Here is a 108522-nt window from a genome sequence, read left to right on the forward strand (position 1 = left end):
CAATTAAAACCAAAACAGCTAGTGTTGCGAATAAATTTGCAACTCAGTATGTTACGTTTTTCAATCGACCAATTGATCATCCAATTATAACAAAAATATATCTTTACTCAATATGTGAGACCTATAGAGGTCATTCATTTATTTGTTACCTATGCTTTCTTCAATTTAATTGAAATGATCTAACCAGCTGATCAGTAATAAATAATGTCAAATTGGTGCTTGCCATTTCGATGAAGAAATGGAAAAGGTTAATGTTTTTTATTAAATTCTCAAATGCTTAAACCTTTGAATTTGTTAGAAATGAACAAACTGTAGAAATTGAGACGAATGTAGAACATGCATTTTTGTCAAAGGTTCAAAGAGATCTTCAATCAAGCATTTGAGAATGTGACTCTGTAATAATTTTAAATAATGTCCTAACATGTAATAATTTGTCTAACTCTTGCTTCTTTCATTTTTTCCATTTTTAGTACGTCGAATATATGAAATATAACAAGATGAATTAGTTAATCATTTTTGTTATATACGACGATTAAAAGTTTTAACTTTATGGCGAAAAGTTTAAGGCAATAATATTGCATTAGTTAATCAACTTGGACGGTAACTTAGTCAGAAAATTCAGAAAATAAATCTATGCATAGCTTGCTATTAACTTTGTTATGGTTGCAAATACCTTTGAATCTTTGTTTTTGGCTGTAACCTTATCAGAGAATTCACGATTCCTAAAGTTTATGGCTGTCCCTATTCGCACTTGACAAAACATTAAATCATTAAATTTAATTCTTTTAATAAACTTATGCTTGCTTTAATGACTTATTTTGCAAACAAAAGATTCAGTTATTTGCCGTACCTTTCTTTTCTTTTGTGCATATCTAACTCTTATTCTTAATCATCTAACTTCTGGAATTTTATTACTAAAGCCAAAAATATCTATTTGTCTTGGTGTTAAATTACCTATTCATTGCTTGAAGAAAAAATGTACAGCCGAATATGAGGCTGTAATAACATCGTTGAGTCTATACCTAATCTATACCATACTGCTTTTTAAATCAAGTCGTTATCAAAATTCCGTTTTGAAGAAAACTAAGTGTCTTTTTCGAACATGAATCTTTTTGCTATTAAATACATGGGCACAATTTTCCGTACCTCATGTACATCCTTATCAAAGCAGGTGGAGAATTTGGTTTTTTCAAAAACATAGTGCAGTAGTCGAGAAAGGATCGAACAATACGAGAGAGAGAAAGAGTGGGAAGAAAGGAAAGAAAGAATCACAGTATTTACTTGATATCAAACTATTTATCCATTGGTCATATCCTGATTAAAAGAGAAATAATGTATATGCAGATAAACTAGTCCACAACTATAATAATACTGTTGTTATAAATACTGCCAACACCAAACGTGTAAGTTTACATTTAAACATTGTAACTATAAAGACTTAAGGATACTTTAAATTTCCACGACATTCAGTACTTCAATGAAAAAGATTTCAAATAACTATCTTCTTGAACAGGAAATTACAATGAAGAGTGACTGCAATCGAATTAAAAAAAAATCATAATTTTTTGGTTTTTCGAGTGGAGTAAAGAGTATTGCGGATTTTTGCCTGACTAACTGTTCAATAAATATTCGATGCTCTCAGCCGCTAGTATTTTATTAATTGTTTATGCTGTTATTATATTGATTGCCCTAGGCGGTAATTTGCTGGTATGTGTTGCTGTATATTGCGATCGAATTTTACGACGACAGCAAGAGAATTTATTTTTGGTATCACTTGCTGTATCTGATCTTCTCATATCTTTGCTTGTAAGTTTTTTTTAACTCTTTTACTGGTATTTGGGATTAAATTTGGTTTAAGGCAGTCTTTTTGTCTTTTTTTCTTCGTAATTTGACGACATATCAGAATGGATTAATAGCGATGTTCCTACCAGGTGATGTCATTCGCAGCATCCAATGATATTCTTGGATACTGGCCATTTGGCCACTTGTACTGCCAACTTTGGATATGTTTCGATATTACGTGTACTACAGCTTCGATACTCAACCTTTCTGCAATTGCCTTGCACAGATTTCTGCATATCAGTCGTCCACTCGTTTATGTCAGGTGTCACTTTTGAGCAATCTATGTTTAAGATAACTGACAATTGATCTACTGATATTCGATTATTTTATACCATTACACTTTTTTGTTATGTGTAGAAAAAGCAAATTTCGCGGATTCAGGGGTTAAAACAATTGTCGAAAACTTTGGTATTTTTCATGCAAAAAGCAGAAATATAAACTTTTTTTTTTGAATCTAATGGTATCAGTTTATTTAAATATGCTTAAAAACGGATTTGGAGATGAAATATTGTATTCCCAAGCAACATGTAAAATCTTCGTTGTTTTATTGTTTTGTTGGTTTTATATAACCCTTTGAAATAGTCGCTTAGCTGATTGATTTATTATTATTAGACAAAGATGTATTTGGGTTCATTTATTACTATTTTTGGAGTAGGAATATTGATCATTACCAGAGCAATAATTGCTGCAGAAGAGATAAATGCATGACATAAAGAATGTCACGAAAATTTTTAAAATAATTCTAAAAATTTTTCTGCTTTACATGGCACAAACATTAAGGAAGATAAAAGAAAAGGATAACAGAATAAGCGCAAAACATAAAAGAAATTTTTTAAAGTGGTCAGGGGGGAAGAAGGCATTTAAAAGAGATGAGGCAGAGATTTGGAGGAATTTATGCAGTTATGCGGAATGATGTCACTCTCTTTGTAACCGTTCGCGAAGTTTCGACTTCTAATTAAGTTGGTAAATGTGATTCATTATGGTTTACTTTCCCTATCTGTGAAGGCTTCAGGAGGCGAAAAGTATTCATCGTTATAATTTTTGTTTGGCTAATATCAGCTATCATCGGTTTCACGCAAATTATTCTGGAATCAGCGCAAAGAAATGGAGGAAATGTTAAATACAACGAGTAAGTTGTCCTGCTTAGTTTAAATTCTAAGTGTGATCCTTGTTCAGTCTGTTGAAGGTGAAAATAGATTGCTATCAGAGGGACAATTTTCAATTCAACTGTGATGGTGATCGCAAATTGCAGTTCCCAACCGCGATGTGAGTTACGACTTAAGCCACTGTATGCATTAGGCAGTTCAATGTGCAGTTTCGTTATTCCCGCGGCGATGATGATACTTCTATATACCCGTCTGTACTTGTTCGCCAGGGAACATGCTAAAACAATGCGTATCCAACTTCAGCAGGCAGCTAACTTCTCTGTAACACTGGATGCTTGTGAAGGAATTCAAAATGTATTGTTTTTAAAATTTCTAGCAAAATTCTGCTTTCAATCATGTTTGGTTCCCATACTAGCATTATGGGTATGTATTAGTTCCTTAACTTTTCTCCTTCTTTTTTCTTGCCAAATTTTTATCTCAGCTAATATCGAATCAAAAATATTTTTTTTTTTATCTTTATTAAATCAGTTAGCCTCTAGCATTTTAGTTTTTGTTGTCTGATTTGCAACTAAATGAACCACATGAATAATTGACTGAAAGGAAGTGTTGCAACTGAAAAGGCGGAAAGATATTCATGGAAATGTTTGTCCTTACCAGAAAGCTTAACAAAAAGTGTTGCAAATAACAATCGGAAGTAAATGCTATTCTTTTTTGAGAGTCTATTCTTTTCTGCAAATTTAAGTTTGCTTTTGACTGCTAGTGCTGTAGTTTCTGAGAAAAAACATTCCATATAGTTTCTAAGAAAAAACATATTTAAGTTACGAATAATTCATATCTAGGATAATTACATAAAGTGCCTGTCTCTTTAAGATAGTTTCTACAACTTTTAGCACTTAAATTTTAAAGCTTACTCCGAATATTTAATTAAATGCATATTGCACTACTAATTCCTTATGAGAAGTTCTGTTATTCATCTCTGTATCACTGATCAGAAAGCCAAGTTGAATTCGTTTTTTGATATGGAGACTTGACGTCGGGTCTATTATTCAACATTTGTAAATATTTAATTGATAAATTAACTAAGAATATCTTAAATTTGCTGGACTAATGCATTTGATTGGTAGCAAATATTTTCAAGAACAGGGCAAAGGAAAAATTTTCAGAATAGTAATGTTGGATTCTTCTGTGAGAGGATATTTGCAACTTGCCGTCGCTGTCACAGAAATAATCTTATAGTATCAGAACGAGTCAAATCGAAAAATACGTCATCACAATTTTGTGTCACTGATCGGAAAGCCAGGTTGAATTTGTTTTTAATATGGAGACCTGATGTCGGATTTGTTCAATCTTATCTCAGGACTTGTTTACCTTTGGCATCCATTTATTTCTGCTATAGCCTGACTTCGTTACCACTATCATTTCACATAGCAAGCAATTCTATTTAAGTCTACTGCTATTTGTTTCGACCTAAATTCAGATGATATTATCCAATGTTAAAGCATATATTAAAATGGATTCCTTTTTTCTCTTCTACTAACCACTGCATCATTTTTAGTTATTTTTTTATCGTCAATTATTTCTAATTTTAGTCCTTAGTCCAGTTTTAAATAAAATTTTTTCAAACCTTTCGATCTCTTAGTGCTTCTAAATTTCCAAAATCAATTTGAAAATTTCAAAATTTCTAAACTCCGACTTTTTTAAATTTTGAGATTTTTTAAAATTTTTGCATAGAACTGGTAAATTGAAAATAAAAGAAAATTTTAATTTCAAGACTTACACTGGGAGTAATAATGGGTACATTCTTGATATGTTGGCTGCCTTTCTTCATTGTAAATGTCATTCGTTCATTTCTTCCAGCTTTAATATCCGATATGCAGTTCAAGGTAAATAATTAAAACTCATTTTTATAACTTCTATATTTTAAATAGTGGATCTTTTTAAGTAATTTTTTTCATTTCACCATTAAGAAATTTCTGTTGATGTATTTGAGTTTTGTTGTAATTCAAAATTTTATCAACACAGTTTTTTTGATAGTTTAGTCGGAAGGGAGAAATGTTCATACATAATATTTATTTATTAATATTCATACTAGCTGTGACAAATATTGTTAGTATTTCAGGCTGTTACGTGGTTAGGTTATGCAAACTCTACGGCGAATCCAATCATTTATACGATTTTAAATAGAGATTTCCGAATTGCTTTCAAAAAGATATTGTTTGATGATGTGTTATGCTCAAGTCGGGATGTTTGCTTAAATGGTAATTGCGGGTAAAGGAGTTTCCCTAAAAATTTGCCATCACAGTCGGATTAGTAAATAATAAAATTGAGTTATCTGACCGAAATATACCTTTTTAGTGAAGTCACATAGCATGATAATGATATCTGTGTGAACGTTTTTGGAGCAGCTTTAGAGTTTCAAATTTTGTAAGTAGGCAATACTTATAAACCTTGAGGCTTAGAAAACTATGGAAACTGTTTATTTTAAATCAAACAAGAGATTTAATCTCTCAAATTAAAAGGAAAATCTCTTTTAAAAGAAGACAAGTCACATCCATCGAAAAGTGATTTTGAATTTATTCCTGTTTTTACGCTAAACACTGTTTTTAAGGCAAGATGATCAAAGGCAATAAGATTGAAATGTAAAGTGCAATGGAATTCATCAACAGCTGTGAGGACTTAGAAATGCGAAGAAAAAATGCATCCGTTTCGTTAATAATTATAAAATTGCTGTTATCCACAAACTGTTTTCATTTGTCATTCTGTCTAGATTTCTTAAAAATTGGTGTCTGCTTTTAATATAGTTATATATGGGAGTGGAAAGAAAGCTGACATCTTCAAATTTTCGAAATTTTGATTAAATTCTTTGAGTTTACCATATTTCTTCTAAACATTAGAAAATTTTCAATGATCAGTCTAAATATTAGGAAGCCACAAAAACTCGTAATGTTTGTTCCTGAATAAATCTCTGTATTTGTCAACAGAACTGCATTTTTGGAAGCTTCAGAAGATGAAATTATTGATTTGGAAAATTTATTAGCAAAAAATAACCAAATTTTAAAATGATTTTAACAAAATTCCAAGAATAACGAGCATGCACACAAATACTTTGTAACTCATCGACACCTCCTAAAGTGCTTTTATATTTAGAAATACAGTCGTTCGTATACCAATAAATATCGGTAACGAACTGTAATCACTGAAAAATATTTTTTGATTTTTGATTTTTTATTATCAACCAAAACATCTCAGATTAGAGAAGAACACTAATACAATGATCTCAAATCCTTCAGCAGCAATTTTGTTTTCAAACTTTACAGACTGATTCCGTCTACACTACCACATCGGAATGGTTCGATGATTTCGAACTGAATTGTGAAACAATGTGCATTATTGATTTGCGAGGAAAGCTGAGCGGAATGCACCACTGCTCGAGGCGGAGGAAGTGGAGAGAGTGCTTGAATAGTTGATCATCCGATGGACGACAAATGACCACTTAGACATCCTAAATGCACCCGAAGATTTTGCCATTCGTTGTTGCCATGTCATTCTTGCAATCTTTCAATGGTTGTTACACGTTGGTTGCGTTTTAGTAACATCAGTGGAAATTTTTTACTCAGTTTACTTCGTTTAGTATCTATTAGTTTTTTTAAAGTGCTTAGAATTTTAAAGTCAGAAACTGTAAAACAATGGCATTTTATTTTTCATAAGTTTGTACCTTGCGTGTAGTCTACAGAACCTTCTCACTTTCTGAATAGTGTCCCCTACATATGAAAGAAAACTGGAAAAGGCTAAGATTTATTGAAAGATAACTGAACGATCCGTCTGACCAAATTGTCCAATCGCCATCTTTGGAAACGTTTCTCTCTTCTTTCTCATTGATTATTTTCAAGGTATCGATGCAAAGCAAACAGATCTTGAAAAATACTGCTAGGTTGATTGAACAAATTCAAAGATAACAATATACCTAAACAGTGCTTGAAATGGATGCGGGTTTCTGCTTAAGTAACTCCATCGATCCATATGGGTTTTTAGTTACTCACTTCCTGTTATGCATGATGAAACGACTTCCGATCACTCACAATTGGTAGAGAAAATTGTAGGGATGAAAGATGTAAGTGTCAAAGTTACATGAAAAGCTGAGTTATTTTTCTTATTTTTGCTTTCAAATATATGTGTAAGAAGTCGGTTGAAATCCGAAAGGCTGCGCCGAATTACTGGACAGTGGAGTGTGCTGTGATTTTATGCATTGAAATCTGGGTCGTCATTGGCAATACGGCTGTAGAACCTTTCCAGGCAGAAGATCGGGACCGAAACCAGAACTAAAACGATCGAATGAGAACGAAAAGAGATTGTCATCATACAGCTGATCGTAGGCTGCCTTCCGAATCAAGCCGATCACCCGGAGAAGTGTAGATGGAGCGGGATGGAAGAAGGTGGGTTATAGAAGACTCATACCGCATCACATCACCTAATGGCATGATTTATTGATATTACTTTTGCCGCACACATACATACATCCATTGTCACATCGCCTATCCACACAGTTCTCGTTCATTTTCCTTTTTCTTCACATGTAAATTTCCAAGAATTTTTCTACGCGATCTCTTCCAAAACAATTTGCCATATTTCCTAATGTTCTCCTTGTTTCCGTTGTTCTTCTCCCTGCGGTTGTTGCTGTCGTTACTATTGTCGTTGTCCTTACATCTACTGTAGTGGTTCTTTTTATTATCTTTAGTAGCAAAAAATGTCAACTTTGAATAAACTCGTTATTTGCCGCATTTTCAGCAATGTCAATCATCTTTCCCTTTCCTTTCATATATTCAGATTTCCACTTGAAACGTATTCTCAATGTATCTTAATTTGTTCATACTATATCTGAAATACGTATTCAAACTATGCCCGCTATATCGCTTGACACCACTAACACTGTAGTTTCGAAATTCTTGCCAAACCTGTTATCATTGTGACGAAATGATTATACTAGGCTATTCTTTTTTATGGTAGGCAGACTGGAAATCGTAAATGTGGGAGAGGTGACATCATCTGAAATTTTTTCGACTGAACTGAGGGAACATGAGGAGTGCCAAAAAGCCTCAATCATTTGCACCTTTGTTCCACTCCTGTTGTCATTTGTCACTGACTTCCCATTTACTCCTAGCTTTTTTCCGCATTTTTTTGGCTTTTTCCTTTTCTGCGTCATTCCTATTGTTTGATAGCATCTTTTCTTGTAACGATTAGTACAATCATTTTTGTCTTCTGTCTAGCACAATGGCTATTTTGTAAAAATGGATTTAAAAGCAAGAAGAAATATCTTTGATAAATAGGTGGAAATCATCAAATCTTTTTCACCCATTCGCACTTTTCGAGGATTCGTTGTAGACGAAAGTTTAATTTATTAGGTTCACTTAATGATCCGCTCATTTAAATGTATACTTTCTATTTCTTTCATTGCCTTTAATATTTCAAACTTATGAAGTTTTGATGAGTGGTAGTTCTTAGTTAAAGCTTAGGTTCTTCTTTTAGTTGCCATTAATTAGGCCAAATTATTATTTTGCCTAAGAATGCTCCTAAGAACTGAAGCTTATGTTGAGGTTTCGTAATCGTTGAACATTCTTCTTAACTTTTTAAAGTTGTAAATTTTTGTTATTTAAGTATCTAGACAAATGATAGCTTTTTAACTGCTCTGTTCCATTTCTTTGTACTTTACAGTTTTTTGATTGTTGATTAATAAACCTTACTGATTTTAACTATCCGCCATCACTTTGAAAACAAAATTTGAATATCTATGCTTTTTCGTATCCAATGGATTTTATTTGTTCAAAAATATTCTTTAAAATTATCCTTCATGGGCTATACGTCTTTTCGGTGTCTTTTTTTTTAAGTGATTAAAGAAAGAGAAAATAGGATTTATCGAAACAGTTCTTCCGCAATTTTAATCCAACACTCGTCCATTTATAAAACCCGATCGACAGATTGTAATAGAAAATAAGCTATATGATGATGAAATGTCCAATAGTTGGTTGCATTAATTTTACATAATATCACCATACATTCAGAACTTCTTTCTCACTGATGGCCTTCTCTTCGTTTCACTGATTTTTGTCAGTCCGTGTCATGAAAGTTTGAGAATAACATGATGAATCGTTAATAATAGTGTTAATTGCAGTATGACAAGAAGGACGTTGTTGATACAGCAGCTGATAATATCAGTGCTTCTGTTTGGCCTCTACGCTCAACATGGGGAAAACTCATCTGGACAAAATGAGTCCAGAAAAGAAACTGGTATGTCGACATTAGAAAACGCTTTCACATCATCCAAAAATTCTGTAATCTGGCCTCCTACATTGATACAAAGTACAGTGAACGATGCACTAATAATAGCAGAAGCAGAAACAAAAAACGTTTTCCGAACTTATTCCATTGCTAAGCAACCAGATTCATTGGATATGGTACCGTCGCAGAGTCATTCTACAGAATTTCCCCATCAATCAAATTCAACACCTGAACCAAAAGTCATGTTATCGTCAAGTTTTCATCCGAGTACCTATAAGCCAGAATTGCACCATCAATCTATGCTGACTACCACTGCAAAAATTACTAGGCCGTTTACTGACAATTCTTCACACTTGGCCATGCAATCAGCCCAAAGTTCACAACTTACAGTTCATGCTGAGGATTCCCAACCAGTTACAGAACCGAGTGACATGAAATTAAGCAATGCCTTCGAGGATGATGCTGAGCGGTTTGACGAAGATGATAGTAATAACGCAGACTCTGTGAGTTTTGCTTCATTATCTTAGAAGAAATACACAAAAAATTTATAGAAGTACCATTTTTTTCTTACAAGGAACAATATTGATTAGAGTTAGTTCTCATTTTTCGAAATAATTTGGATAAAATATAAGCTTAAATTTATAGTCGAAACCAAGTGCCATTGATAATGAAGCTATAGAGGAACTTGTTAATCGCTTCCTAAATAGTGATGCTGCCGAAGATGGTAAAGATGAAAAGCTGAATAAAGAAGCTTTAAAACTGATCAATTCAAGCAAATACTGGGATGTGAGCAATTTAGAGGTTTCTATCATTCTTCTTGAATTTTCTTCTCGAAGCTAGTTATTGAAGGAGCTCAACTGTTGAACTTTTTTGTCTCGATATTGAATGTAGAATTTTCGAGAATTTGGTATTTGATGCAAGTCAGAGCTGCATGATGTCATTAATATACATATCATTTAACAGTTTTTAGCCTGAAGGCTCTATACGAGATAGTAAGAAAGCTCAGGAATGGATGAATGGATATGCTGTTGAGGCACAAAAAGTTTTACGCGAAGTAGCTTTAGCAGGATGGAATTATGTTACATCAGTATCACATCTTACTAAACAACTTCTTGATGAAGCCGAAGAGGTTATGGTTTAAATTGTTCCAAATTTTATCAATTGAAAACTGAACAATACAGTCAAAATAAAAACAGCGTTCAGAAACTCTATCAAAAAATTGTGAGCAGTGAGTCGGTGTTGCTATTCAGCTGACTAATTTCAGTGTTTTGAATTTTAGACGCTAGGAAAATTTGTGAAAAGCAGCTCGAAACAAGCGAAGCAGTTTGATATTGCAGCAATTGAGGATAAATCATTGAAACGACAATTTGAGTTGCTTTTAGTAGAAGGCATTAATGCTTTGGATGAAAATGACTTCAATGAATACAATGAACTTCAAAAATTGGTCAGATTATTTAAATCAGCGATTTCTGTTCTTGTTAATAGATTAATCTTCTTAGGTATTTATTTTAGATAGCAAAAGCATATGCTGAAACTTCAGTTTGTGAAACAGACAACGCAACGATATGTCCATACAGGTTTTATTAGTTTAATACTTTTTTTTTTTTTTAATAGTAAATTTTGAAAGAATTTTAGAATCTTAAACTTCAAGTTTACGCACAATTATAGTAATAAGAAATTTTGACGTTCCGGAGAAATTCTTTCTATCTTTTATTTTAAACAACTTTATTTTTCAACTTAAACGCAAGAAAGAAATTAAAGGATCATAAGATTATCAGAATTAACACAGTGCTTAACATTATGCTTCTGCTTTATTAACTACGAAGTTTTACTCCCGAGAAAGAAAGTGAAGAGTATTTTATGCCTTTAATTTGCCCATCATAAAGTTTTTCATATTTGTCGAGGGAAAAATGTGTCTTTATAGAGTGCCCGATATTGTGTCAATTATCGCCCATGAGAATGATGGCCCTAAAGCATTTCGTCTTTGGATCGCGTTGCGTGACGCATTAGGACCGAAACTGGTTACTTCTTACAAACGTCTCATTGAGTTGATCAATAAAGGTATTGAGTTTTAGAAAATAATAAATATTTGGAATTTTCAGTCTTCTAAATTTTGAATTTTTAAGGAACTTGAATGATTCTTTTTACTATAATTAATGTTAACTCCTTTACAGGAGCTAAATTAAATGGTTTTTCGGATGGCGGAGCGATGTGGCGTAGCCCTTACGAACTGCTCGTATCACGTCAAGAAAAAGCAGAACAAAGTGACACCGTTGTTCTTTTGCAAAAGTTATATCAACAAATCAATCCATTTTATAAACAGGTTGACAACTAGTTTCATCTTCGAGGAAACTGAATAAACTGTGTATAGGTGGCACCTATTTCATCAGCTACAACAGTGCATGGCAACTTAAAAGGAACTGTATAACGTGTTTTGAAATTTCAGTTACACGCATATATAAGACGTCAAATACCTGCTTTGTACGGCTTAACAAACGTGTCTAGTCTAACGCGAGATGGTCCTATCCCAGCCCATTTGCTTAGTATGCTTAATTTACAGTTCTTTCTAAGTCTTAATTGGCCTTAGAAATTGTTATGCATCTTTAATATTTTTTGGAAAATTTTATTGATTTAATAAAAAAAAACTTTGCAAAAAAAAAGTTATGCAATTTGAACATTAATGCAGAGAGTATTGCTGGTGACAATTGGATTGCCTTCTATCGAGATACAAAGCCATTCCAAGACGAGGATGATCTTGCAAGGGAAGTCCAAGATAACTTTCAAAAACGAAATTATACTGTGAAAAACATGTTTAAACAGGTGTTGAAATATTTGAAATAAGACTTGCAGTCGAAAGTTCAATTAGAGAAAGGAATGAAAATGATTTCCAACATTGCTTGATCATCTGGTGGTTAAGCTAGTTCAATCTGAAATTTACAGACATATAAAACCCTCAAACAAATTGGGTTTGACAAATTGCCATCAAGTTTTTGGACGAAATCAATTTTTACGAGAACCTGGAGTAGAGATATGCTTTGTTATCCACCTGCTGCCTACGATATGAGGAATGAACTTGATTATAGGTTTGTTTTTTAATTGCTTCTTTCGTTGATTATTAAGCGGAATTTCATTCAGCGGAAAGAGTATTGTAAGAATTCTTTCCACAGATTTTTCCTAGTTGTTAAGCTTCTATTAGTTGATTCAAACTTTTGCACAGGTGCAAAGTTTTTTAATTTTCAGGGTGAAAGCATGTGCGCATCTTAATTTGCCCGATTTTGAATTAACCCATAAATTACTTGTACACATATACTATTATTACATGTGTCGTGAGCAGCCACTTTTGTTTCGAGAAGCAACAAATCCAAGTTTTCTGACCGCTGTGACTAATGCTTTCGCAATTAATGCTCGAAATATAGAGTATTTGAAAATGATGGTAATTGCTGTTGAGGAATTTGAAATGACTGCTTAAGTATCATTTAGTTAATTACTTACTTTTCTTTCTGTAAGGATATTGGTTACGACCAATTTAAAAAGAGACACAAGGGTTTTTACTTATTTATTTTCAAAACGGAATTTTGCAGAAACTAATAACATCTGAGACTGGCTTTAGCCGCTCAAAAATTATAAATCGTTTGTATATGGAAGCACTTGAAGATTTCGTCAAATTACCCTTTGACTTCGCGGTTGATATGTGGCGATTTCATATATTTGATGGTACGTCGACAAATGTTACATGGAACTCCGATTGGTGGCGGCTAAGGTAAATTATTTCGCCATTAAAATTAAGAAATATGCAACTCATCAAAATAGGCTCTAATAATTTTTTGATTTGATCATCACATTCAGAGCTTAAAGAGACGAAAGTATGCGTTGAAAATTTTTTTAGCCCTTTGCTGGGGACAAATTTTTCAGAATTAATAAAGTCAGTTTTTTTTTGTTTTTTTTTTCAGTGAATTATTCCAAGGGATCAAATCGCCTGTGGATCGAAAATCAACTGATTTCGATGCTATCGCTTTTTCTACCATTGCTCAAACGCATGCTCCTGCGATGAAACACTTTTTCGCCTACATAATGCAGTTTCAAATCCTAAAAGCTCTGTGTCCTAACGCAACAAATTTGGTAGCTGAGTGAACTAATTTATGATATGGATTAATTGGATCTAGCTGAATTAAAGTGACTGCACTGAAGCAAGATTAATTAAATTCAGTTATGAGAATAGGTTGTAATTCAGATTAATTATAATTCAGTGATGTTTTTGATGGAAATGAGATGAAAGTATTTCAGAGTAACGGATGTATGTTAGAACGTAGCCCAGCTATTGATAAAATTAAGAAAGTTATGGCGCTTGGTTCTTCAATTACCTGGCGAGAAGCACTGGAAATTATCATAGGTTTCTTATTTGTATTAATTGACTTTTAAAGGTGGAGAAGTCGTTTGAAGTGGTACCAGAATAAATAGGATTTCTAAAAAAACAATACTTCGTTTCAAGAAATCATCAATTTACCATTTTTCCACTTTTATGGGATTACGAATTAAGATCATCTAGAAATCACTAGTACTGCACAATAAGTTAATTTGGAGTTTATCACAACAATCAACTTTGCATCATTTCAATAAAATCCCACTGTGCTAATTGCTAAACTGTTCACTCTGATGCATTAATTAGGAAGTAAAACAAATTAGAACAGTATATGACAAATCTTTAGTCTTCTAAAATCTACTTTAAAATGATATTTTTATCCTCTAATGTGTTCTTTTTCTTGAATTATTGCCTCTGAAAATCCTCATTTATTAAGAAGTTGCATTGAATGTTGAATATATCCGTTTGTAATTGAAGAAAATAATAGGTAGTAAAGAAGTTGATGCAAGTGCTATGTTGGAATATTACCAACCTCTGATAAGTTGGCTTGAAGAAGCAAACGCTAAGGAACACGTGTATATTGGATGGGATGGATTTGGAAAGCCATTTACGGAGTATATCATTTCATTTATGCTTTTAACTTTTTCTAGTGATCTTTTTCGAAGGATGAGAGTTTTATTCCAATGCGAGGATTCAATAATGAATATCATAAAAGCTTATGTAAATTTAGATCGGAAGTACCAAAACTTCGAGAAAATACCGCCAGTATGGATACATTCTCAGAAATATTGAGTGAAACTCAATTTGCATTTCCGGGTTTGTATTTTTTTATGCTTGTGTGTAACCTGAGAATCTTAAATTGGGAAGCATTGACTATTTTAGGTGGTGACTGTTCAAACAGTAGGGAATGCTTGTTGGATTCGGTCTGTCGAAATAATATTTGTGAATGCAAAGAAGGACTATATACTCTGAGGATTGGCAATACTTATAACTGTGTTCCCGGAAATCCTGCTGATGCAGGTAAGCTCGTTTGCAACTTTCGTGAGAAGACATCAATACTCTTATTTGAAAACTTTTTAACTGATTCAAATTTATTTGCATCTTTCGGACTCTTCTGAGTTGTCGTTGTCTCATTTAGCATATTAACTGATTGTTAATAAGTTTCATTAACTAAATTTCAAACTCTGCACTCTTCCTTTCCAAGTTTTCAAATTGGAGAGATGCAAAAATCATTAAAAATAAATTCCTTATGTTATTGGTCACTAAAAGTCCCCCTTATTTGCTTCCTCAGTTTACAGGTTTTGGAGATGGACATGGTGGCTTAGTCATCGGTTTACATTCAGCAGACGACAGCAGTGTAGTACCTATTCCAGAGCCTGAGGAGCATAATAAGCAGTTGGGAGCAAAACCGGGATCGGAACATAGAAATGGCAGGCCAGGTTCATTACCGGAAGCTGAACTAGAACATAAAGGAACTTCTATCAGTATACCGACATTAATCTTGGTGTTATTATTTACTGTCCTGATCGTACTATTATAGCATATTAAAGATGATATTTAACTCTGGTTTCAGCTGCAATCTTCGTGAAAAAAGAAAAAATTGACTCTGGTCTACTGAGAATCAATGTATTTGGCCCCTATTTTCTAGATCGAATAGTATTTTCATTAAATCCCGGCTCCTGGAATCTTACGAAATAGTGTTCAGGATAGAAAATTTTAATTCTTTTTTCTTTATATTTCCATCCTCAGTAATCATTGGCCGTATCAGTAATTTGCGAAACGGTTATGTCTAAGGTGACTTAAAATGTGAACTGTTTTTGAGATGAATTTCACTTTTGTTATGACTGTCTCTTACTCTTCGATGAAAAATTTTTTTCCAAAAAAAGCAAAATAATGATTCAATCATTTCTGGTTTACATTTCCATAATTTTAACCGTCATTTTTTTCTCTATTCTCGAATACTTTTCTTTGCTCATTTTCATCCTTCTTTGTATTTATATCTGATCGGTCCACAGAACCTGTAAATCTGAATTTCCAAATACCAGCCACTGCTTTTTTGGTACCTCACATATTGTTCATACATTGAATGGAATGGTATGTTTATCACTAAAAAACTTTGTGAGTTTAAACTTCTGAAAAAATAAGTGCAAAAATACTTCGGGTATTAAATTTACATATTTTCATTCATGTTCCATTTTGTATTTCGTATTATTGTTATACTGCACCTAAGTTATTTCATAGTGTATCCTGAAGCACTGTGATGTAATACCGATCGTTATGAAGTAGGCTATTTGCTCCGATTCTAAGTTAGAGGCAGTGAATCTTACAAAATTGAAATTATCATCTCATTGCCGGTATCTCAAGCCCAGACCACTGTTCACTTATCAGTTTATCGTTTTGCCATTTGATTAATTTGTTGTGTAGCGATCATTTGTGGACTTTTCTTCAGAAAACAGGGCTGCAGATAAATCTTTTACTTCTTTCTTTTCTTTTTTTTTTTTTTTTTTCGAATTAATTTGACTGGTCTCATCCAATAACTTCAATGAAAAATTCAACTAAGATTTAATTAAATTGTTAACAAACATGAAATATTTGTATTTAAATGAATGTGATTTGCTAAGCGTAATTTTGGTACGCAAAAATGACAAATTAGTGGAAATTCCAATTAATGTTTAAGAAAGTACTCAGATCAACGGTTAGAACTAGGCAATGATAATTTTGCATTTAGACAGTCCCCTGAAGGTAAGTTGTGACAGAAGGCGAAATTGGCTGAAACGTTCCGTGCAGCTATATTTTAAAAGAAGGGAAAGTAAAAAACTTTTGTCATTTTTGCACAACGTTTCTTTTTTTCTAGAGAGTTTCTAACAAAATGAAAAAAACAGCGAACATGAAAGTGCACTGTAAACAATAGAAGTAATCCGCGGTATTGTTAGATGCGGGCAAATTGCTAAAAGTTGATAATTCTATTACTGCTTAAAAACATAAGGATCGAAAACACAGCTTACTAGATCAATGAGTTATTTAGCTTAGCTCCAGTATAACTGGACAAGAAGTTTATCATTAATGTCAAATATCGTTACGAACCATAATTTCAATTAATAAATGGAAAAAATATACACTTTGAAAAAGACATTTTCTATTGTTAATGAAAAAAGTGATGTGATACGACTCAGCCTAGTCTGTCACTAATGTCAGTGGTAGAGTTCTTGAAGACAAGTTATAACTAAATTATGTGGAAATAATCAAGTGTTTTTATGTATTACAAATGGAACAATTAAGTAGATCACACGTCCAAAACCTGTGTATTCACTTGTTTCAATATATGGTGACCAGGTGTGCTTCCAAAACTGTGCCGGAATGTCGAAAGGATACCGCTTTGTTGTAAAGGGTTTCGTATAAGTTTTAGAGGGTTTCTCGTAAGCATATTCCTGTATATAAAGAAATAGACTCGACACACGGAGTACTTATTAGTCGAGAAACTCAGTTAGCGCCAGCACACCCCGTTAAAGAGATTTCAAATACTGCAACCTTAATTAAATTTCTACTAGACTTTCAATAATTACTGAACGATTGCATCCAATTGTATTATTCTTTGATAGTTATCTTAGGACGCCAATCAATGAACGATTATGATAATAATCGTTTGTGTTAATGATACAAAAGGACTTCGTAAAAAAAATGACAACAATTTCCAGCAAACAGCAACAAAATATTGCAAAGTATGCATACTCGTAGCTCTTGCTGGCTAATTCACTTAGTTAGTCACAAGGGAAAAATATATTTTATAACAGATAAGGCCAAATATATTTTATAACTTATAAGTATTCATAATTTCCAGTACGACAGCTGGCCAGATTCATTAGCCACTGCAATAATTATGCAGTCAAAATTTTTATATCATGTTTTCCAAACAAACTTTTCAAGTCTGTTGATATAAAAGATTCCTGCAATATCAGTACCAGTCGCCACGATATCAGAGATTGAGCAGTTTTAATGTTATCCTCCTAGGCAACAAATTCTCAACTGCAGAAAGGGGATAATCACATATCAGAACTAAAACATACATAATTTGCATCTCATGCATCTTATCTATTATATACCAAACCAATTTAATTCATTTACACTGACCTTTTGGTCATTGCCAGTATTCAAATGCTATTTGCTTTTCACTTTTTGCTTTTTAATCTAACTGTTTACCTTAATTCAGTAGCTAATTTATTAACGGAATCATTTATACCGAAAAAAATTGCATGTCAATTTTGAAATTATTAAGGGAAACAATCAAATTAATCTTTCCTTCCTTCAACAAAATACGAAAAATGATAGTCTGAAAAGATCCAAATTTACAATTAATTTGAAAGCGGAAACAACATGAAAAAAAATCTCTGGAAATGTTTGTTGCTGAGGCAAACAACAAATACTATACTATAGCTCAGGAATTAATGCGTTTGTGGCAAGAGGATAAAAGAGAACGAAATGTGTTATTCGGAATTACAGTTTTGATCGTAAGGAATTGAGTAGATGTTTTACAGCGGGAAATATAATCGATTAGAAAATCACGTCTTTTTAAAAAAAATGCATTCTTTTTTTTTCGGTTGGGAGAGAAGGAAATAATGTGAACTGTCCACCTGTGAATTTTTGCTCCGTAGTCATACCTTATAAGACGCAGTAAGTGCACAGGAGAAGTTTAAGGATACATAGCTTACCAGCATTGAATAACAATCTCGGATCTGATTTATATTAAATAGCAACCATAGTCAAGTTGAAAGGATGAAATTAGAAATTACTGCTATCACCGGGAACGATTAAAAGCGATATCTATCGTAAAGCTAATTATACGGATTGATCATCGTACGAACAACAATGACCGGTTGACACTTTTGATGAGGTAGTGCTGCGGAATGTGCACGAACAAGAATGAACCGGTTGGAGAGGTTCTGTACAGACGACTGTCTGTAATATTGAGAGTAATATTGAGAGTACTACAACAATTACATATGTTTTTAAATCTAAATGAACTTAACGAACACTAAGTACATTTAGATTCATCAGACTACTGTCAAAGTTGCACTGCATGGCACTTCATATATTTTTCAACATGAACCTAAACACGCTTAACGGACACTAAGTGCATTTAGATTCATGAGGAGATGGATATATATATATATATATATATATATATATATTACTTAGCAAACACGATTACGAAAACATTGCTTCTTTTGGAAAATAAATGTGCTTCGGCAGTAAAATTAGTGAAGATTTTGAAAAAGTTGAAAATTAGCGAGAAAATTGAATTCTTTTTTTAAAAAATGATCGATTACAGACAGTTGAGTATGTTATAGAATGAAACTAAAAGGTGTTCTTCATTAAATTGAGTGTTCTTCAAATGTATTATTCATTAAATTGATTCGAACAGATTTTTGGCTAGTTGACAGAAGTTTAATGCGGTTTCGACACAGATCTCACCGATTAACAGATTAATACATGATGAAAGAATGATGACATCAACATCGAAAGGATGTCTCCTTCTAAAAGAACAAGTGCAAAGGAATAGAAATCGTCTCGATCAACTTCATATAGCCATCTGTCTATTGCACGACATCATCCACTGTCGTCCTACGTTGTTGTGAGGAGATGGATTTTTATATATCAGTACTGGCTGATACTGGCTGGTTTGCAAAATCCAGTCGCTATTAGTATAACTGATAAGTCGAAGGTGCAATATTACTTGTGTTGTTTGTTGGGCTTTTCATTCTAGTCATCTACAATATTATATGCTATGCTAATAAAAATTAGTCGTCTGAATTTAAACCACTGATTTCTCCTCATTACTAAGGTATTGACGGTAAGATGTTTTAGAACAAAAAGAAAAAAAAATGGAATTTCTTAAATTAGTATTTGATGCCGATAGCGGTATAGCAAATACTAATTATATAAAATTAGTATTCTATAATGACATAAAAAGCATGGGATTCGTTTAAAATCCAAGTAAAAGTTATGGTCAAAAAAAAAACAAAGTCATAGAGCCTCTAAATTAAGTGGCGTAATGTTGTTGGGCCAAAGAATTAAGTGTTTTTACTTTTATCACAAAATGTTTAAGATTTACCGCAGTCATAGATATTAAAAAGGAATATGAAAATATGAATAATTGTTTTCAAATTTAGTATTACAAAATTTGAATTTCGACAGTGTCATCATTATTTACAAATATAAAAGATGTAGAATGGATATATATTAAAATTTGGCATAGAAACTCTTGAATTCTCTCCATATTTCATCATAAAAAATCTTGATGCACTGCTCTAGTTTTTTTTTTTTTAATCTATCGATCCATCCCATTTAGATTTCTCTTCAGTTATGGAGAAGTTTTCCCAACAAAATTATTTGATTGGTCTCCACGTTAAAATAACTATAATTTGGTTGTTTTCTCTTGTGGATTGAGACCGTGTCACATTAACTTCACTGATGCTGGAAATTAAAAAAGAAATAAAAAAGGACTTTAACAGTTTCTAAGCACAAAAGACTGGATTTTGTATTTCGTTAGCGAAGAACTTCCTCACTCAGTGAATTACCAGTAATTTCATTGAAATTATCAAAGCAATCCTTTTGAGTCCAGTTACAATAAGTGGCTCATAAGTTGTACAGGCTTAAATGATCCAAAGTACTGGTATCTTAATATTTGACTGTCGCGGCACTCTGACAGAATAATTTTAGAGGAAATCAAATTTATTTAAATACCTATCTACTTATGAAAACAACAGCAAACATGACGAGCTTATATCGCCATTCGACTCATAACTGGGAATATATCTCTGAAATTTAATTAAGTAAACTACTGACAACATGGCACTTTCATGCAATTTTTATTTTAGATAAAATAAGCAACAACGAAAATGGCAAACATGTAAATTCTCTTTGATTATTGGATCATTTCTTGCACAAATGAAAATTCGTCATCATAACTTTTATATAAAGAGAAATTTGTTTCATATGTTATAAACATGACGTCTTCAATCTGGTAAAAGATAAAAAGTCATCAAATTACAAGGAAAAGGAAGACATAACAATTATTCATGATAGCCCAAAATGAAGAAGAGTTAAGAAAATGATGCAGGTTTAAACTACATGATCTAAGATTGGACTTTGAAAAGCTAAGAGAGAAGAAGGAGAGAAAAGCGAGGCAGGACAAATTCATTGACATAAGCAATCAGCGATACCAAACACGTCCCAAAGTTTAATTCTGAGGCGAATTACAAGAAAAAACTAAGTTATGGCGAAAGCAATGACTGAACTAAAATTTGATTTGAGAATGGTGAGGAACAGTGTGCAAATATGAGAAGTTATATTCCCGGAAGTTTTAGACAAATGGTGTACGGTCCTATGCCTGCATCAGAGTAGTGAGACCGAGAATTTATAATTAGTGAAATGAAGTAATCTAACTACTCATTTCGTGGTTTTTTTGCAGGCGCCATATAATCATATCACCATCAAGAGATGCAACTACTCAGATCAGACAGTGCTGGCTGCTTGCCAGAGCGATTTCTGCATTGTAACGACAATTGTACGGTTGAGAATAGAACAATTCGATAGTTAGTTTAGCATCAATAAATTTAAGATCAAGCAGCTGTTGCTTACAACAACAAAATGAGAAATGATAAGGATGTCAAGAAGAATAAATTACTGTGAAGCGCTTTCACATCGATTTGATGTTGTTGCATAGCAGATTAAATAAACTTATCGCAACAATGATCATTTCGTTCTCTAATGCTTATAGAAGCAAACAATCGATGTAGTTAATTGAGAATTGCGCAAAAAAATTTGCATAAGTGATGATTTCTGAATGAATGAGAGACCTCTGTGTAAAGCCTGATACACGATTTAAAACGGAACCTAAATAGGCTACACAAAATTTTCCTAATCTATAATCTCAATCTCCCTCACTCTCTTCCATCTCCTTAACTCGCTACTTAATACTTTTTTATTTCAATTGGTATGGCCAAATGAAAAGTCTAATCAAACCTATATATCTAGCAAAGCCAATAAATGATCTTATTCCATTTCAATGAATACGAAATAACTATCTGATTTAGGAAAGTAGTAGATAGTGTAGTGGAAATTAAGTAAGGCAAGAATGAGGTAATATTCTTTATTCAGCAAAAATTTATTCTTGGATCCTGTTAAGACTTGAGACAGTGAAACCATTAGGCCTGCTATTAAAAATGTTGTTTTTGATATGGGCTTCAAAAATGCCAAATCCGCATGCGCAACATCAGTATGAGCTTGTGTATCACATCGTTGTTCTAATCATCACTAGTTTCTAGACTCCTCATTAGGAGTAAGTACAATCAGACATTGTCATAAAGTTGAATTTATAATAAGTATCGATTTTATTGAGATCTAGAGACATCGCCAACACAACTAATCCAGGTCCCATCACTGCGGTCGCATTCCGCAGCTGTAAAATTATTTCAAAATTATGGTCTGATTACACTTGCAATGGTTTACTTCAGTTCAACCTAACCGCTACTTCATCTCAACAGACATTTGCGTCATCATGACTCACATTGGAACGATGTATTAATGCTTAAATTTTATTGAGAAAAGAAGCGAGAAGAAACAAACAAATAGATGAGATATCAGATCCAAAAGAATTATGCACCGTACAATTTGGAAAACGTAATCCTCAATAAATAATGAAAAAAAAAAATTACTTTTATTTCTCCGTCCTTTGATATGTTTGCTTAACAAGGTAAGGCACAAGATTTTGAACGATTAGAATGCATGTAAATAATCAGAAGCAGTACTGTATTGAAATATTTCCACTTCAAAATTGTTTAACAGGCCGGGAAGATAAATATTATGGTTGAAAAAGATGCATAAAATTGTAAATTATGTTTTGTTTAATTTTCGTTTAAATTAGAATGGAATAGTTTGGCACTTACAGTTTCAGCACACTGTTGAATCACTTGCTGATCTTTAAAGTCTTCAGTGGAACCAAACTAAACAATTGTAGTGGAAAGGATAAATAAGATCTCAATTAAAAGTGCATCAGAAAAAATTTTTTGTAGAAGAAGAGATGCTGGAGATGGTTCTATTTTAGATAGTTGAAATAAGGAAGTAGTTGGTGCTGATGAAGAAAAAAACAGCAATAAAAATAGCATTAGCTAAACATTAACCATGTTACATACTGTCAGAAAAAACTAAGGAATTTCGACAGTTGTGACCTGTTTATTATTTAAAAGATTAAATATTTGGACTTGTCTAAGAGCAGTCCAACTTGTTGAATCTAGCTTGACCTGATTCTAACTACAGGTCATTCGTTATACAAATAAAAGAGCAAGAAAGCAGATAGTAGGAAATACTTTGAAAATCATGAAACTAACAAACTGGAAATTGAAAAAGAAAAAAAGATCGTTTAGGTTACACTCATTGTAATCCTCCCGTAAGCCTCCCAATTCATCATTTCTTGGTTTTCAATTTTGAGTTTCTCTTAGCAAACACTTTGTTTTCATTTTTGTAGGTTTAAAGAGAGAGAGAGAGAGAGAGAGATCTAAAGATGCAAATCTTCATTCACCCTAAAATTATTTTTAATTTCATATTTTTAAAGTAATTAAGAAGAAAATTATATGATTTAATGTAACTTTAATTAAATGAATTTGCATAAATGCTGTGAATATATATTTAACTATAATTAACTGGAAGCTGTCTTTCAGACTTCGAAAAGCTGTAAGGTTATTTTGTCCAAGCCGATAATTTGAGGATTTTCTTAACACATCTTCCCTGAATTTCTACTTTATCAAGAAACTGATCAAAAACATTACACTATGCTATATCGAAGTAATTCTGGTCAAAATTTTGTTCGTGATCAATATTTTATAACGAACGGTTTAATTGTTTTTTTTTCTTTTTTGAACGAAAACATGTAAATATGCCATGTCGTAATGATGAAATTCAGCTGGAAAAAAGTTTAACAGTGTTGGAGAATGTTGCACCGAATCACTTAAGTTTCATCATTTGACCCATCTTGCTAAAAACGGTTTAATCTTTAAGAAAAGCGTTTTCCAAAATACACCACCAGCGACTCGAAATGTATTTATTTCCTTATTGTTACAGTTTCCCGTTATTACTTGCAGAACTTTGTGCGGCATCTGCAGGTGGACGCAGTTTTCGTATATCCCATAATGCATGCACTACTTCGACTGCCACTATCATAATGATAATATCGTTTGCCGCTATCATAACAGAATATTGTTTGAACAGTGACCGTCACTCAGAGCAATCCAGAAATCTATCACATATGTGTCTTTCTCCCTGTTCCATCACAAGACACTTCATAGTATCAAATATTTCCCGGTGACAACCTTTCCAAGTTGAATTTTGTTTAAATATCCTTGCAGTGGAAAATGCAAAGAAAAAGCGACTGACATGCAGACATTTTCAGATGACTAGGCAGATGTACGAAGTGGAAGTACTGATCAATAATGAAAAGAGAAATCCCGGAGTATATCAATCCTTGCTCTTTACATCTAGTGCTTTGGTTTACGTGTTCCCGACACTATGACCTTTGCAAAAAAGGTTGATCTGTCCACAACTGCGATAATTTGAAGGGGAAACATTGGGAACACAAAGGTACCATCATCTCCGGCAACGGTCAAAAGAAACACATCACTTCGATGGCACTCCACTGTCTCTCTTCTTTTTTCTGCCCTGTCCATCTTCTGCAAATTCTGCCACAGTAATCATCGCATTTTCCCTGCACTCTTTTTCTTCATCTCATTTCATTTGTCGGAAATTGTTTTGCCTTGCACCCCTCCGAGATTACTTTTTACAAATTGGTCGGATCATTCCGGCACTGATAGGCATGACTCTTTTCTTCCTTGCTCCTACCTTTCTTATTAGCAAATTTCCATATCTGTCAATCGATTATGTGATACCGCTATTCCACCATATACATATATATATATATATCATGCATACTTACTGTGTATATGCTCATATTTACCAACACGTTCGGTGAACGCTTCCTTCCCGAATTGTTGTAGGAAAAGTCTGGAAGAACGTCGTGATGTTGTTTTTACTGCAGTTCTCATTTTCGACGTATTCTCTCCTTCCTGCAACAATTTCTGGTGGATTCGCAAGTGATTCTTTAGTTCTGCGACATAATTCGATGAATGGTTGAGGTATTTGATTCTATCTCATTACAAACGTTACAAACGTCCTCACTTCCTGTCGCTTTCGTCTACTGTACGGACCACTCAGTAAAGTGATACCTTGAGCAGGTATTTAGGTAGTGATGTCACTCAACAGGGCATCACTACGCTCATAACCAAGCAACACCTGTGCTGCTATCACGTGAGGCTATGATCTGTTTGGAAATGGTGTTGATTGATATTTGCAGTGATTTAGCTCTTATTTTCGATTTGTTTATATATTATGTGGAACATGTAATACGACGGATCGATCCCTATGCACTGATAGTCGGTATCACTCACAATATTTGGGCGAGACTGCTCTTGAGATGAAATCTCATCCTGGTGTCAACGTGAAAAAACTTCCTCCCACATATGAATCAACAATTAGGGACGGGATTTAACGTCACCATTTGTTGAAATGCGTTGAGTTGTTTGTGTTCGATGGCGTCATGCCTGCATGTAAGTTGGTGTGGCAATGTGTTGCATCATTTTTGTAGGACAGCAATTATGTGGGCTTTAATTGGGAACTTTGTTTCGAGTTTCAACAGAAAACTAATAAACCTGGCTAACCGAATAGTAGACTGAATATTGGCATCAAGTTGCATATCGACTGGTACTACAGCTTTTCCTCTCATCTGATCCAAGCTGAGAAAGCTTTCATTTTCTTCTTGGGCTTAGAGTGGGTTTGTTCTCAAACTATTAGAAAGACAGAATTTTGTCTCGGTTGTGACATGTAACCGTGAAGGATTTTTATTCTATGACTTTTCTCACCTACTGATTTTAGAATTGTTTTTAGACCATAAAATAATTCTTGGCAAGCCTCATATCAGTTTGAAATTAATCAAAAATGTTGGAAATGTAATCAACTGATGATTGTCTCAGTCTCTCTTCATAGGATAATTTTCTGCCTGCCTTCTACTTCCTTTCCCTCTCTTCCTTCCACCTTTCGCATTTCTTTATCGCATTTTTTGTTGAGAGCAGTTGTCGATGTATGCGAACAAATTTCAAATCATTTTGGTGTGTTCGTTTGGGAATGGTTTGACCTTCTCGAATATCAAACCGCGATGATTTCAATGATAAATTTTTGTCTAATTTGAATGCAGCTTTGTTTGGTTACTGGATTTGTAGCTAAGACCCTATGCTATAAACTATCCATCTCTTCACAATTGTCCTTGACTCGTAATAAACATAAAATCCGATGCAGATCATCCATTTTTCACCATCCATTTTATTGCACAAAGAATGCTACTGCCAGTTGTGCTACTTTACCATGCGTATGGTTTCATTTCAGGACTGACCCATGTCTTTGTTCAATCTGATTTATAATCAACAAACATTGAGTTTCTCCTGAGGAATAATGATGTATTATTTTTCAAATTTCTGTTTTACGCCGGATTTTTCATCGAATTAAATCTTATTCCCCGAATATCTAACATATTTTTATCGCATGTCATTTGTTTTGACTTTTTTTTCTGGACACGATTGAATGTTTGATATTTGTTTATTTGCCCTTTTCTTGAAGTAAATTGTGAAATAGCGGACGTACTGTTTTCGTACGTAGCACATCTGCTTTGTTCGTCAAAAACTGCTCATCAACTCAATCTCTTCGTTGGAGTTCCATTACCGTTTTCCTAGTAATTTCTTGTTTCCCGGTTTTTTTTTTATCCATCAGGTGCACCGTAACGGCTTGATTAAAAATATTGCATAACATGCAAAAAACATGCACGAAAGTTCTATCAAGTGTGTGTGTTAGAAGTAAATAGTTTTATGATTGAAACCAAAAAGAAATTGGATGTCTGTAACGAAAATATTTTCGGAATAACTCTGTTGTAGTTAAAAAATAACTGCGCTTTTATCAATTTGAGGACGCCAGAATATGGCTGCTTTTGATTAATTGTCATTTTGCACTGTAGCAAACACACTGAATCGTTTTCATTTGGTCATTTTATTTATTTATATTTATGATCGGAGGCCATAAATAAGTTTTCTTGAATGAATTGGAACGTCTGTATGTATATGAATCTTCATTGCTTCCAACATTCATTGTGTCGATTTCGACTTCACACTGCTCTCTCTTGTGACACTGTGAGCCATTGGTTTTTCACAACTCTATTAACAGTAAAAATGTAAAGATTCATTTGTGCAATGATGAAAGGAACAAGACAAATAGCCTGTCAGATTTCAAAGTTACTGGAGAATTCAATTCGATAAAAAAATGGGTGATGGAAAAATTCATTGCATGTCAGCGGAAGAGAAATTCTTGCTTTCAGTCAAATATTGATAAATAATGACTCAGATTTGTTATCATCTGAAATGACTCTAGGATTGGCATTTTTTTCTTTACATATTGTACTTTTTCCTTACATTAATAAAACAACTTGGAAAAAGAGCAAATTTAAGGTGCTAGAACAACACCCCCTTCCTTATTTCTGTTGTAGTCGAAGAAATATGTTTATATATAATTTTTTTCATGCTTTAAATTCACTCTTATCTTTCTCTTCCTAACTTTTTCCAGAAATTTATTTGAGTCAAACCACAGCTGCTTAGTTTCTAGAAAGAAGTTTTTTTATTGTTCAAATTGCTGATTTGAACATAATATTTTCAATAAATACAATTTTTTCGACATCTCTGTACTTTTTTTTTCCTTCTGTTTCACAGGGAGTGATGGTTTTCAAGTCCTAAGTTTTAATTTTACTGATGATTTAATGCTAAAATAACGCTCATCTCCGACTTTTGCATTTTCTTTAATACTTTTGAAACAACTGAAAGCACAAATAGAGTTAAAGGGGAGAAACATGTTTATATGGTTGCAACGCTTTTGCTTTATTTCAAACCATCAAATTTGTGTTTTATTTTCTTTAATCATTCATTATATATATTAAATACCTTTATATATACATAGATAGATAGATAGATAGGTAGATATAGATATACATCGTTCTGTCATATGGGTTATCTAAATATATATTTCTCAATACTTGAGATTGAAATATTTCAGTTTTTTCGTTTATAGATGTATATGAGGTAGTAAGACACATTTTTGACTTAGAATTGTTCGTTTTCATAGAAGTGAGGTAAATGTAGTTCTTAGAAAGAGAACTAATAAAGAAGGAAGGATTTGGGGAATCAGATTTGTGGTGCGAGCTAGTGTTGGAAAAAGAATTTTTCAAGGATGAGTTTTCTTGATCCTATGTTACCTCTCTTTTTCTGATTTAGGTATCTGACGTATATTTCAGAAATCATATCCTAGGAAGATTGTCAAGTAATTCTTGCTTACTTACTTTTACTTTTGATCTGCATTCTTTACGTTGTATATCTCTTTTCTCCTGTATATTTACCAAACACAATATTTCACTTCTGTCCATTTACCACGATAAAGTGCTGAATCTAGCAATTGATAATGAGTATATGCATAGGATTTCACTTTATACGTTTTAAAGGTCTTTTGAGGACACGTATATTCGCCAGAACTTTTTCGCGTTTCTGGAGTCATTCATGACAATATTTTGGCTACGTAATATTAAAAAAAAAATTTATTATGTCATGGGATATTTTTTTCTGATTGGCTCGGTTTTATTAAGTTGTTTTACTTCATTGGATTTTGCGTTTCCTCTCTCTAGTCTGGATTCTGGTGATCCTATAACTGGGTGATCAAAATTTTTTTTACTATTCGTAAAATGCATTACGACAGTGTGAATTGCTGTTGATTTTTTAAAGTCTTATATTTACTAGACGTTTATTTATTAGATGTAATACTCTAACGACAAATATTCTTTATGCTATTATCCACTGCATTTTAAATGAATTTGTTGTTCTGCGACGATTCTAAACTTCAATCAAGTTTTAGATAGCATAGACCAGAGATGAGCATTCCTTCTCTTTCTTAGAGCATAAAAAAGTAGTAAGGCGACAAAGTGAACTTGTAGAAAGTAGCTCAACTTTCTAAAGTTGATTACTCATATTTGTCAAAAGCTCCATGAACACCAATCATTACCGATTTAACGGTTCGGGTTTTCGAGTTAGAATCGCTAAGATAGCAAATCGTTTATTTCTAAGTCCAAATCATTAGTGGAATATGTGAAACGTACACACGCGTAACATCTGCGACGAACTAACCATTGCAGTTAAACAAAATGTTTGCAAGTTATTCAAACTATTAAAGCAAATGAAAATTTTAAAGAACGATTGCGGCGCTGAATAAAATAGTAGTTGGTAATAAATTTCAACAAGCTCAGCAATGCGTTCCCAGAAACAAGTACGCCGTGTTGGAAAAGTACGCTCATTGAAAAATGCTGCTGCCGGAAAATGGAAAATATATCGAAAATGTCTGGAAGCCAGAAAAGCATGGTTGGTTATAATACAGCGAATATTTTTGTGTTTTCATATTTCAAGTCTGGAATTAAATTTTGTCTCACCTTGAAAATCTATGTAATTAATAAGATGGAAGTTCATAGTTGATTTTTAGCAGTTAGGAATAAACTATTTTATGCTTGTATTTCAGGCAAAACAATGCAATTCTCACAGGACATCACCATTCCAGGTAATCTTTTTATGCTTGCAATAATTTTCTGCAGATGATTTTTCTTTAACTGTGCTCGGTTCAATATATTCATAATTCCTAGGAAATGATAAGCTGATATCTAAACTATTATATTTACATTCACAGTAATTTTTGTTTATGAAGCAATTAAAGTAGAACTTTTTTTTTTTTTTTTTTTTTTTTGTCGGAATAGCATTATTTTAAACAAATATCTCCTGCAGCTTGAACAGTTATCCTCGTTGCACGATATATCTGTGAACATACAATCTATGTCTGTTATTTTTTCCACACACAATTCTTTTCTTGTCCATCTTTTTAAAATAACACGAAACAGAATTTATTAAGTCATGTACTGATACATTAGTATTTGCAGCAATACACTTGTTCCACCAAAACCAACACGCCGAAGAATGAAGGAACCAAAGCAGGTACCCTAACCCTTATATAGCTTGAGGCTCATAAATTTAAAATATATGACACCATGTATTATCAACAATACTGATATGTATTTACGATAGTAGGTTTTATTTAGCATTTCAAAATATTCGGTAATTTCATTTTTTTTTTTCTATAAATGTGAGGATACATACAATATCAAGTTCTTAACCATTATTAGATAGATACATTCTCTGTGTTGTAGCGATCTGCGGAAGAACTGGCAGAAAGGCAACGTTTGCGAGAGCAAAGGCATCTGGAAAAGAAATTAGCAAAACAGAGAGCGTCAACTTCGACACTTCCAGAGACCAGAAAAAAAAAGGTGAAGTTTACTCTTTATACTTTGTTCTGGAAGGTATTCACGTAGAAAAGGGGTCTGGAAAAAAAATTGGAATTGTTTGGAACTAATGTTTAGACAGATGAAGAAGGAAGAAGGAAATGTCTCCATAAAAAACAACTTTTTTTTCTTCTCTTTTGTGAACAAATTTCCATCATATTGTAAATTAGCCAACTTAGTGATGTAAAATCTTACACCCTCTTTCGGTAATTTCAGATATTTCTTCCTCTTGATGCATTGTTTGAAAAATGATTATTCAGATTGATAATATTAAGTATTAAGCAAATGATTATTCAAGTTGATAATATGGTTGAAAGTATTAAGTGATTTCCGGGTAATCGAATTAAAATGAAAACCCATCAAACTGCATTGTCGTGAATATTGGGAATGAATGTTACTGTATAAGCCTGTTTTTATATTCTTTTTTGATCGTTTCTGAAGTAGCTAAATTGTAAGTATATTGTATTATAATCCATGCTTTTATGCTTTTGTTGGTGCAACAGTATGATCAACGAAACATTCATGCAGAATTATAGCTGTTGCGATTGTAGCATTTACATATTCATCCACGTATTTTATAGCAGTTGCGGTTAAGCCAATACAAAGTTCAAGAAATGTCCATTAAACCGCTGCCTTTTATAATACTTACTGGATCAACATTTTCTTTTGAATATATTTATTTTGCAGCAGTTAAAGTCAAATTTATTATAACTATATTCCGAACTACTATTCTCGCATATCTTTCCTTGCTTAACATCACCCGTGCTACTTCTCTGCATTAAACCGTGTTCGAAATTCTTATTTGTTATTTGTCTCTCATTACTATTATCTTTTTTACTCTTTGGATTCCTGTGTGGCTGGTCAATTGTATTGTAAGGTTTTTTTTTGCTGTAAGTTCACTAAGCCTGTAGTTTGATCTTTGATGAAAAGCATTCTCGGAGAATTTGCTCCAAGGTTCGTGAAATTTTAGCGGTCCCACACACACTACTTTTACTTATGTCTGGAGTGGTTTTTGATTTTACTTTTCATTTCTTCATACTTCACTTTTCAGGAGGAGGTTTTCGTCATTTCTCATAAGCTTTCATTGTTAAAGATGATTTGTTTGCTACTTGAAATATCAGCTACAAAAAAGCCGAAATTTACAAGTATAGCTGGAGCTAGTTATATAGTGTAATTCTATTGTTTTATTAAGCTTCCAATCTTTTCAGAAGCTGGAAGAAGGATTTGGCAATGGTTCACCGAAAAAAGCATCAGCTGGGCACAAAACTACTACAAAAACGACTAAAATTAAAAATTCGATGATGAAAGATACAACGAAAGCAAAGCGTTTAATGGTATTTCGTGAATTATCACAACGCTTGTTTACTATTCTCCAAATACATAAAAGCAACCTGCTTGTTATTCCACTAATGAATATTTTCAAATCCTTTCTTAGAATGAACAAGTGCAGCGTGCAGTAAATATGGTAGAGCAAGAGATAGCTGCAATAAAATTAAACAAACTGAAAGCGATGAAAGTACCGAAGTTACGAACTGAATCAATACCAAAGCGACAATATCTGATGTCGACCCAAGAGCAGGAAATAAACCAATCGTCATCCCCAACAAAGCTAGAACAAAAAGAATTGGTGCAGTCAAAAAAGGTAGTATTCAATCGCTTAAGAACAGAGAAATTTGTCACTTGAGGACAGTAAATCCTCGTATCATTTCTATCATGCAGAATGCTCACAGTGGGGTAGGAAAATTGGAGCTTCGAGGTAATACGATTGTCCAGGATATTTCTTGTTATTTTTTTTTACTTTTCATTAGAAAGGAATTTTTAATGGGCAAGTTAATCCTAGTTTAGGATACTACTTCTAGTAATGCAAAACGAATGAATCTACTAAACGAAATATGGAATACTTTTATACCACAAATTATTGTGTTCATTATAGTTCTATGGATAGGTAGTAGAAGATGGTTACCAAAAGTGTGGACTTTATGAAAAAAAAAAAGATATTGCATATTGAAGATACTCTTTATTAGTGTTTACTATAGCATAACTTATGCTTTCCCATCCTTTGTGTAATTATTATTAGTTTGTAGTAAACCGTAAAAAAAACTGGTAAGAAACCATCGGAAAAAAGGGTAAATCGAAGAAATCATTAAAAAAGCAAGGGATAACAAGATACAATTTTTGATTTTTACTCAGTTGCACTTTAGTTTTGTACTTTTTATGCAAAGTACAGTGTCATTTTTCATTTCATTATAAGTTTAGCTAATCATCAGCCACAGCTATGTTCTTTTTGTTGCGGTCTGTATGGCTATTGTTCCTCTGTATTTCACTGAGATTACTAGGACTTTCTTGTCGTCCTGTTCACCGAACGTAGAGTGTTTCCCAATAGTGGTACTGCCGTACCTTCAATGTAAAATGGTCCATTGCCCACAGTAAGTTCACGAAAGCGTTAATGATATTCTTTTGTAACCTGCCTATAAATTAGATTGCCAGTGATCTTGATTTTTTTTTTTTTTCAATGTACATAATATATGGTTTGGGAAATTTCTCTTCCTCCCTACTTTTTTAACGTAAAAAGTACCCGGATATGGTTTTCTTTACGCTGTTAGAACTTATAACTACTTGTGAAATTTTTGATTTTACACGTTTTACTAGTTTTTATAAACAAGTTATGCTTAGGTATACGACTTGAAAGCGGGAAAAGTTTATAAGTGTGTTGATTACTTGATCAGAATTTTGCAGAAGATTTCACAGGATAAGCTTCATTATTTTAGTAGAATACTAGTATGTCTCAGCGTGTATTGCAGAATTCTTTTACCTTCTTACCAAAATGTTTCTTCATTTCATGGATATTTGTTTACATGTCAACGGTGACTTTTAAAGTTCGCTGTAGTCCTTACCTTCTTTTTTAAGCACATTGATTTAAACGTACTTTATATGATTTGTTTCTGCTTATTTTACGAGTAAGAATGGCAAATTAAGCAACATAAAGAAAATTTTTGGGGTCCACATCATATAAAACTCATTCCTGCAGTTATTGCCTAACCTTTTTTTTTTTTTTTTTTGGGAACATTTTCATATTTTCCGCAGGTTTTACATTTGGTTCTTTCAATAATATTTGCACCAAGAGATTCATGGATGTTCCACTTTCCTGTGAATGCCTATGACTCATTCTTAGATTAATGCATATTGAGATATCATACCCGGAAATATCTGAGAATGTTAAGTATCTCACGCCGTTTGACCGTTCGAGGATTCGTCGATGGCATTGGATCGTTTTATAGGCTTGGGCAATCTGTTAAGTTTCAAATAGTAAATTGCTTGGTATCTTACATTCCTATTTGATACCATACATAAACACATCCGATTACATATCCCGACATCGAATTTCTTAATGACTTACTACTCAAGGCTGAGCACTAAGATTGGACTATCTTTATTGTAATCAGCCAAATATGAGGCCTCGTGAAGATCACTTAATAGTTGCAGAGCTCCTGGAATGGAGAAAACAATGAATAAGCGAATTTTATAATTTGTGGGGATTTATCAAGAAAAATGAATTCAACTGAAAAAAATGATTTTTAATAAGGATTGCACTTCCCAAACCAAGTTTTGTAGTGGTTAATTGGGTTCATGTTTGAAATTGTATTAACAAAAAATAAGTTTCTTGCTAACATTATTTTATATTTGATTTTTAAAACAATGCATGGTATGAAGTCTTTGAATTTTTAATGCACAAGAATTTGATGAGCACATGATCACATTTAGGAGGTCGACCAAAATTCCGTTGTTAGTAGCGCTAAAGTAGGCACTGTTTACGATTTTTTGAAAGAAAATGTATTGATAAAAACTAACTGTGCACGTTCACTTTGGACGGGTTCACTCTTGTTGTTAAAGTGATGTTTCCTTGTTTCTTTCATCGTCTTTTCGGGAACTTTCTCTTTCTTTTAGTAACGTACTGTTACTATTACAATGGTAAATGAACACATATGCTGAATTTGAGCCAGAAGCAATGTAGGTTGTGATCAAAGAAATTTTTTTTAAACGGGAAAGGTCAGTTCATCTTGAACAATGATCATAGAATTGTGGTGGTAGTTGGTACAAGACAGCCAATAATTTGAAACATTGTTTTGTTTTTTGCTGAAACAATGTAGACTTTGAGTACTTTGTGTGTTTTTTTATGTGTTTTGAAAGATAATATTAGGAAATGAAAATGAAGATTAAACAGTCAATACTCATTCAGACAGCAAACGGTGGTGAACAGAATGACATTCATGGAAGTGCAGGAAGAGTTAAAGGAACAAGTAAGGAACAGATGAGAAAAAAAAATCGACGATCAGTTCCTAACTTGTTAGAACATGATTTCGTCGGTGTATGTTTTATTATTTTGGAATTTTGTTCCCTTACTTGCCTATGCCTTACATGACTTCCAGTTGTTGGATTTTTGTTGGTGTTAGAAAAGGAATAACTTATATATTCATAAATGAAGTTAGTTAATGTACTGTTACTGCTTTACACAGATTACAGATTCGCATATATAGATTTAAGATTCCAAAATTAAATTCTAGATCTCATGTTTTATTTTCAGATTACGAAACAAGAGGGAGATATTTCAGAAAAGGAAAAGATTAAAGAATTAAATAAGGTTTGCAAAAAGTTATTGTTGCTAGTCAATTTCACATGCAAAATAAGAAGTGTTCCTTACTAAAAGTCAAATACATTTTATAATTGCAACTCTTTCAAATTTCTTACTTGATTTTTTATTATCTTTGGTTATGGAGTGAATGGAGTTAATTTGATTTGATTTTCTAGTCTATAGTGTATCTCGCAATGGATCAGAATTGTACCGAGGAGAGCAAAGAATTTAAGGCTGAAAAGATAATGGATCATATAACGCCCTCCAGTGGTAAAATCCCAAAACATTCAGGTATATACTTTAGGGAGTTTATTTAGTTATAGATTCATGAATTAGGCACTTCGTCAATGCAACCTTTTTAGCTTTCAGCTGTTAGATGAAGCTTTCCACAATAGCCGTTTTCATTAGATAAATGGATCACTGTATTTTACGTGTTAACTTGGCGGATGTAGTAAACAATATCGAATGGTGAATGAAAAAGATGGTTTGATGAAGCACGGGGACACCAATAATTTGAATATATAATAGTACTGATATTCCTGCACTGGAATTCCCAGCAATCTCGGGTTAAGAAATTCAGATAGCAAAACTAAAATGTGAGATTCTTACTTGGTGTTATGTGATCTATTTTGAATTTTTATGAAATGTTTCAGAAACGTTGTGGAAAACAAAAATGGTCATGAAGACATCCTTTCCGAAGGAGCTAGATATAAACATGGGAAAGTTGGCACAACAATATTCGGAGCCATTGGGTGATCCAAATCTCAGCTTGAGTGGTAATGCTAGCGGGGTTCGTTGCTGCACTTTATTAAGGAAACTCCTGGAATATTTTAAAACTTTTATAAAGAAAGTATAAAGAAAATTTAGCATTTCCGGCATCTTACGATTTTAAGTGATAATGATTCAAGTTCCTTTTGTACTAGTCTTTTCGAAGAATTGTATATGTTTACATTTGTTAAGCTACGAATTACCCACAGCAGGCATCTCCAGGATCGAAGCTTCTAAAATTGACCATTAGGAAATACATCATAGATGCATATTGTTCAGATCTCCCCTTATTCAACCTAATTCAATAATTAAAATTATAGAGTATGACTGCAATATCTTGCGTAAAAGAGGCAAAATATGATATGAATGTTGAGAAAAAATCAGTACTGATATCACAAACGGATGAAGTAAATCGTGTCCCTCCAGTTCGTGATCGCATCTGCAAACTTTTACCCCGTGACATTCAGTTTTGTGTGCACATGATTGAGAAACATGGAGAAGACTACGAGGTAATTTTTTTTCACCATTACATTTAACTTTAGTTCAGAAAATTGTTCTCACAATGTTCCATTAGTAATTTTCGTTTACAGTTATCTTTTGTCCGAATTAATCAACTATTTGTCAAGTAACTTGCTTGATTTACACTGAGTCCATAGTGTTACATCAGTTGTTTTAAGGCAATGGAAAAAGATCAAGGCAATATTTTCCGTGACTCAACCAAGGGAATAGCGCGAAAAATACGAATTTTCAAGGAAAGCCCACAATATGAAGCATATTTGAAAAAAAAGACTGAATCTTTTGGTTCAGTTGCGTAGTTTTTCATGTCGTCTGTCTGATTTGACTTATTCGTTCCACTTGTTAATGTCACAATATGACAAAATTATCTTCGCATAAGCGTTTTCCGGGTCGCAATTACTCTTCTTTAGCTACATGTAATTTTTCTGGATAACTTCCTAGTTATTTGAAATTGTAATCTTGGAGAAGTAAGCTCATATTACTCCAGTAAAGTATAAGTTGATTAATATATATCCCACTATTATTGTTGTGACTTCTGGATTTTTTTTTTTTTTGCACGCCGTCAACAGTTGCGTTTGTTATCCGGTTAAGGCTTTTCTGTGTGCTTTTTCAGATTGCATATATACTGGACTTAATAGGGAATGCCCACTTTAAACTGTGAGAGCTTTCATGAAATAATGCTCACGAAACATCTTTTTGAGCAAAAGTAAATGTTTCCAAACAAGTACTTAACTGTATATGCATGTACTACATTTGGCTAGTGCACTTTCATTGTACCTTTTCCTGGATTTAAATGAGTATATTAAGGAAATTGAAAGCACCGTGGTCAGGCGATGTATTTGTAAAGCTAGGAGAAATGCATAGTTAAATTTGTGTATTTATAAAACTGTGAAGAAAAAGACTTTTGGAGGGAAGTGGGTTATTGCAAATTGCAGGATAAAACAAGGTATAAGTTCTCTACCACCATTTAAAAAAGCTTTCTTGGTTTGGCGTTAAAATTAACCCATTCAGCAGCACCGTCCTCAGGTAGATGATTTAAAATAGTAGCGCCTTCGAGTAAGAAAGTGGTATCGACAAGACCAAAGTATATTCGTGTGTCAGGATTTACGGAATACAGACAACAGTTTGGCAACCGCTTCTCACGACAGACCTAAAACCAACTTCATTTAAATGTCTTTAAAAAACAGTTCTCAGGCAATGCAGGTGGATAAGTGGGTAGATGGAGAGTGTTATGACTTTATGATTTTATGACTTTTAAGAAGGAAAAAAAACATAAAAAACCTACCGCAGCATTGTGCATTTCGTCGATGAATGTTTCTTCTAAAATCCATTCGTCTTGCAATTTACCGTCCAGTGATACAGTGGTTGATGTAATGAAACACCTCGGTCGATACCGTTCTCTCGGTTCAATATGGAAATTCAGTCGGCTTAAGTCTGACAGTAATCCCTCTCCGGTTGCCTAAAAAAAATCCGGTAGCTCACTGGAATTTCAAAATATATGCAAAAAGCACTTTTTTTAAAATAACTTTAATATTGAAGAAATATTAGCAATTAGAAGATTTTAGAAGATCGTATAAATCTTATGAGATGCTCCATACCCTCGAGTCCTATAAAGCTTAGGTAAACTTAGGAACTTCGGATTCTCATATGATATTATCATCTAAGGCACCAATCTCTACACGAACTTTAAGGACTGCTTCCTTCAAGCACCAGTACCGATAGAAATAAATCATTTTCATTTGATCAGTTGCTTGGGTCCTCATCATTCTTAACTCTTCCGGACCAGCTGATTTTGCCATTGATGTGATATAATCATCAGCAGATTTATTATTTCTTTCTTTATCCAACCGCATGCAATCTATACCAACCTGAAAATTGTTCTCATCAATCCGTTATTTTGAAATGATGAATTCAGCATGTTTTTCCCAAAAGCATGTAACGAACGGGCTGTTGAAACGTTCTCATTACGAAAATATATTAAAAATATAATGCACTCAGCGATAAATGATTTTTTTTCTTAAATAAGGAAACCTCAAGTATTACTTACTTTCGGCGAACAGCTACTAGCGAATGCTACATAATCTCCCTGGTGTGACACATTGAAGCCATACTTCGTATTACTTGGACTTATGAGATATGGCTTTCCTTTTTCTGTTCGTCCAAATTCAATCGTACTCCATTCCACATTTGACAAGCGCCTTGTGGCCTACATAATATTATTTAGAAACTTGAAGGGTCCTCTTGTATATATATATATATATGTTCTTACATATGTGTCTCTATATATAGTGACAAAAAAAAACCAACTGCTAAATCTGAAATAAAACACCTATAAACAAATTAAGTGAAAAAACCTGTCGAAGAAAAAGACGTCCTAATATAGAAGCAAGCGTATCATCCTTATAACGAAATCTTGCAGCCTTAGCATATTCTTCCTATAACATCACAAAGTATAACCATAATTACTTGTAGTGTACGTTCAGTCCGGATAATCAATAGAAAAAGCTCATGAAGTAGTGAAACGGATAATTGATCAAAGCGGTTACTTACAGCAGTCAACGACTGAACAGCTTTTCGAAAGTCGGCTTCAAAATTTATGCTGTTTAATGTTTCGTTAAGACTAACTGCCAGACGATGACACTTGCAATCTCTGGCCTGCATTAATAACGACTGAAACATAAATAATACTGCAAGGCAAATTCGACTGAAACCATCCATGATGAACGAAAAAAAAAAAAATGGAAATGTTCCAGCGAAATGCAATGACCAGCATGAGTGATGTAAGCTATGGTCAAGGTTTCCTTGGACAACAGTCCTGTCATAACGACACAAAATCCTCAAGTGTACAACGGCTGACACTGAATAGTGTCAAAGAAGTCATCAGCAGAGCGCATAATGCAGGAAAACTGTACCGGTCGGCCGGTAACAATTCCTCGATAGTGATGAACACCACAGTGGTACAACGTAAGTCAAATACCCTTCACATACTACCATTGCAGTCAGTAGGGGAGAACTCTTATCGCCGATGCAAATCGATGATTTTATTTACAAGGCAGGCCTCTGCACCTCGTCTTGCACGAAGAGTCACCGATCACCATCGAATTTTCAGAAATATATCAAAAGCAGGAATGATTCCAAAGTCAATAAAGCCAATTATGTCTTAACCGTACTGGCAATCATTTTCGTAGAGTTTTTATCCACAAAATCTGCTTACCGTGATCACGAAACATCTTAATACATATAACATTCATTTAGATCCACATTTATCCCAATCAATGAAAAGCATTAACCCCACCATACCGTTATCTCGTCAAATCTTTTACATCGAGATGTTACCAACGGTAAATAAGGTAAAATTAAACCAAAAGACGAAAGTCTGATTTCAAAGCTTCTCTCACAAACACTCCCATGTCCCATTTGTACACCAGTGATTAGTACTTCTCAGAAAATCCGGTCCCTCGCTATAGGCAATGTACGGAATTCCGCACGTCCTTCCTCCAACCGCATCTCCTTCCAACAACCGGGTTTATATACATGTATTTTCATGCCATCGTGGGTTAACCCAGAATATGAACTCTGGCACTATCAGTGGGATGGAAATTAATGCGTTTTTGTCCTCGATGCTAAAACTGTTTCCATTGTATGCTCTCCAAACCGTTAAAGGCAGTACCAAGTACAAGTGCAAAATCAAACGGCTAAAAAGAGAGCTGTGAAAGCTGTATGGACAAATCAAAGCGAACCTGTGAAAGCACTGGAAAAAGCAACAATGTAGCACTGCATAACAACCTCAATGCAGATGTCTTTCAAACTCGGGCATAAATTAATTGCCGGAAAAATACATAAAAAGCTCTAATTTCAAGCTTGCAAACGATAGAAATCATGTTGCAAAATGGCAATCGCCCCCAACATTTCTGTGGAATTAAGCTAAAACAAGCACAGACCACCTCATTGTAACATTGGTACCAGGTCACCCATATATGAAAAAACGCAAAATACACTGCTCGCCCTACTGGTCTTCCATGTTATCGGGACTATCTCGAACTTTCAACTGCATTGAAATAATTCCTATTCCATTACACCTTCAATCCTTAACTAAGACCGGAACTTCCTCGAATCAATTCGAACTTCCGAGTCCCTTACATACAGAAAACTGACCAGTAACCTAGCGCAGCATCTCGTTCCTTAAGGGATGTCTTATCCAACATCATTGGGTCTAACATATATGTATGTGCTATACAAACCCCGCTAAATCTGACTTCAAAAACCTGGCTCTGTACCGTACTAACACCTTAACCAGATCTGCCTAATTCGAAGTCTCTCACTATTGGAAATGAAAATAAACCCTCACAGACATCCTCAACTTTAGACATCCCGAAGGTACTTCGGTAGAATCATGATATTAGTACGAACTTCTTCCTCTTTTCTCCACTAGGTACTTTGCAACTCCATCAAACCCTAAGACTGGCCTCATTAAACTCAGCATTAACACGAACAAAATCGAAAACACTTAGCTGAATTCCATCTAAAATATCCAATCCACAAATGGATGATCCCTTACTTTGTCGAAATAAAAGGAAAATGAGCTCAATATCAACAAAGTATCAGAATCTATTTTCAACATGCAGCAACAAACATGACAAAATACCACGTAATATGAGTGAGAATAAAAAACGGCTCTGAATCAAACAGCAAATATTGAGCAGCGGATTTATGGAGGATGTGAGATGCACAGGAAATATTGTGATCAAGTACCATTAAATTCACTAGGTTGAACAAAACACAAAGAAGTCCCATCCTCACCGCGCTCTAGGAAACACAAACGAAGTAATCATTATTTCACCCAATTTCAAAATGCATCCTAACACTTCAGCCATTCAGTCGATTCTACATTGTTTTCTCACTACATAATGGAAGTCCAAACAAATCAGAGAAAAGTACTTTTATAATTCATCTCACCCTTCATAACGAAAGCTGCCACTTAATTGCTTCCATCACTATCTTCCATATTCCCACCATCCTCCTCATCATCATCATCCTCCTCCTCCTCCTCCTCATCATCATCATCATCTTGTTCCTCCTCCTCATCATTATCATCAGTATCATCACCGTCATCAATATTATCATTGTCACTATCATCATCATCATCATCACCAATATTATTATCCTTGTCATCTTCATCGAAGACCAACTTGCTCTCTAAATTAGCTTTGCCTTGTTCAGATATCTTCCCAGTGGAACTTTTCAAAATCGATTTCATAGGTACCGTTGCGCACTAAAAATAATTTATAGATAAGATGAACATTTTGGCTTGATTAGCTTTTCACAAGTAAATAAAAGAAAAAACAAGAAGTCAAAAGCGACGGAAAGCAACCCATTTGAATACCCTTATATACATTTACAAAGCACTCCACCAGAAACTACCTTTGTTTCAATGTTTTTCTGTTTTAGTGATTCAATTTCATGCAGGATTTTAGAATTACTTGCTTTAGCCAGCTTCGCCTTCTTGGGCTTGGAAACTGAAGAATAGTCATCCTGAAATTTATAGTGTAAAACAGCAGGCAAAAGAAATTGCCATTTAAATGTAATTATTGCGTTGTAATTTGTTTAAATCTAAGCTAACAGTGTTTCAGAACATTAATAAATTAATAAAAAACAAGTGAGCCAAGCAACACTGATGTTAGATTAGCAAACAAAACAAACCACTTCCTCAATTCCTTCGTCCGAGGACTCAATACCTTCACTTGTCGTATCGCCATTCGTTTCATTTATTTTTGGTGAGTTTTTTATTTTCGACTTTGTTGCAGCTCCATTCGACAAATTGAAAGCTTGGTTCGTTTTCGGTAGCTTTGCCTCATCTGTTATCCCTACAGTTTGATTATGACACAGTCAGTTTCAGTTATCGATTTCAATACTTAAGATTCGTAAAGTGGGTAACATGTTATATAAAAAAACTCTGAACAACAATGATAATCGTTACCTTTGCGTATCCGAGCATATAGAACGTCAACCGGTACACCGCTAATCTTTAGTGTTTTTCCTTTTTCGAATGCTGCTCTCGCTTCCTTTTCATCACCAAACTGTACGAAGCAGTATCTGAAAATTCATGTTAAAAAAATACAAACCCTTCTCTTAGTACTAAATCAGCAAATCCGCTAGAGGACCGAAACATTCTGAATGCAGTAGAACTCTTTTACTAAAAAAAAAAAGAAAAAAAAAAAGAAAAGAAAAAAAAAAACTCCCAAAACTTCAAAAAGACTAAATTCTGGAACTGACTGACTTACAATTTGTTCTTATTTCTTGCTTGCTTCGGAAAACTGATATTGGTCGCTTGACGAAAGATAACTTTCATCTGATCTTTGGATGTTGACGGTGGTAAGCCGCCAACAAATAGCTCTAGGGGATTGATGGGCAATTGACTTTTATCCTTTTGAGGACGTGTTTTTGCCTTTGATCCACAAAAGTCGACAGTAAGTGTTCGGCCTTCCACAGTTTGCTTTGATATATCCTCATAAGCCTTTTCACAAAGCTTTTCACTTGCAAATATTAACCATGCAAAGCTGAATTTTTTTCTTGTTCAAGAATATATCCTTCACAAACTGACCAGATAAGAATTTCCTCAAAGTGAGCTTACAAAAAACAAAAAAAAAAAAACAATGAAAGCTTTACACTTTAAAAAATAAAAAAATGAAAAGCTTTAAAATTAATGAAAGTTTACTTTCGATGCGGCATATGACGCACGTAAAGAATGTCATTATGAAGGGCCTTTAACTGCCCCAACTTTACGTCTTTGGGTAATCCTCGCACAAATAATGATTTCTTGTCACGCTCATCTCGTCGTTTTTGTTCTTCTTTTATCACTTCTTTTGCATCCTCCGGCTAAACACATCATTTGTACCCACTTTAACTCAGAAAGCCAGAATTATTTCATAAGCACACTTTGGTTTGACATGAGTTCTGTATCTATGCAAAGATTTCACTAATAAATCTCATACCTTTAACAGTGGTTCATCTTCATATTTCCTTTTTACTCCCTTCATCTCATCCTTATTAGCTATCGCTTTCGGTTGCTTCTGCGAAGCTAACTGAATAAAAAGAAGTATATTTTGGTTAAAGTTAACTCCATTTCATGATAGTTTATTAATGGTCCATTTACGAGTAACTAAACTGTATGATTAGCATAGTAGTCCCGAATTGATAAATATTCCTACAAATCGTTGACCTTTTATGTCCTCACGAACTTTACAACAAAAAAAGTAAAAGTTTTAAAATGTGTTGAACAGAATAGCAGTTTTTCATTGGCAAGGTTTTTAAAACACAGCCTACATAAAAGAGTTCAAATTTAATAAAGTCACTGATTCTCTAATGACAGGACTGTATGTCGTCCATGAACAGAAATTATTTCGTGAAATAGACTCAAATTAGAAAGAACAGAAAATACTTAAGCTTCAGAAACAACTACCTTCTCTTCAGTTCCCTTGTCATTTTTATTATGGAACTTCTTTAAATTGATTTTGTCCTTTTTGTTCTTAACTGCTTCGACGGTTCCTTCTCGTTTTGTCTGAAATTTAAAATTCTACAGATGTAATGAAAGTTGTTTAAAATAGGTCGCTGAATCAAAATCCCTGAAATGAGGTTTAATCTTCAAATTCCCTAAATGAGCAGCCAATTTGAATGAAATATATCGGTTAACTGTTGGTTTTCACAATTCCAAACTAAAAATAACAGTTTTGCCTTACTTTAGCAAGTTCTGTCCTCTTCGTGTCATCTTTCCCTTCATTTTCATTGCTTTCTTCATCTTCTGAATCATCGTTCTCTACCAACTTCATTTCTCTATTGTCCAATTTAAATCTCCCTTCATCTTTCTCATCATCATCTTCCTCATCCCCATCACTTTCATCCGATTCTTCGAATTTTAGCCGTCTCTTATTTTTGCTCGACATTGTTTGAGGATGTGGTGTGGCTGGTGTTTTATTCTAGAATTTTAGTGCGTTACAAAAGAATCCGCCTTCAAATAAATGATTGCATTATATACTAAGATCACATTATTGATAACTAGAATAAATTTTAAAAAAAGTAAAGGTAGACCTTCAAAAGTATTTCTGGAGTGGTTGTAGTTATCGCTGAAAGTGAAACCTTCTTGCTTGATTTCCCAGTACAAGGGGTTTTAAGTGCGCTCTTCAAAGGCACTGTATTGCCAGGAGTGGAACTAAGTGTTGGTTTTACTGAAAAAAGAGTAACTCAATTTGCTCTACACAAAACAAACAGATTTATTTGAACAGTCAATAAAGCGCAGCAGTAATAGAATACCGTCAGAAGGTGTTTCCTCTTCATCTTCGTCTTCCAAACTTTCATCTTCATCCTCATCTTCCAAACTTTCATCTTCATCCTCGTCTGATTCACTCGTTTCAGCAACGCCATTTACATTCTTCTTAACAACTTCGCCTTCTGAACCTAAAAAAAATTCATTCTAAACTGACATATAATCATGCAAAAAAAACCCGCCCCTACTGTAGTTCTGTCATATTTAAACTTCCGCAATTCCCCGACCAAAGACACAACTGAAACGAAACAGCCATATAATTATTAATTGCTAATACAAATTTATCTCTGGAAGTAGGTATCGACTCAGTTCTTGCTAATCACATGTATTTTCGAATAAAAGTGAAGCTGACATCATCGTCGATAAGAAATCAATAAAGCTTTTTACTATTCCTTTGCTACATACAACTGGAAACGATCTGCCATGAGCAGTCATGTTAAATATGAGAATTACAACTGAAAGTATAGGAAAGTTGTAGACTTCATAAAATACCTTCATCACTGCTCTCTTCCTCATCTTCATTATAATCACTTCCTTCCTGTAAAAATTACAGAAATTAATAATCGCAGACAACTCAGAGACAGAACATCAGGAGCACATATATAAAAAAAAAACAAATAAAAATTCTTACTCCATTGTCCTTGTCGCTTTCAACATTGATTATTTTAGCCTTTTTCACATCTCGACTTACTACCAATTCTAAAACTAGCAGAGCATTAACGAATTATATCCTCTGTCCTCTTAAAACAGATAAATGTGGAAACAATCCAGTAATGCCGAGTTGTTTGCATGGTGACTTTGGTAAACGGAATATTGAGGATTCGTAACCGATCTGCGTGATAACTGACTCAAATTTATAGATGAAAATCTTCTACATCCGATTAGCCCTATTTCAAAACCGTTCTTAAGAACTTTAAATTTGCAAAGAACCACTTTCTAAACATGTTCTCCTGAAAAAAAAAAATGGTGAATTAAATAAAATTCTGAGAAGACAGAATTGAAAGATACTTTACCTTCATCCTCTTCCTTACCGTTTTCTCGTTTAAGCACACCCTGCAAAAATTGCACATGAGGGAACTGCAACAAAGGATTTGGCGAATTATTTAAATTAGGGCTTATACATTCTACGCAACCCAAGTCAAAAAAGAGACAGGTTGTATTGTTTTCAGAAACTTCTAAAAAATTACCTTTTTTTTCGATAAACCTTTAGCACTACTCATTATCTGTACTAATTCCGAATAACTCTTTGATGTAAGTGTTTTCTCTTGTTTCGATGTCATATCAGCAATTTTTTTTGGTGTTTTTGGAGCTGAAAAAAAAGTTAAGAGAAAGTTTGGAATTCCTTAAATGTGCCAGATGTAACTTTCAATTCCATATTTGGCGAATCCGAAAAGCAGAACTTACTTATTTCTTGATCTTCGATATCTGAGGTGCTCATTACCTGAAAAGCAATGTATCATTAAGCAAAATCAGGTGGGTAAATCAATTGAAAACATCAGCAAACTATATATATATGACAATCGTTTGTCACGTATCACAGTAGCCTACAAAAGTAAATACCGGATAAATTAACTGAAGTTCCTTCTATTACAAAACCTGGAACTGAAAATCAATGGAGCAAAAGTGGATAACCTCATCCTCATCATGTTCACTGTTCATCTCATATTTCTTAAACTTCACAGTTGATGGAGTTGATGGTTCCGACATTGATTTCTTGTATTTATTTTCGTTCTTTTTTCCACCTGATTTTTCTTAAACAGATGTTTCAAATAAAATTCAAAACTACGAAATATATCCGTCATCTTATTACGATATCTGTTGAAGACTGCTTTCAAAACACATTCCCACGAAATTCCTGTTATTAGACTAGTTTTGCTTAAGAAGTCAAGCGCTTCAATTCAAGAAGGAAAAAATATCACAAAAACCAAAGCTATAAAGTTTTCTTTAAAGCTATTTCTTTACCAGATCTGTTATCCATATCAAAGCTCATTCGCTTTTTGAAATCCATATCACGTTCGTTTTTCGTAGAAAATCCTTTTCGTCCTTGATCACTTCTACCACGTCCATTTCTTCCACGACCACCCCAACTACCTCTTCCACCACGATCACCCCAACCACCTCTTCCACCACGACCAACACCTAGAAAAAAAAACCTGAACAATAAAAGTCTGTCTCACGCAATCATCATTATATAATCCAAGATGTAGCAATTATATTTTGACTTTAAAGAAAAGACAGAGAGATACCCTACCTTTTCTGGGACCGCGAGCGCGGTTAGACAAATCACTACGATCACCACCTTCTCTTGGTGATATACCGCCACGCCCACCTCCTCGTGTCGAAAATCTGCCACGACTCCCTCCACGTGACGTAGACCCACCTCGAGGCGAATTGAAGCTTTTGTGTATACCACTCCCACGTTTATTGAATTCGCCAACCATTTTCCTTATCACCTGTGTAACAAAATATATAATGAAAATTGCTGCAACTACGATCACTCCATCCTTCCTAACAACGGGATACCTTAGCTCTGCGAACATTCTTACTTCGGAAAAGATGTGACACCTTTAGCAAGAAAGTATTCCGAAGAAACGTTAGGTCACTGATAATGTCATTACCAACAAAAACTTTTAAACCTTCACAAAAAAAAAGGCGTTACACTTCATGAAAAATTCCCATAGAGTAGCTTTCTTTAATGAAGATGACTAAACACAGCTCTCAAATGACGAAATCAACAAAATAAAAACAATAAGATAGTTACAGGCAAAGAAATATATACACATACATATGTAATCATAAGGCAACATACAACCCAACTTTTTGATTACATCTGGTATGTACAGTCGGTCATAAAACCACACAACCCAGTCCCACCAACCATCTCTCCTCACTCACAACCCATCCACCACACCACGTACCAAGTGAACTTCCTAACCTTCTCGACAACCATTTTAGGCCAGTATACCATATAGTTGCACATCGCGACAGTACAAATTTAGTCTGCACGAATCCAACACTGATTATGAAAACTCTGTCCCACATCTTGAGGTAGAAATTGTGGGCTACTTGTCACTCCTCTAGATTTGGTTCGCGCCTAAGCAACATAACAAACGTGCAGCGAATGACCACTGAGTTCTGAAGGACAACCCTACTTATCCACGGTTTGCGGTTCACGTGAGACCCAGCAAATACACATTGACACAAACTTCGAATATTGCGCGAACTTAAAACTTCTTATATGTGCATCCACGACGGAGAACAATATATTGGAAAGCAATTTATACATAATTGGAATGAATTCAATTCAATAACAACGACAGATACCGATGCTCTTGGAATCATCGCTGAAACCAAATATACACAATATTATTAAAGCACAGATTAACATAGTACCCGACAAAAACAACAAGAGAAAAAAACATTGTAATCAACTGCAGGAATCTGCGGTTTCGCTACCAGCAGATTTACATGCGATAGAGGCGTTTTGGTTTACCACCATCGCCTGTTCGGTAATACAATCGACTCGGTCCTGGGCGATCATCATCCTACAATCAGAAGCGCTAATAACTTTACATCCATCACTTTAAAAAGCACAGAGAGTATATCTCTATATCCTTCTTTCATGCACAAACAAAGTTCAATCATTTTATCACTCAACAAATTTCTGTAACCTTTAGAAAGAACTGTGCAGCTAACAAGGTTAAAATTTCAATCTCTGATAGCAAAGACGAAAGGACTAACAGAATTCTCAACAATTTGTTTATAGTAAAAGATTACTGAACAAAATATATGTCACCTCCTCCTCATCGTCATCATTCAAAAACATTTGATTCATGTCCTCAATGAGATCAGCTTCCGATTGGTTTGCCTTCTCTTTTTCTAAAAGCACAAAAAAAATTTCCGAAATAAACTCAATTTCCGATTCCATTTAGATTTGGGAAACCATCTTACCACACAACATAACAAGAAAACTTAAATTGAGTACCTTGGCGAGCAATGCCCTCTTCGTGGCTATTAAAGGGCTCATCGGTATCCGACATATAGGTATCATATTCATCATTATCTAATCCATAGTAAACGTCCATATCCATGAGCGTGTGGAAACCACCTGAAACTGTTAGCAAATCACAAGTGGTATAAAAGAAATTCAAAAATTTTGGATTACTGCTGGTCTGACTTCAATATTCCTCGGCATCCATATTCGAGTATATTACCCTTGGTATTATACGACAGCAGGGAAAATGATTACCAGAAAACTTTTATACACATATAAAATATTATAACAGTTTGAAATATAAATAGAGTTACCATACGAAATACCCTTTTCTTTTTTACACATGCTTCCAGAAACACCTCGCCCACGAGCTTTGCGGTCCGCCTTTGCCTGTTTAATTTTAGTAGAAATCATCGCATTTTTCTTCACGTTATCCGCAAATTTAGCTGAAAACGAAATGTTGAAATAGTATTATGTGCTAATTAAAGATGCTCAACACATACCGCACTACAATACCCTTCTTCGAACAAAAGAGTAACAATAATAATAGAGATTAACTAGTGAACAGTTACTTAAATTATGTCAATCATAACACTTTTTTGACTTATGCGGATCAAAATATTTCTTACAAGTAGTTCCCAATACATTAATTTCTTTAAACTCATTTTCCTTTGCAACGCTTAAGCTATGACTTTTCAAAGCAAATTTGGATTTGAAGATATCAATACCACTAATGGTTTAAAACCAAACAGTTACATCCAGCTCCACTGCCAACTTCCATTTCAAGGCCTCTCCCGCCAACCAAATTCATGTCGAATTCAGTACCATTTTCCACAGCATACTCCTTTTCAGCAATCAACTCCGGGTCGGTGATGTTACCATCATCTTCCTTTTCATTGTCCGTTAAACGATCTTCCCATGAGGCAGTTGAAAACCCCTGAAAACGTGGAAAAGAACTGCATTGGTGTCGTCTACAAATCAAAACTGTATATCAATCTCAAACATTAAAAAATTTATTTCCTAGGATTTGAAACGTTCTGTATAACAAAAACACCTTATGCAGAGGTTTTTTATTGATGCGCTTGCCGCGTTCCTTTCCAGTCATTTTTACGATTTCCTAAAACAAGCTTATTTTTTCTCGATAAATCTCAAGAATGAAAAAAATCTTTGCCTTTTATCCATACCAGTCATTCCCTTAGAGTCACTGACTAGAATTAACTTATCCAAACCAATGAACATCAGTCTATTAAAAAAAAAACTTAGAACTCAAAATACTTCATTATAAAACATCATTTGATGATATATCTTAAATCTTTCACTGGAAATTTTCTTGACCAGTCAAAAAAAGGTGAAATTAGAGAGGTCAGTGGTACTTGAGCCGGCAGTGAACCACAAGATACATTACTAATCAGGAGTAAACTCCTTTGTCCAGAATGCGAAGAGACAGTACAGGACGATGTTGGATGAAGCAAGAACGATCTGATTTTACAAGTAACATTTTTACTGGACTGATTCCATGATGATTGGAAAATGAGACAAATCATGACGTAAACAAGCATAAATAATGATATCCATTGATGATTACTACTGAATATAGTGATCAGCAAACGAGGAATTTGTCTATGACTACATCATTATCTTGAAGTTCTTTCAAACAAAGAGGATTACAAAATAACTGAGTATCAGAACGGAGGAAATACTTCGACCATTCAACGTCCTTCTTGATCCAAAACATCCAGTATTAATAAAGAACCACACGGAAAAGAGTAGAACAGCAAATATCAGGGTGGATACTAGATTCACAGATTCACGAAGCAGTATTAGTGGTAAACTATTCCTATACCAATTGCAGGGAATAACAACTTTTCTATAAAAGGACTCTAAAATAACCAAAAGCAATAGTTAAGAAAATCCCAAAATTAAAAAGATAACAAACAACCATACACTACTATTTTTGTTCACTTTCGACAGTGATGAAAAAGCACTGATATTACACCTGTAAAAACAATCAGTTCAGCGTTAACTTGAAAACATAGTCTGTCGAATTTGTGAACAGCAATATCTCCTTTCTGTTGGAAGGAAGTGATAGGAGCGACCAATGATTAGGGTAGAAAATTCAGTAAGAGCAAAATACTCTAATAAACTTCCAGATCTTTGTCCTGGAAAGTATTTTCCGTATCATTTTAACGAAATCATCTTTACAGATAACGAATGGTCCAGATGAAGAACGGATATTTCTAGTGACTATTCGGGTCGAATCACTGTGGACACGTTCCTGAACGGAAAGGAGATAATCAAATGGGCATGACCAAAAATGGATGGACATGACCAAAAAGAATCAATAAAAATGCATGAACACATTTGAACACCAAATTATGTCGAAATCGAAGGAAAAGTTGTCGGCCGAACAAAAAGACATTAGTGCGATCGTCTGCAAACGATAAATGGCTTGTCTACGAGATGGTTAAAGGAGGGAAAAGCATTAATTGGCCGGAATGGACCAACGAATAGACCAGTTGTCCACAAAATGAAACATAAACACTTCTGACCGAATCGACTTCCCTAACATTCTTTCGCTTCATCTCTCCATGTTTTAGAAATACATAAACATCAACCCGGCAAAATGAATATGCACGGAAACACTCGGCTACCACACGCCAACACGCACGAGTACTCCAACCACCATGACTCCATTGTACACCACATATGTCACCGGTAAACTATGGCTCGTTCGGAAAGGCCAGCCTTACCATTTACTGAGTGGAAAATTGAAAGAGAGTCGGGGAGGTTCGAGAGATTCAGGAATGAAGTGTGACACCTCCGCGAAATTCCTTTCAAATCCCTGTATCAGGAGGTGAACGTATGTCGCCGGAACAGAAGCATTATCTTAATCAGACGGAATGGACCGTACAGAGTGGATATGACAGGTATACCGCCATAAAATAGTGGCGGGTTATTTGAAGATGGTGACAAATTACCTGAACTTGTTAGTCAAGAAACTCTCTGTAATACTCCTTCATGGATACACTTTTAGAAATCTGCTCTATTTTTGCCGCCATCAATAGTAAATTGATTACTTTAGACTGTTATATTTAGGTTTGCGTGTCAGTATCCTTTTTTATGGTCCTTTTCTCTAATCACTTTATAGGCTTTATGCACAGCTTATAGGCTCAACTGCTGGAGTGTTTTCTTCCTTGTTTCTGACAATTCCATAAAAATTAATTTCCTCATGAGCTGAAGAAGTGGGACGTTTCGTAAAATTTGATACACAAAAATATGACCGATTTGTGAACTCTGACGGATGATCATGAGGATAATCCTGAAATTTTATGCACAGCTTTTTCCGCGTATCCGCCTTCGAGAAATAAGTTGTTTGGATGAAAGAGAATCATAAAGCAAGTGGTAGTAATAAGAAAGTAGCTTATATCATTAATAAATATATCAAATATTACAACTGACGTTTTTTAAAAGTCTGATTAAAATCAAAAAAAAGGTAAAGAAAGAGTAAGGAAATGAACAACCTGGTAAAGTTTTATCGCGTCTATGCGTGATTCTGTGTGTTCAAATTTGCATATTGATTGGATACACACCGCAAAAAAATTTGCATACACATCACAATTTGATGTAATACTCAAATATGGTGTAATCTGCAAACCATCACCTTTCATTGGATACGGGGGCTTTCTGAATTACAAAAACTATTAGTTCTTAAGAGACTTGATTCCATATTCGTTTATTTCCTCATACGGATTTAACGTTTCAAAAGTTTATCTTTCCACAAATTATTTCTCTAGAAGGAAATAATGATCCGGAATTGTGTTCCTGGAGAGATGCACATTATAGAAGCCTAAATGCAACTCCAACTTCCCCTTTTTTCAAAGGTAATATAATTGACCAAGCCTTTACTCATCACGTCATTACAGAAGCTGAAATTCCACTCGCCATCTTGCTTTCTTGTTTTCTTTTTTTTAAGTTAAAAAAAAAGATGAAAAGATTTGTGCCTGTTAATGCTAGTCGTACAATACTCGTTACGCAGTGATTTTTTTGACCAAAAGTCGGTGAACATGTTTTTTATTTTTCCCAAGTTCAAGCCTCCTATAAACTAGCAGATTTTCCGTTGGGGATTGTACAGAGGCTTTAAACATAAGCTTATCATCAATTTTGTTTAGCGCCGAGAGATAGCTTAGCTGCGTCTTCTCAGGCCGAATTATTTTGAAGGCAGTGTAAAAGATGAAGAAGCATTGCTTGAGCAACTGCTACTTCACGCTGTTATTCTGTTGGAGCCGCTGATGCAACAGTCTAACTCCAGATGTGCTGTAATCATCTCTGCTGCATCACCTGTTTTTGCTGTTTTGATATGGAATCTAAACATAGTCATTGTTTAAACGTAAAATTTATTTCTTATTGCCTGCAATATTATGAAAAATCATTCAGGAAACAATGATTTGTTTTCGGTTTGGTTATCAATGAATGAAAAGGTTGAGACCAAATCATCCACTCCCGCTTTTCTGAGTCTATGGAAGAGATCAACTTGTTTTATGAAGGAATCCAAATAAGGTACGGATTTTATTAGGCAAATCGAAATTTTCATTTTTTCTGTTGAACAACAAAGTTTCGAACTGAAAGTAATTGGTAATTTAGTATTCGATCACTCATAGTGATTGTCATTGTAGTTTATTTCTTTTTTTCTCAGGCATTGCTCAAAGTTTTCATAACACAGTTATCGACAGATTTGTGATCATGATTAGATGGCTTGTATCCATTGCCTTATTTGCACTCTTCAATTTTTGCTATACCCAGTATCGCCGAACCATAAACCCACTCGAACTACGAACGACGAAAGGAGAGTTTTTCATTTATACACTTCATTCCGGTAGTTTTTTTCCTCAAACAGGTAATTTATTTTTAATTTAATTTACCCATATTTAAAAATAGTGGTCTAGAGAATTGAATCTGCTGTAATATTATCAACAATATATCGTCATTAAGATTTTATTCTCATTTATACTTTATGTGAACCTGCAATAGATTAATAGAAATGTAGCAAACAAATAAATGCAGTTGTAAGTTTCAAAGATTCCTATCTCTTCTGTAAATAATTTTTATGGACAATAACAGCTAATGAGGTGATGGCTTCTCACTTGTCCTCCATATGCTTTTCATGTTTACTATTTTCAACTTCCGAATCGCTCATTTTTTATTCTCTTTATTAGGTTTTCGATAGCTTGTAGTACTTTTTTTCAATAACGAGAGGTGGGATATTTTTAAAAAGTGTAGTAGCAAACACTTCAGGAGATGAAAATGAAGGCAGTGTTTTTGTAGTTGATGTTAAATGGTCAGCTTCTTTACATGGCCGCCCTGCTTTGCCATTATGGTTGCATTTGATGCCGTCTAGGCACAAAGCACTTGGATACTTATATGGTACTGTGGTCTCTCCTCTCAATCAAGTTGTTATACACATTATTGCTCGACGACTGGATAATTACGATAGAGCGGAACAATATATAACAATATTTTTGAATGATAATGGTAAGATATGGATGGTGTCTATACAAACGTAATTCGATCTGCATGCAGCCGTATCCCTATGCCTGTTCTAGATGTCCAATGCGTTTTTTTTTTTTTTTTTTTTTTTTGTTTTTTTTTTAGAAAAGTACAATAACGCGACACAACAGTTTGCCGAAATTTACATAAAAAATTACGATCCTGAGGATCTTTTAACTGATCGCACTCGAACTATTGATCGGCTGAAGAAATCAATGACAGAATCATTCAGGGGAAAAGGACTGAATCCATATATATTCCAGATTTTAGCCGCTGGGAACTTGTCACCTCAAAATACCCATCTCGATTTACGCCATAAAGTTGGGTAAGCTGTAGTGTGTTCGGTAAACTTTTCACACTTCCGTACTGGGTAGCTACCATTGTAAACAGTACCGAATAACAATTAGATTCGATTAACAAAACAATAGATGCTATTGGAATATCTATTTTTCCTAACCATGATGAAATGTTCATTTAAACGAATTTTTTAAGCAGCATAGTTCGAATTGGAACGCAAAGTCGCTTTCATGTGAATGTACTGAATCTGGAACGTGGATTGCAAAGGAATCCGCAATATTGCAGTAGGGATCAGCTTGTACCATTGAACAAATTTTTCGCTCCTATCTTTCAAATTGATTGGTGCAATTTCCATGTGGTAATCGTTTACTGGATTAGATTAAACAAGATGGTTTGAGGGTTGTTGGCATTGCGAGTACTTTCAGAAGATAATTCATGCCATATCTTGGCTAAAGTAATGGCTGCTGTTTGACACTGAATGGCCAGACAGGACTGTAGAAATCATTTTGAAATCATTTTCTTTAAAAAGATTTCAGAAGTTTATCCTGGCAAACAAATCTTCCATAGTTGAAATGTTATCAGTTATTACAGAAAAATGTAACAGCGCCAACTATTCATAGTAACGATGCAGGGCTCCGGCAAAGGTCGACAAAGGTAATCACACCAGACACAGAAACAATGCATACTCCCTACCACCAATACCAGCCATCTACCTCGTCCATATTGAAAGTGGAAACTCCTGTGTTGCACACTAGATATTATTTTTGGGAATCATTTTTGGTGAGCTGTTTATAAAAAATTCGTCTGAATCATTAGAATTTGTCAGTTCGTTGTATAGAAGGAAGCTATTGTTAAGGATTATTATTTAGATGTTCCCGATGTTGGGTGTATGTTGTATTCTCTTACTTATTCTTCTAAGTCTTATTTTCTTTGGCCGTCGTGAAGGTCAACATTGGAGGGATTACAAGACGCCAAAGTATGCTTTCTTTTTACTTTTTTACAATAGTGACCTTTACGTTAATTTTATATGAAATTCACTGAAAATATTTTTTAAGACGGCAACTGGAAGAATATGCTAGCGTACGCGACAGTCAACGCCATTTGCGTGAGCTCTCCATGCAACGACAGGTGCTTCTAATGGCTTCAGACAGGGCACAGTCACATACTCCACTTGGTTTGTTTTGTCATCACTAGATTAATGAATTCATTCAACTTGATTTAAAAAGATTTTCATAGTTTCAGGGATCCACGCATTCCTGCAACCAAAACCTCCAAATCGGAATCCATCTCCGGAAAATCCTCGACCTGATCCATCCAGTCGTGGGTCTCGTTCACCCCTACTAAAAGGATCGAGGGCTCATTTGAGTACGTGAAAGTCTTTTGTTTCTTTTGTGCATTTTGCTTGAATTATGCATCCGAACAGTACTTCGACATTTGCCTACAGTCAAGAAAAAAAACTTGGTTAATAAGATATTCGAATAAATGTCAGAACTTACTATTTCAGGTGCAAGTCCGGATAAAACCTTTAATGGTCATGTCATTCCGATGAGCAAACAAACAGTTGCGGAAGCAGCGAAAGCCTGTGGTTCATCACTGCATTTGTATAGGAATCCATTTGAAAGCGATCCAAATGATCACAACGGGGAGGAACAGTCCGCAGACTGTAAGTCAGAATGACCTAAACAACGTAAAATCCATTAAATGAACTTATTACCTCTTAACCTTCTCTCTCAACTGTTTTACCGATTTGCATCGTTGATTTTCATGTAAATCTTTCCTTCCCATGTTTTTTGATTCGTGCAATTTGTCCGACATTAGATAAAATTGTCTTGATGACAATTAACAAATTTCCCCTGTCTATAGTGCGTCCATTTCCTTCTTTCCTACATAATACCAAGCTTTGCAAGGACTTCACCCCCTATTCTTTAATCCTTGCTTTCACTCTTTGTACTCAGCATATCAATTGTCCCTATGGTCTGGCTACAGCTTATTACGGATTTTTCCACATTTTAAAGTAAAGACTAAGCTTTCGGGGAATCATTTCTGGCCCAAACAAAAGTAATCCAGAACTTCAGGTCGGGTTAGTCTAAAGCTTACAGGAATAACATTTACCTGCCTATATGATATCTCCAAGAGCTCAGGATTAAGTGTTCTGTTATGACATCCAAAATGTCCTGGCTGATCGTGTGCACATTTATAAACTAGACACCCACATCTTTCATTTACTTTTGCTAATGGAAGGTCCTTTCAGCGTTGAAAATAATTTAGAGAAGGTGAAGGTAATAATGCACAGTAAAAAATTATTCATTGTATTTCAGAAGGGATCAACTTTCTATTAATAATATAATAAGACAATATGACAAAAAACATCCCACAAACCAGTTTTACTAAATGAACCAGTGAATCTTATAAAGGAACAAATCTTACTTTGGAACTTGAACAAAACTGATGACATATCCGCTATGTTATGCGCAAGAAGGAAACGGCAGCATTACACGGCACTTAACATGGAAAAGTAAACTATAACGAAGAAATCTATCTTCTTACGCAACAACATCGCAATTTACAAAAACACAATAATTATCAAAGGCATCGACACAAGCTATAAAACAGGTGCACTATGTGAAGAAACAACTAAATCAAAGCACAATCCTGAAATAAAGCAAAGAGGAAATAGAACAGTAAAATGAGCTATAATGACACAGACTCGTTAATAATAATGGATGAGTCAGAAGCAATATGACAAACACCGTAATTCTAAACATGATCGCTATAAGTGGACAGTGAGTAAATTTTACACATCAACATCATCGAAATCATCTTCTTGAGCAAGAGGAGGAGCTCTTGTATAATCTTCACGGACAGTACAGAGCACATCTTCTGGATCTAGTCCTTCCACTTCCTTGCAAATGTCATCGGCCTACAAGTCACTGTCATAAACTAAAAACTAACTAGGACGAGCTTTTGATGAATTAAATCAGAACAAAATATCCGCATGCAATGTCATTTAACCGGTGATAACGGCAACAAATGAATCAGAAGCTCACATCTATGCTCTGCATGGTTCTTCCACTTCCTAACCTCTTACGAGGATAGATTTCAGGTGGACTTTTTGATGGACGTCGAAAACGTCGCACACGGCACATATCAAATGTGAATGAATTGTCCTGAAAAAAAAAGAACGAATATTTCGACCATTCAGAATAGGTACTTCCCACCTAACAAATTGAGTATCGCCAACCTCAATGTCACCGAAATTCTCATCATCTGTGTCCGAATTTTCATCAAAGTATCCATCAACTCCATTAGCGATCTGCTCAAACTCAAAATATTGCCCACTTGTCGTTATTTTCGGAATTTCTGGTAACTCACTATAACAAAAAGCTATTTCTAAAGTTTCACATAAAAATATTTATTGGCTTAATAAAAACATTACATTGATGCCTGAAAAACTTATTTATGACTCGTTAATTCAGTTAACTTCATACTAAAAGTATGGATAAAGCAATGCCTTTGCAATAATGCATCATTTCTAAAAAATAAATATTGCAAGTGTTATTCAAAGTGCCACTGTTGCGCTCCTTACGCGAACGTTTCTTGATAAAATGACTAGAAAATTTTTCGAAAGAAAAAAAAAAATGCAAATTTCATTTCCAGTGTAGCTGAACTACGCAGTGAATAAGCAGATTCACCAGATCATATACTATTTCATTCGTATTTCGAAGCAACGGTACTTTATACTGTTATCAATACGACATCAAAGTAGTAGATAAATTCGAAATCTCTGGAAACTGTAGAACACGAACCAATCAGCATAAGATAAAAGTGGTTCACGTTGAGGTTTTACCATACAGTCATCGAATCCGTTAGCGTTAGAATTAACATCCATATGAGGAAATCTCACTCTTTCATCACTTTCAGCACCTTAAAACAATTATGCTAACTGACTGAACAAAAAATCCATTCGAGGCGACAAATAAGTTTCATTTCCAGAATTCCTTGTCCTAATTACAAATAGTAGATAAAGATATCGAACTTTGAAAAACAAACTGAAATCAATGAAAAATCACCACTTTCTTTTTCTAGCTCTATAAAAAATGAACAGAACAGGTAAGTATGCTTCGAAATAGTGAGAAATCAAAAAAAAAAGAAAAAAAAAATGGAAAAATGTTAGAAAGGATAGCAGTATTATGGAACATTTCATAAAAACTCTGAGTTAATCAAATATTACGAAACAGCTAACTTTGTAATCCTAAAAACATCAATATAAGCAAAATATTAATAAAGATCCATAACGGAAGAGGTCAAATAGCATAAGTAAAAATACATCAATAACTACGACATCAAAAACAATACACACCATATTTATATTAAAGCAAAGAAACAGTGCAGACTATTCATCAATATTATCACATTTTCCTTCGAAAAAGACCTTGTTTTGGTAAAGATCAGTTATGACCTCGTATTACCGGCTTATTGATGGTCGAAACTGATATTATGTGATGGACTTGACTTCATAGGACCATAAATTTAAATGACATTAGAGTGTTAAAGCGAATTTTCATGATAGACTCAGTTTCATTTATATTCCTTCGGAACATCAAGAAGTGATGTTAAACATGTTTTTTTTTTGAATGCTATCTATTCTCCTACGATTCTGAATTATTCCTGCGCCTCCCCGAATATCTGGATTTGTTCATACTTGCGATCTAATATAACATCGAGTCCTAAAGTACTTTCCTTATTACAGATACAGATATCAACTCACCACCAATAAATATTTTAAAGGGTAAAGGGAATATTGAACCTCGTTTTATCCGGTCCATTGTAGCTCGGTAATAAATACGATCCTCCATATAAATTATAACAATACTCTCTTTCTCTCTCCCTCCTTTCACTCAGTTTTTAAAAGGTATCTACACACGACAATTTCTCAGAATTCTTTCGTTCCTTCACAGCGATAATGAAATGTACGAAAACAAAGCTTTGCCAATGCATATGAGCTGCAAAGATCATTTCCACTCGCATCAATATAGCAGCATGCTGAAAGAAGTCAAACTTAATGAGAGTGATAACGATAATTTCTAGAAAGCGGTGAATATCAGTGCAGGAGTATTTTTCTTTTAATGTACGCCTATTGTGGACAAATTAAAGGACTGGAAATATGAATACATAGATGACAGAAAAGAGGGAGACAATAGAACGGCACCAAACTGCTTAAAAACAGCTATAAATAATATAGACAAAACAAAAATTTTCACTGTTCTAAGAGCTTTTTGTAGGAATATGCTCAGAATACGGATAAATCGCCCACAGTACCTTCCAGCTCACACTAATACATTAAGCTGAAGAAAAAATCTGCAAAAAGAACCAACAGATTATTTGATCCAGTCAGCATACCATATAGCATAATCATACGGCAATAAATTCGATACAAGAATTTCATTTTTTGATCCTGTTTTTACAATACCTAAAGTAATATAGATATTCTATAACTAGATACTGCTTACAAGATTACAAAAAAAAAAAAAAACCTATTTCTAAGCTGGCTCAACCTGAACTGATCCCTTTTTCAAATTATGCACCTCATTAGTTATGGAAATAAAGAAAATTTTTCATATAATGCAAATTCAGAATAAAACTGACATTTCAAATTTTCAGTAATGTTATTTAAAATGATGCAAAACGAAAGAACTGGAGAAACATAAGCAGTGACAAACCTGTGTTACCAACATACACCTGAGCATAATTCAGAAAAGCCACATAATCAGTGCGGCGAAATAGATGAATTGCTGTTTTTACAAGTTACTTCAAAATCCTTTAAACCATACCTGGAAATTATAACAACGCGGAATAATTTGTATCTTGTTCATTAGGAACGATAAAATATACCATCAAGTAAACAATAATCAGAACTTCTGCAGAGAAATTCTAGGAATTCCGACCCAAGATATTTTGTGAGTTGCATAAACTTGCAGTTAAACCTTGTATAATACAACGATAGTAAAAAACAAACACTGTCGTGTTAACTTTTAACTTCTATTTTTACCCAAATGATCTCATGACTCCTCTCAGCATACTCCTGTACTTATTCCGCAAATCGCTGTCGTAAAAAATTTGTTTTGCTATCTTAAAAAACAAATATGTTTTGAAAATCTGCTCCAAATGCAACCAATTTCAAAGCCGAAAGTAACAAATCATATGGGAATCGATGATTAACAAATGAAATAATAAGTGTATCGAGAGAAAGGACAGCCTATGAACTAAAAATATGGAGAAATTACCAAAGTATCAAGCCTGAATCACTAGGTAACAAGGGATACTTAATCGATTATACCTGTTCGTACCTATTCACATCCGTGATATCTTTATTCTCGCCTTGCAGCATATAAACTATAAATGAAATAAGGGAGTGAATTCCATGGGAAGTTGTGCACAATGACATAATGAATGTATAATGCAGAAAGAGTAAGGGGAAGGACGAGCCTAGTAATCATGAAGACTTTCTACAAAGTAAGTTCATTATTTGTGATTATACGTGGAAGGCAGAAAAAGAAAAAAGGAAAAAAAGAGAGATGAATAAATATTCCATAAATGCTATGTTGGTTTAATTAGAGAAGTGCAAACACAAAAGAAATAAAAGGTTAGAAAGATGTGAAGATGGAGAGCGAATACAGCACCCTTTTCGCAAACAGTGCGAATGAAGAACATTGAAGCATCTTCCTTAGGGAAGAGGAAGGAACTAAATTGTTTACACCCACAGCAAACCAGACATTATCAGAGAACAGAAGATGTAGGCAGTGTGAAGCGTTGCATAATGACAACATATCCCTTTCCATTCCCACGCGAAGATATCAGTGCTACATTTTTCGAAATAAACAAAATTTACTAGTAAGTGGGAAGGTGAAGTCATCTGGTCATCCCAGTTGAGCACTTCGTTGACGAATGTGACAAGGTTATAGGGAAGGAAGGCATGTGAGAGAGAGACAGAGAAGCAGCATTCTACGATCACTGCCCACTTTTGTTTTGAAATTTCTGATAAACGTAAGCTATGGGTTTGAAGTCATGATAAACATTCAGCAACTCTGTGTTCTAATAAAATGCTTCCCGGTGAAAATGTTACTGTCAAATGCATATTTTTACGTCTTATGCATGCTCTGAAAAAGGCTTATCAACAGTGAGAGTCGTCCCTTCAGTGTATCCATCCATTCGTTAGTTGGGAATTTTATAAGACGTCAAGACAACAAAAGAGAGGAGTCTTTTATGAGGTTACTTAAAGAATGCTCGCAACTGCTGCTGATTTACCGAAATGATCTCTGTGTAAATGGAGAATCGTAGGGCAGATTGATCTCACACCGCCCCTCTTAAGCATTATCCCAGATTAGGAAACTAACAAAATAGAACGAAGATTCTATTTCATTATTCCATGCACGAGTAAACAAGCATTAACCCGCATTAAACACTTTAGTTTTTTCAAGATAAACTTGATAGACATTTCCTACGGTATTTCTACGGTATCAGATATATCCTCTATGTGAATGCTTTGAAAGGAAGTATTAAAATAAAGTTGAAACCACCGTGAAGTACGTGATTAGAAGTTCCTAATTACATGGAAGAGTGAGGTGGAAGCGACGCCGTTCATCTTTTCACCGACGTCTTGCATATTCTCACTGTTTTCATGCTCTTCCTAATATCTGAATACGTATACGCTGCATGCCATTGGCATATTGCAATGATGCTGGACAATACATTCTATGCAAGACGACGAGAGCCAAATCGATTACGCTTTTGCTCTGCGATAAATAAGAACAAATGGATGTATGCGGCAGATAATAATTCTTCATCATTTTGCTGCACACGAAGCCTAAGGAAAAAAAACTCTCTATACTTTCTAAAGCAACGTAGTGAAACTGCAGTGCTGCAGCTGCAATTCAAAGAAATATTTGGGGACTCAAAAATGCACTGTTGTTAGAGAAGGAGGAAGAGTGGAGAAAGAGAGTGACATGATGAGAGGAAAGAATAGGGAGTGTTGCGGTCGGCGGCTGTTGGGTTGCATCAAACTGGGGATGATACGAATGGAGTTGCAGTAATTGCAGTGTGACTTCATGGAGATCGAGAATATCGTCGCCAACACTGTCTATATCAAGGCTCGAGAAAGTAAGCTATCTCCTCTTTCTGTTTTTCAATTCCATCCTGAATCACTTCCACAGTTCCTCCTTTTTCCATCACTTGCAGCGTATGCCTGTGTGGGACTCTGTGGCGTGCCGAATCCATATTCATATGGCGTCCATCGGCCAGAAATTCCTTTTCCATAGTCGATGAGAGAAATTGTTGGATGACCTAGTTTGCAGGAAGGTGTATGCCTCAGTGCATCTGTGACAAATTTTACGTGGTGAGAGTTTCATGCAAGGATGACTTCCATTAAGTTTTTCCAAAATTTCTTCAGATCAAGAATTTCCACAACTGTGCTTCTATTAAGCTGTCCTTCTTTTTTTTCTTTTAAGTTTACCGTCTTCTTGTGTTATTCACTTCAATAATTTATACTTGATTATTTCGTCTACCATTGTCGTACTAGATTTGATCGATTTACTTCTTCTAATTTTTCAAGCATTTTCACTTGTTGATAAAACATGCTTCTCTTAATGATGCTTCTCAAATCGCTTTATCCGTACCCAAGAATTGATTCGTAAAAACGATGTATTCTACTGAATTTGAAAGGGTTGCTTTTTACATCTCATTTCGCTTTGCTGATAGGAACCTGCCAGCTATCCGGTCTGCACTGATCAGGAAGTCGAACTGACTTAGCATTGTCGTTGTTGTTCACAATTATTTCCCATAATCACTTATACTATGTGATCCTGGACCTTTGTCGTGTTGTCTAATTGAGGCGTGATGATTTTATCAGGATGCTTCAGCAGTTACAGAAACATTTATTTAGTTCTTTGTGTAGAAATTATATTAAAGAGAAACTATTACATTACCCCCAAATTGAATACTTTTAATCCTCAAGAGCAATTTTCTTCCTCTCTTCGTCTTATTTGTATTTAGGTTGGCGCAAAATTAGTTATAACTTTTACATTTTTTGAAACTTGAATTTGCTTTCTGATATCAGTATACCTCCTCAGACAAACGTGGTTACATTACACTAGTTTAATGCGCATTAGCCCGCTTAATGTTCCCTTATAACGATTACGGTATTCTTTTTACGTTTTTTTTTGTACTGCGGGAATGATGCTCGGTTTCAAAAGTTAAGGCAGTTCGCAACATCAACCATACACTTGTTCCTGGAATTCTGAAGTTGAGAATAACGAAATGAAGGCAATCATCAGAGTTAATTTTGTTATTGCTACAAAAAAGTTGTCATATAACTCAGCGTGGGCGATTCTACAGTTAGTAAGAATAAAATGCAAATTTGAAAAGCGAGGAAGTTCGGTAAGTTATGCTTTATGAGTCTGAAAGTCGTTATTTTGACTTTTCATCGTCAAAAAGGTTTTGTTCTTCCCTCTGCAGTACTCATACTTTATCTCTCAGTCTTTATTTCATGAATTGGACGAATAAAGACACAAATTTGCACTGAATGTTTACCTAAACTCATACTAGTCGATTATTATCAGTCTTTTCAACAACTTTTACTGGGAAATTATTTCCATGCAAAGCAGAATGTCAGAAAATTTTCGTCGAATTCGACACATAAATTTCTAAGCCACAGGAATTAGTAAAAGTATGGTCATTACTTTGATTAACAAATGTATACTTGAGTTTAGTTACACTGATAAATTCACGATTCAAAGTTGCAGTTTGGTTTTGCATCAACTCAGTGCAAATATACCACGAAGATATGTGGCTTATTCACTGAGTGACCTGAATCGGGAGTCGTGCCCAGAAAAAAAAGGATCTGAAATTACTCATGTGCACAGTTTTGATTCTGAAAATGCTCGGAAAATTCATAGTTGTATAGGAATGGTTTCATTTGGTCTTTTTACAGGGTCAAACACATGCAGTGCTTTTTAGTACTTTTCAAACTAATCGCGAGTACTCGAGGCCTGAAATTTTACAGTCATGAGTTAGTGTATATAATATTTGCTTCCAAGAGCGCCAGATCTTTCGTTTTTGTCATGTTTAGTTAAGTGGCGAAGCCACAATTAGGTTTGATTAGATGTTAGACTTATGTCAATATTAACATCTGTTATCAATGAATAGGTTTTTATAACACTTAGTAATAAGGGAAACGATTGGTTTGGAAGAATAAAAAAATTTGGTCTCAAGTATTATTTGTTAGTCTTTATTTGTTTGTCATTTTCTTCCCCCAGAATCATCTTGGATAGGGTGACTTCTTTCCCCTCTGTTTGCCAAGCGCGTTCCCCTTCGTTAGGTAGTAGGTATGGAACAGTGGGAATCTCGTTAATCCATTCATGCGCGTCACGAATTAGATGACAAGGCACTTGGGCTACCTTAAGAGTCATAGTTACTCCCGTCGTTTATCCGTGCTTGGTGTAAATGAAAATTTTGATTAAATTGGAATTCAAGATGAAATATTCAAGTCTGATTAGGTAAGCGACGGTAACTATGCTACATGTTCAGTCCAAAGAGTTTGGTTTATCACATGTGCAGGTAAAACAGTAGGTCGTTTTTAAGTTCATTAATTTGATGAAGATGGTTTTTTTTTTTCTGTTTTTATCATTTATGTAAAAAGTGATGTTTTCTGATCATATATGCTTGGCTTACGAATAACTGAAAAGATGTTGCGATAATTCACTTCTACATGGTCTTATATCTTAAATGTGTGTGGGAATCGTCTAACTTCTAGTTTCTACTAGAATAGCTGCGATTTACGTTGCTGGACTTAATGTATATTTACAGAAAAAGATTTCATAAGTGTGCCTCTTACCAGGGAGACTTGCAAAGACACTAGGCAAATGTAAATGAATGCTTTGAAAATCAAAATCAACCATTTATTCCTGCGAAATGCTGTAAATTAATAGTATGATAGTTTGGGAGTGTTCTTGTCTGGTGGTAACACTGTAACTGAAGAATTGATTTGGTCGAGAACAGATTAAAATTGATTTCTTATATTAAATTGCAAACTTTAAGTCCTTTTCGCATTCATATAATGCTTATCTATATGTGGCAAATTCTGGTAATGCATTTCTGTAATAGATACCATGCACTTTATATTTGCACTTCGATTTACTCTTTAGAAAGAATCTATTAACAATACTGCTTTCAAGTACCTTATTGGGTTCATTATCATAAAATATCATTTCATTCGCTCGGTTTTCCTGTTTGCAGCACATTATACCATATATTTTTTATTCTTCGAACTTTTTTAAATCTAATAAGCGACTGATCACACCACAATGTGGGAATGAAGCTGATAAGAAATGGAGTCATTTTCAACCACATAAAAATCCAGAAACTTTTATACAAAAAATTTATCTGATATCGATTATTGATTACCATTGAAAAAGCGATTAAGTCATTAAGACAAAAATTAAAGCAGTTCATGGTAAATGTTCATCATTGTTCTGTTTTTCCTTTTCTAGGTGGCGGTCAAAAGAAAGGGAAGAGTAAAAAGTGGAAGAATTATTTGCAATTCCCGCACTACACAGAATGTTTATATCTCAGGTCGGAGATTGATGTCAGGTAATTATATCACTTGTTTAATGCATACACTTTCCCGGCACTATTTTGTTGTGAATTTTTCGATTCATACTTTTGCATTAAGATTTTTATAAGTTACGGGACATAAAGAAGTGTTAACATGGGCTGGTGAAATAATATGTTTGGATCTACATCATTTTGTTTGAAATGTTATTAGTAAGTTAACAAGCATTGTTATTCTTGCAATCGCTGCAGCAACTAGTGTTTGTAAAAATGATAGTCTGCGGCAACAAGATTCAAACCATCCGTTCATCATGATATCTATTTTTCAAGAAACAGTGCTTTGCTTTTCTTATTATCAGTGGCAGTAGTGCTAGTTTTTAGTTTTCTTTACCTAGATGTAGTAATGTTTTGACTTTGAAATTGCAGTTAAAAATTTCGTTCAGTTATTTGGACTACTTTGTTCTAGTGCCAAATAACATTCACATTAGAATTAAATATTCCGTTACGCTTCTATATTTATTAGTTTAGGGTCTTTTTTATGTTTGGTTTCCTTAGTGGGATTTCTTTGCAATTCACAAATAGGTGAAATTAGAAAGAACTTTTTTTTGTGGTATTTTAAATTTCCTCGTAGTAGTTTCTAGGATATAGTTTGTCTGTGGGTACATTATAGTACTATATACAACATGCTTCAAAGAAAAGGGAAATAATATATTCCGGTGTCCCATCTTTAGCATTACAACTGCAGTTGAGTTATATTCGATGTCGAATTCAAATTAAACAAATTTTTTTGATTTTTTTCTGAAATACCCGTTTGTTGCACTTCAGTTTTATTTCGTTTTTTATCTGTGTTAAAATTTAAGAGAGATACAAAACTTCCATCATTTCGTTAGCTTCAGATCTTGATGATAAGTTTTATGATATCGAATATCTATCCTTTGTCCAGAAACCTTATGATGCTTAATTTCTCCTTAGGAGAACATCTAACAGCTCTAACAGCTAACGTCTTTATGTTTGAATCAAAACAGTTTATAATGAGTGCAGCTTTTGTTAAAGAGTATACCGATATTTCTAATCAATTGTTTCAGCTTTCTGGAATTACTTATCGACATACATACAAAAAAGATTACTAATTTACTTTTTTTTTTTTTTTGTTTTATATTCATTCGAAAGAAAACTTTCACAGGTACTGGAAAAAAAATTCAGGGTGAGGACCAGAAAACTTTCAAATCTTCGGTTGATGTATTTTGTCTGCCATGTGATCAACGTGCTTTACAATACTGCCAGTCATTTGCAGCTATAGTTATGTGGTCGAAAAACAACCAATCGGTAAATTGCTTTTTGAGCAGTTCTGCAATACAGATGAACGGTATGCAAGGGCGTGGACGTTCTTATGTAAAGTTGAAGAATACGAAACATCTGATGATGATGGCGAAAGTCGCCGGTCATTGGCCAAATCAATAGCTTCGCTTTTATCAGTAGATAATGACGCTCCCTGTGTATGTATCTCTTATTATATTCTTATGCTGTATTTGTTTAAGTTTTATCTTTGTTTGATTGTTTTGTTTTGTAACTTTCATGTTATTTTTCACCTTCACTTTTCTTCATAAATTTCTCTGAATTATGTTACGAATATTTAAAATGAAAAGCAGGATTGGAGAGATCTGAAATTCTTATGCTAGGATATCAAGATTTCAAAGTTACTGTTGCTAATTTGAATGACCGTTTTTTCTTTGAGTTTTTAATCTGAATGGGTCATTTTATTGTGGTGATAATATTTTAAATTGTCCATGTGACATTTTCTCTTTTTTATAGACGTCAAGTGATTCGTTATGGTGCAGCTTCTTATCGGAAGATTTTATAGAAAAATTCACTTCCATTGCCAGTGATGCGTCGCATGAATCTGAACCGTCTAGTGGCATATTTTTCGAAGCTTACAAGTTAGTTTTATTTTGCTTAAGAAGGGCAAAGTAATTGAAGCTATTTATCATATTTGTTGTTCTAAGAACTATAAAATTTCAAGTTGCAGTTTATATTTTTGTTTTCTACATATCATCCTATATTTAAATTCTTTCAAATAAGTTTTTGCTTTCCTAGTTGTGCTCAAGCTTTGTTTTTGTCAACTTTTCGTGGTTTAGGTGCTTTCTGGGTACAAAACCTATGGTTAGCTATGATTTTGAAGTAGTCTGCAGACTCATTTCCTTGTTTAAAGTCGTCAGTTAAAGTATCCATCCATCGATTTCCGTGTTCTCTCTGAATTCAGTTATGATCATTGAATATTATTCTCCCTACTGAGTTTTGTATGAAAACAAAATGGTATATTTCAGAAGTGTACAGTCATTCCTTGCTGATCGTTCGTTTCAAAAATTTTTGGAAACACATTATTTTCACCGCTATTTGCAGTGGAAATGGTTGGAAAAAAGGCCTGTGGATAAGCACACATTTCGTCTATACCGGGTACTTGGAAAAGGAGGCTTCGGAGAAGTTTGCGCTTGTCAAGTATAGTTTTCATATATTCGTTTTTTTTTTTCAGTCACTATTCCTCCGATCAGAAATCTTTTCGATCAGTATATTTTGCACTTTTTTGAACGAGTATCATCTGCTGAAGTACAATTGCCGATTTTCTTTTTTTTTTTTTTTTTTTTTGAGCTGACATGTTTTTCCGTAAATACATTACTTTTGGCTTCACTTTTGGATGGTTCGGCACTGTTTGACTTTCCTATACTCCTTTCGGTCTTTCAGTTGCTAGTGTTTTTGGCTTTTGCATATTTCTTCAAAATCATGAACTTTCTTTGGTATTAAAATATACTAAGCTGTTTTGTCATAGGATTTCATATGGATGCTTCATGACAGAGGGTTGCAGGTTTCTACCTTAAAAAATGTTAACCGAAGTCAGCATAGTATTAAGAGAAAAATGAGAAAACTGCATTTTGAAAAGTTTTAATAAAGAGAGTTGTTGATATAGCTGCTTTATTAAGGCAAAATTGCATTTAAGCAAGAAACTAAAAACAACACGCTGCTAATTTAAAAACATGTTTGTGTAGTAACAAATGCAAAAAACTGATTTAAGAAAAGTCACTGTAAAGTCTTATCCTAACAGCTTGAAAAGTCGTTGCGAAATCGTTTCATGAAATTTTTCTTCGATTAGAATGTTTTTTATGCACTTTATTCTTTACTAGCAACATCTTCAGAAGCATTTTCTTTCTAATTGAAATTAAGTAACCTACTTTATCCGTGGAGTTATTTGTTGCAACAGGTTGTAATTTTATTGGCAAAATAAGTTTAATTGGTTGGGTTTTTCAAATAACTGCGGAAGGTAAAACTCAATGATTTGAAGGGTATAATATTTAGACATTTCCTTTCATCTCGAGAAATCATGATTTTTTCAGGTGAGAGCTTCTGGGAAAATGTACGCTTTGAAAAAATTGGAAAAGAAGAGGGTGAAAAAGAGACATGCGGAGACTCTCAGTCTAAATGAAAAGCAAATCCTGCAGAAAATCAATTCTCCGTTTGTGGTTCGTCGTTTTCAGCGATGCGTACTTTCTTGAAAAAGTGAACTTTGCTCAGTTTCTTCAAGTTTCAAACTTGGAAAAGAAGAGGGTGAAAAAGAGACATGCGGAGACTCTCAGTCTAAATGAAAAGCAAATCCTGCAGAAAATCAATTCTCCGTTTGTGGTTCGTCGTTTTCAGCGATGCCTTCTTTGTTGTAAGAGTGAACTTTGCTCAATTTCTTCAAGTTTCAAAGTTTCTTCGAGGATACAAATTACTGTTCATGTTCAGTTTTTCATGTGATTTGTATGCATATTTTTGTGTTGTTTTTCTTACTATTTTATCCAGGAGAACTGGAAAAGAAGCAGTTAAAAGTCATCTAAATGAGAAGCGATGGGTTAGACGAAGATTCATATATCTGAACAGAATCATTATTAAGAGTATTATTTAGGATTTAAAAACTAGCTTGTAAATTTTCGAATTTTTTCTGGCAATCTTATTAATTGATTAATTGCCTAAGCAAGAGAGTTTGATTGCAAAGGATGAATTGGGTGTTGTTGGGATGAGCTGTTTCCATAGATATTGATATGCAGCCACACTACCGAGATACGCATTCATTGAAGGACTGGATAGTGTGGTAGTTACGGATCATGAATAAATTTTGTTACAGGGTATAATTTGAGTGTTACCTTTCAGGTTAGTCTTGCATACGCATATGAAACAAAGGATTCTCTATGCTTAGTTTTAACGCTTATGAATGGAGGTTCGTTTTGGCTTGCAGTTATTTGCATCGCATTAAATTTATCTTATCATTCTTCGAAGCAAAAAATAAGAGTAGAATAAAGTATTGGTTCTTAGTCGATTTAGTTTTTTTTTTTTTTTTTTTTCAGGTGATTTGAAATTTCACTTGTACAACTTAATACCTGGTGGATTTGATGAAAAACGTGTGCAGTTTTATGCTGCTGAAATTACTCTCGGCTTGCAGCATTTACACAAGGAGCATATCATTTACAGGGATCTAAAACCAGAAAATATCCTTCTCGACGATTATGGTTGTTTTAATTCCCTGTTTTGTCTTGAGTGGGGAATATTGATTTTTTCGTTTAAAAATGAAGTAAGCAGAAGTGGAAAATTCGAACCATCAAATTAGAGGTCATTTAGTAATATTGTAAACTGATTAGGCGTAAGCTGGCTGGAAGCGAGCTATTGTTGTCTTTTAATATTCATTCCCTAAGTTGCTCATGCTTTCTTTGAGGGAATGATATTTCAGTTATGTTTTAGGACATGTTCGAATATCTGACCTAGGACTTGCAGTTGAGCTAAGAGATAATGAACCTATAAAAGGACGTGTTGGCACGGTTGGTTATATGGGTGAGTCTGTTTTGAAATTATTTTATTGCAATTTGATATATCATTATAAGGTACAATTGTATGAAAGCTTGTACTCTTCAAAATCTTAAATTGAAAAGGGACAATCATTTTGAAACTGCATTCATATGCATATTGTTTTATGTGTCTGACAATATTTATTGCAATTTTGTTAATTGCAGTTATAAAAGTAACACTCATTATCTGATGTGATGATAACTTGACATGGCTGACAGGTCATTCTTTCAGTTTCAGATTTGTTTTCGCAGCGTTACTTTTTTTGCATATTTCAGCGCCAGAAGTTATCAAAAATGAACGTTATTCATATAGTGTCGATTGGTGGGGATTGGGTTGTCTAATATATGAAATGATCGAAGGAAAGGTCGATATTGCTGTTGTTTGCTTCTATTCCAAAATAGCTGACATTTCATAGTGTTAGTTTTGGAATTATTTTCTGTGATAGTTATTATTTGAACCAATTATTTCAGGCACCTTTTCGGCAACGGAAAGAAAAAGTGAAACGTGAAGAAGTGGAACGGCGAGTTCATGAAGATCAGGAAAAGTATTCAGATAAATTTAGTGAATCTGTCAGGACTATATGCAGGTAACAATCGTCTCATTGTGTATAAATGGTAGCTGAAGTTTGATGGACGAATAGATGAAGTAAATTTAGATGTGCAGAATATGAATATATATATAGACCAAAAAAATTTTAATGGTAGAGTAACATTTTTTTCCAGAGGTCTTCTACACAAAGAACCAGGATTTCGGCTTGGATGTCGCAGAGTTGGTAAACCGGAAGAAGGTGCTGAAGAGTTGAAAAGCCATCCTTTTTTTTCACAGGGAGATATGAATACGGGTAGAGAAGCGGTACCTTGGAAGAAAATGGAAGCCGGGAAGGTACATAAAAGCAAATTTTTGAAGGAATTATTCAAACGAAAGATAAAATCAAATGAAAGAAGCGACGAATTTTAATACAACTTCACTCACTTTAAACCTTTTAAATTGAAGTTGAACATATGTATCTTTCGCTTCTCCATCCATAGATAAATGCATGAAATGGGCAGCTGGTCGTGACCTAATTTTGATACTGATGGTCAGATTATTTGGATAATTTATGAAGTCTTTTGCCATTGCCATTTGTATTTTACTTACCAACTTTTGCTCAACTGCTTCCTTATCTTCTTCCCTGTTAGATTCATTTCATTTGTCCTATCAGTATGGTCATCGTTGTGGCAAAAACCGTTAGTAACCTATGTGAAGTTCATGAATCATATAAGCATTTAGTTTGGCTTGGTCATCGATATTAGCTGCTATTATAATATCAAATTATGATGTATCCCAATGAAAAATGATAGTTTTTTTTTTTAAATAGAATATATACAAGTACCACAAATTGTCGATTGTTTAGATGATGTTATTTACAAATCACATGTAAATCTAACTTTTTATTTCATATTTTTAGTTAACACCACCGTTTTGTCCTGATCCTAGAGCAGTATATGCCAAAGATGTGCTTGATATCGAGCAATTCAGCACTGTTAAAGGTGTAAGATTAGACGCTACGGATAATCAGTTTTATGGGAAATTCAGCACCGGATCTGTTTCAATACCATGGCAGAAAGAGGTATAGTTGTTGTTTTTTTTCCTTTTTTTTTTTTTTTTTTTTTTTGGAATTCATTTTTTTATTTAGAGCAGTTGTGAGATATGTCAGAATTTCAAAAATTTGCTGCGACGTTAATAAAAGAAGCCTAGAGAGAACTCCCTTCTTATTTGACGAAGTATCGCTGTTGATAGTTGTGGTAAGTGATGCAAACTTTGAATTATGAAACTATTTTGCTTTTCACGATAAATTTGGCTCCATTTATAATCTATAAATGTTACACTGTTGTATAGTTTCTTCAAATTACACTGAGTTTAATCTTTAATATATATTATAGAAGCATTTGTTAGTTTTTTAGAGCAATCTACGATTACAGATACAATATATTGATAGACCTCTTGATATTTGTGATCTAGAACTTTTGAATTATTGTTTAATTTGACCTGCTTCTTGATGTATTTATAAGTTTTCTATTTCTTTAGTTTGCCAATTTTACCCCCCCCCCCCCCATAAACTTAGCTCTTAGCTTGGTTCATGCATCTATATAATATATATGCTACACATAAGTTCCATAAACTTCTAGATATGCTTTGTGATGTAATAGTGAACGTCTAAATACAGTTGTTTTCAATAGTCTTCAGTTGTCGAAAATCTGTCCAAAAAGTTTATGGAGAATTTGAATTGAATCTCTTTTCACAATTTGGTCATAACCATTCATTAAGTGATGTCCAACTAGCTAGGTTTCTGCTCTCGCTTTGTCGATTTTCGCTGACGAGGTCATACAGTAGGTAACCTGTGCTGCAGTCTCCTCACGGCCTCTTCAAAGTTGTCACAATAGCATTTTGCTTCCTAGTTGCGTTAGCCATTTCTTTCTCTGTTCTTTATTTTCACAGCAAAGTGTTAGGTCTGTGCAGAGCTCACTGTTAAGGTATGATTTATAGCTGCATATATTTTTTATAGATGATCGAAACAGAATGTTTCCGAGAACTCAACGTGATGGAACAAAATGGTGAATTAGTGTGGAATTTGCGTAATGACTCGATTAGGGGTGAAAATAGCAAAAGTGAATCTAATAACAAATTTGGATTTCTCGCACGACTGTTCAAGCGAAAAGTATGCATCTATTTCCCTTTTGTCTGTCATTTCCAGTCTTTTTTTTTCTTCAATCTTCTCGTTATTTCTGTGTACTGTATTTCAATTCTATTTTCGAACATTTTTAATTTTTATAAATTTTCCAAAGTTTTACCATTCAATCCAAATAATCAAAAGTAAACGATTAAAGCTAATGAAGTGCATCTTGCAGACCGAATTTTAATGTCATCACAGTGCCTTTCATCGTTGAATGTGCTCAGTGCTATTTTCTTGCTAGGAGTCGATTCTCATGATGGATCGTTGCAGCTTGGCCAATTTGATGTGTTTTTGTTTGAAAGCATATTACATAAAATTTGTTACCTTTTAGAAATTTAGTTCTAGCGGTTAACAGTGATCCAGTATGATCTGATCACAGTAGCTGCCGTAGACGTGTATTTCAGAGAGACAAGGGCAAAATTTTATAGTGTGGTGCAGTCTCAGCTTCCAAATCATTGCATCTAATCGTCATCAGCTTCAAATCTTCTATACCTGTTGTCTTTACTTTTGTGTATCGAAATGATTATATGCGTTTAATTAATCAATTTTGCTATGACTTTGTCCTTGTCGTCTAATGTATAGAGAACGGTTTTGCGCAGACTTGTTTTTAACTTAAGTATCGATATTTACTCGATGATGCTCTCAAACTTTTATGTACTTTATCTCTTTCGATTTCAGTGTGTACGAGAGTTCACATAGCTTGGGAAATGAATAGTTAATTCATCATTTTGTAAAATTTTTCATGAGAAAATTGAGAAACCGTGTTTTCCCACTTTCGAGGTTACACTTTAGGATCGGGTAGGTTTTCTTTTTACACCACAATATGCTTTGTATTGTAAAAAAAAAGAAAAGAAAAGGAAGTTGTGCAGCTTTAGAGTTACTTGAAAAAAGTGTCATGTCAGGTGATCTATTATGAAGAGTAAAAGTATATTTTGCTCACGCAAGAAATTATACCTAAAGTAAATCGAAGTCTGAAGCCATTTTATATGGAGGCTACATTTGAACACACCTCCCATAATATATGCATCTTTTTCATGTTTCATCGGGATCATTTGCTTTTTGCTTTCCATAGCAAAATTGGCAGTTTAATATGCCTTTCCAGTGCGGTGGTATAAAGCGATTCATCGAACAGATCATGTTTGCTGAGACGGTTGTTACCTACGTGTTTCCTCAAGTCTATTTGCTTTTGGAAGGAAATTTACTAGTATGAGGGTAATGAATTGGTTAAGAAATTAGGTTGGAAGAATAACGAGAAAAGTTGGTGCCAGTCGATAGTCTTTCCGGAAAGTTGAAGTATATGCCAATGGTTTTCACTGTAGTGATCTTTATTTATTTGAAAACATTTGTTATTGAAAGGAAGACTACTTGACAAGGGTTGCAAATGCCATCTGTATCCTTTCAAAGCAGTGCATAACTGAAGTTTATAGATGGTTCTGGAACATGTTATTTTACTGCTGCATTCTCGCCATTCTACAACCGTTATTTTTTTTTTTTTGGGTATGCGAGCGTATAAATATGTAATCCTGTGTGATGGTTGTTGCTATGTCAACATTTTTCTTCGTTTTGTAGGAAAGCTGAAATTATAAAATTGAGACGGAAGATACTCGTTGTCGTCATCAATTATTGCTAACTCCAGATATCTCTTGATATCTTTGCTTATAAAAAATAAGCAGATCTAATTGTTCGGTAGAACTTTAATTCAAAAATGGATAATTCGTAGCTTTATGAAAAAGTTATCTCTTCCGATGTTCCACTATATGCCACCGTTTTTTTTACTCAGGAACACCAGAGCGGTAAACGGGGGTAACTTTAGCAGTGATTTGTTATTCCACTGCATTATTAACTAAATGTTTTCCGAAAAACCATGTTAAGTTGTCCACTTTTTAAATTTGAAGTTCTTCTTATGGACCTTCCGAAAAAGGTGCATGAATTCAGTGGCAGTTTTTTGGAGTGATCAGACCACCTGACTAATAGCAAAACAGGAAACTCATGTTTGTTGTCATTAAGCGGTCACTACCTTCTATCTAGAAATGAATGCATAAGTACTGATTGAAACCTGAGATATTGATAATAAAGAAAAAAGAAAAAAGGATATATGCTACATACTACAAGAAATCCTTGAATAATGAACAGCTGCCAGGTTGAGCGGTATGAAATATTGTAAAACAAAAATATACCATTGCTTATGAAGATTACCTTCATGGTGTAATTCATATTTTTGCAAATTACATTTCTGGACTTGAATTATTATTCACCTTGGCTTTAGGTAGGCTTGATCCACGAAAGCACAAAATACGACCTAGTAACTCAATAATTTCATCCCTGGTTTTAAGATTTTCAAGACAAATGTTGGTAATGGAAGAATAATAGAACAATCTTCGGAATATTCATGCATCTAATTTGAGCAGGATGTGATGAAAGTAACAACGGATCGTATTATTTAGAGGACCTCATGCAGAAATTTTTCTACAACAGCAATTGCTTGACAAGTTTCTCAGCTATGGCATGTTTGAAACGTCGATAGGTAGTTGAAGAATATAACTCACTGTTCCTTTAAGCAAAAGGAAAAAAGAGTTAAATGGGACATATTTGTGACAATTGAGTAGGATGTGATGGAGGAAAAATTCCGCAAATAATGCGAAGAAAGCGAATAGAGGTAGTCGATCGCTTTCACAGCTGAATTATTTGTTTATTTCATCTCACTGTTGGAATGTAAATTCGAGCGCTACGCCGTAAGCCCCAAAAAACACCGATCTCCGACATTTCATCCCGTAAGAAAAAAAAAATTATATCCAAATAGCTGTCATTTTTACTGCAAAAAAGGGTAAAAATAATTAGTTCACTTCGTATGAATCAGAAACACTGGAATTTAAAGTAGCAGTTAATGCTGTATATAACAACTCAATAGAGAGTCTTAATTTGACCACTTCTTGAATTAGTTGTATCAATTTTGTTTATCTTTTCGCTTCTCACCTCAATAAAGCTTAGCTCAGTTCATTCATTAACAACTGACCACCTACAATACTGCTTGGATTAACAGGTGGGAAGCGTAATATAGTAAATCAAACGCAGCATACCAAACTTTTATTAACATATAAATTAAATGAGCTTGACGGCAATTTTATCCAAAGTTCCACGCAATAGGTAATAATTCTGTTCAGTATTCTGTCATGGCATTATAGCAAACTCGTCTACATTCCGGCAACGAACTTGCAAAAGAAAAATCTAAAGGTTTTTTCCCCAGAAGCATCCATTTGAATGCGCGCCTCGACAAATCACTTGGATCTTTGAGTCGTCGATTCATCCTCCATGACACCACAACAGAAAATTCGTCCTGCATGCAGCTTTATTACCAACCGGCCACACATATGGCTTTCTATTCGTCGAAGTCCGGCGGACCACCCACAATGTTTTGCAAACGTGTCACAGTGTATGGTTGCTGCAGTATGCGATTTCCTCCCGTACAGTTTCTCCACATGCGGTTTCCTCACATGCAGCTTCCTCCCATGCGATTTCTTCACATACGGTTTCCTTACTAATAGACCACCCACAGTGTCATCACCTCCCAGCAGGACCAGCATAGCAGAGCGATTACAAAGAGTACGTTGGCAATGATTGGTGATGATGTAAAACAAGCGTGGTGTGGGGTAAATTCAGATTTCCAACTCTGTCTAGAGTGTGCTTCTCCGTTCGGGTCCCTCCCTATATATCCCAAAGATATTTTCATAAGCACGGCAGTTTTCTTCTATTCGAGAATATAAAAGCATATGGTGCGTCTGCTAATTTTAATTCTTATCATAACTATTTCTGAATTTGTTACATCTTGAACTTTGGTATTTTCTAATGAACAGATGCATAGCGAGAAAGCAACCAAATGAGAAAATAACTAATGAATTTGTTGTCATTGAAACTTTGTATAGATAAAGATGACATTAAAATTCGGTCTGCAAGATGCACTTCATTAGCTTTAATCGTTTACTTTTGATTATTTGGATTGAATGGTAAAACTTTGGAAAATTTATAAAAATTAAAAATGTTCGAAAATAGAATTGAAATACAGTACACAGAAATAACGAGAAGATTGAAGAAAAAAAAAGACTGGAAATGACAGACAAAAGGGAAATAGATGCATACTTTTCGCTTGAACAGTCGTGCGAGAAATCCAAATTTGTTATTAGATTCACTTTTGCTATTTTCACCCCTAATCGAGTCATTACGCAAATTCCACACTAATTCACCATTTTGTTCCATCACGTTGAGTTCTCGGAAACATTCTGTTTCGATCATCTATAAAAAATATATGCAGCTATAAATCATACCTTAACAGTGAGCTCTGCACAGACCTAACACTTTGCTGTGAAAATAAAGAACAGAGAAAGAAATGGCTAACGCAACTAGGAAGCAAAATGCTATTGTGACAACTTTGAAGAGGCCGTGAGGAGACTGCAGCACAGGTTACCTACTGTATGACCTCGTCAGCGAAAATCGACAAAGCGAGAGCAGAAACCTAGCTAGTTGGACATCACTTAATGAATGGTTATGACCAAATTGTGAAAAGAGATTCAATTCAAATTCTCCATAAACTTTTTGGACAGATTTTCGACAACTGAAGACTATTGAAAACAACTGTATTTAGACGTTCACTATTACATCACAAAGCATATCTAGAAGTTTATGGAACTTATGTGTAGCATATATATTATATAGATGCATGAACCAAGCTAAGAGCTAAGTTTATGGGGGGGGGGGGGGGGGGGGGGGTAAAATTGGCAAACTAAAGAAATAGAAAACTTATAAATACATCAAGAAGCAGGTCAAATTAAACAATAATTCAAAAGTTCTAGATCACAAATATCAAGAGGTCTATCAATATATTGTATCTGTAATCGTAGATTGCTCTAAAAAACTAACAAATGCTTCTATAATATATATTAAAGATTAAACTCAGTGTAATTTGAAGAAACTATACAACAGTGTAACATTTATAGATTATAAATGGAGCCAAATTTATCGTGAAAAGCAAAATAGTTTCATAATTCAAAGTTTGCATCACTTACCACAACTATCAACAGCGATACTTCGTCAAATAAGAAGGGAGTTCTCTCTAGGCTTCTTTTATTAACGTCGCAGCAAATTTTTGAAATTCTGACATATCTCACAACTGCTCTAAATAAAAAAATGAATTCCAAAAAAAAAAAAAAAAAAAAAAAGGAAAAAAAACAACAACTATACCTCTTTCTGCCATGGTATTGAAACAGATCCGGTGCTGAATTTCCCATAAAACTGATTATCCGTAGCGTCTAATCTTACACCTTTAACAGTGCTGAATTGCTCGATATCAAGCACATCTTTGGCATATACTGCTCTAGGATCAGGACAAAACGGTGGTGTTAACTAAAAATATGAAATAAAAAGTTAGATTTACATGTGATTTGTAAATAACATCATCTAAACAATCGACAATTTGTGGTACTTGTATATATTCTATTTAAAAAAAAAAAAAACTATCATTTTTCATTGGGATACATCATAATTTGATATTATAATAGCAGCTAATATCGATGACCAAGCCAAACTAAATGCTTATATGATTCATGAACTTCACATAGGTTACTAACGGTTTTTGCCACAACGATGACCATACTGATAGGACAAATGAAATGAATCTAACAGGGAAGAAGATAAGGAAGCAGTTGAGCAAAAGTTGGTAAGTAAAATACAAATGGCAATGGCAAAAGACTTCATAAATTATCCAAATAATCTGACCATCAGTATCAAAATTAGGTCACGACCAGCTGCCCATTTCATGCATTTATCTATGGATGGAGAAGCGAAAGATACATATGTTCAACTTCAATTTAAAAGGTTTAAAGTGAGTGAAGTTGTATTAAAATTCGTCGCTTCTTTCATTTGATTTTATCTTTCGTTTGAATAATTCCTTCAAAAATTTGCTTTTATGTACCTTCCCGGCTTCCATTTTCTTCCAAGGTACCGCTTCTCTACCCGTATTCATATCTCCCTGTGAAAAAAAAGGATGGCTTTTCAACTCTTCAGCACCTTCTTCCGGTTTACCAACTCTGCGACATCCAAGCCGAAATCCTGGTTCTTTGTGTAGAAGACCTCTGGAAAAAAATGTTACTCTACCATTAAAATTTTTTTGGTCTATATATATATTCATATTCTGCACATCTAAATTTACTTCATCTATTCGTCCATCAAACTTCAGCTACCATTTATACACAATGAGACGATTGTTACCTGCATATAGTCCTGACAGATTCACTAAATTTATCTGAATACTTTTCCTGATCTTCATGAACTCGCCGTTCCACTTCTTCACGTTTCACTTTTTCTTTCCGTTGCCGAAAAGGTGCCTGAAATAATTGGTTCAAATAATAACTATCACAGAAAATAATTCCAAAACTAACACTATGAAATGTCAGCTATTTTGGAATAGAAGCAAACAACAGCAATATCGACCTTTCCTTCGATCATTTCATATATTAGACAACCCAATCCCCACCAATCGACACTATATGAATAACGTTCATTTTTGATAACTTCTGGCGCTGAAATATGCAAAAAAAGTAACGCTGCGAAAACAAATCTGAAACTGAAAGAATGACCTGTCAGCCATGTCAAGTTATCATCACATCAGATAATGAGTGTTACTTTTATAACTGCAATTAACAAAATTGCAATAAATATTGTCAGACACATAAAACAATATGCATATGAATGCAGTTTCAAAATGATTGTCCCTTTTCAATTTAAGATTTTGAAGAGTACAAGCTTTCATACAATTGTACCTTATAATGATATATCAAATTGCAATAAAATAATTTCAAAACAGACTCACCCATATAACCAACCGTGCCAACACGTCCTTTTATAGGTTCATTATCTCTTAGCTCAACTGCAAGTCCTAGGTCAGATATTCGAACATGTCCTAAAACATAACTGAAATATCATTCCCTCAAAGAAAGCATGAGCAACTTAGGGAATGAATATTAAAAGACAACAATAGCTCGCTTCCAGCCAGCTTACGCCTAATCAGTTTACAATATTACTAAATGACCTCTAATTTGATGGTTCGAATTTTCCACTTCTGCTTACTTCATTTTTAAACGAAAAATTCTTCCACATTGCCCATTTATTAAGTACTACGACTTTCCTGATGAAGGTTGCGCTAGCGTTTTGCAATATGATGAGATCTGGATGATTGGCATGAAACTACTAATTGCACATTTTTCGCCTTTTTTAAAGATATTTTGACAGTCCTGATTTAAAAATAATTCCAAAAAGAGTATAAAGATGAGAACACTCGTGTTTTTTAAATTGCTTCTACGCTTTATGTCGTACACTGCTGAATATATCTTTTTACTTACAGCATTCAGATAAAAATCATCCTTACTTGAAATTGAAAATTTGTTGCTAGCACAGAGAATTAAATTGATTCAAAAATGATCTGCCGTTGAAAATCGATGCTTGTTGAACATTAACTCCTATAACTCAAATATCATTCAGAGTTCTGCCCAAATTTGGCATTGACATTCAATGATACGATTTCCAGACTATGATGGAACAACGTGGTAAGTTAAGGAATAGCCAAAAAAGCGATGATGTGGGATACTTTTTGGAAAACTGCTAAGGTTTGTTTACATTTTGGATTAGCTTCGCAAAATTGTTTTATCCAAACGTCAATGTTATATGCAGGACTTTAGGTAGTCGAAGCATGATTTAGTAAAAACAAGCAAGCCTCTTGAGCCAGCTATTAGACACCTGCTACGATTGTCTTCTGTTGAAGAATGATGCTCGCTAGGTATTTCTGAAGGATTCCTAGGCATATGCAGTTATTCATGCACCAATGAAATGTTTTCGCCACAGAAATGGTAGTTTTCTTTAAAATTCGTCATTAAATTTGTTAGAGAATTATGTGGTGAAAAAAAGAAAGAGCTTGCAAGTAAAATTAGGGTTTTTTTTTTTTCATCATTTGTATAAATTAAAATGAAAAAGATATAAATGATACTGAGAATGCAAATAGAAATTGATTAGAACAGAATTCTGAAGTTTTCAGCGTGTTCATGTCGTTTGTTTTCTATATTTTTATTTTAAGGTATATTTTCTACTGTTCATGTAGAAATGAAAGAGAAATAATAACATAAGCATGTATGTTGGAAGGATTTCGATATTCGCTATCTCACAGCCTTAAAAACAAAAAACTTTTGTTATTTGTTTCTGTCTCTAGAATCTGTCTCGAGAAACTGTCAGTCAACTTTGCAATTTTTTTTTGTGTTTCATTTTTTTTTTTTGAAATGTCATTTTTGCTTAAATATTTCAAGGCGATATTATTAAAGCATTACATCATTTTTTTTTTCTTCATACTGCTTTCCAAATCATCCAAGTGTACCCTGCGAGCAATCTGCGAGCAGATTCTCTATTTACTGGAAAAACGACTGCAATAGGTAAACAGTTTATTCCTTTTTGTACTCAATCCTGTTCACACATTTATTCTAACTTCAGCAAATATTCATTCCAAATTTTCCACTTACGCTTAAAAAATTGGATGTCCTCTGAAAAAAAAAAAAAAAATTTTTATGTAGAGTAGGAATATAGCTTGAATGTTTGAGGACGAAGTTCTTCCAGTTTATGAAGCATTGATTCAGTAGATAAGTGGAAAATAATTCAATGTTGCAAGAATTTCGTTATCCTGTAGAAAGCATAAAATATACAAAATATTTAAATATTATTTGAATCTCTCAATTTCTTGTCTTCCACTTAGTTTTCAAAGGTTACAGGTAAAGTTATATATATGGGATCTTGGACCATTTCTATTTAGTTGTATATTGCTATTAATGCTGTGCTTTCAATGACTTTCAAACTCAACCTTCTTCTATTTCTACTACAGATATTTAAAATTTGCAGTTTTCATTAATTTTTCAAAATAGCACATGAATAGAGTTGAACGCAGTGATTTATAATACAACAATATATAGCATTAATATGACCACTTTTTTATGTTGTATGCAGAACTTTGTATCAGTTGAAAAAAGGCTGGTAGATTGGTTTTTACTATTGATTTACTTGTATTGCTAGAAGTAAACAATCACACAGACCATGTTTGTTTACTGATGTTTCCCAGAGTTCTGGTTAAACGATTGTCGAACTGGAATTATGCTGTTGAAGAATTCTTACTATACAGAACTCTTCTTAATCTTAATACTTATATTGTGTTGCATATTCGTTAGCATAATTACTCAAAAAATACAATTTGGCATAATTCCATCAATGATGTTTAATTCTATTTAAGTTTAATCACTGACAAGGACACTTTAAAGAGAACTTTATCACGCATGTCTTCTTCATAATCATATCATCGTTATTATCATTCTTTCACCATATGCAGCGATTGTAGCACTTCATATGGTAATATTGTGTCAGTCACAGTAAAAGTAAAAAATAGTGGAATTATGAGGATCGTCAATCAGTTCCAAGCAATTTCTTGATGCTGCTTAGTAAGATTCATTTCAGTTCATTTGAAATTTTTTAGCATTTTTTGTACTTTCTTGAGAAAAGTGGTTTTCAAGAGAACCCGCCTACTTCTGACGTTCGACTCATAGATATATTCAAATGTGTCATATGTAACAAATAAAATTATAAAATTTGCAGAAAAACTAATTTGATTAAGCAGTATGAGAAGAATTAAAATCTGATCTGTAATGCTTCGAATCTAGTATTAACATTCAGGTCTTTTATTTGTATTCAAAAAAAAAAAAAATGAAATTAAATGGATTGTTACAACACAGGAGTTTGGTAATGGTATTGTATAGACTTGTCTGCTACCAAACTTTATTTTATTAGAAATAAATTACATTTTGCTAGAAATGAAGAGGAGATGATTTCCAAGGATTTTATCACATTATCACAAATTCTCAAATTAAGTTTCTAAAAAAGCTGCACAGAGGATACAATGGTTGGCTGTTTTCGCTCATACTCAATACAGCATTTTAATTTACATCAGTGTATGAGAAACTGGGAAATTTAATGGCAACATTAAAGTGTCATAAAGCTTTCTTGATTAGTAACAGATTTTAAATTCAATGAAATTATAATCTGATAAGAGCAGAGGAAAGTGAAATTAACGGTAACAGGATGTATGTTTAACAATACCGTAATATCAGGTGCCATCAGCATTACTTTCATTATATAAAAACCAAGCCATAAAAATCGTTTCTTTGAATTTCACTGAATTTCCCTTGCGCGGAGAAATGTAAAACACTGGAAAACAAAAAAGAAACGATATAGGAGTGAAATCAAAAATTCTGTTAGTTTTTTTTGCTGCAAATCTCGCATTACCTTTTGAATCTTCAGTTTGGAATGACTTGATGGAAAAAATGTTTCATTTTTTATTTCTTGAATCCAAGTTATTAGCTAGTTTCTCAGTATTCCTTGGAAGTTTGTATTGTCATTGTCATTATTTATTCAATGCGCTCATCAAAATTAGCAATTTCTCAATTCATAATGACAACTCTTGTTAACAACAACGATCACCTTGTAAGAAGTACCGGAGTGGTAATTAGTGGAATACTTTGGAAGAGATCAAAATAGGTGCTACATTGCAAAAAAAAACTCCTGGTTTTCATTTTACGATTAACAGCATTTGCTGACTTCTCTAGAGCTTGTAATAAGTATTAGTTTAATTTGTTTAAGAAAAGTTGCCCAGCTCTTCTTAATGTTAGTTTTCCGAATAAAATTCAGGCATTTTATTGTGAATGAATACGTTATCTATGACCTTCTTCATTCGTTTATGCCTAAAAGTAGAATCACGGAAGTTCCGAAGTTACTAACGAAGCATTGATCATGCCGAAGAAATTTAGAAAAAATAAATGTCCGAAATGATTTTTTTAAATTATATGTTCTTTTAGTTGGTGTATGATTTAGTTTATAACTTTAACTTTTATTTTTATTGCTATCATATTTGGAACAAGATTACACTTGTTCCGAGTATTCCAAGTATTGCATTGTTAAATTTAAAATTTGTTCATTGCATACGAATTAGATGCTTGACTAGAGTTAGTTTTCTCGTACGAAAAATAATCACTGCCAAGTCCCGGATACTGTAGAAAGGCTTACCACTGCTAATGCTCATTTACATACTCAACTTACTGATAAAGCATAAATACGGGAAATATGATGAAATTATTGAAAACTAGAAAATGACTACTCCGGGATTAGTTCAGTCACAGAGACAGATCGTCAAGAAAGAGTTTCGAGAATTACAACGTGAGCAGAAGGAAATAACTTCGATCATGTATTTAATTAATTCAAATGTTCTTCTTCGCCGAATTCTGAACCAATTTGATGATTGCAACTTAAAAAATCCTTCAATTGAATGTGATTCTGGTCATTTAAAGTAATGTATTTTATTGTCTGCTATTTCTTACGTTACATGCAAGCAATGCTATATATATTATCTAAGTGTCCAGTATATGCACCCATTTTGATGCGTTTTTCCTATACGAAGGTATTTCTATTTGGTATACTTTGGGAAAAACAAAGGATAAACAGGATCAGTTGACTGCATATGCAGAGTGCATTGATCACTCATTTTTTGTTTTTCATTTACGATTTGCAGTTTCATTCCATTTCTAAATTCATTAATTTGCATAATGTTCGGCAAAAGATTTTGAAGAACATTTCGCCGTATATAATTTAAGTACCCATAAATAATGAAATGCGAATGATGGGATAGTTTAACTGAAATATTTGTCAGGATTTACAGAACAGAGAGTGCTCATGATGCTGAGGTATTGTGGTATTGAATAAAAAAAGAAAAAATAAAAAGCATGGTGATAAAGAGGTCTGTGGTTGGCAAATAATGAATTCGAAGGATGATGACCAACAAAATATTGTGTCTCCGGAATAAAAAATTCTTTCTATCGTTATTTTTTTATTTTTTGAAACATGCGGTCATAAACAAATAGGTTTGTAAGCGACTTAACTGTTAATTATATTCTTCTGCCTGATGACAACCATTAAAAGCATTCTGAAAGGTACGGAGACTTAGGCCTTATGTTAGATGTTTCCAATAAGGCATTTCCTTGGAGAGTTCATCAAATTCAATTATTGGAGAAAGTATTATAAAATAAAAAAGAAGTGATATCAACTTAAAGAGTATCGTAAAATGTTATTCACAATGTTAAATATATAGAAGCAGTAAAATGTGCCTTATTAAATTGGATAAAAAAGTTATGCTAAACAAATTCTGCAATGGATAGAAATACAAGAGGAAGTGTGATGCTGTTTACTTCATCAATTTTTTAAAAAATTTGTTAAATTGGAAAGACGGATAATCCACTATTAGCACTTGAATTTGTTTCGTACTAAAACATCAAGGTACTAAAAGAATAAATCTGAGCCATGAAAAGCCTTTCAATTACAATGACTCATTACTCATTGTATCATAGAAAAAACAAAAGTTTAGTGGAAATGAAAAGATTTAAATAATCAAATTCCATTAAAATCGATGTGGGTCTTTTCCATTCCTAAGTATCACACTGAGTCAAAAAAATGCTTCTTACAACCTGCTATTTTCAAAATGCTACACCAGTTCCATCTGAAGTGTTTAGTGTGAAATTATCTACATGAAATGAATGAGGCACGAAGTGATCTGTTGATTTTCGTTTAATCGGAACATTCTGGATAATCTTTTCTAATGATTTCACTAGCTAATTACTTTTAATAGACTAAAATACTTTCCTTTTTCTTTTTAGATTGCATCTGGTCATTAGACTTTTGTTAAATTGACTTCATACAACACGAGATTTACCCCACAATATGTTTGATTCGATGATGAAAGAAATGTTTTAGTGATTGTCAAATAATCCATTCTGCTTCAGCTTTCCTATTTGAAACAGAATTAAAGAAGCCATTTCTCTAATATCCGTAATATCCAATATTAAGGTACCATTTGAAGATCATGGGAATTTTCCCAGTATTTCTCACAAGCACCATAAAGTTTGAAGTTCAATCGATTGCTTGCATATAAGTGTTGCAGAAGTTTTTGGCTTTGATTAATATCAGTTTGGAAAAGATGCTTGCGCATGTATCTGAATACTTTGTCAAGTGTCAGTGGATAGCAAGTTCGATAGACTCAATTCCCATATGAGTTATTGGTTGCATTTCTTCTGTTTCACCCCTAAGCTATTCTTTTTTTAACATAGCTTCTAAACATTACTATCTTATCAACCTTCATTTATGATAATTTCTACTCACCATTACTTGTTCTTGTCATTATTGTGCTAATTTGGTTATTCCAGTATCAAATAGCACTTGATATTTCAAATTAAAAGCCGAGTGCTTCATGTAAATACATGTAGGACACAATATAAGATTTTGAGAAATTTTACGATCAATTTCTTCTGATAGTAAAGTTAAGCCCAATTTTTGATTCAAACTCTAAGTGAAGGTTTTTTGAATCGTAAAATACTCAGAATATCTTTCTTGTTTTGACTGTCTATTTAGATACACAACTGGTGAATATTATTGTATTTCACATACACTTTCGCTGCTATGAATAAAACAATAGCTCTGAGAAAATTTATAACCATGTAAAGCGATTTATTACTGCTCAAAACAAGAAGCAGAAAAAGACGGAGAATGCTGAACAGTAAGCAATGAAGATATTTGATAGGGCTGTAGCATTTTCACACTTTTACGCATACTCTGTTAGTATCAAATTTGCCTCAAGAAGGTAAATTATTTTATCAGTTCTAAAAATGGAAATTTTACTGAAGGGAAAGTTGCGTAAGATCGTTTTGTTAGAACTGGATCTCTAACTTTCTAGCACTTATATTTTATATTTTCAGAATTAACCCTTAGCCTAGAAGAAAAAAATCGGCATGAAACAAGATGTTTATTATACGGCAAAAAAAAAGTAATAAATAAAAATCATCATCCGACATAGTGAAGTGTGCATGATCCAGATAAGTGCAACATAACTATTAATTATTTAACAAACAAAATTTGGAACATTAATGAGCAATTTAAAAGAGATGAAGAAAAGTTGTGTCCTTAAAGAAATTTGCATTTTATGCTAAAGCATATAAAAGTCCTTCAAGTAATGTTAGAGTGGAAGCAATTCAAATTTGACTGAACAATCCGTCTTCCATTTTTATTTGTTGCTTTGCGGAACCGGCTGAGAGATAGATAAGTAAGCATATAAATAGTAGCATAGAATGTCATTAGTTACACTCTTTATTGCAACAGTTTAGTGGTAAACAATAAGTGGAACGATAAGTGGGGTGTGGATGAAGAAGGAGGGAGTAACGGAAAGGATGAGGAGGACTGAGAGGTGGTGAATTCGGATCGGTTCAAAATGGTCAGTTCGGTTCAGCAGGACAGAGATGGATGAGAAGCGTTGCAATACTGATACTATTACGGTATGCGGATGCCATAGGGCGTGAAATGCAGGAGCAGAGCGTTGTGGATTGGTGGTGGCGAGAGGTGGGGCATCTTGGGGAGTGTTAGCTTGGAATCCGAAGGCCCTGATTTCATATCAGCTTTTGATTTCCCCAGTGATTCGAGGCCTCTCCCAGCAGCACAACACGGGCCGGTGTTATTCAGCAGTTCTGTACTTTCTATTACAATTCTCTAGCATCAGTTTCCTTCTTGCGCAAAATTTGGATAAAATTGACGAATTAGTTGATCCCGAGAGGCGTGGTTTTTTTTGTCAACATTAACCAATAGATAGAAACAAATGGGCCTGGCAGATACATATGCGCGCACACACACACGCATATTACACATACACACACAGACAGACTTAGACTAAATATATGCATAGAATATCCAAGAATCAAGCAATAGAGAGAGGAGTTTTTCTGGTTGAATGTTTAAGTGGCTTTTCACGTTTTCCAAATAACAGGCAGCAGTAACGTCAAATCGGTACCGTTAACAGGAAAGAATTTCAACAGGGCAGTAAATGTTCTATATCCAATGCCAGTATGATGTTTGGTTTCCAAGATGCAACTTTACTAAGACAGATGAAAGACGAACCGCTTGGAGCTGCATTGCGTACCCAATGGAATCCGGCAGCAGCAGCAGCAGCCGCAGCAGCCACGGTGGTGGACAGTTCGCCGGTAAGGTGAGCGGTCATATCAATAGGCGTGCGTGTGTATACCTACGCATATCAAGCTTTAAAACTAGAACTGAGCTTGGTGGATAATTGAGGGTGAATGATGCCACTTGCAACAATCAACGCAGTCCCAGTGTCCCTGTGAAGGGACCTCCGTGCCGCCATTAACTCTCTTCCACAACAAAACATATCTTCCTCCACAACTAATTTTAATTTCTTGTCCTGACAATAATTCCCCGTTGGATTTCTACCCCGTACTATTGCTTCAATACGATTATTTCCAGTAGATTGGTTTGAAACCTGGAATTCTCTTATCTGTTTCCTTTCCTTGTCTTTTCTTCCCTTTTCTGTATTCACATATCCCAAAAACTGCAACATTGCAATACCGGCGGGACTCGTATTTACGAGTATTTCTTTCTTCCTCCGCCTATTACACCTCCCACACCCCACCATTTTATTCATGCTGAACTTCTTGATCCCACGCTGTGGTTGTCGAATATATAAACCCTTACTCTTCCGATTCCTGTACTTCGTTTCACCATTAAATGATGAGCGGTTAGTGAATGTCATGTATGCAGGTTTCATTGATTATTTGACTATCACAATGACAGCACTATTCTAAATATCGAAGCGATTTTGGAACTTTTCTGAAATAGAAAAATCCAAAAATAGAATAGCTTTACTTATATTCACATGCAGGTTTAATAAAGCATTACGTTTCAGTGCCCAATTAGCACGAGCTCATTTCGAGAAGCATCCACCCAATAATTTGCGCAAAAGCAATTTCTTTCACTTTGTCATAGCATTGTATGATCGGGCAGGACAACCGGTAGAAATCGAGAGAACGCAGTTTGCAGATTTTGTAGAGAAGGAGCGTGAAGTGGACGGGCAAGATACTCGCAATGGTATCCATTACCGGTTGTGGCTTGCTTATGCTAACGGTCAGTCGATTAACAAGCAGTTCACTCAAGCACTTAATTTCTTCCCGACTTGTAACTATGCAAATTTCCACACTGATTGTAATTTCGTATCAAACTATCAGACATTTTTAGGATTACGCACAGAGCAAGATCTGTACGTTCGTCTCGTCGACAGCGTTTCCAAGCAGGTATGAACTGTATTGATTTAAAATTGCAAATTCAAATTTCAAAGGAATTTCAAGGCTCCATGCATTTACATTTTAAAGCAACCGCAATACCATGTTCATATATGTGTGGGAAGCATATGTTAACAGGTGGTGCAGCGACCCAATCCTTTTTGACAAGACAAAAACAATTTAATTACTGTTGCGTGGCTTTTCAGTGGTAAAAAAAGTGACATGTGTCACTAACTGTAACTGCAAAATAATTTCCAGTGTTTTGTCATTTATCCATTGCATTTTAACAAGTTGCTACTTTCGTAATTGATAAGTAATTTTGAGCAAAACCACTCTTTCTCTTATGATGGCATTGTGGCTTGATCAGTCAATTAACAAACAGGTTATTCAAGCTCAAAACCTCAAAATTTTTTGATTCGCGAGATATTTTACTGATTTACCTAATTGAAATGAAGAAAAAGATCGAAAGTAGAAGTCAAGATCTGCATTCTATATTGAAGTAGTGTTTAATCATTTCGATTATTGTACAAAATCTTTCTCTCTATCATTTTATCTAAGTTTTTAATATGTCGATTTAGATGAAACGTTACTTTGGTAGATTAAATTCCATAATTTTCTTAGATTCTACATCGGTAATTTGTAAACTACACACACGATATGATTTGCATTTTCATATGCTTTTAGCAGTATTTGGTTTTAGCAACAATACTGCTCACTGTCCATTGCCCACATCAAAACTTGTTTATTTCATCATAATAGAACCACATTTCATATTTCCCCTCTTTGTTCTTGCTCATTTATAGGCCATAGCTTACGAGGGACAAGATAAGAATCCTGAAATGTGTCGAGTATTGCTAACTCATGAAGTAATGTGCAGGTACTTTTTTATCATATTAATTTCTGCTATCATAACCGATAATTCGGGTCTATGAAATGTAAATGAAATGTTTAATATTTTAAGCCGCTGCTGTGAGAAGAAAAGTTGTGGTAATCGTAATGAGACACCCTCTGATCCGGTCATTATTGACAGGTATGTAATTTGCTTGTATTTAATACAACACCTCAAATAGTAATTAATTGATGCATTTGCTAGACCATTATCCATCCAATCTTACTGTAGCTCTCCTCCACTTTGTTTTCATTCGCAGGATACTTTCACTTCAAATGACTTTATCTAGTGGTAAGTGATCAATTAATTAGGTTATCATTATTTCGCTTCATTCTGATGTTCATTTTGCTTGAGTCACTTTTGAAAAGGATCAAATACCAATTAAAATAACCGTGTTAATTGACATATACATTGAGTTTGACACTTGATGGAATTTTTTTTACATTTGTTGAACAAAATTTAAGAATTTAAGGCTGTCGAAATGCTATAAATGGAGATAAAAATTCTAGCTTTTATGACCACGGTTTGGTAACATAAAAGTATATCAGTGCTCGTTGACCAGGAGAAAAGCCCACTGAGCTAAATTAGATTTTGCCATCCTGGGGTGGGCATTTATGGGTTTGAGTGAGGCAAATAGAAATGTGGCCTAATATGATGCCAAATAAATCCTCAATATTATTTGTTTAATCTTTTCCACCACTCAACAAGATTCTAAGATTTTTGAAGAACCGATTTTGCACAATTATTTGCTAGTAGTACTATTAATCATGCAAAAAACAAACTGATTGTAATGTAATCTGTACCGCAGTTTGCACCTTAATTCTGCACGAAAAAGTTAAATTAGGTCAGCCAGCAAATAAATTTGGTTGAAATGATATGACAAAAATTTTATTTCAATTTTAAATAGTTCTCAATTATAGGTGAGATTAGTTTACTATAATTATAAAGAACATGAATTATTCACAGAAATAATCTTCAGTTTCAGAAAATCAATTTTGCGAGCAGTAGTTCCTATCAAAAAATATTGTTCAAAATAACTGAGTAATATTTCGAGATAGAAACCACTGCCGGCATATTACCTTAAGCTTACTATGTAACGATGAACTTGAGTTTTGAACCATGGGAAGCAAACAATTTCAAAGTTTTCAGATTTTTCCTAAAATTCTTTCTCAAATGTAATCAGAACTGTTTAAAGAATGCTGGCAATCCTCGTGATATGAGAAGGTTCCAGGTACGTATACCTTTCAATTAAAACATAAAATAATAGGAAGTAAAGTTTGTGTGCCAGTATATGAAACATGGAACGAAGTAAGCTAGTAAAACAGGTGGTTTATTAGCGATAATTTGCATAAAGATGGAACGATTAGTTTGCTTGGTGCATTGAATTAGAGTAAGCGGCATGTGCTTGCGCACTGTCGCATTAAAACGAAACAATCAATCAAATTTCTTCGCAGATGACCTCTCACCCTTTCCAGCCGTGCATATCATCATTTTTTCACTTCTTGCATCTGCTAGTGATATTCGCAATTTTGCTTAAAAATTTGAAAACTCTAATGACATTCACTCGAGAATTGAAATTTGAAATAGTCTTTTCTGAAGTTTAGGAAGAGACTGGGTTTTAAAATTTTTGTTTTTGATATGACAGGCAGGTTTTTGATTGTTCTGCATGCTAAAAACATATTTCATAAAAAATCTATCAAAAATTCAAAATAACTTTCATCCTTTTCTAGGTGGTACTAGGCACATCTGCTCGCGTAGATGGTCCTTTGTTAGCCATATCAGATAATATGTTTGTTCACAATAACTCAAAACACGGAAGGAGAGCGAAACGTGTCGATCCATCTGAAGGTTAATTATCTTCAAAGTTATTTCAAGGCCTGTGCAAAATTTTGCAAACTTTAGTGAAATTCTGAAATTGTGCTTCATTCATTATTGTGATAGTTTATGAATTTAACTCTAATTTGAAGAAGAAATGTTACTGGATACTTGACATATCTAATCCTAAGCAGTAGTAGATGATAAAGTAATTAGAAGAGAAGAGTTAAGGGTGGATGAAGAGGAATAAAGAATATATGAAGTGTATTCATCGATGATAGGCTTGTGTAACTCACTAGGACGCACTGGCATACCCAAATTTAATTAGTGCTCGGAAGGACATAATTATGCTGTTGAGATGTGTTGCTGCTCGGATGTTGACTCTAAGGTAATTACCTCTTCTGGATTATCAGTAATCTGGAAGCATTACAAATAATATCCTTCTCAAGTTTTGTTACTGAACTTAATTGAATCAGTATGATAAATAAACTGCAGATATTTGCTTGTAAAATATAATAATGGCTTGAATTTATCGTCATTAATTTATTGTTGGAAGTAGGAGAAGGAACCATCCATTCATTCCGCAAAATTTTCATTGCAGTTTCCTCTTGATTTCATCTAATTTCATCAACTATAAATCTTGTAAAGTAACATTCAACATGGGCAATGTTTTAACGACTTAATGTTTGTCAAATGTTAAATATAAGCCACGCAAATGAGGAGTCATTAATATTGTTATAATGATAGCCCTTACTTTTTTTAAATGTTTTGTTTGGGGCCACAGCTGCTGTCATTTCTTCATTTATCCTATTATGACTTTAAATTTAATTTATCATTTACCATTCCAAGTACCATCTATGTTAGCCTGACTCACATGCAGAAATTGGTGAATTGGTAAGTGAAGATGTTAGTTGAAAAAGAATCATCAACGAGAAAATACTATCTCCAGATGTCTCAATGATGAAATAACATTTTAACAGTTAAAAGCTAACTTTCTTGTCTGTTTCATGATAACTTTTTAAATGTCACGCTTTTATATATCAGAACGATGTAACTTAGAACCGTATGTAGGTCATCAAGTCGAAATTCCTCTGTAGGTAAAAAAAATGAACGAGCTATGGACAACTGATAAGCAGATAGACTGTACAAGTAAGTAGAAGTTATCTGCCGGTCTCCCAGAAAAATTAAAGACATGTGGCCACAATATATAAATTTATATATATGGAAAATTGAACAGTTCAATCATCCAAGCTGGGCTGTTTGAAATATGCAAATGAGAAGAAATAGTTAAAGAAAGTGAAGGGTGATCCATATCTGGGGTTCACCCGATACTGCTTTGTTGCCAAAAATGTGACGACCATGAAATGTTATATTTGTATGTGTTATGGGAAGGAGGATGCGGATATTGGATTGATTGTCAGCCCTCATTTAGGCAAGGATATGGATGTTTCACCCATAAAATGTGCATAAAATTTCGCTTCCAGGGGAACTTTATCTAAGTGGAAAATCTCTATCAATGTGTTTCGCATTGCATTGATGGCACTGTGAAGTGAATTATGCTTTATGACCAAAGCAGTTTCATTCAAAATGCTTTCTAAATCAAATCTCACCGATACTCACTGCTATAGTCCACCTATCTGTGACTCAGTGAGTCCTTTAAAAAAAATTAACATAAATTGTAAAGTATTATGGTCATAACTTATGATAGAACGAGATGTACTTTTTGTTAATTTTTAAAGTTATCACTAATGCTGTGCCAGAAAAAGCCTATCAGTTGGATGGCTCATTTCTATTGATTTCCTTTTCGTTACTCTCATGAAAATCTGCTACCGTAGTCGTCATCAGTTTTCAATTTGTTATCGTCTAACAAACTCTATACGGATTGCCGTCATCTTTAGTATTGAAGTTCTCTGGAAATTAAATATTATGGGTTTAACTGTCACTTCCAAATTCGACAACTATTCAGTTTAGAGAGACTTCTGAAATTTTCTTTAGCAAGATAAATATTGAAGTAAAGTTATAAGTCTTCATAAATTGAAAATTAACTATTTTTATGTATCAATTCATATTCTATTAGAATAATTGGCTTTTGGGAGGAGGATCCCAAAATATTATAAAGTCTACAAAAAAACGTTTTCAAACTTCACTACAATCAAGTGATACAATGCAGCAATTGCTTTACAGATATATCTGATTCCTCAGACGTTGCGGTAACATCTAATCCAGTAATTAAAGCAATATGTCCCAGTGAAGGCTGGACTCAAGGTGGAACATCAATTATTATCATTGGCGAAAATTTCTTCGACGGCCTGCAAGTTGCATTCGGTCCCACTACTGTTTGGAGCGATGTTTGTGAATCTTCTTTTTCCTGAATTTTAAATGAATAAGCAAATAATGCTTGCAAGAATATTCATTACACAGCACTTTTTATATTCAATTCATTTTGCCTTGAAGACTAAGTAGTCAAACGGAGAAATAGAACATCGAGAATGTACTCTCCATTATCGTCTATTACTCATAGTTTAAAATCTTATTCATGCAACACAGTGAAGTCTGTTTAAACTCTTAAAATTAGATGACTTGTGAATCTTTTAAAGATACATCTATACAATTCATACAATTCAGTTCAAAATCATATCATTCTATTAACGATAAACGTAATGACAGCTAGTCATGATGGTCCAAGCAAAATAATTTGATGCATAGAATTTATATATGTTGCAATCCGATATTATGCGGTGGTCCTACATAGAAGAACTGCATATTTATCAAAGTTATTATTCTTAGACTTTAAATGCAAATGTAACAGAAATGAACAACTTCTTGAGATGTTTTCCTCAAATATAGGACTAAAAGTATTTCTGTTCGTGAAAGATTATTTGCCTTTGCTTTCGACATACAGCAATTTCTTACAGTCGGTGCAAATCATAACACCACATGCGATGCGTGTGACCACACCGCCTCGTCACATGCCTGGTGTTGTTGAAGTGACATTAACTTACAAATCTAAGCAACTTAATCAAGGGAATCCTGGAAGATTTGTATATGTTTGTAAGTTCATTCTTTTCTCAGCATTAAGCACGAAAACAAAAAGTTAAAAAAGACAATTTAACAAAAATGATCTTTTAGCTATTTTATTCTACGTAATATATTTATAAACACATTTAAATTATTTAATTAACATTTAAAAGAAAACATTAGTATAGGAAGAACTTTTAGCACTTTCGGAACCGAGTATAGACTTTGGTTTTCAAAGACTACAAAAACTGCTGCCAAAATATCCAGGTGATCCAGAAAGGTTACCCAAAGAGCTAATATTAAAAAGGGCTGCGGAGTTAGCAGAAGCGCTTTACAACAGGTTACGCCTTTATTTTTCCTAATTCATTTCATTTTCAGATGATGATGATTTGAGTTCCGATTTGTCAGATGTTAATATTTGATAAATTTTAGCCAACAGTTCACTTTGCCACCACCACGAACCCCGGTTGATCCATTGTCTCATTATGCTTCCGCATATACCGCTCAATTTGACACTAACAATGGCAAGTTTTTTTAAATCCAGCAAACTTTATGCAATTAGTAAGATGACATGAGAATTGTTAATATATACCTTTCCCTAGAAGATATAAAGATTTTAAGAACTTTTAAGTGCAGAATTTTGATTCATTCTTTTGTGTAACTGCGAAAAATGCCAATATAACAAGAGATCGGAACCGAAATCAGATCAGAGAAGAGAAATGTAGAAAATATTCCAGTCTTGTAACCTAAGCTAATGGGTGAAGACTATTGGGATTCTCTTTATTTCTTCTCTTCTTACCGCTCACTTTGTTATATCAATCAAACAAATGAAAACAATGTTTTGGTTGGTGGATCATTTTTGAATGGCTCCATAATACGACTCTAATTATTCGGCCCACGGAGCCATCAGCAAAGAAAGCACGTGACACTGGATACGGCACATTTAGCTCTGTTTATATTCTAAAGATACGGATTGCACGCAAAAATTGAATTAAGTACCTTTATCAAAATGATTCGAATTCATGCAAAATTTGCTATATGTAATAAAAATGATAGGGAAGAGGTGAGCAACATCTCAAGATCAAATTGGGATCATTGAACTTTAGAGTTATCACTTAGGCTAGAACAAACTTTCGGAATTCTATGTTTAGGTGAAATCCAAACTTTTTAAAGTACTATCCTTCTTGTTTTTTTTTTTTTCGGCAAAAACTATTTCATTGTAGAAAATTACTGTGCTTTGTCGAAATGATGATTGTTGTGATACTTCAGACTATACACGATCTCACAATCTATCACCTCGGGCACTTTCAAGCTATAGTGGTAGCACGGTACCTCATTCCTTATCATCAGCAGTGTATCAGGGAACTTATTCGGCATCTGTTAGTGCCTCACCGGCTGCACAATTTCTCAATGCTCCAACTAGTGAGACTTTTTAATTTTTGAATTATTTTGCTTTTGAATTATTATTTTTGTCAGTAACAAAATGAGCTATCCGATGCTTTACTCATCCTTTTGATAAGAGACGTTCCACTAAGTTACTTTGAGTTTATAATAAAAGGCCCACAGGATTTTTATTAGTTTCAATAAACACTTCTTTTAATGACAGACACTTTGTAGTAGAAACGAGAGTTTTCTAAACTTTTGGCCAGATGGATTCGAAACGCAGCAAAGTTGCAACTTAAAAAATGAGATTATCTTTTTTGTCCTGTCTTTTTTTTTTTTGAAATTCACGTTGTTTTAATAAAATTCAAAATTTCGTTGCGGTTTACGACTTGAGAAAATGGATGCGATATTTATTAGTTGAAACACCTTATTAAAATCTACAGGAGTAGCTTTTAATTTTAACTCTTATCTAAGCTTATAGGTTTTGCACCATTTGGAGCAGTGAACCCATTTGCAGCAGCATCATTTCAAACAACAGCAAGGCTTACTTGATTGATCTAATCTGTGAAGTTAGTTATCTTAAACGAACGTTCACATTATAACATATTTCACATTAACCCTTGTATTTACTGTTATGAATTAATCCGAAGACGTTGTGAAAACATTGTCCTTCAATTCAGATAAATTTTCGTGGCAACTGCTTTTTATTTTAAATCTATTTGAACAAAATTCGTGCGATCAGAAAAAACAATAACAATAAGGGGTCAGAAACCCAACGAAACACACTGGTAGTTCGTATAGTCTCTCAGAGTTAATTATAATCTTGTATTTTTTTTTTCTTACAAATAAATTAATGCAAAATTACACGTGACTTATGTCAAGTTATCTTGAACTGCTAACAATGTGCAAGCATAAGTAACAAAAAGTATCACAACACTTAAAGTTGGCCGTGAATATTTCAACTTAAAGTATACTGAACATACAACTAAAACAATGGAACAAATTTGAGAATAGAAAGGAATTTAAATTAATTAGATCAGATAGATTGACGTGATAAATTTGATTGTACTTTATTCCCGCTGTTTTCACAGTGGGATTCTTCGTCATAGGATATTACTTGTTGACGTATATTTTTTCCATCATTTTCAATACTTATAAAATAACAAAATGCTGAATTTACCCCGTTTTACATGAAGTTTTTTTTTTTTTTTTTACGATTATTTTTGCGAATCATACTCGATTTCTTTTCATTACACTACTCTATAGGAACCACATATATTACACTGTAATTTTGTATAATTAGACTGAGTTGTTTAATTGCAATCTGTTATTATACTTTTTTTTTGCTTGCTTTTTATTTTAACTTGCCTTTGGTACATTCTGATAGCAATACTGAGATGAGGAACCAATTTTACTGTAGTTTGATATTACCGATACGTATGGTCTTTAAAGTGCGATGCACCCTGACCAATCTTTCTTTGCTCAAATAAGAAGTTGTAAACGGGCAAGCAAAGAGATGGCGGTTATTCGTCTGTGTGGTCGATCACCGATCTCTTTTCCTGTTTGTAGTAGCTACTGTTTAGCAGAACACCGTACATCGCAAGCAAACTGCTGGAATATGACATTTAGTGAGTTTCATGGATTCTATGCAGCAGAAGCGAATAGGATGCCATTAGTGAGGGTTAGGTTTTGATATGGTTGACCAATGTTCATAAATATCGGCTTTAAGGTATAATTCAACTTGAGCCATTATTTAAAATATTCGATGATTTGGTAATAATTATAGTGCATTAGAACTGAGAAAGGTTAGCGGAAGGAGTTAACATAATGGAAGAGGTATACATTAAGGAGACTTAACCTACCACGAAGAATGCCGCTGTTGAAACAATGGGAATAGAGTACAATCAAATTTGTCACGTCAATCTATCTGATCTAATTAATTTAAACTTTTTTCAATCTTCACTTTGTCTCACTTCTTCAATTGCATATTCGGTATATTTTAAGTTGAAATATTACTTTGTATGTTGTGGTGTTTGTTGCTTCTACTGTAAATTCTTACGAGCTGAAGCTAACTTGATTAGTTAAACGCTTTCGATGTAAAATGAAATAACGCTTACATTAATCAGAGACAGAGTAACCATAAACAAAAAAGTACCCAAAAAGAAACAAATAAATAAGTTTAAAGTTTTAATCTAGTTTATGTCTATTGTGAAAGTATGAAATGATTCTTAACAATATCAGCGTATTATTGGATGAAAATTTTAGATCAATTTTTATAATTACTATATTTTCCACTTGTCATTTTGAACCTATTTCACAAGATTTTTATATGAATATTGCTTTTTTGAAACTTTATCGCTTACAACTTATCAAATTTTAATACAAATTATAGCAAGGATATTTTTGCTAAATAAGATATATATTTGTAAAAGAATGCATTAGTAATATCTTATAAAAGTCTTACTTTGTATGTGCAAATCTCGGTTCCGTACTGGTTGATTGTTCGTTTTTTCAATAAAGCGGGTATTAGAAGACCTTTGCTTTGTGATTTTTGTAGTACAATATTTTTTTCTAGATTTACATGATGTAATGAAAAGCAAAGGTTTCCACTGAATAATAATAATAATAATGTATACGTCTATTTAAAATGCTCTAGATGTCCTTATTGTTGTAGTGGTTTACCTAAATTATATTTTCTTGTATTATCAATGAATATTTTGTAAACAATAAAAATATGTTGATTTATTGATAAGTTTGGCTGTTTGAGTGCTCTATTACACAGAAGAGACTGATAAATTCATTTAAAGAAACTTCACAAACGATGACGATTATATCTGGAAGTGAAATGAAAATGACTGGAGTGAAATGCTACTTATCCGAATGCCATTTCACTTGGTTTGTAGGTTAACTTCTCTGACATAATTTTGATTTAAAAACCCAAAATTTCAAAGTAAAACAATGTAATATAATCTTTGAAAAAACTTTTACAGAGAGAAATGGAGGAAATGATGAATAATGTGCAAGTGCTAATACAATAAATTTGGCGATTGCCTTTCCTATCTCTTCCGGCAACTTCTTCCTCTGTCCCTTTTATCGTCCCTTCCTTTGATGTCTTGATGATTTGTGATGCTCATCGAATCAACTCCAACTTTCACTGATTTGATCTGCTACTATGTCACTATCAGCAGTTTACACAATGAGTGATTCATCACTTGTATTCTTAGGAATATTCTAGTTCTTTATCTAAGTAAAATTTGATTGCTTTGTAAATTAAAATGAAAATATCAAACAATCTGATGGATGCTCTTTTAAGCAGCAGAACCAGTTTACACTTCTTCCCAGTACCCCCTTAACCTGTGTTTATCATTCCTTTGATTCAAGATTGATGTCTCATTGCTGCTGTTTGCCTTTTACTGCATGGTTACCTTTCCGAAGATCTTTCGCCTATCTGCACTCCCTAATAACTACTCCTTCATTTTTCTATTTTCACCGCCCCATGCTTCCTAAAAAATTTTCACTCTCTTCTGCTTCCGTTTGTACCTAACTTTACTGCTTTACATCTGTCAAATATCAATAGTTTCAGAAATCCCGAGACATCTCATCTCTCGAACATTTAATATGGTGACAGTCGACATAATGCACTGCGAGGGCTGTATCACCACCAGCTCTTAGCATTGCAAATTTAATTGCTTCCTGCAAACTGCATATTCATCATATCTGTATGCATCATTATCTCCCATAAATTTTTTTACAAACTAATCATGTATGCAATGAAAGTCTTTCTCTCCACATCGATTTCGGATTCATTACATTAATAATCAAACAAAAGTTACATTTTGAAATGCAACGGAATAACTGAAATATTTTACATGAATTTCAAGTTGTACCAAATTAGATCAAGAATGGAGTGGTCTCGCAACTCATATGCAAGTTGCATGAGAGAATAGCACAAAGTATGGGTTCGCCGCAATACGAGGACAGTCTGCTTGCTAATCTGCGAATTTTACACGATTTATTTTTTAGCAATGACTGTAAATGGTGCCAAGCTGTGATAGTCTCATTCAAGCAGTTCACATCAGCAAGAAAATGGAGCAGAATGCTGATATGATGAATGATAGAAATGTTAGTGATTGTAATCAATAAGGGAGGGTATTTTTGTAATTATGGATTAGCAATGAACTTTTGTTTTGAATTTTCAAAGTACCTGTTTGAATCGAAATCCTTGAGCTTCGGGACATCTAAATGATTTTCATCTACTGCCAGTACTTTTCATCTTATCGTTGTTCACAACAAATAACATGTGTATCCGAACGGATAATAAAGCTTTCAGAATGAAGGGAAAACATTTATCAGCGCCAACACCTGGGAAATACCCGTATCAGAAATGACCAAAAATATGGTAAATCCAATTCGGCAAATCTGTGACTCTCTATTGGTGTCATCCAATACGAAAAAACCATTACTTAAATTAAACCTTGGAGATCCGACTATTTCTGGCGCACTACCTGTATGTTCAACTGCGATTCAGGCCATAAGTGAAGCATTAACTAGTCGTAAATACGAGGGTTATGCACCTGCCATTGGTAATTTACCATTATCATTCATGATAAATTGCCTAAATCATTCCATTATTTTGCTCTTTTAAACTGTTTGAAAATCTATTTTTAAAATTTAAAGGATGATTTTTTCTTTTTTTTAAGACCAAGCAGTGCAACTTAATATCTTTTACTTATTTTATCGTTCTTCCAATAAAATTTCAACACTTTGTCAAAGTCATTTAGGATTTATTTTTCATTTTTAGGAATTCTGGAAGCTCGAGAGGCGATAGCCCGACACTTCACACATCCTGAAGCACCAGTTACCGCGGATTCGGTCCTTTTAACCAGTGGTTGCTCACATGCTATTGAAATGGCAATCGAAGCGCTGGCAAATCCAGGCGACAACATTCTTGTACCAGCACCTGGCTTTCCCTTATACTCAACTCTTATTAAATCTTCAAATGTTGAAGTGTGTTTGTTTGGAAGTTTCAAGCTTAAGACGCGACACGACTACAAAATTAACTAGAAGAATTTTTACTAAATTTTTCTTGAAGTGAGGAATGAAATAAAACAATAGATCATCCTTTGATTGAAGGTGCTCACATTTCAGAGTCGTTATTATTACTTCGATATAATGAATGACTCGCAACTGGATCTGGCTCAACTGAAATCTGTGATTGATAACAGAACTCGTGCCATAGTCGTCAATAACCCTCCAAACCCAACCGGCATAGTTTTAAGCAAAAATCAGCTGGAATCGATATTACAAGTCGCTTTTGAAAAACGGATCCCTATAATTGCTGATGAAGTTTATGGAACGATGACCTATAATGGAGCTGAATTTCATCCAATAGCAACTCTGAAACCGAAAGTACCGATACTTACTTGTGATAGTATTGCCAAACGGTTTCTTCTACCAGGATGGCGACTTGGATGGATTATCATCCACGATCGGTATGCAGCACTGCAACCTATTCGAAATGGACTAATAGCATTAGCTCAAAAAATTGTAGGTCCTTGCGTGCTAATTCAAGGTGCATTGCCACGTATCTTGCACTCAACCAATGCTAATTTTTTTCGACAGGTGAACCGCACTATTCACCGCAATGCAAGCATTGTATTTGAGTGCCTAAGAAAAGTGCCGGGTTTGCAACCTCTCGCTCCTAACGGGACAATGTACATGATGGTAGCCATTGACGAGCACATATATGGAAGAGACGAAATTTTCATTCGAGACTTACTCGTGGAAGAAAATATCATCTGTCTTCCAGGTTGCGTTTTTCATTGTGATGGTTGGTTTCGTTTGGTACTCACCTGCAGCGAGCACGATACCCGTGAAGCTTGCGCTCGCATTGCGCAATTTTGTTTACGGCGTTATTCACACATCTTGGATCAGGGAATTGTTACTTGATACTTTCATTTATCACCTCATTCATGATCTCCACTCTCGAACTCCATGTTGTTATGCTATAACCTTAAAATTGAAGTTTTCCTAATTTCACATTACATGGGAATTATATTGTAATTGTTTAGATGTCCACGCAGCAATCGATCAATATTTGTAGGCATGTAAGAAGGTTATGTTGCTTTTATGTGCTCAGATTGAACTTCTTTTCACCGACATTATCAGCATTATTGCTCCGTTCAAATATTAGTTATATGTAATCTTTTTGTGGTGAAAAGTTGTGTCTAAGCACGGTTGAGAAGGGTTCATCCACTTTTGTCTCAGTTAATTGGTCACTTTTTCATTGTTACTCTAATAAGAAATCATAATAATACAGCATACAGATAGTAGAATCCGGCAAATTAGGATTATTCTCCCCTTCTCTTTCCTCTTCCCTCTCCATTTTCACTCCCTATTACTTTTAATTATTGCCTTATTATTTATAAAAGACGATACAATACGCTACGCTCTTTTCTTTTGATATACTCAACTGATAATTTGGTGAAGTGAATATGTGAGGTGACTGAAAGAATTATTTAAAGAAACAGTCGTAAATGATGTCAAAAAATGTTCTTCCTAGAGCAGCAAATATCAAAAATGTTCGAATATGCAGTTTGAAATGTCTTGAATTAGTAGTGGAATTTTTTGATGTACTTTAAGTAATGAATTTAGCAATAGATATTCGTAAAATGTCATCCGACATTCCTATCATACTTGGCACTTTTTAAACTTATTTCATCATGGAAAGTGTAAAAAAACAACAATTTTTTCCAAAATGATTTTAAAATAATTGTTCCAAACCAGTTTTAAAATAAAGTTAATTGACCAGTGGAAATTTTTTGCCCCGAAACATGCTTTCAAAATAATTTGACGAAATGAAATTATGAAGTCCCTCGCCACTTTGCAATCAAAAATATCCAGGAAGCACTGAGATAATGGAATTACCGAAATTCTTAGGTTTTATTTTGTAACAAACATTGCATTTGAGGCATCTCTCAGTTGTCACTTGCTACTGCTGACATGATCAAATGTTTTGTTACGCGAAGTTGGGTTCATTATCATCCACGCTCAATGATCTGATATTCAAATACAAAAGTAGTGCTGAAAGTTGTTGAAGAAAAATATTGGCTAAGTTCAAGTAATCGTGACTTTACTTTTGCCAGTAACTTGAAGACCGTATAATGCAAATATGGAAAAAACCACTATCCCATTTAAAAAATGCGAGATAATCTGAAACCTTTCTGTAGAAAATAAAATAATGGTTTTACATTCTACTAAAAAGAAATTTTTGCTAAGCTTATCTGATAATCGGATAACGAAGGATGAGTTTTAGTGTTTTCTCTCATTAATGCAGTCTGACTATATCCACTCCTCGGTATTTTTACATATTGTAGTAGGAAATACTTCCGGAATAGGCCCATAAATGCAAGTTGTAAAAAAATTATTTTCAATCCAAATGGTTCACATCCGTAGTTTTTTTGAAATCTGTAGAGTTACGTACGTCCTGCAGACGTCATTTTGTATTTGAGATTCTCTTCTGCTGTTGTTTGCAATTAAAATGTTTAAAAAATATTCTACTAAAACTTCTTTATATAAGATTTTCAGCAGTAATGGGTAAAAAGAATGAAGTAGTATTGTATAAACCTTTGAATTCCTTGAATGAATTAGTACCAAGAATTTAAGCTGTCATTGTTGAAATCAGTATTGAAATAGGTCGCTTTTATGATAAAATTGCTTTTATTACATTAGACTTCGCAAAATTAAAAAAAAAAAAAAAAAGAGATTAAGGAACATAATTTCGAATGGAAATTACTACATCTTAGTAAATATTTCCATAATCTTTGGAAATGCACCAACCGATCGATCTAGATTATCAGAAATCGTTATGCAAGAGGTAATTCGTCGGTTAAAGACGAAAGTCACATTTTTGACATATATGCCTGCAAAGATGAAGTGCAACCGTCACTTCTTTTATCAGAAATTCTTATGCACTATTTTACTGATTTGGTGATAAGGAACAATTGCAGGTACAAATGTTTTTTGGTGTGAAATGGTTAAAATAGTGTACTGCAAAATGGTAATGATGTTTGATTGGATTAAAGGAAACAATGATTTGTTTGAGGTTAAGAATGTGACAGTAGCGCACTTGAATAGAAACAAAATTAAAGATCCATTGAAATTACCTTGTTAAAATGAGAGGCAGAGATCATACTCAGAGGTTAACTGTGGAAGTGCTATGTAAGCGATCATGCTGTCGAACAAACGGGGAATTGTTTAATGAACTCCGTCTGACTTGAAGTTTCATGTTTAGCTGATTAAATCGTTTTATTTAATAGCAGTTTATATTTCAAATGAACTGAAGAGTATAGATGATGGAGAGATGACAACATCTATTTTAAGAGTCAGGAAAAGAGTGGTGGAATAAAATGCAATCTATTCTGTGTCCAAACGTTTCAGAAATGATAGTTTCAGCATTGTGACATGTGGATAAGGAAGAAAAGATAATTAATGCCTAAAGTTTGATTATGAGCGAGAATGGTAAGTCATAGTTGTTTTAAAATTGAACTGCAATTTTATAGGTAGCGTAAATTTTTATCATTGATTGGCAAAGGAGCATCTATAAAGAGAGCAAAGAGTATGCAATCGAAAGAAAACACGTTACGTGAAACGAATGAATTATACTATGTGCTACGTAAAATATACGTCTGTATCCATCAAATCAATACATTAGCGGATGGATACTGATAAATTCTGCAGTTGGATACCGATCAAAGGAAAATCTTTATGAGGGAAGTAACGAACAAACAAACTGCAATATAAACTAGTTGTACTTTTTGAAGATTCCCGCTCTTATTCTAAAGCAAAAAAAATTATGATCATTGTATTATGTTTAAACACTAGTGTAACACAATCTAGTTTGATCTGATCTTCTTTTTTGGGAACTTTTTATGCTTGGGTATTTTTTGAAGTCATAAAAGGTGAAAGTAAGCAAATATTATCATTGCAGAAAAAAGCTTTGTAGAAGAAGTATGAAGAGTGATCGTTTTTTATATCTGCCACTGCAGTGCTTTTATTATTCACTCAAATGTCGCATCATATTCAATGTAAACCGTTGAATGTTGACTGTTGATGTCACTCTTTTCACTGAAGCTGAAATGTTGTTCAACGAATTGATTAGATCACGAGACACTTCATTGCTTAGGATCACTGCAAAGGACTGGTTGTAAAAGATGAGTTAACTGTTTCATCTTCAAATGACGGTGTGTGCTGCTGCTAAGGATTTCAATTCGGATCTCATTTTTCTAGATTTTATTTTTGCTCCATCTGATTTTAATCAGTAAAATTTGTTTATTTGCTTTGGTTCATCAGAAAATTTGTCATAAATATAGAACAAAAAAGGATTTGATTTTAACTAACTGAATTATTATATCGAATTTCACTTTTATGAAATTCGGTATGTCAAATTATGTTTAACATTCTATTTTTTTTATGGTGATTACTGAAGCTAAAACAAATTAATGAATTTGATAGAACAAGATTTCGAAGTACGGCTTTAATCCAAAATTTTCATTTTTCATTCATCATGTGAGGTACTCCCGCGGATCTGTATCAGTTCATATTTACATGTACAACCACCATTCAGCTAGTTGTATGAGGTAGTCATTCGTAACGGTATTCTGAATATTTAAATATTCATTAAAATATCCTTCAATAAATTAATTTTGATTTCATATACTTATCGCTTGGGTCAATTTAGGTTTATAAATAATCATTTTCTAACATCTTGTAATTTTTAAATATCTCCAGCATTTATGAACTCGAATGATCTGCTTTTAAGTTTAGATTTAATATTCGAAACTGTTGTATTAATTTTTTTGTAGGAAGTGAAATTCAAATTTGAACTCATCGAGTAGTTGTGGCAGATATAAGTTTTGTGCACAAATAGCTTGTACGTCTTATCATATACTGACTGTCGATAATTCAACTGCTCATTTGGTCGATAATTCAGTTAGATTTTTCGAATCATGTTTCAGGATATAAACGATGCTAACATGACATATGCTGTTTTTTTTTTTTTTTTTCGCTACAAAGAAAATTGTTAAAAGAAGGCACGAACATTGAAGTTACCCATGGTATTCAAAGAACATTCGGTTTTAATGGGTTCAAAATGGTTTTCTACTGTCCTTAATAAAAGCGATATCATCTTTCGAAATTGGTTATCCTGCTGAACCTAAGAGCCATTCATCGAAGCTGATCAGAAAATGAGGATTTTGGCAATAGCCGGTACAAAGGGATGTAATGAGTATAGTATATATCAAGGGTGTTGGCGGTTTATCAGTATCGTGCCATTCATCAATATCTACAATTCTATTCATAAAAATTTCAGAATTGACTTCAATGGGTAAAATGCTGAAAATCCTATACAAAGAAGTTTTAGTAGAATAGTTTTTTTTTTTTTAACATTATTCCTCAATATCCTCGACTAATTGTTCACGGAGAACATCTGTTTATGCCCTTTTTAATTTAAAATGATTAATTAATAGTTTTTTCAATCTAAGGGCATTTTCTTCTTTTATTAATAAGTTGGTATACTACCGGAGATTTCGGAACTTCGGAAGCATTCAACATTTATTAATGATTGAAGAAAGATTTGAAATGAAATTTACTGCTGTAACAATTTTGCACTTCTTTAGCATCAGCCTTTCGCTGAAGATGAATCTTTTGCTATTTCAAACTTATTTTAATTTCCATTCATTCGGCGATACTTAAAGCATTTCTCTAGCTACGATAAAGGAAAAAATCTTGACTGCAGGCTTCTTTATTTTATCCTTTTTCATTTCTATTTCTAAAATATTTTAGAGTCTATCTCTGCGTTATTTCTATAGCGAATATAAAAGACTGATACTAAGAAATATAAATGAATAAAACTTTAATATCATCCATTGGGTACTAAAAATACTAAATTACCAACGATAATTACCATTTCTCTGATAAAAGAATCTGTAAAAGTACTAACTTTTGATAATTTGATTTGATTGAGTAGTATTTTTTAGTATTCCCTGTAGCGACAAGTTACAGTAAAGCTATTACTTTTCTCGAAACATTATGTTTCGAGAAAGGCTAAAATAGCACCATTCCGTAACGGCCTCCAGTTCTTTTGTTGTACTTTATAGAATATGCATTTATTTTCTCTGTTTCAACTTTTATTACCATCCCTTCTTCAGCATGAATATAGGTGCTGAAACAGTTCTTCAACTTAATAGCCGATTTCAGAAACACTACAGTCAGAACCACTATATGATATCACAGATTGAATCAAAATTTTAGGTGAAGAAGTGGGAAGGAGAGGTCTACGAGGCTTACAGATGAGAATATGAATTGTATGAATATTTTACCTGGTAAGCACTTCTGTACAAACTATTCCTCTATATTTTCTTGGCTTATTTCTACAAAAGTTGAGAAAATTTGGTTCCATTTTTCTCTTTTCATTTTGGAAATTTGTAATTATTTCAATACCGGTAGGACACATTTGCTCATTTGATGTGTTGTTTACACTATTGTAATTGAAATAAGATTTCGAGTTATCTCGGCTACCTGAATAAGGTGTATGGTTGAGTGACTAAGATGAAATAGTTTAAAGGATATACACGAAAAATTACAACAAAAATTCTAAAATTATTCACTAACTGTTTTTCAGGACGAACAAGAGTATATGTTATCTTTGACATCTTGAAATTAGCTTAACTTTTTGAAGATAACCGCTTCTTTTCTATCTCTGAATAAATAACTATGCTTGTTTCCATCAGAAAGTGCTTATTGCGCCTAACATCGACCATTCTGAACTGAGCATATGTGT

The 108522-nt window shown here is 33.9% G+C and overlaps 12 protein-coding genes and 1 non-coding gene across 22 annotated transcripts; 8 read left to right on the forward strand and 5 right to left on the reverse strand.

Moving 5' to 3' along the window:
• Positions 1–1632: 1632 nt before the first annotated feature.
• Positions 1633–5591, forward strand: Bma-dop-1 (Uncharacterized protein; the record flags this gene model as incomplete). The annotated part of the gene is made up of 8 exons (XM_001897630.2): positions 1633–1806; positions 1932–2104; positions 2855–2971; positions 3095–3302; positions 4112–4248; positions 4720–4831; positions 5068–5206; positions 5557–5591. 8 exons carry the CDS (start codon positions 1633–1635, stop codon positions 5589–5591), a joined length of 1095 nt encoding a protein of 364 aa, XP_001897665.2.
• Positions 5592–7361: 1770 nt separating this feature from the next.
• On the forward strand, positions 7362–15121 carry Bma-acn-1 (Uncharacterized protein; the record flags this gene model as incomplete). 2 transcript variants are annotated; one of them, XM_043074573.1, is made up of 20 exons in its annotated part: positions 7362–7381; positions 9115–9230; positions 9612–9724; positions 9867–10022; positions 10192–10350; positions 10501–10665; positions 10734–10798; positions 11146–11282; positions 11396–11544; positions 11668–11764; positions 11908–12041; positions 12162–12304; positions 12462–12654; positions 12803–12981; positions 13172–13340; positions 13506–13611; positions 14069–14195; positions 14312–14397; positions 14464–14601; positions 14880–15121. In XM_043074573.1, the coding sequence occupies 20 exons, from the start codon at positions 7362–7364 to the stop codon at positions 15119–15121; spliced, it is 2694 nt and encodes an 897-aa protein (XP_042930507.1). The 2 variants fall into 2 exon arrangements, with proteins under 2 accessions (XP_042930507.1, XP_042930508.1); XM_043074574.1 differs by lacking the exon at positions 7362–7381 and having other exon boundaries at positions 9116–9230.
• Positions 15122–29013: 13892 nt separating this feature from the next.
• Positions 29014–36301, forward strand: Bm4225 (Uncharacterized protein; the record flags this gene model as incomplete). Its single annotated transcript, XM_001897623.2, has 12 exons — positions 29014–29123; positions 29278–29316; positions 29690–29744; positions 29957–30073; positions 31297–31422; positions 31524–31730; positions 34326–34454; positions 34671–34727; positions 34895–35009; positions 35372–35508; positions 35807–35995; positions 36164–36301. 12 exons carry the CDS (start codon positions 29014–29016, stop codon positions 36299–36301), a joined length of 1419 nt encoding a protein of 472 aa, XP_001897658.2.
• A 668-nt stretch (positions 36302–36969) lies between these two features.
• On the reverse strand, positions 36970–38720 carry Bm5559 (Uncharacterized protein; the record flags this gene model as incomplete). Its single annotated transcript, XM_001897622.2, has 6 exons — positions 36970–37152; positions 37288–37461; positions 37688–37870; positions 38050–38208; positions 38357–38437; positions 38553–38720. 6 exons carry the CDS (start codon positions 38718–38720, stop codon positions 36970–36972), a joined length of 948 nt encoding a protein of 315 aa, XP_001897657.2.
• Positions 38721–40980: 2260 nt separating this feature from the next.
• Bm12511 (Uncharacterized protein) lies at positions 40981–46763 on the reverse strand (the record flags this gene model as incomplete). The annotated part of the gene is made up of 19 exons (XM_043074575.1): positions 40981–41274; positions 41424–41534; positions 41703–41866; positions 41980–42095; positions 42284–42559; positions 42718–42878; positions 42995–43084; positions 43462–43560; positions 43739–43975; positions 44088–44224; positions 44310–44453; positions 44815–44860; positions 44954–45021; positions 45336–45375; positions 45510–45631; positions 45727–45763; positions 45955–46073; positions 46285–46461; positions 46574–46763. 19 exons carry the CDS (start codon positions 46761–46763, stop codon positions 40981–40983), a joined length of 2628 nt encoding a protein of 875 aa, XP_042930509.1.
• Positions 46764–47786: 1023 nt separating this feature from the next.
• Positions 47787–49421, reverse strand: Bm8564 (Uncharacterized protein; the record flags this gene model as incomplete). 2 transcript variants are annotated; one of them, XM_001897619.2, is made up of 6 exons in its annotated part: positions 47787–47867; positions 48119–48201; positions 48308–48430; positions 48631–48762; positions 49073–49253; positions 49371–49421. In XM_001897619.2, the coding sequence occupies 6 exons, from the start codon at positions 49419–49421 to the stop codon at positions 47787–47789; spliced, it is 651 nt and encodes a 216-aa protein (XP_001897654.2). The 2 variants fall into 2 exon arrangements, with proteins under 2 accessions (XP_001897654.2, XP_042930510.1); XM_043074576.1 differs by lacking the exon at positions 49371–49421 and having other exon boundaries at positions 49073–49127.
• A 3635-nt stretch (positions 49422–53056) lies between these two features.
• Bma-sgca-1 (Uncharacterized protein) lies at positions 53057–55834 on the forward strand (the record flags this gene model as incomplete). Of its 2 annotated transcripts, XM_001897617.2 has the most annotated exons (9): positions 53057–53210; positions 53639–53845; positions 53966–54185; positions 54353–54515; positions 54749–54937; positions 55027–55133; positions 55213–55331; positions 55400–55522; positions 55662–55834. In XM_001897617.2, 9 exons carry the CDS (start codon positions 53057–53059, stop codon positions 55832–55834), a joined length of 1455 nt encoding a protein of 484 aa, XP_001897652.1. The 2 variants fall into 2 exon arrangements, with proteins under 2 accessions (XP_001897652.1, XP_042930511.1); XM_043074577.1 differs by lacking the exons at positions 53057–53210; positions 53639–53845 and having other exon boundaries at positions 54076–54185.
• Positions 55835–56951: 1117 nt separating this feature from the next.
• Positions 56952–59013, reverse strand: Bm8565 (Uncharacterized protein; the record flags this gene model as incomplete). Of its 2 annotated transcripts, XM_043074578.1 has the most annotated exons (5): positions 56952–57077; positions 57205–57324; positions 57399–57528; positions 57964–58081; positions 58965–59013. In XM_043074578.1, the coding sequence occupies 5 exons, from the start codon at positions 59011–59013 to the stop codon at positions 56952–56954; spliced, it is 543 nt and encodes a 180-aa protein (XP_042930512.1). The 2 variants fall into 2 exon arrangements, with proteins under 2 accessions (XP_042930512.1, XP_001897651.2); XM_001897616.2 differs by lacking the exon at positions 58965–59013 and having other exon boundaries at positions 57964–58046.
• A 3249-nt stretch (positions 59014–62262) lies between these two features.
• Positions 62263–73533, forward strand: Bma-grk-1.2 (Uncharacterized protein; the record flags this gene model as incomplete). 5 transcript variants are annotated; one of them, XM_043074579.1, is made up of 15 exons in its annotated part: positions 62263–62314; positions 65701–65800; positions 67056–67257; positions 67574–67698; positions 68086–68257; positions 69148–69273; positions 69944–70010; positions 70138–70299; positions 70529–70618; positions 70909–70997; positions 71104–71219; positions 71356–71515; positions 72081–72242; positions 73179–73331; positions 73522–73533. In XM_043074579.1, 15 exons carry the CDS (start codon positions 62263–62265, stop codon positions 73531–73533), a joined length of 1788 nt encoding a protein of 595 aa, XP_042930513.1. The 5 variants fall into 5 exon arrangements, with proteins under 5 accessions (XP_042930513.1, XP_042930514.1, XP_042930515.1 ...); XM_043074580.1 differs by lacking the exons at positions 62263–62314; positions 65701–65800; positions 67056–67257; positions 67574–67698; positions 68086–68257 and having other exon boundaries at positions 69166–69273; XM_043074581.1 differs by lacking the exons at positions 62263–62314; positions 65701–65800; positions 67056–67257; positions 67574–67698; positions 68086–68257 and having other exon boundaries at positions 69233–69433.
• Positions 73534–77278: 3745 nt separating this feature from the next.
• Bma-grk-1.1 (Uncharacterized protein) lies at positions 77279–81193 on the reverse strand (the record flags this gene model as incomplete). Its single annotated transcript, XM_043074584.1, has 10 exons — positions 77279–77290; positions 77481–77633; positions 78404–78408; positions 78497–78512; positions 78579–78740; positions 79309–79468; positions 79605–79720; positions 79827–79915; positions 80206–80306; positions 81129–81193. The coding sequence occupies 10 exons, from the start codon at positions 81191–81193 to the stop codon at positions 77279–77281; spliced, it is 879 nt and encodes a 292-aa protein (XP_042930518.1).
• Positions 81194–88351: 7158 nt separating this feature from the next.
• Bma-unc-3 (Uncharacterized protein) lies at positions 88352–97235 on the forward strand (the record flags this gene model as incomplete). Of its 2 annotated transcripts, none has more annotated exons than XM_043074585.1 (13): positions 88352–88491; positions 89206–89423; positions 89535–89590; positions 90382–90455; positions 90540–90608; positions 91617–91698; positions 92198–92315; positions 94467–94630; positions 95198–95333; positions 95502–95640; positions 95733–95824; positions 96570–96722; positions 97165–97235. In XM_043074585.1, 13 exons carry the CDS (start codon positions 88352–88354, stop codon positions 97233–97235), a joined length of 1512 nt encoding a protein of 503 aa, XP_042930519.1. The 2 variants fall into 2 exon arrangements, with proteins under 2 accessions (XP_042930519.1, XP_042930520.1); XM_043074586.1 differs by lacking the exon at positions 88352–88491 and adding an exon at positions 88943–89037.
• Positions 91462–91542, forward strand: Bma-mir-5855. Its single transcript, XR_006228149.1, has one exon. It is a non-coding gene; the product is annotated as a pre-microRNA Bma-mir-5855 (primary transcript).
• Positions 97236–100718: 3483 nt separating the features above from the next.
• Positions 100719–102511, forward strand: Bma-tatn-1 (Uncharacterized protein; the record flags this gene model as incomplete). The annotated part of the gene is made up of 5 exons (XM_043074587.1): positions 100719–100805; positions 101014–101266; positions 101485–101690; positions 101832–102175; positions 102493–102511. The coding sequence occupies 5 exons, from the start codon at positions 100719–100721 to the stop codon at positions 102509–102511; spliced, it is 909 nt and encodes a 302-aa protein (XP_042930521.1).
• Between the last annotated feature and the right edge of the window lie 6011 nt (positions 102512–108522).

The sequence above is a fragment of the Brugia malayi genome (genome assembly GCF_000002995.4).
Source record: "Brugia malayi strain FR3 genome assembly, contig: Bm_v4_ChrX_scaffold_001, whole genome shotgun sequence".
NCBI lineage: Eukaryota > Metazoa > Nematoda > Chromadorea > Rhabditida > Onchocercidae > Brugia > Brugia malayi.